This window comes from Alligator mississippiensis, chromosome 3 (assembly GCF_030867095.1).
Source record: "Alligator mississippiensis isolate rAllMis1 chromosome 3, rAllMis1, whole genome shotgun sequence".
Taxonomy (NCBI): domain Eukaryota; kingdom Metazoa; phylum Chordata; order Crocodylia; family Alligatoridae; genus Alligator; species Alligator mississippiensis.
This window is the reverse complement of record NC_081826.1, coordinates 271507220-271651398: the sequence shown is the minus strand read 5'-3', so window position 1 is coordinate 271651398 and position 144179 is coordinate 271507220. Positions and strand designations below refer to the sequence as shown.

The 144179-nt window shown below is 42.8% G+C and overlaps 1 protein-coding gene and 2 long non-coding RNA genes across 5 annotated transcripts; 2 read left to right on the top strand and 1 right to left on the bottom strand.

Annotated features, from left to right (window-relative positions):
* Positions 1–41072: 41072 nt before the first annotated feature.
* On the bottom strand, positions 41073–86501 carry LOC109285322 (uncharacterized). The gene is made up of 4 exons (XR_002093078.2): positions 86262–86501; positions 85517–85659; positions 52197–52319; positions 41073–49119 (listed from the first exon to the last, which is right to left on the bottom strand). It is a non-coding gene; the product is annotated as an uncharacterized LOC109285322 (long non-coding RNA).
* A 2990-nt stretch (positions 86502–89491) lies between these two features.
* On the top strand, positions 89492–102247 carry ISL1 (ISL LIM homeobox 1). 3 transcript variants are annotated; one of them, XR_002093060.2, is made up of 7 exons: positions 89492–89808; positions 90760–90949; positions 93430–93689; positions 96062–96348; positions 97628–97795; positions 98450–98571; positions 99737–99823. XR_002093060.2 is itself a non-coding variant. In XM_019496094.2 (6 exons), exons 1-6 carry the CDS (start codon positions 89781–89783, stop codon positions 99851–99853), a joined length of 1047 nt encoding a protein of 348 aa, XP_019351639.1. In that variant the 5' UTR covers positions 89495–89780; the 3' UTR covers positions 99854–102247. The 3 variants fall into 3 exon arrangements, 2 of the variants coding, with proteins under 2 accessions (XP_019351639.1, XP_006262621.2); XM_019496094.2 differs by lacking the exon at positions 98450–98571 and having other exon boundaries at positions 89495–89808; positions 96065–96348; positions 99737–102247; XM_006262559.4 differs by lacking the exon at positions 98450–98571 and having other exon boundaries at positions 89496–89808; positions 99737–102247.
* A 656-nt stretch (positions 102248–102903) lies between these two features.
* On the top strand, positions 102904–130874 carry LOC109285318 (uncharacterized). Its single transcript, XR_002093063.2, has 3 exons — positions 102904–103430; positions 104263–104361; positions 130281–130874. It is a non-coding gene; the product is annotated as an uncharacterized LOC109285318 (long non-coding RNA).
* The last annotated feature ends 13305 nt before the right edge of the window (positions 130875–144179 follow it).

Here is a 144179-nt window from a genome sequence, read left to right as displayed (position 1 = left end):
CAATATTGCCCTTGCTTTTCCTCCAGCTCCCCACATATCTGAAAAAGGACTTTTTATTGTCCTTGATATTTGTAGCTAGCTGGAGTTCAGTTGCAGACTTGGCTTTCCTGGTTTGCTCTCTGCAGGTATGGACCAGAGCAGAGTATTTCTCTGTGGTGGTGGATCCAGTCCTCCATCCTTTGTAGGTCTTCCTTTTAAGATGCAGGAGGTCTGCTAGTTCCCTGAAGAGCCAAGGGGGCTGCTGTGCCCTTTTGCTGCCTTTCCTCCAAGACAGGATAGACTTTGCTTACACATCCAGGATTGCTCCCTTAAGGAGCAACCACTCGTCTTGAACTCCTCTCCCATTTGGGTTATGGCCCTTTAGGGAGGAGGCCTTGAGCAAGGCCATCTCATAGATGACCTTCTGTTTCTCAACCAGCCTTTTGAGCATCAAGTAAGTGGAGTTCCATCAAGTCTCCGCATCCTGCATGATTTTGTGCTGTGGGATGCTCAGCTCTGCCTGTTTGTCCCGCAGCAAATCCTGCCCCCCTTGATACTCTGGTGGAAGTAGTCCACAACCTTTCTGCATTTTGAAATGAACTGGCTGGTTCTGATGACACCATCACCAGCAGCCCTGTCCCCCTCCAAGACATCCCTAACTGCATGGTGGAACTTGTGTGCTACATAATGGATGCCAACAAAATTGGCATCACGAATTGCCTTGACCATATTGGCCCCATTGTCGGTGACCATGAACCTGTGGGTGAGCTTGTCCTGCTCAATAAGCCAACCTTGCACCATGTGGTTCATGGCCCCCATGATATCCATTGTTGTGTGGAACTCATCCATCACCTCCATTGGAAGGAGAGCCCACCGATGGCCTGACTGATTGCACCAGTGCCCTGTGAGGGAGAGGTAGGCATGATCCAAATGCTCCAAATGTCCCCAGCTGCTCCAAATGTCTGAGGAGAAGTGCAAGGCCACCTGTGTACCTGCCTTGCGCAGCTCATCCCTCAAGTACTGCCTGCATGCCTCATACAGGGAGGCACCACCATCCTGCTGAAAGTGGTGTGTGCAAGCACACGGTATGATGGGGCCATGAGTGCCATGAGCCACCTGAACACTGGCCACTCAACTAAGAAGAAGGACTGGCCATCCAGAGCATCTCCCTAATGCTCTGGGTGACCTTGCTTGCCTTTGGAATGCACCCCACTTTTCCTCCACTGGTCCAGGCTGACCTGCCTTCTGGGGGATGGGGGCTTTGGAGTGAGAGGGAGACTTCCCTTTGGGCACACTCCCACTCGTGCCAGGATGAGGAGCAAGGGCAAAGGAGTGGTTCCTCCTGATATGCATCAGAATCCCCATGGTGCTGAAATGTTTCTCATCCTTGCCCTAGGTGGCCTTGCATCAGTAGTGCAGGCAGATAGCATATGTGTGATCATCTCCCACCTCAGAATGATCCTACACTACACTACCCGCTTGCTTCTGGGGTGTGGGTGCGGATCCTGCCTTATCCCCGTCCTCAGCAGGCAGAGGTACAACAACAGGAGGAGCTGACTCAGCTGAGCCATTTGCCTCCACAACCTCAACCTCCTCTGAGGTGCTTTTTGGGGATGGAGACCTGTCTCTAGGGGAACTTTGAGCGCTATGGAGCACAAACTCAGATTCTCCCTCCTTCCCCAGAATTTTTCTGGCTATGGCACTGAGCTGCCAGCTTCTCCACTGGCACTGGAAGGCTCAGGTTGGGAACTGAAACTGGGGTAGAGGAGACTGCCATGCTGGTGCTTGTCATGCTGGTGGTGCTGGGGGTTATTATTATTGCTGGTGTTAGTGGAGGTGGTGCAGGTGCAGACACTGCACCCACCTCCTTGCTGCCACTAGCAACAGAAGCCTCATGACTGCTTGGGAAGAGGGTGCATCTAATTTTGGGGCGGGGTGGGGGAGGAACTTACAGCTCTCCCTCTGCCGCCTCTCATTCTCTTGCCAGAAGACCTAGTACCTGCCTTTCCAGCATGCTTCATGTTTGGTGTGCTGGAAAATGTGTGTCTGTGTGCTGTATATGTATAGTGCTTTCCTGCACAGTGATGAGACACTGCCAGGCAAAGCACAGCTTTCTTTTTGTTCAGGGTGAAAAAAAAATAACAAGGATAGATAACAGGATTTTTGGGGAAGAAATATTAGAAAGGAATTAACAATAGGGATGATAGGCAAGGGTAAGTTGGAAAAGATAGGCTAATGGCTGGCTACAACTTGGTAGCAACAGACTACCAAGTGCTACCAGCCTAGACCCCTCAGATGCTGTGCTCTGCTGCTCACACTGCAAGAGACAGATCTCACAAAAGGCAGAGAGCAGTTTACAGACAGCCTTATATGTTCTTTCTCCATCCCTCCCCCACAGCACTGAGTTTGGAAGGGACCTCGGGGACAGAATGCAGACACTGGCCAGCTACAGATGTCACTATCAGAGCAGTTCTTCCCCCCTCTTCCCCCTCCCTCTTCTGAGTTTGTTTCCCCTCAAGCCCGCCTCCAAAACATTCCAAAACATCTGAAACATTCCAAAACATTTCAGATGGTTCCATTTCATTTTGGAGATCTTTCAGAGCCTTCCATTGGGTGCCGAAACAGGCCGAAACACCTCCAAAACAAAATGGCTGCTGAAGTTTCGCGCAGCCCTAGTGAGTATTATTGTCCTATTCTTCCTTTTTCTGCAGCATTTTTAGCAAGTCTCTATCGGCATGTCTACAGAGGACATCTACTGCTGAGTAGACTAATTAGCTCCATAGTAAACATCTCGGCAGTTTATATGTGCAGGGCTATTAGGGCTATTAAGTGGGAATAAACTCCACATCATTTTTACTCCAAGCAACATTTTTTACTCCACAGCAGTGCACATATAGATGCTGGAGGGGCTGGCTGGGACACAAGGGTGCTTCAGTATGGGGGCTGCCTGCCAGCTAGCCCTACACTGGAGCACCCTCCGCAGCACATTTAGCCATGTTGGAGCACCCCGGGCTGGCAGGCTGACCCCTTGATCTCCCTGTCAGCCAGGGCTGGTCTGATCTTGATTAACTTTGGTCCCAGGTTCATGGGTAAATGCAGTGCCTGGGAGCAATAAACACCGAAGTTTATTGTGGCACATTAATATGCACATGTAGATGCACTGTATGGGTGCATATCATTGTTCATCATACCCTGTCTAAGTTTACGTGGCTTTAAGCCATGTGAATGTTGACTGGGAGCAGTGCATGCAGCCATTCACCAGTGCTGGGAGTCATGTGGGGAAACTGGTATAAGTAACTCAGGGTGAAAAGAGGGGCAGGCAGGATCAGCAAGGGGGCTAGAAAATCTGCAAGGATTTGCTGAGTCCCTGAGGAGTTTGGTGGGAACTGGGAGGGTCGGGGGGCATTGCCTAGTTATGTGGGGAGAATTGGGGGAAGGGGGCTAAATATATCCCAGTCAGGGTTGGGAGGTGGGAATAGTGAACCCCTGGGGCTGGGGCAAATGGTTGGCCTTTCCCAGTCCCAGGGCTGTGCTGCAAATACATACAAATGTTCAAAAGATCGATTGAATATTTTTCACCTCCTCAGGTGAATAACTTAAACCAGGTGCACCATTTTTGGGTTATTCAAGCCCTCTTCATACTTACACAATTGGACATTTGGATTGACCTAACCCTAGTTAGGTTAGCCTAATTGTAACACCTATATGTACCCTATGAGTTTTCAAGAGAGTTCATGTCTCAGACTGATAAAGTATCAGATCCAGTTTCTGATATGCTTTTGGTAGGGAGCTTTTCCTCCAAATCTTGATAGACTTGAGTCGTTGTACTGGAATCTATTTGGCTTACACTCCTGGCAGCTACACTTCTGCACGTAGCACAATGTTCATTCACTACCAACTGCTGAGGCTGATTTCCTCTTTTGGCATGACAGGATTTGCATTTGTGTCTGTGGGTACATTTTTCCTCATAAGGTTGCCTCATGGTTGCTTTCTGTGTTATGGAGCAAATGCGTGTCTTCTTCTACTGCACACACTTAACTAGATTTAGTTTCTTGCAAGTTACCAGACTCAAAATGGTGTCATCTTCTCAGGTACCACAGTGAATGGGAGTTTATATACTTTACTTTATATTGGAAGCTGTTTGTTGGACTCACTTGGTTTTCAGTTTGATGCTTGGGTAAAATATTAACTTGACCTCCAGTGTCCAATTTAAATGAAACCATGGTTCCTTGTACTCCCATTGGCAAAATCCAGTTCCTCTTCATTGATTTTGCTTGATTCTACTGTAACAATATAAAATTCTCATGGTATGCTCTCAACTGTGTGCACTTGAGGTTTTAATGTTTGGGATCTGCAGCACTTGGCAAAGTGGTACAGTTAAAACAGGGCTTGATACACTTAAAACAGGGCTTTCCAAATACAGCACAATGTTTGGGGCCATGTTATCTTCCACACTGGCTGCATGAGTTATCGCTGTCCCCACCAAAGGAAAAGTCCACTCTGAGGTAGCTTCTTACCAGCTGAAAAGTCCATGCGGTGAGGTGTTTTTTTCTGGCCACATTATTTAGAAGGCCACAGCCTGGGCCTTCTCAGTTTCTGCTGCCCTGCATATTCTCTAGGGACAGGTCTCCTTCATGCAAGAGCCTTTCTTGTAATACAGTGTCTGCCGTGACATATAAACTTATCTTGAATCAGAGATTTTGTAAAGTTCCCAAAATCACAGTTCTTAGTCTCTTTAGTTCAGTAACGTACTGATCTATACTTTTTTTCTGTTGTTTGTTTGCACATAAAAAAGCTGTATCTTGCAAGAGTCTCATTCTTTTTTGGCATGTAGTGGTCCTCAAATTTAGACTGTGTTACACTTAATTTCACATTTTGACCTTTTTCAAAGTCAAGGTGTTATAAAGCAACCAGGGCTCCCCACCTCCCTCAAAAATATGAAAGATTGAGGATTTGACTTTGATATTTTCCTCTTCTACCCCTGTGGCAGGTAGGTACCACTCAAAGCTCTGTCTGAATGCCCTCCAGTCCTCTGCTATATTACCTGATATCAAAAGGGCAGGTGGAGGCTGCAAAACTTCCATGACTAACTGTCCTTTAACTTACAAGGATCACTTATAGATGCCACTTACAGATGTCCTTCCATGTGGCTGTGTTGCTCCTTTTGCTCTCAGTTTCCAACTTCTGTTTCAGTTTTGAATTCAAATTCTATCAGGTTCTTTCTCATTTGCCACTTCTAACACCATGTAGTAATCACTGGGTACAGTAAACACAGGCATAGATGAATGAGAGGAACTAAAACAACAAGTTTTATTGTAGAGCTGTGGCACGCTTCTGTGGATCCTTTGTCTGGTTCTAACTAGCTAGTTCCTCTAATTGAGGCACTATCTTCCAGTTCCCAGTTTCTGTAGTCTAAGTAAGGTAGTGTCTCCAAATTATAACTTTAATCACTACAACATGTATTTTCTGGCACCATTTTAAAGCCACCTTCACTGTTTCACATATATTTTTGAAAAATGATTTGTTTTATGGATGAGGTAAACCCGTGCCTGAAATAATCACTATCGAATGAATGTGATCTTTTCTGCCATGCCACATTAAACCAATTCCATGCTGACCTAAAGCTATTTTGTTGTATTTGCTATATATAACAGGGGAGCCTTTATTGTCACATCTGCTTTATATTTTATGAGCATATTGACTTCTGCTCTTGATGGGGAGATAGTTTCCCAGAAGCTCAGTTTTAGAATTTTTAGCCTGTGCTTACTCAGCAAATAGCTCGCTGATTTTTAAGCTTGTTCTCTAGAGTTCAAAACACATAAACAGGTACCTACCACTTTCAAGTACTGTCTGGGGCTCACTGCCTGTTCCTGGTCTTTCCCTTCAATCTGATGCCTGAGGTAACCCAAACATTTAATTGTTCTTTCAAGTCTTAATTTCTCCCCCTCCTCCACTTCTTCTTTTTAGTTAACATGTCAATTGCTTGAATAGGATTAAAAGGGGTGTTCTCATTAAGCCCACTGCATATAATTTTATTGTTTCAGTAGCTTAGTTAGTTCCAGGATTTGAAATCAGTTTGTGAAATCTTCTGATTCATAGAAAATTAGGGTTGGAAAGGACCTCAGGTGGTCATCTAATCCAATCCCCTGCTCAAAGAAGGACCATCCCCAATTAGATAATTCCAGCCAGGGCTTTGCTGAGCCAGACCTTAAAATCTTCCAAGAATGGAGATTCCACCACTTCTGTAGATAACCTGTTCCAGTGCTTCACCATCTCCCTACTGAGAGTTTTCCCTAATATCCACCCTAAACCTCCCTTACTGCAACTTGAGACCATTGCTCCTTGTTCTGTCATCAGTCACCACCAAGAACAGTCCAGCTCCAAAGATTCCTCAATAAGTAAATGATGTGGGATTTTTTTTTTTCTTAGGTTACATGTTTAGTTTTGAGTGAGATGTTACTTGGGATTTAAAAGACTGATTCACATGAATTCAGAGCTCTACTAAGCAGGTCACTGAAACTTCAGTTGCAAATCTAGAGCTATAAAATGCAAGTTATTGTATTTTTACTTTCTAAACAATCCTTTAAGTTGTATTAACATAATGTAAATTCCTTTATCGTCTTTTAAGGCTACCTCTTCATTATTTGCAGTATGTTTATTTCTCCTAGATGTAAGGTCAGTTAAAAATGGAAATGTGAGTCGGAAAAAGGATTCAATTTTTATTTCTAAAGACTAACAGTTTTAAGTAATTGTATTCTTATATACAGGACATTTTACAAGGAGAAGAGTACAAACCATATTCCTTTGCAGTACTGACACTGAAACTATTCCACAAAAAAAGAAAAAAGAAAAGAAAAGAAAAAGAAAAAGGAAAAGAAAAGAAAAAAAACCCTTTATAACCAGGTGTTTTACTTGAGACTGACAACTGTTTTTAAAACATTGCTGACCCTTTAAGCCCGTATCCTAGCATAATATATGTTTACGTGACTCATTACAAATAGAAAAAGAGAAGATTCTCTAAATATTAGACTAAAATGGGAATTTATTTAGATAGAAATATTATAGCAGGACTTACCAAACAAAGATCTGGTGTTGGAAAAAAAGCAGTGATTATTACAGTGCCATGGCAGAAGTAAGAGTAATGTTTAGAAGAGCACATTTTTGGGGGGGAGGCTTGAGCTGTAGTCCACTGGAGTCAACAGGATGATTCCTTTTAACTTCAAGGGCTTTTCATCATGCAATCTCTGAGCCTGCTTTTGGTCACATATACCACTGTATGAAAAAAAAGTTACCATTTCAGCTCAGGTTTCTCCTGTTAGTCTAAGCCTCTAAATTCTAAGGTCACTAACTTTATATAGACAGAAAGTAGAGCAGGCCCTTAAAGACTAACTGGTTCAGAAAGGCATGAACTTTCAAAAGCAACAATCTACCTTTGTCATAAGCTGTGAATGGACTGGTGAAAATAACATTTTATACAGAAGGGAAAGGGACAGGGGGGACACGACACTGCTAACTTTCTGTATTCTGTGATATTTTAAATTATCAGATCAAGCTGTAAATGATGCTTTCTTATTATCATCATCATTTCAGATATGATGATGAAGGATTCTTTTAAATAATCTTTAAAAGATTTATTTTAAAGAACTTCTAAGAAATTTCCATGGATTGAGAACAATGGTTATTATAACGTGCAAAAGAACTTGACCTACTTAAAACTTCTTCATGTACACAGAAGGACAGTGGTACAGGACAGCATTTAGTGTGGCTTCTAAGAATATAAGCCTCACTCAGAATAAGCTAAAAGCTCCAACAGTAGTGGTTATAGAAATTATGACTGAAATGGCTCTCTTCGTGTGAGACTGAAGTCACTGAATTCTGGTTGTAATCCTGGCTCGATGGAAGTTAAATAGACTTTTGCCTTTTTGAAATGGGCAGAATTTCACCAATGTTCTTTTGGAGCACGAGTTTTTTTTGTTTTGTTTTGTTTTGTTTTTGGTGAGGAAGGAGCCTTGGAAAGAGTTTTTTATGTATTATGAAAAATCTGTTACTATAACACTAGGAGAAAAAAAAAGACTAAAATATTGCTGTGATTTTTCTCTCTCCAAAACCTTTCAACCATGATCAGGCTATAAAGCATTTCTATCTTGAAGTAATACTTTGGCAACATTTCCTATGGTGGGCTTCTTCTACTAACCACAATTCCAATGGCTTTTTGTCAAGACTTCCTTCTTTAAAAAGGCACGTACATGTCAGTTTACGTTAGAAGGAATTAAATTCTGCTAGTGCTACAAAATTGAAGTAATTTCTTTTTGTGTTTTGTGACCAAGGAAGAGTACTAGACAGTGGGCGTGTCTACACGTTCATTTACTGCACATTAAATTTACTGTGCAGTAGATTACTGCACAGTAGCAGATTTAGGCCACCATCTACACATGCAGGCATTAAAGAGCAGTAATGCCATGTGTGGACTGCCTTGGGACTAAAATTAGTCCCAAATCAGTCCACACACACAGGGTGACTGCTCAGTAGCACGCTACATGTGCCTTACTGCGCAGTAACAAATTGGGCTTAAATTTGGTAAATGCATGATGCAGGTATCAAATTTACACCCAAGATGGCATAAATTGACATATTTACTGTGCAGTATGGGCATGCACATGTAGATTTGTGCCTGTATTGCCCAGTAATTTTCAGTTACTGCACAGTAAATATGCACCTGTAGGTGCACACAGTGTGTGTGTATAAGACAGAGACAGACAGAATAAAAATAAACATCCATGGGACCTGATTCAGGTTCAGGCAGCTTAGCTTAAGCCACCTAAATCTAAGCTGTGCATTCAAAAGAGGGTCTGGCACCTGGAGGTAAGTAACTTGTGTGGGGAGGGGAGAGGAACTGGTGGGATCAGGGGATGGTTGATGGGTCCAGGTGGAGTTAGTGTTGAGATGGACTACATGCAATAGGCACTACCATATATCTTATTTAGATGGGGTGCAGTAACCTATTCTTGCAGTAGGCTCCCATCAGTATACTCACCCCATATAAGTCATGTGTTTTATAGTCATGGTCAGTAGTAGCTGCATTTAATCAACTTCATGGTTGAGTTCCATTGCTGAGCATATGCTGCTTTTAGCAGCAATTTAATGATAGAAAAGGTATTTATTGAGATTTCCTTGTATGTGACTATAAGACAAGGATCGTCCCCCCCCCCCCCCCCCATGCTGATTGAAAGAAAAAACCTTGTCTTGCATTCAAGTAAATATGGTAACCTTTGACCGTCCTCTCACATATAGTCAATGTACTTATATAAGAGCTCAGAAGGCCAGAGATTACTCTTGAAGCAAAGTGGGCTAGCATGGTAAAGTCACATCAGTTTCTGTAGCCACCACACACAAGGAATTAATGTTGTTAAAGTCATATCTGTCTGCCCATAAAAACTTTGTCTCAATGACTGAGTACTCAATTTACAGCTGAGTAAATCAGGAATGGCTTTCAGCACAAGTCTAGACCAAGAATTGAATTTGACTCTGAATCTTTTGGAAGACACCTTAAATATTCTACCACCATGCCACACTATGTAGGGGGAGGAATACAATAAAAATCTGTTCCTGTATATGGTGTGGATAAGAATGGATTTTTAAAGCACAATATTTATGTGTGAATGTATTTGAACTCATGCCTTTGTACCAGACTGGGCTGTCATTTTTTCAGCACTTCAAAGCACATACTTCCATATGTTCAATACACCTTACTTTGCCTCTGAAATACAGCTTTACATACAAAGATAACTTATTAAAGTAAGTTAAGCGTGCAAGCCACACTGATACAGAAGGGAAACAGATGGTCACTCATTCCTTAACCAATCCCATCCTGTCTAGGGTTTGTAGCCCACATAATACATACAAATTGCATAGACTATCATTAAATGTCCTTCAAACCATTTCTACTTGCCTTACTTGGATGAGTAGACCCACTGTTTTATTTTAGCTATTAACCTGAGCAAGAGGTGATTAACAGGAATAACTCAAAATCCCTGCTAAAGCAAGCTCTACTGAGTGAGAAAGAAAGATGGAAAGAGTTGTTTATAATTATATCAATATTGAATAAGGGACAAATGTCAAAAAGAAAAAGAGCCTCATGCTTCATAACAAATTTAACTTTGCTTTGAGCACTCCTCTCCCATTCCTTTCAGTAGTACGTATGTTGAAGCTATGGAGTTTTAATTCACCATAATCAAGATTTTATTAGATGTGACAGATGTAAGTGTGCTAGGAGAAATTCTCTTTTTCATTAGTAGCATAGATAAGTTAAACATGGATAAACATGAAGACCAGTCAATATACTGTATTTACTCAAATAGAAGAAAAGGTGCCCCCCTCCCCTCAATCAGCATCAGGGGAAAAGCCCCTAGTCCTATATTCGCATACAAAGGAACTTCATTAGATACACTGTCTAGCATTAAATTGCTTCCAAAAACAGCATATGCTCTGTGATAGAAACTAACTATGAAGCTGATTAAACATAGCCAAAACTAAGCATGACTATGAAACACATGACCCATAATAGGCAAACATGCTGATGGGAACCTTTTTTTTTGTGGCCCTTAAAAAAAACCTGGCAGTTGCTCCCCTAGGAGGGAATGAGCAACAGGCCTGGTACCTCCAGGCCAGCACTCAGAGAGACTGGAGCAAGCTCCGACACCCTCCCCTGGTGCCAAAAATGCTGAGTGTCTTTTTTTTTTCCATGGCCCTTAAAAAAAACAAACAAAAACAAAACAGAAGGGTGTTTCCTCCTCAGGGAACAGGCACTGGGCCAGGAGGTACTGCAATACCTGGCCAGCACCGGGCAGGCCAGAGCCAGCCCTGACACCCTCCCCTTGGTGCCAAAAACAGATTTAACTTTATTAGAAAATTTTAAGAATAATAGAACAAAAATTACAAGGCCATTAGGGAAACACAGAGTACCAGAGCAAGGGACTAATGTAAGAGGGATGAGGGTGAGGAGGGGATCACAACTAGGTTACATGAATACAGTGTAACCGTCTAAGCCTGGGAGTGGGAGGCAAGGTGGGGGGAGGGGAGGGAGGCAGTTGTGACACTAAGAGAGAAAAGAATGTAGCTACAAACAAACCCGTACAAAGGTCCACAATGGTGGAGGGGGTGAATTGAACAAAGAAGTCACTCAGTCCATGGGGGGGTCCTATAGTGGGGGTCCTTGCCGGGTGGAGTAGCGTAGTCTATGTTTGGGACTACTCTTGCTTCAGAGTCCATCAGGTGCAGGAGAGAGTTGAAGCGATCCCCTCTGGGTCTGGTCCAGTTCGGTGGCAGTCAGTCTGGCGGGGCTGATGTACTGCTGCTGGCCCATGATGTGTTTGACGTAGATGTTGTGGGACCAGCAGATGGTGCTGGACACCCTGAGGCACCGCATCAGCTTGAAGTAGCGGTGGGAGATGCGGCAGGGATGTAGGATGCTCTTGTTGCTGGGGTCCCAGGCTCCAAGTGCTCCCACACGCATGTCAATGAGCACGTCAACTATCATGTCATAGCCATGGCTCCTCAGGTTGTTGGCCAGTGGAGTGTACTTCTCCCTCTTGTGAGCCCAGGCGTCAGTGATGGCTTGGCACCAGATCTCAAAGGGGATTGTCATGTCCACTATCACAACCTTCTTGGCCTCCTGATGATGTTGGGGCACATGTGGCTCAATACATTTGATCTTAGCCAAAACAGCTGAGTTGCTAATGGGAACCTACCATAACAATAGATTCATGCAACCCACCTGGATAAAACATATTGTAGTATCCATTGCATGCAGTCCCCTTCAGTGCTGAATCCTTTTCAAAACATGGTGAGCCACAACATTGAATACACTTCAGCTTCCCTCCCACAGCTGAGCTGTGCCTTTCTTTCCCATTTCCAGTTATTCCTGTTTCTTCAGCCTTACATGTCTGGAAAACATCTCCAAATGGGGCCCCAAACAGTTCACTCAAAATCCCTCTGTTGTCCCTTTTCAAATCCTGCTGCATATGATTAGGACTAGGTTGCCCTGCACCTTATCTGCATATAAATTTTTGGAGGATCCCAGGATTCGTGATAAGAACACTCTGTTCCAGTCATGAGCCAGGGCTAGTTAGCACATGGATCCTTTGTGCAGTGTATCTGGAATATACATGCATAATGAGCAGTGCTGAGCTGTGTGGTCATCATGGCTTGAAATGCTGCTGACTCTGCTGGGGCTCAGCCCAATTAATTACATGGTAAATCATGAGCCTTTTGGATTTTGACTAATATCATGCATAGTTGTTGCATCTACACATGTCCTTTACTGTAGAGTAGACTAATTAGCTCCATAGTAAAGCAATACAGTCTACTCATGCCCCGGTATAAGGGTGTAGTAGATTAACTCTGCCATAAGAGGACTGTTGGCGGAGAACATATGTGTAATCAAATGCATGTGTAGACTGTGACAGAGGTTGGCTGGGGCATGAGGGTACTAAAATGCAGGTGCTGCCTGCTGGCTAGCGCTACATTGTAGTGCCCTTGTGCCCCAGCCAGCCAGCGCCTCTGCTGCCTGATACTGCAACCTGGACCCCAGGGCTGACACCCCTCCCCAGACTCCCTGTCAGCCCAGGGCTGCTCTGTTCTGGCTCAACATTCTGCAGGCCTGGGTGCATGTATGAACACTGCTTCTCGAAGCAGCTGACTCTGGTGCAAACTGTGCCAGAGTTTATTGCATTACACTAATTGCACATGTAGATGCATCCAGTTTGTATCATATATAAGTGTTGGCTACAAAGGACGAACTCACAGGATCATAATAAATTCTAATTTATTGTACAGGATGTGAAGTTACCAGTTAAATCATAAATGCAAACTTTGAGTTATGAGGGGTACTGGTCACCTTAGCACACAAACACACACATACACATGCACTCACTCATTCAAACCCATGTCATTTAAACCCATGTAGTATGGTGTATATTAGCGGCTGTTGTGATTGTGAGAGCACTGGTATCAGTATACATACCTATCCAAGGCCCTGGAGTCTGCTGTCGATGGTCAGCTTCCTTCAAGGAGATGGCCTCTCCAGAAGGGGGTCGCCTGCTTGTCGTCCTGTCTTGGTAGGTCAGGTGCTGGATGAAAGGGCACCACTGAGGGTCAGCTTCACTGCCTTTTATCCGTTTCTGGCAGACTTGTGTGATCCCCCAGCATCATCTTGGCTGCCAAATCCCAAGGTCACTTGTTCAGGTGGGTGTAGAGTAGTGCATGGCAGCTATTAGTCACAGTCACTGGGGGTTTCGCCCAATGGTGTAGTTTTCGGAGTCCACACTTGACTTGATTCATTCAATGGCTGTAGATTCCAGGTGGGTTGATTAGTTTAAAATGGTTTGTAGAGTTTTGTGATGGTAAGTTCCTCTGGCTAGGCTATTGTCAATTAACAGCCAGAGGCTCTTGCTTTGTCCTACTGACTCATACCTACTTGCATTCACTCAAGGGACCAGCCCAATATAGCAGATTGTATCACTTTACAGCTACAATTTCAATGCAGTTTTTAACAATGGTCTAGGGCATAACTTCAATCTATAGGGAGTGCATTCCTTAAAGATTTAAAAGTATAAAATATAAAATACAAAATGTCACAGTAAAGATGAGACAGATTAAATATAAAAATGGACTGTGAGAAATATATCAAAATGCAATGTGAGGTAGTGAGGATCAAAGGCTGTTGGGGACATAAGTGAGTTAGATTAGCACCAGGATATATTTAGTCTTTGGAGTAGATATTTTAGCTCTTTTGATTTCTTTAGTGACACTTAGCTCAATGTAGGTGTAGTTTGTAGGTATCTCCTACAGAGCTTTCTGACTTGCTCTAAGGCTTGCCACATCAGTGCAGTGTGTGCGCTAGGTCTCTGCCAATACTCAAAAGGAAAAAGAAATGCACAAAATAGGGGGTGCAGACTAGAAGAGGCTTCTTGTTACATAAATAGGTACAAAAGTGCTTCCTAAAAGTGTGTTTACGGAGTACCTGTGCTAAACCTTGCATTCATTTTTTAAAAAGTAAAATGCATCATTTCTGGATGAAATAAGTCTGGAGGAATTAACTGGTACCTGTAGTTATTTGCCTATATGCAAATGACTACAGATATGTTATTTCAAGGCTGCAGTAAACTAATAAATAGTGCCATAGGTTAGTACTTGTAAACACAAGTACTATTCTGTGGAGGTGTGATTTAGTCCATTGCAAAACATGTGTAGACACTGATGAGGCTGGCTGGGGCACAAGGGTGCTTCAGTACAGGGGGCTACCTGCTGGCTAGCACCACACTGGAGCATCATCATGCCCCAGCCAACCCCTCAGCAGCATGTTGAGCTGGGTCACAGCTGACTCCCTGTGCCCTCTGTCAGCCAGGGCTGCTCCAATCCAGCTCAACATGTTGAGGTGCTAGGTGCACATGTAAATGTGGCACCTGGGAGCAATGAAGTTTGCAGGGAGTTTTCTAAGAGAAGAAGTTGAGAGGCAGAGGTCAAGGGGGCTACCTGACCTCCCAGATTTATTTTCCCTGCTGTAGCAGTGGGAGGGGAACAAATTCAAGGCAAACCTCTAATAATTAGTTTCTATACCTGGAAAATGATAAAGAATTTTCATTTTTCCATATATCAAATCTAATTATTGGGAGGTTGTCTTATATTCAGAGTCATCTTATATTTGTGTAAATGCAGTATGTAGTAGGAAATGTTACAGGTGAAATATATTCCAGGGTGTAACAGGCATCGCTTCCGAGCCAAGTTGCGGCCCGCTCACCTGTTCCTGCGGCAACCGCCCGCCTTCTCGCCTGCCACGTCTTGATGTTAATTAATTAATTAGCGGGAGGCTGCCCATTATAATGCCCCGATGCCGGGGGGGGGCGCTCTGCGGCTCCAACCTCCCCTAATACTGCAGCCCAAGTCTCGCAGATGTAAGTGCTGTCATCTCTCTTCTGCCCCCTTTCAGAGACTCACTATGCTGCCCCCTTTTTGGGGCTCCCTATGCCCACACTTGGGCTCCCTATGCCCACACTGGGGCTCAATCGCCCCTCCCTGGGGCCGGGGTCTATGCCCCTATAAACTGCGCCCTCACTGGCGTCTGGCTGTGCCCCGCTTGGGCTCACAAAATGGCCCCCGTCCTGGGAGCTCGCCCTGCCCACGCTGGGGCTTCAGAAATGCCCCTCCCTAGGGCTGGGTCTATACACCCCGTATGCTGCGCCCTCCTGGGCGCCGGGGTCCCCTCACACTGCTGCAGGTCCCTATAAGTCCTATGCCCCCACTTGGGCTCAATCGCCCCTCTCTGGGGCTGGGGTCTATGTACTCTGCATGCAATCCGGGGTCTTGGTCCCCCCGTCTGCAACCCACCAGTTGCGCCCGCAACCCACTGGCCGCGCTCCTCGCCACCAGTCGCTCGCGCACTGGCGTGCGAGCTGCGCCTTCCCTGGCGTTATTCAAATAATGCGCCCTCTTGGCGCTAGGTCACCCCACACTCTCTGGGGTCCCTGTGATTGAGGCCTCCTCCAACCCCTACAACCCTCACCCAAGCCTCCGGGTGTAATAACAGAGCCAAACAAACACAAGCCTCCTGGCTGTAACACAAACATAAAGCCCCCTGGCTAAACCTTTAGTGCCCAATCCTCTCAGGGCTATCATGCGCTGTACTTGCCCCTCAGACTTCTCCCCATAGCTTGGCTGAGTGAGCTCCTGCCTCTCCGGCTGCTGGCAGAGAACTGCCAGCCTGGCCTCAGCCCTGGGCTTTTATAAGGGCCAGGCCCTGCCCCCTTCTGGCCAGCTGACTCCCATTAGTTGCCCCAGCAACCTGCAGCTGTCCCCCTTATGTTCGGCCAGGGCTCTCTCCCAGGCCGTTTTCACTCCTTAGGAGCCAGGCACTGACGTGCCCTGCGACACACCTCCCCCCCCAAGATCTGCACTCACCAAGGTAGATCTTCATTCACTTTAAATCCAGTTGGACTCGGCGGCTCTTCCTGGCCTTTCTTCTGGCACCCGGCATCTTTCTTATGAGTGGCGGAGGTTTTAAGGCGCCTCCTGCTCGCCTTTTCCCCAGGGCGCACCGTGTGGGATTTCTCGGGAGTTATCCCGCCGTGGGCAGTCCCCCCACACTAGCCATCCCTGGTAGGGTGCTAACTAGGCCTATCCTTCAGCTAGGAGTCCATTTCTTGGCCCCTGATTATTCACAAAAAGGGTCGACCCCCCTTTTTCTTTCCTTGGTCGCGGTTTTCTTGTTCTTCTCGGCCCTCCTTCCTCCTCATACTGCCTCGAGAGGAAATCCACACTTACATTCTGATGGCCCGGGTGATGTTTTATTTCAAAATAATAGGGTTGCAAACTCAGGGCCCATCACATCAACCTGGCGTTGTCCGTTTTCATGTTCTGTAACCAGCAGAAGGGCGCATGGTCTGTAAGCAGCGTGAATTGTCTTCCCAGCAAGTAGTAGCGGAATGTCTCCATGGCCCACTTGATAGCCAAATATTCTTTCTCTATCGTGGCATACCTCCGCTCTGGGGGATGCAATCTCCTACTTATATAGGCTATGGGGTGCTCTTCTTCCCCTTCCACCTGGATCAATACCGCTCCAATCGCTGCTTCGGACCCATCGGTCTGTACCAAAAAGGGTCTATTAAAGTCGGGGGTATATAACAGAGGTTGCAGGCATAACGCTTCTTTCACTGTTTGGAAGGCTCTCTCCGCCTCTGGCGTCCATCTTACCTTGGCTGGTGCCTTCGCTTTAGTCATCTCTGTCAACGGCACCACTAGATCTGCGAAGTGGGGTACGAACCTTCTATAATAATTGGCTAGCTCCAGGAAGGCCCTCACTTGTTTTTTAGATTGGGGTGCTTGGTACCTTTGTAAAGCCGCCACTTTGTTTAATAGTGTTCTCACTTTCCCGCTTCCTACTAGGAAGCCCAGATACGGTGTTTCTTCCTTTCCTATGGTACATTTTGTCGGGTTGGCTGTCAGCCCGACCCTTCTCAGGTCACATATCACCGCCCTGAGTGCTTGGAGGTGGTCTGCCCACTCTTCCGTATAGATGATAATATCATCTATATATGCTGCAGCATAATCCCTATGTGGGGCCAAAACCCTGTCCATCAACCGTTGGAAGGTGGCTGCAGCTCCATGGAGTCCAAACGGCATGCGTTGGAACTGGAAGAGCCCCCATGGTGTTGCGAAGGCTGTCTTCTCTTGGTCCTCCGGGGCCAGTGGCACCTGCCAATAGCCCTTTGTCAGGTCTAGAGTGGAGATATAGTGGGCCTGCCCGATGTTCTCTACCAGTTCGTCTACTCTCGGCATGGGGTAGGCGTCAAACTTCGCCACCGCATTTACTTTCTGGAAATCTACGCATAGCCGAATCTTCCCGTCTGGTTTGGGTACTACGACAATGGGGCTCCGCCAGTCACTGTGGGACCTGCATATGACGCCCTTCTCCAACATCATTTCAATCTCAGCTTTTATCTGACTCTGTAGCCCCTGGGGAATCCGTCTCCAGCTCTCCCTGATCACCTGGCCTGGGGGAGTTTCTATCCGGTGTACCACACCCCGAGCTTCCCCGGGCACTTCCTGGAACACGTCTACGAACTCCCTGATTAGCTCGGCCGCCTGTTCCCTCTGGTCCTTTGATAATCTCGACGCGAGCTCTACATCGCCTGGTCTGCTCTCCTCTGTCAAGGAGGGTCCTAGATCTAACTCCTCGGGCTGAGCAGCTAAATACATACACTCCCGCTCTTCCCACTTCTTCAGCAGGTTGACATGATATATCTGTTTCTTCTTTTGTCTATCGGCCTGATATACCTCGTAGTCCACGGACCCCACTCTGCGTGTGACTTCATATGGTCCCTGCCATCAGGCGAGCAACTTACTCTCTCTATCCGGTAACAGAACTAATACGCGGTCTCCTTCCTTAAACCTCCTTTCCCGGGCACCTCGGTTATAGTAACCTGCCTGATGTTGCTGGGCCTTTCTGAGATTGCCCACGACTTCACTGCGAGCAGCCTCCAATCGCTCTCGCAGTTGTACCACGTATTGTATCAAGTTCTGATCTTTGTTCTGCTGGTCCTCCCAACCTTCTTTGATCAAATCAAGTATCCCCCGGGGCTGTCGGCCATACAACAGTTCAAAGGGTGAAAACCCTGTCGAGGCTTGGGGGGCCTCCCTTACCGCGAACAGCAAAGGGGGTATCATTTTGTCCCAGTCTTGTGGTCTCTCGGTCACGAACTTCTTTAGCATCTGCTTCAACGTCTGATTGAACCGTTCCACCAACCCGTCTGTTTGGGGGTGATAGACCGTCGTCTTCAGATGCTTAATCCCCAGGGCTTTACTCACGCCTTCAAAAATGCGGAAAGTAAAATTCGTCCCCTGGTCCGTTAATAACTCTTTGGGGAGTCCTACCAGCGAGAATATTTTCAATAGTTCGCTTGCCACCTTGGGAGCAGATATTGTCCTCATCGGCACTGCCTCTGGGTACCTGGTCGCATAATCCAGTATCGCTAAGATGTACTGGTTCCCCGTACTACTTCGGAGAAGTGGCCCCACAATGTCCACAGCTACCCGTTCGAACAGAACCTCCATCAAAGGCATGGGGATTAAAGGGGCCTTTGGGGGGCGCCTCGGGTCGGCTTTCTGACACACCGGACAAGAGGCGCAATATCTCGCCACTTCTCTCAGCAGTCCGGGCCAAAAGAATCTTGCCCTAATGCGTGCTTCAGTTTTGTCCCGGCCCAAATATCCCCCCATAGGTAGTTCATGGGCCACCTTCATAACGGCCCGTCAATATCACCATGGTACCAGGAGTTGCATGACCTCTTCCTCTCCAGGCTTGCCCCGCTCAATGCGATAAAGAAGACCGTTCCGTACCTCGAACCTCGGTGATACCCTCATCAGTTCGGGCCGTAGCACCTCGTCGTCTCGTCGCGCTAGGTGTTCATGCAACGCATGGCGAAAATCTGCCTCGCGGCTCTGCTCCAGCTGGAAGTGCTCATCCTCCCACAGAGCAGCAACATCCACCTCTCGTTCAGCCACTTCTTCAGGGTGTCCCGTCTCCACGGCGAACCCCTCAACCGTCCTCTGTGACCTTGCCCTAACTATCTCCCCTAACAAGTCAGGCCAGTCGCAACCCAGTACCACTAGGTAGGGTAACTGCTCCACAATCCCTACTAGCATCTGCCGGTCTCTATTACCTACCCGAAGCTTGACCCTTATCCTGTCCATCTTACAGGAGTCCCCGCAATAGCATTGCACCTGTACACAATCGACTATCTCCCTTCCTCCTGCCGGTAACACCTTGCTCTGCACCAGGGTCTGCAACGAGCCCGAATCTAGCATAGCCCGGACCGTTCTGCCCTCTATTGTTACTTTCGCCGTAACCGCAGGTGGCTCATCTCCCTCCTCAGGGTCACACTCGGCTACATAGCCACACATCCCTACCGGGATCGGAGGTCGGGTGGGGTTGCTTTCCATCATTTCTACTAACAGAGCCTGTCGCCTAGCGATTTCCCGCAGGCCTTGGATTGCTTGCTGAAGCGACACCACAACCTGTGGTGGAAACTCTGGGTCTAGGCCGGGCCTCTGTTCCCCTCTCTCTCTCTTTCCTGGCCCAAGGATTCTTTCCCTGATACGGCTAAACCAGTGTCCAATGCTGTGCACTGCCGTACGAAACCTTCCCGGCCAATGCACCATTGTAACAGGCATCGCTTCCGAGCCAAGTTGCGGCCCGCTCACCTGTTCCTGCGGCAACCGCCCGCCTTCTCGCCTGCCACATCTTGATGTTAATTAATTAATTAGCGGGAGGCTGCCCATTATAATGCCCCGATGCCGGGGGGGGGCGCTCTGCGGCTCCAACCTCCCCTAATACTGCAGCCCAAGCCTCGCAGATGTAAGTGCTGTCATCTCTCTTCTTCCCCCTTTCGGAGACTCACTATGCTGCCCCCTTTTTGGGGCTCCCTATGCCCACACTTGGGCTCCCTATGCCCACACTGGGGCTCAATCGCCCCTCCCTGGGGCCGGGGTCTATGCCCCTATAAACTGCGCCCTCACTGGCGTCTGGCTGTGCCCCGCTTGGGCTCACAAAATGGCCCCCGTCCTGGGAGCTCGCCCTGCCCACGCTGGGGCTTCAGAAATGCCCCTCCCTAGGGCTGGGTCTATACACCCTGTATGCTGCGCCCTCCTGGGCGCCGGGGTCCCCTCACACTGCTGCAGGTCCCTATAAGTCCTATGCCCCCACTTGGGCTCAATCGCCCCTCTCTGGGGCTGGGGTCTATGTACCCCGCACGCAATCTGGGGTCTCGGTCCCCCCGTCTGCAACCCACCGGTTGCGCCCAAGACCCACTGGCCACGCTCCTCACCACCAGTCGCTCACGCACTGGCGTGCGAGCTGCGCCTTCCCTGGCGTTATTCAAATAATGCGCCCTCTTGGCGCTAGGGCACCCCACACTCTCTGAGGTCCTTGTGATTGAGGCCTCCTCCAACCCCTACAGCCTCACCCAAGCCTCCGGGTGTAATAACAGAGCCAAACAAACACAAGCCTCCTGGCTGTAACACAAACATAAAGCCCCCTGGCTAAACCTTTAGTGCCCAATCCTCTCAGGGCTATCATGCGCTGTACTTGCCCGTCGGGCTTCTCCCCATATCTCGGCTGAGTGAGCTCCTGCCTCTCCGGCTGCTGGCAGAGAACTGCCAGCCTGGCCTCAGCCCTGGGCTTTTATAAGGGCCAGGCCCTGCCCCCTTCTGGCCAGCTGACTCCCATTAGTTGCCCCAGCAACCTGCAGCTGTCCCCCTTATGTTCGGCCAGGGCTCTCTCCCAGGCAGTTTTCACTCCTTAGGAGCCAGGCACTGACGTGCCCTGCGACACAGGGTTAGAAGGCCTATATAAAGTCCATAACATAATTTAATCACATCATATTCTGATTACTCCAGAAATATTAATTATATGTGGGGGAAAATACATTTGATTGATACACTGACCATCTTCTGAAACATTTGCTAGAAATTTTTTTTTTTAAAACAACAGAACAAAGCCGTGTGTAGACATAATGAGGGGCATGCGTGCACAACACTTCAAAGTGGGTTAACTGCTTTCACACCACTTTACTGGTGTTGGTATTTGCATGTGTTGGCGGCATATTGTGTAGTAATTCCAGCTGCAGTAGCAAATTCAGCAGTGTAATGACCTTAAATGACTTAGGGCTCAGCAAACTAAAAGTCCTCTGAGGAGTTTTAATTTGCTGCCCTACAGCTGTGGAGTGAAACACCAGTCTCCATGCAGCTCAGGGGCTCTGCAGGAAGCCTGTGCAGACAGCCTGGCAGCAACCTGGGAAAGCAGGCTCTGCCCAAGAAAGCAGCAAGGCAGATCTTTCCCCCCCACCCCCCCAGAGCCTGCTTGCATGCCTGAGCTGCGGACGGGGAGGAGGGGGGCAATGCTTCCCTCTGCAGCTGTGGTGCCACCTGGGGGAGGGGGCCGCTGCTGCCGCAAAGAGAAGCACCACCCCCCCACCCCCCCACAGCCCAGGGACTGCTCCACCTGCCAGCAGCTCGCCGTCCCCTCCCTGCTGCCAGAGAGGCAGGTAAGTTACACAGGTATACACAACATGGGTTTAAAGGGCCCTAAATTGAAGTGGTGTTTTTAAAAACCCACCACATCAATTTAGGGCCCCCATTTCATCTACACACACCCCAAGTCAAAAGGGGATGCAGCTAGACTGTTCTCAGTCGTGGCAAATGACAGAACAAGGGGCAATGGTCTGAAGTTGCAGCAAGGGAGTTTTAAGTTAGTTATTAGGAAAAACTCTTTCACCAGGAAGGTAGTAAAGCTCTGGAACAGGTGATCCAGAGAGGGTGTAGAATCTCCATCCTTATAAGTTTTTAAGAGCCAAAGCCTTGGCTAAGATGATCTAGTTGGGCCTGGTCCTGCTTTGAGCAGGGGTTTGGACTAGATTACCTCCTGAGGTCCCTTGTCACCCTAATTTTCTATGATTCTAATTTAGTGCCTACATAATTTTGGGGGTGAGGCTTTTGGGGGTGAGGATGCTAGAGAAGGCCTAACTTCTCCCCCCAATTATTTATTTATTTATTTATTTATTTGCACCTTTGTGAAAATAAAAGCATCAAAGTTGGAAATGTTTGCAAAATGAATTTTCATAATAGATGCTTCAGTTGGGCTGAACTGTTAGATGCATTTTGGTGTCAAATGGCAGATACAGCAAGAGTGATTCTACTCTCTTTATTCAGACGATAGCCCCACTACAATCAAGTATCAAGTTTTATTACTCATGATTAGGTCTGAATGTCATTTTTCCTTCTTAAAGCAAAGCGTAGCTCTTGAATGCCAGCATTTTTTTCCTCTAAACTCTTCAACCTAAATGCCACTTGTCACAAAACAAATTGTATGCTTTTTATCCCATATACATTTTTTACTACATTTAGCATGCATTTGTTTTAGAGTGGTGATATTCATGGGATTGAAGAGGCACCTACATTATATGCCTCTGTTTGGGGCACTTCTGAAAAACTTTCTCACTTCTATTATGTTTGTTCACAGGCAGGAGAAATGCTGTTGAATATCTAAGCTAAACATGCTTTTCTCAATTCTTAATGATCTCTTTCTTAATTTTTCAAGCATAGAAAGATATTTTTTTTCTCTCTTTACCAGCCCTCCATTTTGTGTACCTCAGGGAGCATCCTGGAGCCCATAAGAGGAGGGATATAGAAGATATATTACAAGCTTCCTGCCTGCAAAGTTTTTCTCCAGTATTGAGTAGCTCAGGCTGTTCTTACACTGGATTCAGATAATGTCTGGCCAACTGGCAGCTCAGGATGTACCCATTCTCTACCACTGATTGCCAAACAAAAATGTTAATAGTAACTAAAAAGTTAATAGTTACTAAATAGTTTAGTAGCTAATAAACGGAATATATTGCCAGAATAGAAACTAAAGAGTCTAATCTAGTTTCTCAGAGGGAGTAATGTAGAGATAGGTACAATAAAAATCCACAGGTGTATGGTCATCTTTTTATAGACTAATTGAACCACCCTACAGAATTGAACACAGAGTTTTGGTTGCAAAATAACACTCTAGGATGGTTTACAAAATGTATAGAAAGGATAGTCATGTTTAGTCCTATAACACTGGAGAGTGATAGCTAGGGAACGCCTTTATATTTCTCTAGAATCCTATTGGTTTTATCTGTCTGGAATATTTTCATAAGTGTATATAAAGGTAGATGAATAAAAAACCCGGTTACACTTGTAAATGTTACACTTACAATACAGTAAAAGATTACTTGAGTTCAATTGGTCTATAAATCACTCTGAACAGGCCGTTTATTCTGCACTCAAATATTAATGTTTCTATAGATCCTATATCTTGTCCCAGTCAAGTTTATAATCAGAGCAAGAGCGAGCAATGGTGCCTCCAGACTCTGCCAGGGGACAGAATGGAATTTGTATTCCCTCGGAGCCCAATGACTTTTGGACAAAGGCCTTTGTAAGATCAATATTTAGAATGTAAATCTCAGAAGCCAGAACATACAGTCAAGGCTCCCATTGCAGCGTTAAGTTATCTATATTGAGTATCTTGATTGAAATCCTGGCCCCATTAAAAGGTAAATCAGAATGTTGCTGTTGATTTCAAAGGATGCTGGATTTCACTGCTGGTATGTTTTATGGTACGGTAACATTAAACTTAAGGAATGTATTATACAAGATATAGAGAGCCATCTACTCACATAGAATTGATAAGAATTGAAAGGGCATAGTAGTTTCTAGAATCAGCCCTTTCAGAAATAACATAGGAATGGAAAATATAATGTGCAATGTGTGTGAAGTAGCAGGGTTATCAGTACCAAGGATCCAGTCTTGCAAACGCTGTCTAGCATAGTGCTTATTGTTTCATTCTATTTATGAGAGTAAACACTACTCTCGATAATAAGTATTTGTAAGATCAGGGAATAAGAGAACCTCACATCTTTCATTTTTCTTGCATTAATATCCTTATCTTTTAATATACACTAGTCATCTCTTTTATAGTCACTGCTGCAGTAATACATATTTTTCTGCCCCTGGAAAATCTGTAAAGCTCTTTTATTTGTACCATATGTAACATACTCTTTGCTTTGGGTGACTTCTTAAAACTATGTTTAAAATCTTATAGATTTCTATTTTTTAATAAGTCCTTGAGGACCTGGTTTTCAGAGGCCCATAGCTTCTGTAAATCTCACTGACTTCTACTGATCAGCAAACCTGAATACCCTCCTCATGAGTCTCTTTTACTAATCAGACTAAAATTTTTCATTTTTAAGGAACAGAGAAAATAGAAAAATGTATTTGTTGTATTAATGCAGACAATTCCTTTAAATGCCACTTTTCTGTTTTCAAAAGGTGTTAGTAATTTATTTCTTAGTTTCTCTTTGATTGACTTTAGTTGTATGAACACTATTAAAAAGTCAGCTCTTTCATTGTGTAGTTTTGTTCTGCATTTTCCTTATAAAAATTCCCAAGTGTGAGCTTCTGTTAAAAAAACAAAATAAAAAAGAGTAGTGGTTTAGCATGATGAGTAAATAGAAAATAAATTCAAGAAAGTAAACAGATTTGATATAAAAATGTAACACCTGCCAGCAGCTTATTTTCAATATAAATAAGGATTAACATCAGCAGTCATGTACCAAATACCAGTTTTAGTGCACATATGTTTAAAACTCACACTCTGTGAGTACATGAAAATGACCTCATAAACATGGTGTGGTAAATGGTGTAACATTTAGGTCACTTGCCTTTGGATTCAGTGTATGATCTGCCAGAATCCTGGTTTTCTCTGTTTAGAAATTGCAAATTCTTGATTAAAACCACCAAAATGCATGTTTTTCTGTGATTAAAATGAAATGCCACTATGTATATAGGTATCAGTTGAACACAATATTTTATTGATATATTTACAATTTTAAAGCAATTTGGAAGCCTACCAGTGCCTCAATCCCTAGAATAAAATAAATTTAAAAAACCTATACATTTTGGCATTTGATTTCATGTTTTTTTTCATGGAAAATCAGAGCTCCCCCTGCTCCCTTCACTCCCCAGGACACCGGTCCAGCTGCAGCTGTCCCTCCCCACTACTTTGTGGTGCTGAGCAGTGCTCATATGCCAGTGCCCTGCCCATGCCATTGCCCCTCACTCCTGACCCACAGCCCCCTCACCCCTGCCCGTACCCCTCCCTCCCCACCCACAACCCCCCTCCCCTCCACCAGTGCCCCAGGTGGGAAAGCTTATTGCCACTGCTGGCAGCCCACATTGCCCTGGTGAGGTGTCCCTTGCCTGTCTGACAGCACTGGGAGAGAGGGCACAACCCTGCACTGTCACCCCTGCTGTTGCTGGGTGGGCAGAGGGAGCCTTGCCATGGCAATGCAGGACTTGCGGCAGTGGCATTGAGCTTCCCCACCCTGCTCTGCCTTGCTGCACTAGGTCCTACCTGCTGGGCTGCAGAGGCCCTGGGGGGAGGGCAACAGGGTGGGAAGCCCCAATTCCATAGTAGGCAGCCCACACCAGCCCCAGCCCCATGCACAAATCTGGGGGCAAGTGACCCCTATGCCCTCCTGAGATTACATGCAGCAACAAGGAGCCAGCCCCCCTGCCATCCCCTGGAAAAGCTGTCTGCAGCTCCATCCCACTCCCCGCCCAGGCCCTGTGACCACACATTCTGGCCCTGGGCCCAAAGCCCCATGCACCGCCCCATTTGGGCAGCGTCCCCAGCCCCAGCCCAGCCCCTGCCCTGCCCAACTCCCTTCATCCCTCACTATGGGGGCCTCAATCCCACCTTCCCCCCGGCCCCCACCAGACTTACCTGTAGGAGCTGCTCTCCAGGCTGCCTGGTGGCCATGTGCATGTGTACGTGTGCACATGCACATGATGCCCCCTGCTGATTGCCCTTCTCCTGCTGCCCCAAGCTCCTTGCAGGCTGGAACTCTGCCAACCTGCAAGGGGAAACCCACTGTTTCTTGTATTTTTCTCCTTCAAAGGAGAAAATCGGAGTTTTATCACATTTTTCGGTGGTGAATGGAAAATCCAGATCCCTGATGATCTGTTTCCAGAACCACCATGTTGCTACAAGAATAGAAAGTGAAAGGGTTTGTGTGAAGTAGTACTAGGGCTGCAGGGAAGAAACCTTTTCCTTTTATTCATGTTTAGCATCTTGTGCGGTACTAGGAAAAGAGGAGAAGTAGGAACTATATAAAATCATAGCTAATTAGAAACATAGCATCTGACATAGTAGATCGTTGACTATTTCTCTCTGAATCAGTCAGTCTCTAAGGTGCCATCTTGCCCTATTTTCTGCCATTAAAAATACTGTAACTATTTATAGCTGTTGTAGGCAGAAAAACAAATAATTGATTTTTACATACACTATGATGCAATTCCTGTGGTCCACATGGGTTTCAGTCCACCTTGAGAAGAAGAGGTAAAAATAAGAAGATGATATAAAACCATCTACAAGACTTCCCGTGCCAGGAGAAGCACAATAGCTTGTATGGCATATCACAACAGATGATCACCATTAAGGGAAGTTAATATAAGGTTAACCGCTTGGGTCAGATGGGCTTCTCTAGCAGACAATGGCATGTCATGGTTACATATAGCAGTGTATGCTACCATTAGGTTCCTTATGAGTAGGAGCCAGCTTAAATGATCTGTCTATTGTTTTATTATCTACGTTTGCCAGTGCAACAAGAAAATAGCCATTTTTTAAAACCCATAATACTAGCAAGGTTTCCTCAAAAAACTTTCCTGAGTTTCCAGTTCTTTGCCTAAAAGTCCACATTAAAACAGAGGGGATGCAAGAAGTGTAGGAAGCCTCAAAGATGGAGGCTCTCTGTACAGATCAGTCAAAATAAAGGATGGTGTCTCCTTTAGAAAGCCCCTCTCGGCAGGGATCATATAGTGGCAACTAACTGGAGAGAATGCCATCCATTGGTTAAGCTGGTGGGGTTCAGATAATCCAACAAACCTAAGCAAGATTCATTTTTTATGAAGTGCTTTAATAAAACCTAAAAATAAAATAATTACAGAGCACTGAAAATGTGAAATGCATATACATTGGTACAGATATTGGACCTGCATATGGCATACCCATAAATGCTTAAAAGAGATGAAAAAAATCTTTGTTTTCTTTTGACTATTTTCTGGCTGAGAAATTATGGTTAATTGTTATTCTATGACATGCCGCATGTGTTGATAAGCTGAGAGGTGAATGTTGGATATAAAGTTCATTTCAGAGGATAAAATGAGTTGGGAAAGAACTGACATGAGTAGAAACAGTGATTTGAATAATTCAAGTAGAAACAGGATGGTAGAAAATGTAGTAGCAATTAGCATATATGCACCTGTTTTTACATACTTTGGGACAAATTAAATAATTAAGTATTCAGTTTTCTATGTTGCAGATCTGTTATATATGTGACTTCTATCAATATAATGTCTGAACACTTCAAACATTAAAGCTTTATTATTCATAACATGTCTGCTATGACACAGGCACAGAAAGCCTATTGCAGAGCCAGGAATTTAACTTAATTTATGTGTAGACAAAATGGGGGCCCTAAATTGAACCAGTGGGTTTTATAAAAACACTGCTTCAATTTAGGGCTGATTAAACCCCTGTGTTGTGCACACACCCCGCTGACATACCTGCCTCTCCGGTGGGGAGGGGAGGGTGAGCTGCCGGCAGGCAGAGCAGTCCCTCGGCTGTGAGGGGGGTTGGTGCTTCCCTCCACAGCAGTGGCAGCCCCCCACCCCAGGTGGCACCTGCCCACAGGCACCTGGTTTGAGCGGTCCTGAGAGAGACACTGCAGCCACGGAGAGAAGCACCAGGCCCCTGTGCAGCTCAGGCAGGCAGGCAGGCTTCAGGGGGGAAAAAAAAAGATCAGGCTCGCCTCTTTTCCTGGGCGGAGTTGCTTTCCCAGGCTGCTATCAGGCTGCCTGCAGGGTTTCCTGCAGAGCCGTGAAGCTGCATGGAGGCTGGTGCTTCACTCCACAGCTGTAGGGGCAGCAAACTAAAACGCCTTGAAGGAGTTTTACTTTCTTGCACCCCAAGTCATTTAAGCCACATTACGCCCCCAAATTTCCTACAGCAGCTGGACTTAATGTGCAATATGCCACTAAGGTGTGCAAACACCAACACCATTAAAATGGTGCAAAAGCATTTAGCCCTCTTTAAACTGCCGTGAACACACGCCTCTTGTTTCATCTACACATGGCCCTTAATTGCAGTGTTCTGGCTCAAAGACAATTCTTTTGCTTGCTTATACCAGGATGAAGTTTTATGCACAAAGGATAAGAAGGCAAATTTCTCAAGAATACACAAAACGGTAGATGCATCTACATGTTCATTAATACATTTAGGTAATGTGCATTAAATTTCGTACCTCCATTGTGAGGGACTAGAAGAAGGCACATTAGCTTATTTTAATGTGCATTAACTAAAGATCTCTGGGCATTTTTTCATGTGCATTTTTTCATCTGGATGCAGCACCAGATGCTTTAATTAGCAAGCCATGCTAATTAAAAGCACCCACGTCACACATATCAGTGCCCTGCACTGAAAAAATGTCAGCAGAGTGCTTTGAAATAAAGCTCATTGAACATGTTTTATTTCAAATCACCCCACCGCCATTTTTTCACGGTGAGACCTTACTGAGGTTTTTTAAAAGTATGGTTCAGAACATCTAATCAGTCAAGGAGATGTGAGGAAAGGGAAGATATAACCTTAATTGATTAGGTCATTTTGCTATCAAAGAAATTATATGGAATTTTTGTAGTATTTGGACAGTCCCCCAGAACACACTATGCTTGAATTTTTGTAAGTAACATAAGCATATGTAGTGTTAATATACTAGGTTCTGATGGACAAAGCTAGCTTGCATGCCAAAATCAGCAATCTCCAACATCTTCCTTACAGGAATAGGACTGGGTTCTGTGGTCTGCTGGGAATAATTGTGCTAGTTGCTGTTTTGGGGGTTTGGAAAGAAATATTTCCCTCATATTTGCTCCAAGATACTGTTATGTCAGAAGGGAAGGTTCAAGTTGTCACAGTTTAGGAAATGGAAGGTCTTCAGTGTAGGTATTTGTTCCATAGGGTCCAATTTCATAATAATCTTGAGGTGGCAGTGGACTTGGGGGAAAGTATCCTGTAAAAGCCTGAAGAATGAAGGAAGAGCTCCTGATGGCTTGTACAGCTAGGAGACAGCCTTTTTTCTTCAGCTCCCTGCTGTTCAGCTAGAGGGAAAGCAATGGGATCCTAGTTTGAAGAGCTATTGAGTTAATTTCCACCCTTAGAAGTAAAAATGAGCAAGGAAAAAAGCATGGTTTCAATAAATCAGTTACTGCAGAATATTGCTGCACGTGTAGCCTTGGTAAAGTGTCAAAGTGTTAAGCAGATTATGTCACTTCCCTTGTATCTTGTCTTTATTTTCTCCATGTCTTGGACAAAACTGCATGGATCCTCTATTAACTGGGTAGCTACAGTGTTGCAGAATGTTATACTGGAGAGTACATATATTATGAGCTTTCTGAGGTGTACTGATTTTGTTAATGATGTGAAGTACATATGTTACAAAAATAGGGGTTTTTGATACTGGTTATAAAGAATGGTGTGTTCACTTCAGTTATGTAAGTGAACTATACCAGCTTTTGAAACAGACAACATAGTGGGGCCAAAACAAGCAGAAAAAAGTACTTTCTTTTTCTTTTCTTTTTTCTTCAGGTCTGAATTTATCCCACTTCATCCCTATTTTAATTCTATCAAAGTCAGTGGAGTAGCACCAGGTCTCAATTTGGCCTTTTGGCCTATGGCATTTGTAGAATGGCAATAAGGGTGGTTTAGATTTTAGCTGTATCCTGGAATCCTATTTTCTATTTCTTTTTCCCTGTATATCTAACCTTTTAAGTGCCCCCATGTGAAGCATGAGCTGGTGGTCTTTTCACTCGTCCAGACATGTCTCCACTCTAGAGGCTTGAAGAGGTCCAATCCTGCACACCCTGGAAGTTTCTGGACAGAATTGGGCCCTTCAAGCCCTTTAAGCACTTGCTGCCCCTGGGATATCCAGGGACCTGTCTAACTAAGTATGGGAAGTAGGTTTCCCTGCTTACCCAGATGCACACTGGGTAAGCACACCCACTTACCTAGATGTATCCCTGGATATCCTGTGGGTGTATCCCAGTAAGCAGGAAATCTGTGTCTTTCCCTACTTACCCAGACACATCCCTGAGGAACATAAAGTACATCTGAATAAGTGTGGAAAGCTGGGCAGGTGCTCCAAGGGCTTGCAGGGCCCAATTCTGCCCAGGAATTCCCAGACTGTGCAGGATCCAACCCCTCAGGCCCCTGGAGCAGACAGCCAGAGTTCAGGCAGCTCCAGGATGCCCATGCCCATGCCCTCCCACCCATAATCAAATATACGTCTGCCATAAATACAGTAGCACATATTATTACTACCTTCTGCCATGGCCACAGATTTGGGCATTTGTGCATGACAAAAGGTAGGGTTGTCTGTCTGCTTTCACCTTATGTCACCATCCCCTTTTTCCCTCTTGACCAGGCAAAGCCCCCACCCTCTACCTTTGCAGAGACTTATTAGTAGGAATGAGACATAAGATGCAGTGGAGAAATTTGAAAAAGGAATCGTACACACACCACAGACAAACACACTCAGTGTTATACTATACTGGAACTTGAATACTATAAAATAATCAAGGGGAGTAAGCATGGCAAAAACTGGCCAAATACACAAATGGTATAAAACAACTGGATAAAGTGAGTAGGGAGGAGGATGACAATGATACACATACATGATTGTGTAGACTAGCTACATGAAGTCTGTGGGTTTCAAGTTATTCTTTAAATAAGAGATATAAATTATACCAGGAATCACTTTTAATCCCTGTTATCAGCTGACTATTTACTCGAGGCATCACAGTACTCCGAAGAGTTAAACAGCCCCCAAACTAATAAAGTCAGTCAGAATCACCCAGGGAGCATAATATTATTCTTCCTTGTAAATAGTGCTCTAGTTCCTCAGGTTAGAAGTCAGGTGACTCTCATTAAGTCAATCATCATCAACCTGGCTTGACCAGCAAGTAGAGAGGAGAAGGCAATCTACCATTATGTAGGCATCAAGTCTAGACTGTGCTATTATGCTCAACACCCTGTAGCTCAAAACATAACTACTTAGATTGCTCAGATAATAACTGTGGCTAGCCAGCCATTTTCAGTGACTGTAGCTGCTGGCTTCTGAAGGCAGATAAATATATTAAATCTCTATTATAGCATTCCATCATGAGGCACACTCAGCTGCAGCGCCCTATCTTTTATCGGTAACAGCTGTGAGGATATACATGAATGCTAACCTACTCTTGGCATGGGGTAGTATTGTCGTTTTATTATTTGTGACTTGACCATAGCAATATATAATTCATATCTTTACCTGCCCTGAAAGTGGGAACAACAACAATAATGGTAATCAGCATAATTCAAATGAGTAGTATTTGCAGCTAGTCTTAGGGGGGGCACACATATGCAGTCAGTCTTTAACCCCCTGAGTGCCAAATACTATGTGGCTTGAGGGGTTATCCCATTTTACTGAAACATCATTCATTTAAATGGATCAAAGTAGCCCTGCTGTGTGTAGCTATATACTATGTACCAGTTTTAATCAACATGGCTTAGCGAAAAGCACTTGTGCCTCTGTACTTGAAGGCTGTCACTTTAAGTTCTACACCTGAATTTGGGATTCTGCCTGATGCTGATGTGACATTGTAATACAAGGTGTCGGGTGGAGGTAAGGGAGTGCCCTTTTGTCAAAGGGGTAGTCTGCTTTGGATGAAACACTTCTAATAGCTGCCCAAGTGACAGTTGTTAAAGATTTTAACCTTTTTACCATGGCCATTCAGAACAAGAAAAACATGAAAATTAGTCTCAAATCTTTCTAGAATCTACCTGATTTAAGGCTTAATTGTGCCATTTGGGCATAGTTCGTAATGCAAGGCAGTGAAGAATGTGAAGAACAGAGCTCCCAGAACACAGAGATAGTGTCCTTGTTGCTACATCTCATTCAAGGATGCTACTTACTTTCTTCTATACAACTGTTTATCTGGCTGGTAGAGTAGAAGCCAGACTATGAACCTGCCTCTTCCCTGTCCCAATTAGGTCACTCTGTAAACTCAAAGGAATAGGAAGGAGAATTGGGACTGTGAGTATATCTGGCCCTTATTTGGAGCCCATAAAAAGGAATGGAGAACTGAGAATTTCTGAGTCCTTTCCTGATACTGTACCTTTAAAAAGATAAAGGAGATATTAACGTTTGGCATGAAGACTCTGCCCCCTAGGAAAACCCATATTTAAGAATTAGGAAAAATAGGTTTTCATGTCCAAGGAGTAAATCTGAAGGAACTCCACTGAAGTCAATCTAATTACTCCAGGTTTTCACAAGGTGTAAGGCCCTAGTTTGGTAAATCAAATATGTTGTTAACATTAAGTACAAGCATAGTCCACTGGAGTCAGTGAGATGACTTAAACACGTAGACCGTGTCCAGATGAGCAGGGCCATGCAGTATGTGGTGCCACAGATATGTCACCTACCACACGTTCTGTTGTTCTCCACACTGCAAGGGAGCAGTGCAGGGGTCAAAAAAAGGATATCCAGGGGTCAAAAGGAGTGGCAGAGAATAAAGTGGAGCAGTGCATGCATGGGCAGCATGTGCTACCCAAAAGCGGAGCCAGGCCACCCAGAGCCATACCGAGGCTGCCAGCCAGGCTTTGGGCAGCAAAATCACCACTGCTGCAGCCCTGTGAGGCCACCAGGACCCCAGGGAAGGCTGCTGGGGCCAGTCCAGTGCTGGCCCCAGCCTCCCCTACCCCACCTGGGGCAACTTGCTGCATGCCAGAGTGTGCGTGGCATGGTGGCACAGGGTGTGCCACTGGTAGTTGTCCCCAGGGAACCAAACATCCACACCATGTGTGGACACAGCCTTAAGGGTAAGTATGGGCTTATATGTCTTGCAGAAGCAAAGCATTAGTGCTATCAGAATCCTGCTGTCAGTCTGAGCGGCCAAGCCACATTACTACCTGCTCGTTTGCCTGCCTAAGTACAACCAGTACCTTGGCCTACAGTCCTGGATGATGTTTTTGTAACAGTCCTCTGTACCTACAAAAAGCCCCACTGAAGGCCATCTGCCCTTGTGGGCTACATCCAGACAAGCAGGGTAGTGCCGTTTGTGGTGCCCCAAACCTCTTTGTGGAACCACAAATTGCACATAGGGAAAGTTAAAATTCCCTGCACTGCAGGTGAGCAGTGCAGAGGCAAAATTTGCTACTGGGAAATCCTGGTAGCAAAAAATAGCTCCAGGGAAAAATGCAGCACAACACCTGCAACAGGAGCATGCGCTGGTAGACATGGAGGCTTGGTCTGCTAGGGAGACACTCTGGCTGCTGGCCAGAGCATCTCCACTCCTTCAGTTGTGCCCTGGCTCCTCCAGCTCACTGGGCAAAGGCAGTTTGCCCAAAGTGGGACAATTTGTCCCTCAACAAAGCATGTGTTCAGGGGTGTGTGCTGCAACAAAAAGTAGAGGCACAAATTTGTGCCGCTACTATTTTTGCCGTTGTAAGCACATGCCCCTGCACATCTGGACTTGTCCCATGGAATTCATTCAGGATTGAGATCTAAATCATTAATACCTGACTGTCTTTGGGATAATCAGCTTTATTCTAGTCTTTGATTTTCACAAAATAGTTATATAAATGCTGGGGTTGTGTTTTTTTGCCCAAAGGCTCTGAAGGAGTTAGCAACTGAGTAACTTAAAAGCAGTAAAAGTAAATGGCTGTTTTATATGAAATTTCAGTAAAGTGATCTATATTTAAAGAAATTAGGTTTGTTTCCTACACCACTGTGCATGTAGCTTCACATGTTTTTTCTGTTTAGCCAAATATATATATTTGTATTTTCTATATAAATATAGTATATATTAAATATATTGTATTTTATAGAATGTGTGTGTGTGTATATACACACATACTTTTGAATATGTATATGTATATACATATATATGTATGTATGTATAATGGTGATGTAACCATGATGATCTAGAAATCATGCAAGGCAAGAATTTCTTTGGTCGATATGTTTTATTGGACTAACTGTGTAGTTGGGATAAAGTTAGACAAGCTTCTGAATGCAAGACATTCTTCTTCAGGTCTCTGACCACAGGAAAGCAAAGAATGTCTTGCTTTCAAAAGATTGTCTTACTTTATCCCATCTACATAGTTAGAGCAATAAAAGATATCACCCTAAGAAATTCTTGTCTCTCGCATATACATATATATAATTCTACAAACTCCCTACAGTCCAAGCATATATAAGAATATTTATTTGCCTTCATCCTAAGTGTGTATGATGCAACCTTTGCAAAGTGTATTTGAAAACACCACATAATAAATTAATTCCAGCTAATTGAACAACATTCCTGTTACAAAATATTGTATAAGCAGCTTCGTTTTCAACTAGGGTCATTTATTTGACTATTGATTTACACAGATGGAAAGGAAGCAGGTAAATTAGTCTTTGTAAATTCCCTCCAATAATCCACTATGAGAAGCTAATAGGGGAAAAGACAATGAACTGTTTTCTTATGGAGAAATCCTATACTCCTTACTCAGAAATTGGTCCCAAGATTTTTCCCCGAAAGTAAAAAAAAGGGAAAAGAAAAAAATAGGTGAGGGATTTTTTATAATTAGAGATACTACATATGAAGCCTCAAATTATTTTATATTTTTTTTAATTTAAAAAAAGTTTAATACTGAGACAGTATAATGATGGGTATTTTAAATATGTTGGTAGGCACCTAGACAAATACAAGATTAGGATGGAATAGTTCAAGCCATTGCTAGAGGATTTATTAGTACTGGTAAAACCAGTGCTCCTAATATGAAGCCAACAGAAGCAGGCAGCATGTGGGCACAGCTTGACCTTCCAGATCAGGCAGATTAAGAACATAGTATTTTCTCCCCAGTTAATGCTGAGACTATGGTTAATTACTTAGCAGACTTTAAATCCCACAACTGACTTTCTGTCATTTTGACACAGAACAGGGGAATGATATGTCCAGTGTGCAAAAACTGGCAGGAAGCTATCTGAAGAGCTCTCCAGCTGGGGTGTAATCAGGAGAAGCACTTGTATTTCAGACAGGCAGGTTTTCCAACCAGGCCATGCTTGCAATCGGTTAAGCAGAGAAGTTAGGTTTTGATATTAAGCATGCTAGTTGATGCATACAAGTATGGCCCAGGAGCAGCACCCTGGACTAAGAGTTTGTGAACTACATGTGAAAGGTGAGATTCTGGAACCTTAAAAACAGCCATTTTCAAACATGCCAAGCACTCACCTAAGCTCCAATTTGCTTTAATGGGTGCTCACAACTTTTGAAAATCAAGGCCACGAAATATAAACTTAGGTAGAGAACAAGTTCCTGAAGTGCTGAATTTTCTATTCAGAAGTGGAGCATGAATGTCACAGCATAAAAAAAATATGGATTGTGCAATGTGGCTGCTTTAACATTGCTATTGGAATCTTCAACTTCTGCCTTTCCTCACTTTTCTTGCAATTGTAACTGTGCAGTATCTACATGGCATTAATACTGACTTCTGAACTTAATTAACAGTAACTGCATGTTATGCTCCCCCCAAAAAGCTAATTATAAAGTACAAGCATTCTTCCATATTGTACAAAACTTTGCAATATCACAACGGTGACAGGATTTTTTTTGGTATAAATTTGTTTTACATATTAAAAGCCTCTAAACATGAAAATCCAAAGTAAAGCAATATGGGAAACAAAAACAGGGTGATACCTAGGTTACAAGACTACAACAGTGTAGGAATCAATTCAGGCCAGCTGGCCCACATTTGGCCTGGGTGGGTGAAGGCACTGATGGCACTGTGTCATTGATATGACCAATCCTGGACTACAAGGTAGCTTTTCCAGGACCTGCTGAATCACAGCCTTACACGGAAATACAGATGTTGTCAGAAACAGCATGCTTTATCATGTAACAACTCTTAATATTTCAGAGCAATCTTTCTTTCTGTCTACAAGGTCTGTTTTACATAGTTGACATGATTGGTCCCAAATCTTAAATCCCAATTGCTTACTTTGCAATCAGGAATGTTGTTCATGGCAGTAAATAGACCTTTATATAAATAAGGACTGTAGAACTGGGCCACTAGCTCCTTGAGAAGTTGTATTTTATCATCATCATCATTCTACGCCGGTATAATCTGAGTGTTCTAGGAAGTTTAATTAGTCTTTTTACAATTAAAAAGGGAGTATAAAAACAATAAGCACTCTGGATGACAGTTATATTATTTTAGGGCAGTCATTTACTGACTTCATAATGATGATGAAGATTATCTTGTGAACCCCAAAAAATCACACAGACATTTAACATTCCTCTCAACATCAGCATTTACCTAGAGACTTCATTATAGCCGAGTCTACATGTTACCGTATGGTAACTTTGCTACAGTGCCATACTTTAGTGCTTCCTTTTGGAAGTACCAAAGCATGGTGCAGTAACCATCTATACTGTGCCATATGCAAGGTGCATGATTAGATTTTACCGCTACGTCAGCATAGCAGCCCACTAAAACAGGCGAGTGCACTGCTACAGTGACGTAGCTGCTGATCACATGTAGATCCAAGTGATTGCTATGTCACCATAGCATGCTGTATGGCAACGTAGCGCATCGTTCCAATGCCATAAAGTGCTGTGTAGACACACCCTATAAGTTGTAAAGCCCCAGCTTCTGGGATTCTGTGAACATAGGAGAATCCTAGTTTTCTACAGAGACTAACTTGAAAATATGGTTCAATTACACCCAAAATATGTCAAAGAAAAAAATTACTTTAGAAGAATAAAAAAGTCAAGGTTTTTAAACATCTCACGATTTGGAGAGTCTGGCCCCTCATTTTGAATGCTTGAGGTTAGGAGTGCTACAGCACTTAGTGCTTACACCCCCTGCCTATCACAATACTTTCAAGAAATGAAAACTAATTTTAAAACATATGTCATTTTTTTGGTTGTTTGGGGGGGTTGTTTTGGTTTTTGTGTGTTTGTTTTTGTTACTTACAACTTTACTGATGGCACTGCCTTCTCTAGAAATCAAAGTAACTTTCTATAGAAAAAAACAATGTTGCTTGGCTGTCTCCGTTAAGTGACTTTTATCCCCAAAAAGGTCTGGAAGGTAGAAAGGGTAATATTTAAAACTATATCAAGAAAGAATGGAGAACCTTAACTAGGAAATTCTGGTTCCGATCAAAAACTGTACAACTAGAAAAGGGATGGAAATGGTTTTTTCTACTCCATGAAACATGATATTCTAAAAATATTTCCATTATGCATCAAAATGGAACAGGACTTCTGAGGCTTGGGGGGGAGGGGATGAAGTAGAGAGAGAGAGAGAGAGAGAGCTATCTATAAGACTTATCTGGACTGGGCACTTGGGAACAGAATATCTGAATCAGTAAGCAGGACTTTTAACCTGGGTTTTCCACATCACATTTAAGTGCCTGAACTACCAATGTTATTGCCTATTCTGAGACAAATGGAACAGTTTTCCAAATCTCTCCTTTTAGAGATGCTTTACTTTTTTATAATTAAATATTTATTGAATCAGAAAAACAGAGAAGTATCCTAGTGGTTAGAATACTCATCTAGAATGTGGAAGGCCTAGGTTCAAATTCAGATCCTAAACTGGACAGTGAATGGACTTAAACTTGGGTGTTCCACATGAGTACATTACTTCCTGGATGAGAGAGTGTTTCATTCTTTATAGAAAATGTAATGGTTCCAGAAAATGGGAGAGCTACATCTCTGAATGTGGAGGTCAGGGCATTCTCCTGGTTTGTGGGAGCCCTGGTTTAAACCCCTGAGCAACTCAGGAAGACAAGAGGCTTTAAGCCTAGTTGTTCACATTTGAGAGCCATCCCTTGACTCTGCTGCTACGGGCTACTTTGCATAGACATTCTGGACAAAAGCAGAATTGAAATAGGAAGAGGCATGACAGGGCAGCTCTACACCCTCCGTTGCATGGACAACCATCAGCTGTGGTGGTGGATAATTTTGAATACCTCCCCCCCAGTTATGCTACTAACTTGTATGTTTGCACAAAAATGTGTTTCAATGACTGGGCATTTTTAAATTTACGTTTTTGCTAAAAAAATTCCTAATGAATTCTGGTTAGCTAGGTAAAAGTAATTCCTACCTATTGTTAGGTAGATAACAGGAAAAAAATAATTTATTGTACTTGATTAATCTATCTTGGCAATATGAGCTCACAAATGAAAAAGGGAGTATACAAAATCTCTTTCATAAAATACATTATTTTCCTAGCATGCCATTTGGAGGCTAGACATATGCAGCATGGAAATGAAAAAACCCCCATAATCTTACTACTTAATCAAGAGAAGTGCTCATCCAAGCACATCAGATTGTAATGATAGTGCACTTTGAGGCCAGTCATGGAAATGTCCAGATCACATTAATGTCAAAGTCAATAGTAAAACTATAGATATACCTAAACATAATAGAACAAAACAAGCCAATAGAATTATAGAAGTGAATAAGTACATGAGGCATAATATGCTCATATCATATTACACATGCCTCCTTAAACTAAATTATAACATAAAAATTGGATAAACTATGAAATGTCCTTATACTTAGTCCATTCCCTCAGTTAGAAACTCCTCTTAATTGCTAGTGCAAATGTTCTGAGTGGTGATGGATGGAAGCATCTAGCTACTGTGGCTGATCAGCTGAACTAGTGTCTCAGAAAAGACACACATCTTTTTGATCATGAGGTGACCCAGGTCTTTCCCTGAGCATCTATGAATTGAACTTCAGAGCAGCTGAATTGAGCCACAAGCCCCAGAAAGGAATTGCATCCAGTGACCGAGCAAATTCAGGTGGCAGGTCCAGACCAACCAAGCAGCAGCTATACCAGGGTGCCCAGGCAAGAAAAAATAGAATCCAGCCCTCAAAAAGCTGTTAGCACATGTGAGCATCAGTGACTGTGGCAAAGCGTTATTCTGCTGTGTCCACCAGGCTGGACAGGGCCTATTAAAAGTATTAACTGGATCAGAGTATTAACCTCTATCTTTAGGTATGGGACTATAGTCCAATTGTAAGAAAATCTGTATGGGCTAAGCACTCACCTTGGTATTTGTCCTCTTGCTGAAAGGAGTGTCTAGGAAGCCTGTGATTGCTTCCTGCAGTTCCAGAGGAGTTAGTGATGGTCAAGTGGCAAAAGTGAGTAAGTTGAATAAGTTGAGACACATGAGCAGCCCTGGGAAGAGCTGCCACCTGACACTGACAATAGGGTTTCTGGGTCTAGCACTGCAAGCTCTCTTATGTTTTCCATACAAACAGGGCAGCCATATACTTTGAGAATAAATTACATTTATGGAGGCTTAAGGGAAAATAATAAAACAAAAAGTCACAAAAATAAGGTCTCCATGAAGGGAGTTGAAGAAGGCTTTAGCAGCTTATAGATCACGGAGAGGTGATTTACTCCTACTACTTCCTAGAGTTTAGGACACTCAACTTGGTGGAGGAATGATGTGAATGCTAGTCCCTATGCCAAGAACTGTTTTTGTATTTTACCTTAAAATTATTGGATGAAACACAGGAAGTCTTTGGTATACCATTTTCCCATAGGCTGCAGTCATGCCCACACTTATCTACTCTCTGACCCATGAGTCATCAACTTTTATATTTAAAAAAAACAGTTTCAACAAGAGTGATTGAAAACTCCCTTCCTCCCACCTTGAATAATCTATAACCCAGTGGTATGCCAAAGCTTTCAGGAAGCCAAGAGATGTAATGAACCTTAATTTAGCTAATGGATCTGAGATACTCACCAGTTTCCCTGGTGCAATCCAATGCTGTGATCTTTTCCAGTGAAAAGGCCATGTTGTGATGAATCACAATGGTACAAGCAGTCCTTGCGTCTAGTTTGCACCAGCCACCGTGACTTCAAAAGTGGGTGGGGCAGGTGGGCAAGAAACATGCTGATTATGGGGTTTTACCTAGAACAGTCACTCTCAACCTTTTTGGACTCAAGCACCTCTCACTGGACTCAAGAAACTCCTCCATAGCTTTTGTGAATTGAATGTCACCAAGTTCAAAAACTAATTTATATATTACACTGCTTATCTCCTTAAACAGGGACTAGGGAATTCTCTAGGCAGGGACAAGCCTAAACCTGGCTTATCTGCTTATCTTCTTACACCTCATGGCACCATTCAGTGTAAATGGCAGCACCCCAGGATGCCATGGCACCCTGGGTGAGAATCATTGCCCTAAAGCATCTCTATTGTCATTACTCCTATGTAGCTCTAGTTGCAATGTAAAGATTCCCTCCCTTTTTGGAAGCCCAGAGAAGAACAGTAACGTACATCTCACCTACCCACATGTAAGAGTGAAATTCAGTTTGGTTCATCTATTCTACAGCAGAGGGCTGCAGTCTGTACTCATTTCTATCCTAGTGGAGGTGAAATGGCTTTTACATTCAACTAGTCGGTAGACGTGGAAAAGTTGTTAATATGTGTATTACAGGATCCTGATTTCTCTGGGTGCTGTGCAAACACAGTACAAGGTAGTTCAATCCCCCAAAGACCTTACAGTCTATAAAACACAAGACAACAGGTATGTCCTGATTATGTAAGGACAAAGAAACAATAAGAGAAAACTAGTCAACACAGTGGTCAGCAGTCTCAACACACTGACTCCCTGTCTATTGCCTAGTTCTGGAAATGCATTCTTGATTATGTTAGGGTAAAAGCTGCTTAACTTTCTGAAGCATGAGAAACAGAAGAGTGAATACAGTGAATGATCTTTGTTTCAGAGTTCACTAAATAGAATATAATTATCTTCCCCCCAGTCAGATTTTGGTGATTTTTATAGCATATATATTGTTTACTTGGTACCAGAAATCATCCTGTTAACACAAACTTTGTTCCACAAGGACATTATGATTAAAGTAACATATTTAATGTAGAATTTTCATAATGATAATGCAATAGTCCATCCTGTGTTTTTGAATTAACAGTAACATAAGGAAGATGCAGCTCTCTTCACAGTGATTCAATTTTTCCATTCATTTGCATTGCTATAGATCATCATCATGATTTATGCAGCTTGTATATCAGCATTTACTTGTGAAGCAGTGACAGTGTGGTTGCCACTGCAGAAGATAAAGAACACATGGTCCCTGGCTTGAGAGTGATACTACAGAGTACTTCCCTTTAATGCTGATTAACAGACATGGTAGCCAAAGCCATAATATATAATATGGCAAGAGGTGTTCACTGTACAAGGGAGGAGAGTGTTGCATGCAATACATAAAAGGATCAAGGTTACAGGATCACAAGCAAGCCTGAATACAATAGTTTTGGAGACCTAAAGTAAGTAAATTTGACAGAACCAACAAATAACAGTTCAGATTGTACTGCTAATTAGCTGGGCTAGTTCATATTTAGACAATGCTGCAAGATAAAAAATAAGATTGTTTCTGTGCAGATGGGGTGGTGAGTGTAAGCGTGTATTTGTGTGTATGTAAGCACCTGGAAAACTTCCTAAGTGCCCATTACCAGCTGCAAGGAGACAGGTGCATGGCATACAGTCACTCAGTCTGTCGCTGTTGTGTTATTTTTTTCTATCTTGAGATCTTTATGAAATTCAACAAGATTTATAAATCCTTCATGCTAAGTAGTAGGAATTGCACATTATTTAGCTCTTCTGTCCCAGTACTCTCCACATCAATGAGTTCAGAATCACCCCAACATCCTCACCTCCCCAATATTGACTTTTATCTCCTGACTTGCCATTACTTCACAACCCTTTTTTGATTATACAAATAGGCACCTTTCAAAATGCTCTTCTCTCTCTCTCTTTTTACATAAAGTTTGAATTTCTGGTTAAAAAAGAAAACTGTCAGTAGCAGTTGGGATACTTTATAATCCTTGATTTCATGAGCATAATCCTGTTGTTGGTTCAAGATTTTTTTTAATTAAAAAAGGAGTGAATAAACTCCCAACCACTTAGAATAATATTGCAAAGATATATGTTTGCAAGTAGTAGTTTAAACATATTATACATGAAGGAAACATAACAAATGGTGAGCTGAATGGTCCCCTGTTGCTAATGAAGATGGTAAGACACACTGCATAACGTTATAATTTATTTCAAGAATTTTGAAAAATGATATTCATCTCTCATTTAATGTAAATATGAGTCCTTACACATTAACATGTAAACTACTTAGCTCTCTACATGCTAAAACAATGGATAAGAGCACATCTTATCCAACTTATTTCCAGGCTCACATAAATAGACATGTTATCACATAACATTTGAATAATCTGCATCTACCTTGCCAAAAAAGTCTGGAAAAAAGAACTGGTGTATTATGTAAAACAATGGACTTTTACATTGTGGGTTGCAACAGGCTGTAGGACAGTCATGGAGTATTTTTCCCTTTTTGTTTTTTTTGTTCTTTGTGTAACAAACTTCGGATCTTTACATCTTGGCTTTGTACCTAGATATCATCATGGCTGTAACATTTAAAATGCAAGGTGAAGGGGCAATAGGCACCCTTGGTTATCACTGCAACTTTCTATTACAAGTCTGATTTTGACTAGAAATTTGAAAATATATCCTCTCCTCTCCCCATAATCATGTTATTCAAATAGGTTGGCCCCTTCCAGTGCATATTCTGCAAAATAGAAAGCTAAAATAAATGTTTGAACATGAAAGGCGGAGGAAAACTGTTAATTTTCACAAATGGAGGTAAAGTAATTCCTATGGAATTACACCATGGGATGAATTTGACCCTCTGACTTCAAAGATCTACTTCACATCTGACCTGCTGATGCCTCTCATTATTGAAAGCCACAGATGGCCATGCTGATCCAACTAGGTCATGTTAAAAAGCAGTATTTGAACCTTGACAATTCCCATTCAAATTCCCTGCTTGTCTAGATAGGCACATTCCAAAGCCCAGCAAGCTCTTAGCATTAACCCTTGGTATGAAGAGTTCTGTGGCTCCAATGATATTTCTTTTCACTAGAAATTATTTCACAAAATCTTGAACTTTGGCATCAAAGGGGTTAGTAAAGTATAAATGGTTATATTCACCTATTGAACATATGACCTTCATTTCAGGGCTGGAGTAATACTTTTAAAGAGCTTTTCAACAGAGTTGTTCTCTCACCGACAGAAATATCATAGATGAAGCTTTTAGCTTTAGTCAGGAAAAGAGAAAAACATACATGCAATGAAATATAACTCCAAGTGCTCTATATGTATGGATCCAGTTGAAGGTAAAAATCCTTATAAAATTGTCACCCAAAGAAAATCACCACCTATATAATTGTTCAGAGAATCCAGAAAGTATAGCAAATGCAAAATCAACCTGGTGATGAATCACAAAATCATAGAATCAGAGAAAATGAGGGTTGAAGGGACCTCAGGAAGTCATCTAGTCTAACCCCCTGCTCAAAGCAGGACCATCCATAATGGGCATGTGTAGATGAAACAGGGGCCCTACATTGAAGCAGTGAGTTTTTAAACCCAGCTTGGGCAGCACTGGAGGGCACCGCAGCTGCGGAGAGAAGAACCAGACCCCCACGCAGCTCAGGCGGGCAGACAGGCTCCAGGGGGTTGGGGGGGAATCAGGCTCACTGCTTTTCTTGGGTGGAGCTCTATTTCCTGGGCTGCTGCCAGGCTACCTACAAAGCTTCCTGAAGAGCCCCTGAGCTGCGTGGAGCCCAGTGCTTCACTCCGTGGCTGTAGGGATAGCAAACTAGAACTCCTCGAAGGAGTTTTAGTTTGCTGCACCCCATGTCATTTAAGGTGCATTAGGCCACCAAATTTCCTACTGCAGCTGGAATGAATGTGCAATACACTGCCAAGGCATGCAAATACCAAAACCATTAAAGCAGTGCAAAAGCATTTAGCCCCCTTTAAAGTGTCATGCACATATGCCCCTTGTTTCGTATAAACACGGCCAATGATATCATCTCACCCCACGCTTTGCCTAGCTGGGTTTTAAAATCTCCAAGGATGGAGATTCCATAGCCCCTATGGATAGTCTGTTCCAGTGCGTTACTACCCTCTGGCCATGTCTACAAGAGACGCTAACTGTGCAGTAGTTCGTTACTACTGCACAGTAGCACCATGTGGCAGGAAGCGCAATGCAATACTAATGTGCAGTAGTAACAAGCTACTGTACAGTCAGCATCACCTAAAAGCCGTTCAGTGATGCTATACAGTAACTCCGGTTATTGCACAGTCATTTTGTACTTGTTTATACAAGCACGAAATGACTGCTCAGTTATGACTGCACAGTCAGCATCCCGTATAAATGCAGCCTCTGAGTGAGAAAGTTTTTCCTAATATCTAACCAAAACTTTCCTTGCTGCAACTTGAAACCATTGCTCTTTGTTTTGTCATCTGCTACCACTGAGAACTGTCTAGCTCCATCCTCTTTGTAACCACCTTTCAGATAGTTGAAGACTGTTATTAAATCCCCTCTGGGCATGCCTACATGAGATATTTATTGGCCTATTAGGGCACATGAAACTAATAAACTCTGTAGCAGACTGTATTTACAAGTCCTACCCTACTGTGGAGTTTTTTCATGCACAGCAATGCACATGTAGATAATGACCAGCTGGTTGGGGCATGAGGGTGCTTCAGCGCCAGGACTGAGAGCCAACTAAAGCACCCTCACTGCCCCACACTAAAGCACCCTCACTGCCCCAACCAGTCCCCTCTGCAGCACATTGAGCCCAGTTGGAACAGCCCCAGACTGGCAGGCTGACCCCCTGGGCTCCCTGCAGCTGGGGCTGCTGCGACCTGGCTCAATATGCTGTGCTCCAGGCACACATACAGATGCGTACCCAGGAGCAATAAACTGCAGAGCAATCTGCAGCTTATTGCTGCCCCCTACGTCACATCCAGACAAGCACGGCCATGCAGTATGTGGCGCTGCAGACCCATCTGTAGCGCCACACACTGCACATTCAGGTGTTCCCTGTGCTACTACCTGACAACGTGGGGTATTTTTTGACCTGTGCAGAAAAAAGCAGAGTGACACATGTGATGGCAGTGCACACCACACAAAACCAGAGCCTGGCCACCCAGAGCCATGCTCCAGCTGCCAGCAAGACTCCCAGCTGCAGAAGCGCTGCAAATGCAACTTCCACAGTCTCCAGAACCGCAGGTAAGGCTTCTGGGTCCAGCACAGTTGCTGGTCCCAGCCTCTCCTACCCCACCCAGGGTAATCTACTGCATGGCACAGGCATTCCCCGGGGCACAAGTAGCAGTGGCACAAGGCATGCCACTGCTACTTGTCCCCAGGGAACCAAACATCTATGCTCACCTTGACATGGCCCTAATGACACATGTAGATGCGTTCTCTCAATCTTCTCTTCTCCAGACTAAATAAAACCAGTTCTCTCAGCCTCTCCTCATACATCATATGCCTCAGTCCCTTAGCTATCTGAGTAGCCTTTAAAATGCTGAAGTGCAAAAATAATGGTTTTGAATTTTCTTCAATAATGTTATTCAAGAGGACAAGCTTAAAGAAAATATTATTCAAATCTTTACCTTGTAGCTGGCCTCTGAACAGAATATTTTTGTTCCTTTGTCTCTGCCTTACTAGCCTGAATTATCAACAGTAACAGGAACCCATGACACTGAACATATAGTGAGACATACATTTATTTCTCTCTTCAAAGAGGGGTGGGGGCTATACAGGTTACATGCCCAACTTTCATTGACTTAATCCATTTAGTCTTTGAAAATTATTCTTGTGATTGCTGTAGATCTTGGGCATTTAAACCCTAAGTTGGGCCCTCTTGTTTCAGAAGTTAAGAAAGAATGGTAAATGGAATGGAGTTGAAGTGGAGTAGAAGTTAACCATGAATTAAAGAAAACATTGCTTCATGAACGCCAAGTCACTTCTGCTTTGTAAGAGGAAGCTGTAATGGGAGAATTCACAGCTAGGCATTTCCTGTCCCTGCTTTTCCCTATTAACTTCTAAATAAGGAAGTGTTTCACAAGAAGCTTGGTACTTATAGTATGAAACTTTTGCAGGCTTTTTTCCTATTTTTGATAGGTGATCTACAGGAATTGTCACAAGCAGTGTGAACACAATGCATTGTTATTCAACAGTCCAGGTGCTTTTGGCTGGATTGTGGGGATAAATATAAATGAATCCTTGTGGAGATATGGCAAGGTGATGTTTCAAAACTAGTACTCAGCATTCTGCTCAGATATCCCATGGTGCTTTGTTCCACTTCTGTACTGTCCAGTTTCTCTCTCTTTCATGTTGTACATTATGCAATACCTACCAGAATGTACTAGAATTCAGAGGCTTGGGACAAAATATTCAATTTTCATATTTTCTCTTGTTTCATTCCATCACTTTTGTGTGAGCCAGTGCCAGTTCCAAAGCACAGTCAGGCAGGAAGGAGGAAACATGGGGGAACTCTATGAGTCTTGTGGGGATTAATATAAATATGCTGCTCCAAGTGTATCTAAAGTCATGCACTTATTTCAACACCATAGAAAGTAGAGCACCAGAGATGAAAGAAACTTAAATTAAACAGGTACTTCTTTAGATCTTTTCTCAGAGCAGTTTCACTCAGGAAAGCACCACTTTGAGGCTCAGTCAAATAGCACTGCTCACTCATATGGCATGGTGAGACACATCTGGCGTGAACAGCGGTGGCTGCAAAACTGCAGGATGTCAAAAGCCACTTTCCTACCTATGCAAAGTGCATTCTGCAGCTGCAGTAGTGGAACACCTGCAGTGTGAACACTATTCAAAACCAGCAGATGCATATGGACTTTACCGTCACAGACCCATCCATGGAGTACCCCAGAGCCCTGCATTTCTCTCTGCTGCCTAGGCTGCTTGTCACAAAGGTTTGCCCTAGGATAACTTCTTATTCCCACAAAACTCAGGTTCACAGCCCTTTACAGGCCCTCAAAGCTACAGCAGGGGGATCTCTGCCAGCTAGAGGTGATTTCCCATTGGGTTATGAAATAATTTTTACATCCCCCTTTCCTTAGCATGAATTACCCTGGAATTTCACTCACCCAGGGATCGCTCTTCAACACAGGCAATCAGTAAGGAGACAAAATAACAAGTGGACTTTCTATATAGGAGAAAAGAATAATACAAGCAAAACTGGCCATTAAGTTTGAAGGCAAAACAAAAAGACAAGATAAGTTTCATACCCTCTCATCAGGCTACAAACTAAACTTTTTCAGAGAATCCTACCAGGATTTTTCAAAGATCAGCCATTCTGCTGACCCTGCCAATTCTGACTGCTGGAGACTTGGACCCTCCTACAGACTCAGAGGGGGCATCTACATGAGACACTACAACCTATTGTGCAGTAGCTTGTTGCTACCGTGCAGTAGCGTTGCCAAGCACTAACCATGTGGCAATGATACTGCACACATAATGCACATGAGAATTGGGAAAAAAGAGTGTGGTTGTGGTAGTGTGCAGTAATGCCTACTGACCACTGCACAGTCCCCCACTCATGTAGACATGGCCAGAAACTCCAAGAACCAGGACCACCTCACAGATAGCCATAAAATATCTAGAAATGGTCTTCCCTGCCCTCATCAGCATTGTCTTTATTGCTCATGGGTCTCAGAATTCTCTAGGTAATGGGCCATTGCTCTGAAACCCCTTCTGCTATGGGATTATTTTTCCCAGTACAAGCAGACAATGCCTTGGATATCAGTCCCACTAGTGGCCCCTTCTGCCATTTGGAGTGGCAATTGTCCTTGCCCTACTAACACAATGGCAAGAAATACTTAGCAGTTTAACCTGCTTTCCTTTTCAAATATGCACCTCTCTGACTTCCTTTGATTAAACAATGTCCAAAAACATAAAGATATATACAGACAGCATAACATAATCCATACAGTGATAAAAGTAATATAAATACAGCATAACATTGGGTTTTCAACAAGACCACACACAACATATCAGTAAAAAAGACACAAGAAAACATGAATAACACCCTGTGAAGATCCCAAATTCTGGTGGGGAATCTTGCCTCCCCTGACTGCTACTGGCCAGTAGCTGACAAATTCAATCAAATGTCAAGGCAACTGAGGTGCTATCGATAAAGTGCTGCCGCTTTGAGTCCAAATGTTGTACAATGTACTGGGGGATCCCAGTAGATTTGCATAGTTGTGGTTCCCAAATTGGCCCAAATTCATTGACTGGGCTAGTGTCTATTCTTTGTCTTTGACAAAAGCCTCTGAAGTCATCAACATAAAAGAGTATTTCTCACCAGCATTACTATTAGGAGATATGAAATAGTCTATGATACCAAAATCTATAGAAACTCTGGAGTGCTTTTTTGTTTTGTTTGTGGAACAATGAACAACGATAGCATTGCTATTACTTCAGTTGTTTTGGGATACCTAATCTACCTTCTGCTTCCCTGGCTGATAAAGCTTTTCATTGGATATTTGAATAGGAAAAGGAAATGATTTAATTATAACTTATTATCACACTTAATATGTTTTACTAAACTTTTTAGGGTTTTTTTTTTTACTATATTGAAAGTTAGGGTATTATCAGAATAGGCACATGTATTTTATAACAATAATGATTCTGGATTTTTAATTCACTTATGCAAAACTGAAAACCAGAAATATAAAGACATCTACAATGTTTCTTTAAACGCACAACAAAGAACACACTAAGCTGAATATTGTGAACAGTAAAAAAAAAAAGACCGAGTTTTCCTAACAGTATGCAAAGATAAACCATGCAGACAATGGTCCAAATTTGTGCCTTAAGGCCAAGTAGTCAAATGTCTTGGCCTTTTCATCCTTCCCAGCATCGTTTTGACTTCAAATATCTACTTTACATTTGACTTGCTGATGCCTCTCATTAATAAGTCATGGATGGCCATATTGATCCAACAAGGTGATCCAGGTAGTCAGTGATATCTTCTCCCCTTGATCACTTTATTTCTATGGGGAATGTGAAAGAAACAAGTTATTATCTAAATTGTAATCTCCATAGCAGTTATAAAATTTCCCCCCTCAGTATTCAACTTGCATTTCCATTGAATTGGAATGAGTCCTGGGTGAGCATAGAAATGGTAAGTCATTTTCATGATCTTTCCCCTTTGTGTGGTGGCTCTGGACCTGTAGTAGACAGAGTTATTATGGCAATTTAGATAAATAATTAATGAATACAATATGGAATAGGGATGTGAGGAAAGGTAACTAGATGAAGAGTAGTAATTGTCTGTGCACTTCTACAGGTTGTCAATGTGAGGCTGAGTGGGTGGGTGCTGGGAAGTGGGGGAAAATGAATTAGAAGCAAACTTGTAACTTCCTGTCACCTGCCTGGTAACTTTTCTCTTTATTTTGTGGACCAGCATAAAGTGCACTACAAAATAAACAGAATTCGGAAGCAATCCCAAAGCAGTGAATTTATTCAAAGGCTTTAAAATAACATTCTTTTTGTAAATGTCCTTCTAGAGTAATTTGTGCAATTTACTTTGTAATACTTCCTGTTGGCTCAAAACTGAGAGCAATAATTAAACTATGATCCAAAAAAGGTTGTTTTCTTCGTCTCTATTATCTGCCACCATAATTAAGTGCCTTTCAAACAAACAGGCTCTTTGGAAATTTATGTGGTTCTGCCATTTTGGGTGGGATGGGAAGTTTGAGCAGGCAAGAGCGAGATTAATATGCAGAGAGGTGTGGGATGGGACACAGGAAACTTCAGTCATGGGTGTTTGCATCTTCAGTGTGGGGGGACGGGATGGGACTGAAAATGGGTTCCTCTTCTGGTATACCTCCCCAAGACTCTATTGTTGTACTCAACATTCTTCTTGCCCAACCTCTGCCTTTTGTTTGCACTGAATAGCATCCCTTTGTTCTGTGATCTTTGTGATATGTATCTGTCTATCTCTGCTAAGTGTCTGCCACTCAGTTGAACCTATATACACCCTTGAGGGCAATAAAATCCATGATCTTAGTATGGGACCATGTCCCAGCCACCAGCAAAGGATTTGGGATTGATTGAGAGTGTGGTTGGGGGGTAGAAAGGTAAGAAAGGTTTATTGGCTTAACAAAAACACAACTATGCGTAGTAACAAGACAAACAATGACAGACAAGAATAATTCATGTCAGCAACTTAACAGCAGTCCCCTCTGATGCCTGATGTACAACAAGCTTTTCTTTCCACAAAGCTCAGTGAAGTCAGGCGTTCCCGATCAGTGCTGTCTGAGAGGTACCAGGAAGGACCCTGGTATTCAGTCCTTGGGCTCCTCGAGATCCACGGGCCCACTGATCCAGGTCAACAGCTAATTAATCCCTTTCGCAGAGCTGTATCTTCCTTCTAAATGATTTCCAGATGTTCCAGCCAATTTATAACTTCTGAACAGTACTGATAACCTACAGCCATTCAGATTCCTTTTACTTCAACTGTCCTTAGACTGACCAATAGCAGTACAAGCCTTGCATTCCTTTGATAAGGTTAATTTTAACTACACCAGAGGGTCTTACTATTTCAAGGCTTTGCTAAATTTACTAGGCCTTACTTCATCTTAAACTTTAATTAGGCTCTTAGCAACAACATATAGCTAAATATCTAAACAAATGACAGAAAAACACTTGGTCTAATCTTCATAGAGCCTTCAGCAAGCACTTTTATCATACAGACATAATTTTCAGGTATGTGAACCTTAGCTGAAATGGCAAAAGATTGCACCTGACTACACAGCAGAATCTAACTCAAGCAACACCTGGTCTGGATAATCCCTGAGCAATAGAGAACAACACAGGTAAATGAAAATGTTGACCCAAATAAGCAGGAAAAGCAGTGTGGGACACCAGTTGCAGGACTTAAGCAATGTTCAGCAGTTATTTTGGGATGAAGATTTATCCCCATATCTCAGTAAAGCCACTTCCAAAGTGGGTTTAAAATGCCAAATATGGCCAAATTAATAAATTACGGTGATGTAAAAGAGGAGCTTGCAAGGACTTACCATGCTTCAGCTGTTGTATGCTATCTATGTGTATCTTTTTACTGCACAGTAAGATGAACTGTGATAGTTTAGCATTTGGTAAATTGCCTCAAAGAAAGGTGGCTAAGTAGCATTAAAATGCTGTGTTATTCATGCAAGTATTTGCATATGCAAGAGACTTCAATGTGAAGCAAGTTAAGCTACACATTTCAAGAGTGGGCAAGATCTTACAAAGGATGCAATATTACTTGACCACTGGATGAGCATTTGCAACCTCACAGAAACTTTTAGTTGACCAATTCCACTAACATTTTGAACTCAGTCATAGGCAATGTTTCAAATTAGCTTTTCAACTATGCTGCGGATCTGAATTCCACATTAAGTTGATCCTGCAGGTGCAGCATTGCATGCTTGCAAGGTGAATAGTAATGAACACATCGGAGAGCCCAGGTTCCTGCTGTTACATTAATGGGAGCAGAACTAAAGCCTAAGAGGCAATATTTAGCTTAAGCCCTCCTTAGCATAATGAGAATTGCTTCTCTATTCAGACACACCCATTTTTCATCAGTGCCAGGCCCCTTTTCTCCTTGTGCTTTTCTGTGTAAGAATGTAGGCAAGGAGGACACTTGAGACAGCTCAGAATGAAAGATGACACCTCATGTGTAACCTTACTTGAACCTCTGCCTGCACTTGTGATGCAGCACAACAGCTTTGCACTCCGGTACACGGGCAAGAACTTGCAGGTGTCAGGCTATACAGTACCTGACATCCACTTTGTACCATAGGAAAGAAGTGTTTGCTTATTTTAGTAGCTACTCAAGGAAAGGACCCATTCCCAGAGGCACTCATTATGGGATTAGGGCTCAGGCATGAGTTAGGGCTCTGATATATTGTTGCCTCTTTTCAACAGTTCCTGAAAAAGAAGCTCCTGCCAAAGCATAGGGTGAAGCAGGTTCTTCCTTTGTCAGAATATGCAGAACATGCTGATGGGATCCTGCTTTCAGGTTCTAACTTTGAACTGAGGTCCCCTCTCTCCACCCCTCCCAGCCCTTGCTCTCTCTACTTACATGAGAGCTTCTGAGTTTTAATGGTGAGAAAAATCTTCTTTTCTCTCATCTCTCATCTTCCATTTCTCTGTTGTTTTTTTCTCATGGGTGGACAGCCATTATTTCTCACAAAGCCTCAAAAGTCTAAGAACAGCGAGTGTAAATATAATATAATATAATATAATATAATATAATATAATATAATATAATATAATATAATGAAATAAAAGGAGAGAGATCTAAAAGTTGTAACCATAGAAATTCCAGTGTTTTTTCTCCCCAGATTTAAAGTACTTCATGATTATAGTTGTAGATACCACATTTTGTAACTTTCTTCATTGTTTCAGGCAGGTAAAATGAGGTGTGTAAAGCCTACCTATTATAGAATATAATGAGTCAAATTCACCCATGGTTGACTGAACCAAGAATTAAGTGCCACCCAATAATTTTATAAGACAGGACTGTGTAAGTTCTTACATTAGTAATCCTTATCTCCTGTGACATTCCTAACTGAAGTATATTGATCTCTAAATAAAGATTACTCATGGAAAGGTTTTCAGAATTGGGACCATACATAGTGTTTGTTTTGCAAATATTGACCACCTACCTAAGGTTTGCTTGAGAACCCTATTTTATTTTAGTTTCATAACAACTTGTAAATGAACGCATAACTTCCAAACCAGATCTTTTGCTGTTTCTTCATTACTTGTGCTATATAGTGCTTTGCAGTTCCCATCTGTGCAATTTCCTTTTATTAATGTACAAACAAAACATGATGAATTAAACATGCGATTGCATGTACTTTTTGGCAAGCATCAAAGATGAGGTAATTGAAGACAGTTATTATTTCCAGCTGTACAGTGCTAGTACATAGTGACAAATAATACCAGTGAACGTAAAAAAGGTGTTTTGGTTTTAACAATACTGTCCTTTTAACATCCAAACTCAATAATTTAGACAAATGATTTCAAATGATAGCATTGTCATATAGAGCATCATCATAGGTGATTTAATCATGTCTGATATGAAAGAAGTGAAAGAGACTCAAAAATAATAGGTTTATTATAGCTAGGTAGCAGAATAACTATAGATCATATACAAGTCTTCAATGTAAATATATTTCCAAAAAGTAAAAAAACCCTAAAAAACATTTCTTACATGAATAAAACTCTTCAACTTTGTTAGAAAATGGCTAAATTGTAAGAAAATAATCACAATTAATATAACTTAAAAAAAAATCTTCTAAGGACATAACTTCACCATATTTCTAAACAGCAGTTTTAATGTAGTGTCTTCAAGGTCTTCAATACAGTCTTCTGTTCCTCCTCCAACCCAAGACCACCTTTGCTAGGTAATCATTGTTTCCTTGCTGGTCCTTTGTCTGGTGGTCTTGTGCAAGTTATATTTCGCTCAATAAATTTCTTTTCAAAAATTGTAATTTCATTACTTAACTGAAGGCTCGCTCCTGAAAGAATTCTCACCCTACCCAAATCTGAGACTCCAGAGCCCCCTTTTTTGATTCAGCCACATACCTAACTTGAAAATAAATATAGGCTTATTTATGCTAGTGCTAGGAAAAAAGTGTGACTCCCACCCATCATCTTTTAAGGTCTTAAGAACCCTTTGTATAAATAATACATTAAGGAACTTGAACATGTTATTTTAAATAGCATGGTGGGGTTTTTTTAGTAACTGTAATACTCAATTTATAATTTAAGGTGACATCAGTGAGAGCAATCCACTGAGATATTAAACTAGATGTACTTTGTTTATGATGCAGAGGAATCACAAATAAAAAACAAGCTCTTAAATTTGAGTTCCACTTTTAATACCACTGGCTTGACTATTGTTTAGTGTATTCAAAATATTGAACCTTATTTTAAAAACCAAACTAAGCATAGCATAGCATTCTACTATAAATATTCAAAATATTCATCTGCTATAAAATATTGCAGTTAGTTCTACTCTTATTAGTGTAATTCCCAGAAAGATCTTGGAAAATTAAATCCCAAAATTGAGGCATACAAATTAACACATCTGGATATATTGCCCTTCATAGTCAGCACAATCTGAAAACACTCACTATTCAGCAAAACACATAATCATATTCAAAACGTAAAGCAAGAAAGAGTGCTTACATCATCTATTTTCACTTCCTCTATATCACAAGCTCTTAAATTTCCTGCAGTTGCTCCTGTATTGAAACAATAGCTTCTGTTTGGCTACAGCATCTCTTAAAAACATCCAGAGAGAGACAGTCCACTACATTCCTGAAAGCTTCTTCCATTGTTTAAGATCTGAGCTGTGAAAAACTTGTGTCTTATTTCCAATTGCTAGTTGTTTGGCTTCAGCTTCCAGAGGTGTACCTTTTTCTGTTAAACTAAAGAGCCCATACATAACCAGTATTTTCTCCCTATGCAGACACTAATATATTGTAAATTGTCTTACTGATAAGATAAAAGAAGGGAGAGTTTTGTGCGATAGCTTTTATCTATACATGTACCTGACGCTTGCTCCAACACATGCTAACTAGCACGTCTTAGAGCATATTCAATTAATTCGATTAGAACCTTGAAATCAGTCACATGAAATTCAAGGCATAAACTTTTATATTAACTCATGAGCAGCATGTTCATAACCAAAAATCTAGTAGAAGGAATAAATCTTGCAACCCTTACTCATGTGAGTTGTCCCATTGACACCACTGTTACTATTCAAATAAGAATATAGGATCAGGCCCTGTAAATGTGGAAATGTCTTAAAATGTTAAAGTGACAGGTTTCAGTTTGTCATACAAGCTTAAGTTTAAGCACATTAATAAACTGATTCTTCTTCAGCAAAGCATTTAAGCACATACTTAACTGAATATATGAGATGCTGCAGGAGCTCTAGAGTGGCTCCTGAGAGCCTCTCTAAGTAAAACACTTCCCCTGCCCTCCCCCGCCCCCTTCCAGGAGCACGTGTAAAGACACCCCAAGTGTCCTTCCCTAGGAACAAGTTTAATTATTTCAGTCACTTACTGGAAAGCCCCCTCTACACATTACCAGTATTGTGCAATTAACTGGTTAATTGCGCAATTCATAGGAGACCGCCTATATAATGCAAAGTAGCTATCATGCCATAAAAAGCTCCAACCAGTTATAAAGTTAGACCTCAAAACTGTGTACTAACTTTATAGCTGGGTGCTATCAGGCTTTAATTTGCATGTATAGTAGGGTCTCCCCTGTGGCTAGGAATCCCATAAGCTGACAGGGCTTCCAGCTGCAGGGGTGCACCATGCCCATTATAAAACCCCCGAGCCCTAGGGATCTCAGTAGCTGTGATCCCCAGGGTCCAAGCGCTTCCCACACCCCTGAGCCCTAGGGATCATGGCACCTGCAATCTCCAGAGTTCAGGGTCCAAATCTATAGACCCTGGGCATCACAGCTGTTGTGATCCCTAGGTCTCCAGAGTGCAGAAAACACCAAGGCCTGGAGGATCACTGCAGGAGTGATCCCCCAACTCTGAGGGTGTGGGAAACCCCTGGGGCCAGAGGTTCACCATGATCCTCCAGCCCTGGAGGTTTCCCCACATCCCAGGACAGAAGGGAATTGCCCCTGTAGTGATCCCCCTCCCCCCCAGCTTTGCCCCAGGAATTTCACACACTACCAGGGTGGGGAGATCACCACAGTGGTGATACTCCAGTTGTGGGATCATGTCAGATGCCCCCATGCCTGGAAGCCCTTCACCTGGGATGCATGGGGCTCCCAGCTATGGGAGCTTGCTTCTTGCCTTGGATTGGACTCCTTCTGCACCGGCTATAAGATGCAATGGGATCTAATGTTCAGTCCCACAATCATGTCTCCTGCCATGATGTATGGCATGGGAGGACGTACAATTGTGTAATCATGTATTAGATCCCATTGTGCTTTTACCTTCATGTGTAGAGAGGGTCTAATGAGATATTTGCTCCAGCCCTCAAATCATATTGTAGCTCTTTCTTCCATTCTCTGCAATTTTTCATCTTTTTTTTTAAACATGGACATCAAAAGTCAATGCAGTAGTCTTGTATAAGTCTTAACAAGGCCACGTAAAGATGGTACATAAGGTAAGGCATACTTTTTAGGCATGTTCTGAATTTCCATTGGGTTAAATGGGACAGAAACATTTTTTGTTACTTAGCTGAACTCTGGGCTGAACATTAAAAACAACGTTTACCATTTTTAATTACTTCTGTTACAAGCTTTATCTTTCATACTTATGAAATATTTGAATAAACTAGAAAAGACTTGTTTTAAATGTCTAGTGAATCAATTAAAATTACTGGAACATTCAAATGTGGGAGGTGGGGGTTAAAATAGTGATTATGTGCATTTTTTCTTCTTTTGCATCTACCTTTAGATTGATAGTAGCAGTACTAAAGGTTACAACATCACAATGAACATGTCTGGCCCTCAGACTGCCACTTAAAGCTGTAAAAGCTGTCCTTTAAGGATCTGTATGTCTCTGAGTCTTCACAGGTATGTGTGTAGATGACTATGGAGGTGAACCAGAGTTCATCCAGTGATTCATCTTCAAAGTGTTTATCCTGTGCGGGGTCATTTTTGTCCTTTTCAGTAGATGCAGTTTCAAATATTGATCTAAAATAGCTATATTTGTTAAAAAAAAAACCCAACCCCCACCAAAACCCCCATAGATTACCATGTCATAATGTAATTATTTACTCTACAAACATAAGAGCAGCTCTAACAAGCTTGTTCAGAACTGAGATCCTGAATTAGCCAAGCGATTAAGTTTGAGTTCCAAAGTTAAGTACGTGCTTAAATGCTTTGCTGAAGAAGAATCATTTTATTAATGTGCTTAAACTGAAGCTTGTATATGATGAACTGAAACCTGTCACTTTAACATTTTAAGACATTTCCACATTTGCAGGGCCTGATCCTGTATTCTTACCAGAATAGTAACATTGGTGTCAATGGGACAACTCACATGAGTGAGTGAGGGTTGCAGGATTTATTTCTTCTACTAGATTTTTGGTCATGAACATGCTGCTCATGAGTTAATATTAAAGTTTATGCCTTGAATTTCATGTGACTAATTTAAAGGTCATACTTCTTAACTGTTGCAAATTTTTGCCTATGGAACCTTTGACATTATAAAATGTAATATAATCTCATAACACTCTAGAATTCCTTCAGTGAATGTATTTTGTTTCATACTCTGTGCAGTTTCACATCTTGAAAGCATGGCATTCCAAGTCCAATTGTTGGGGAAAAATTGGAGAATATTGTGTAATTGATTATGCAGACACCTGTACAGATTAACAGTGTGTGAATATACTGTAACTAAAATATCAAGGGGCACATAATCTAAAAATAAAGAAGTTAATTCAAATTAAAAAGGCAGTACACAAAAAATATCATATGTTGAAAAGTATATATAGTTTGCTTGGGAAAATAGAAAACTAGATTCTGAATTCCTAAATAATACTGAATAAATAGTATCTTGGTCTAACAGTGTTTCAACTCTCATGTCACTGGGAGTATTAGTGGCGTTATCATAATGCACAGATAGTAGATTAACTTAAAAAATACCAAATAGTTAAAACAATGTTTACAATAAACCAGCCTTTTAACCCTTGAAAACTATCCTGGCGTATAAACTCTGCTTAATAATATTATAATTACATTAGGCAGTGACATTTTCACCCTTGCGCTCATATCAAGTCATGTCTGGAAATCTTGGGTGCATTCCATTTACCAATAGTCCTGTATACTTCATTCTGGCTGGTGTGCTATAGTAATACAGTAATATCTTTTAGATGACATGTTAAATCAAAGTTTTCCAGAGATTAGTGATTACACGGTAAATTCTGAAAAAGAGAAAGCACTATAAATCTGGTGTCCTGACAGATTTCTTCAGTAGTCTTCAAAACTCCTCCCTAAGACAAAGGCATGGTCTCTTTGGCAACAATGTATTCTTGCTCAAAGAGATGCCCTATTGAAAAAGCTGCTAAACGATTAACGGATATCTAATGCTCTAGGACACATTGCTCTATGCCATTTTTGGAATGCCACAGTTTTACGGTTGCATTAAAGGATAATTTTATTTCTTTGCTCAGCATACAGATTGCAGATGGCTTCATTTACACTGGTTTATAGAAACACTGGCAATTTGAAATGCCATAGTACTAAACATCACACACACACATTATATACATATATGCACAATTAAACTCTCACACACACACACAAACATTATATATGTATACGTACAATTAAAATCCTGATTTGAATGGTTTGAGGATTGTGAGGCAGCATTGGGAATTTTAGTCAAAGAAAGTTATTGCCTCTTTTACATTATTATAACTTGTAGAAATAGTTAGTGCACTAAAACTGGCTAAAGAAGTGGAATGCTTGAACCCAGAAACTATATTTAAAATACACATTATTTTTTATTTCATATTCTGCAGAAGCATTTTAATAATATGTACAGCAGAGTATGTCCTTTGGAAGGAAAGTGTTTTTTTTCACAGAATATCAGAACGAATGAAAAGATTGGCTGTTGTAAAATGTTGCATTGAATTTATCAGCTTTAAAAGGTCAATTGGTTCAATCACATTGCCTTTTGGATCAAAAAAATCTTTTTTCTAAATAGATGAATAAATGGTCTTTATATTGAATATCAATGCCATCAAGAATTGGTAATTCCATCAAGACTGTCTGATCAGCATATTGATATATATTTTAATTTCAGTGGAATATTTGCAGAGGTAAATAAATATAACCCATTTCTATGATTTGAGAGACTGAGATTTACTATTTAACAGACAAATCTTCAGAAACGGTTGCTGACTGTAGGTATGTTGGTCTAAGGACATAGGCAGACAAGGTTCTTTGGGTAGATGTAATATCTTTTATTAGACCAATTAAATAGTTGGAAAAATTGTTCTTTGCAAGATTTCAGGCATCAACATCCTTTTTCAGGCATAGAGAGAATGTGATGGTGAATTGTGCGCTCTCCTGGGTAGAAAAGAAACCAATATACAAAATGCAGGTCTGTGGGCACGTTTACACGTTGCTGTATGGCACTGTTGCTATGGCACCATGCTTTAGTATTTCCTTCCTACCCTCTACCCCCATACTGGGGGAGTGCACTGATACAGTGATGTAGTTGCCAATCATGTGGAGACCCACATGATCGCTACACCACCATAGTGTACTGTACGGCTATGTAGCACATCACTACATTGTCATAGGGCGATGTGTAGATGTGCCCTGTGAAAATGCAAATGTGTAGCAGTGAGGATCAGAGTAATGGGAGACAATAGGTGTGAGACGAGGTGGGAGGTGGGGAAGGGGGAATGTTGAAGCGGCAATAAAAGAATGGAGCTGGTAAATGGTCATAATGTGTCATACATCTAATGTCTATATTTAGTCCATGATTTTTTATAGCCAGTAGATTTATGAAGTGAAGTGTGTAGGCTCGTTTATGGAAGGTGTTTTGTAAATTCCCTTTGAGGATTAGAACTGAGAGACAGGAGAGAGAGTGGTGTCTTGTGAAAAGTGTGCACCCACAAGTAGTTCACCAGCAGACTCTCCATATGCCTGAAGAAGGGTGTTTGTGCCCAAAAGCTTGCAAAGAACCATTTTTCCAACTATGAGTTGGTCTAATAAAAGATATTACATCTACCCAAAGAATCTTGTCTGCCTAGATCTTCAGAAACACTCGATGCATTTTGGATGTCCACATTAGATTTGTAGCTTTTAAGGATGTAACAAAGATCCTAAATATTATCACAATCAAGGTTCACTCAAACTGAACAGTGTTGCAACAACACTGATGGTTGCTTTGCCTGTAGAAACCTGCAGGCTTACTTGTACTTACTGTCTACCAGATGTGCCTTAGGGACCCAAATGCCAGAAATTGCAGCACTGAAATAGCAATTCTTGTATTATTACTTACAAAGAGGATATGGCACATAAGTTTCTTTTATTTGGTACACAACCTAATGTTATTAAGCAATCTGTATTAATTCTTTACTATATCTGTAAATATTATACTTGTATAGGATGTTAAATACCACACCTTTTATTTGTTCACTGAATACAATACATTCAATAGCATTGGAGGCTTCTTCTCACTAACATAAACAAGTAGTATAACTTCCATGTTTGAGAATCATAATCTTTCAGGTGCTGAATATCTCCTGAGAAACAGTGAATGCTTCTTCAAAAGAATGGGGGCTGAGAATACTAAAAAGAATACCATAGCTGTACCAGATATGTGTTATGTTTGTGTTATGAGTACTGTCTGCTAGGTATTGAACTGAACTATCAGCTCATTTTAAAGAGACCACTGACCAGCCCTAAGGTGGTACCTTTGAGACTATATTACAGCATACAAGGCAGATCCTGGGCCCATGTATAGACTAAATGGGAATTTCCACCAGTGCATGTATCTGCTCATATGGGGCACGTCCAGCTGAGCAGGAATGTGAACTTTGCAAAACACATGTGACACACTTGAAAAGGTTCTCCATGCTGCATACTTGCAGCATGGAGCCAAAATTGGATATTGGGAAATCCCAGTATCTAAAAAAAATACTTAAAAAAAAGGGGGGTGGTGTGCATGGCTGCAGCATGTGTTGCCCAAAACCAGAGCCTGGCTGGCCAAAGCCATGCTCTGGCTGCCAGCCAGGCTCTGTACACCCAAATCCATACTGCTACAGCCCCAGGAAGCTCCCAGGACTCCAGGTAAGGATGCTGGAGCTAGCCCAGATGCAGGCCCCAGCTTCTCCTACCATACCCAGACCAATTTGCCATTCACCAAAGTGCACATGCACTGGCTTTCCTTGGGGACAAGTAGCAGCAGCACAGCTATGTGCTGCTGCTGTTTGTTCCTGGGAAATGCATGTTCCTGCTCATCTGGATTCCCCCATGGCGTAATTTGAAGAATCAGGGCCTTGCTGACTTCTGATTTTAGCTTTACTCGCATTAGCGATAGAGAAGTGAAAGGCATAATTTGGCATCTGCCAACCATCTGGATCATCCAGTTCTCTATAAAATAAATTTTATAATAAAACTATGAAAAACATTTGATTTAGAAAACAAAAATGCTAAGGTTCTGAAAATAACCTTTAATGCTGTAATACACATATACTGAAATGATTCTACTTTTCTATTTTCACTGTCCTATCTTCACTCCTTATACAACCAAAAAGTTCAGGTTATTAATTTGTAAGGATATACAGATGTGTCATCACTCATGACTAAGACTAAGGGGATCCAAAATATTTGGTAGCTCTTTAGATCCCTCAGTGACAGTTCATACATAGAAGCAGAAAGAAGAATACAGACATACACCACTGTAAGTCAATCACCTGCAAGAGTCAGAGTACTCTGTGTTTTCTTGTGGTAAATAGCAGGTGCATCTACACGAGACATTTACTGCACAGTGAACTAATTAGTTGCACAGTAAATGTTGTGCATCTATACATACACCCCTTTTAGGCTGGAGTAAATGAGTTTATTCCATAGCTGCATAAGTATAGATGCTGTCCCAGCTGGCTGGGGCATGAGGGTGATTCGTTGTGTGGGATGCCTTCTGACTAGTCCCATACTAAATCACCTTTGTGCCCCAGCCAGCCCCTTCACAGCATGTTGAGCTGGGCAGGAGCAGCCCTGGGTTGGCAGGCTGACCTCCCACCCCCTCCTGCCAGCTGGGGCTGCTCTGACCTAGCCCAACATACTGCAGACCCAGTCACACATGTAGACACGGTGCCTGGGAGCAATAAGCTTCCAAGCAATTAGCTCTGGAGTCTATTCATGTACATTAATTGCACATGGAGACATGCCCAGGGAGTTTCTTCACTGTAGGAAACGGAGAAAGTTTTAGACTAGCTTAGGCCAAGCATAACACTAATTGGATAGTTTTGCTCATCTGCATTAGAAATTTGGCCACACCATTAAAAATGAAACTTAAATTTGACAAACCTGTCAAAAGATGGCAGGTTGTAAAGATCCAAAACTGAAAACAACTGGAAAATGTGGATAGAGAGAAGGGTGTTGTCAATCAGGCACAAAACTGGCTACCAGAACTCTGCTTCTATAGTGTCTAATGCTGAACCATATTTGTCTCCCAAATCTGCACTTTGAAATTTGTAACAGATATTAGAGCATTTCTAAAATAAATTGAATGAATAAATCAACTATTCTGAATGGAGAATGAGAGAATAAAAGCCTAAGAGGATAAATACTGGAAGCAATAGGGGGCAAGGGACACTGGCTATGCTGCTATGTGGGAAAAGATATTAAACTAGGTGGACCTATGGTCTGATCCAGTATGACACTTCTTATATTCTTCAACAGTTCCTTTTCTTCCCCAGATTGTAAGAAATAAATCCAAGCTGGGAAATTGTTGCTCTGGTGAAATGGACACATTTGGAACCAAATTATGCTTGGTACTTTTGCAAGCAAAAGGGTCTTGGACCTGTACAGGAAGGAAAGTATCCCAGTACCACTTCTGGGACACAACAGAACTCAATTGCCTGGAACTTCATGAGGTCTGATCACATTGAAATGTCTAGTGGTGGAGCTATCCAGAGGTGGATAGGGAGTGGGGAGAGGGAGCAGAGAGGGGGAGAGGTGGTACACTAGTGCAGTTGCACCTTTGATTTCAACTTCACCCAAAATTTAAAATCAATTGCCTGGCAGTGGCAGTAGCATTTCAGTTCAGGTAGAAGTGAGATCATCAATCAACTTCCTGGCTCATTAAAATCTACCTGATTTAAAGGAGAGGGAAATGATAAAGCAGAGAGATGCAGGAACACTTAAGTTTTCCCATAAATGGGGGTGAAATTAAGAAGGGACAGTAATGAAGTAGAAGCAATGTGAAAAGAAGGACCAGTGAGGAGATCAATCTAGTTGTTCTTGCAGAGGTAGATTTGCAGCAACATAACATGTGGAAGAGTGTGTGAGTGGTAATGGACAGATATGAATTCTGCAAAACCTGAGAAGAGAAGGAGTGCTCTAGAACAGTGAAACTGGCCATGAAGGAGAGCAAGGAAAACAAATGGGAGGTGAGAGTTAAGGACAGGAATAGAGAACTGTTTTTTCTTTATTTAAATGAAGTTCTTCTTGTCCAAGAAAAGCACTTCAAGCTTTGAGACATTTAGCTGAAGGAAGCTGAGACAAAGCCTGAGTTTAACTCTAGGCAGATTGTGAGGAATCATTAAAGTTGTCAAAAATTATGTTCAATTAAATGTCATCAGTGTGAAAATGGTGCATGTAGTTGTATTTAAAAGTAATTAACATGACTGAAAAAATAGATTAAAAAAAAGAGGACCAAGCCAAGAATCTAACCTCATGGAATTCCATGAACCAGTTCATGCTCTTAATAACTGGAGTAACTATTAATGTAATTACAGTTAAGCAGTATTACTATTTATGCCAATATAACTGAATTTAGATTTTGGTATCATGTATGTATATGAATAGTATTTTGGAAGAGATATTTGAATTCAAGTGATCATTTGAATACTTATGAATATAAAAGAACCTTAGTTGCCTCTAATTCTATCAAAGAATATTTTAACCTGATAGATAACTGCATTCCCTTTTCCCTCATTTAAAGGATCTGTGAATCATCGTAGAAATGATAGTAAAGAAGGGTTGGAAGAGACCTCCAGAAATCAAACTATACAAATCCATTATCTAACCGCTTAGCAAAATTACACAGTCAATCCTGAAACAACCACAACTCATAACACCCAAATCTGTTTCAGTTGAAAAAGGGGACCATGGTGGTCAACATCCAAGGAAGAGTGATGTAGCCCCCCCCTCTCCCCCCCTCCCGACTGTACCAATCGGACCATGGGTCAAACTCCTTCCTGACCCCAAATACAGTGATCACTCTGACCCTGAGCGGGACAAAGCAAGACCCTCTTGCCAGGAACCACCAAGTTTAGGTCCCAAGAGGAGCACTAGTACACCCGTCAAAATCTACTGCCTTGGCTGAAGCCAACACCTAATGCTTTTGAGATAGGTAAAAAAAAAAAAAAAGTCCTGATGCATCTAGCAGTAATAGAGGAGGAAAAATCCTTCCTGGCCCCATGTGGCAGCCAGAAAAGCCCACAAGCATGGGACATACCCATAGTAAAACATAGGCATAGGCGTGCCTACCCCCTGCTAGATCAGGGGTAGGCAATCCCTGGCATGTATGCCAGAGCATTGTATGTGAAGGTATTTTGCTTGGCTCTCACACCTTGTAAAAGGGGCCAGGGCTGCACTGCCACAACAAGGATCAGGCCCCCCGGGTCTCCCCCGCTGTCCACCTCTGGCATGCCAACTTCTTGCAAATCAAGATTGCTGGTATTTTTGGCACTCTGCCCAAAAACAGTGCTGACCCCTGTGCTAGATTATCCCTAAATAATGTTTATCCAATCCTTTCTTGAACACCTCTAATGATAGAGATGCCACAACTAATCTGGGCAGTCTATTCCACTGCCTCCCTGTTCTAACAGTGAAGACTTTTTCCTGATACCTAATCTAAACCTATTTTGCAGCAACTTCAAATCACTGTTTCATGTTCTACACTCTGAAACAAGAAAAAAAATGTTTTGCCGCCTCTATAAGGCAAGTCTTCAGATATTTAAGAAATGATATCATATCTCCTCTTAATCACCTTTTCTAGAAGCCCAACATACCTATTTCCTTCAACCTCTCCTCATATAACTTGCCTAACAAGCTCTTTATCATTTTTGTTGTTTGTCTGTGTATGGTCTCTAACTTCTCTATGTCTTTTTTTTAAATGTGGGGCCCAAGACTGCACACAGTACTTTAGATGAGGCCTAAAGAGAGCTGAGTAAAGAGGCACTCCCACTTCCTGTGTCTTGCACCTAATGCTTCTATTGATGCTGCCCAAAACTGCATTTACCTTTTGTGCAGCTACATCACACTGTAGACTCATATTGAGTCTGTGATCCACCAAGACACCCTGAGATCCTTTTCTGTAGCATTGGCAACCAGCCAATATGGCACACATTTTCCATTTGTATTTTTAATTGTTCTTTCCAAGGTGTTAACACCTTGCCTTTGTCAACATTGAACTTCATCCTGTTATTTCCAACCCAGATTTCCAGTCTGTCAAGATCCTTTTGAATTGGGCTTCTGTAATCCTTTCCAGTTTGGTGTTGCCTGCAGATTTGTTCAAGAGGCTCTCTACTCCAGCAATCAAATAATTAATAAACACATTGAACAGCACTGAGCCCAGGACAGACCTCTGTGGAACTCCACTAGAAAAACTTCCTGCCATTCTCATATGGGTTCATTTATAATTACCCTTTGCTTGCAGCTATTGACCCAGTTGTGTATGCACCTTATTGTAGTTTTGGCTAGTCCACATTTCTCCCATTTGAGAAGTTCATATGGGACTTTGTCCAAGGCTATGCAGAATTTAGATACACTATATCTAAAGCATTCCCTTCATTGGCCCATGTAGTTACTTTGTTAAAGAAGTCGATCAAGTTTGTTTGGCATGATTTAGTCTTAGTAAATCCATGATGGCTGTTTGTGATCAGCCTTTCCCCCTCCAGATGCTTGCAAATGGACTTCCTTCTGATATGCTCCAGTATATCATACTGAAATTAGGCAAAAACATATATGACTGTAAGACTTCACTGTAATCTTGTTTGATATAGCATAACAAAGAAAAGCCACAATCAACAATCAGATGTTATTTAGGTGCATTGTATAAATCAGAAGAATCAGCAACTCCCACTCTACAGTTCCAAGAGGGCCATGTCTTGACAGCTCCTTACAATGAACCTTATGGAGTTTTAAAATTATTTTTCCTGGTCCTCACATTATCTGAGAAAAGCCTGGGTCTGAAAACTTCTATCAGATCCAGGTCTGCAAACATAAAAGTATGAAAAGCATCCCTCGGTGTTCTTAGGTTATAGACTAACTAAACCAGAGATGCCTCAAATTCCATGAGCCCGAGCTAACTTCATGAGATGCTGTCAGAATAACACAGCTAACTACCTCTCTCAGGTTATATGCACAATCAAGAGAATTTAGCTCATAATACCAATCTGTCATTTTCACATAGCATAAAAGTTACCTACAACATTATGAAAAAAGGTACAGAGATGATAAAGTAATGATCCTGATACTAAGGCTGCACTATGCTTGCTGCCAGACCTAAGGGAAGTGGATCAAGATTTAAGCCATATTTGTAAGCCCAGCACAGGTTAAAGCAGCATCAGAGGTTGTTTCACCCACTAAGGCAAAGCTAGAGTTCACCTTTGTTTTTCCCACATAGTCTCTGGCGGAGGCCAGAAGCAGGAGATGGTATAAAGCTTGCACAGTCAGCCTTAAACCAATTTTTGATTTTTACATGTCATAGGAGCTCGCAATTGTCTGAATAGGTCAGCTTTTGCCTTTTTATGCCACCAGAAAACACAAAAGAACTATAGAGGAGGCCAGAATTGGGCTGTACATGTAAAAGGTAGTGCAATAACCTACATAGGATTATAACCTACACAGTTTGAGTCTAGCCAACATTTTAGAAAAATCCCAGATCACCAGGTGTGAACCTTTACACGAAAAAGGGCATGCTATTTATTTAGTCTTAAAAAGCTTATGACCTGAAACCTAAAAGAGGATACAGTCTTCAATAATCTCTGCCTTTCCCTAATTAAGCAGTCTAGTTTTCCTAGGGTCCCAAGACCAAAAACTCATAATAAAATAAAAATGCATAAATGAAGCTGGTTTGAACCGGGTGAGCTGGCAAACATAACACTTAAATGAAAGAGGCATCAAAAAGTATCCTTCCCTATTCAAAATGTAAAGAATTTTAATTTAAATTTAATTAGAATTTCAAGTTAAACATTACACATTCTTCAGTCACCATGAAACATGCAGAATAATGCCCTTCTGCAGGAAGTTGGTTTGGGTTGATTCTGACAAGCTGCTGACTGTCAAACTTTAGAAAAAGCTTACTTAAGAGACTTACATATGCGTAAATGAAAATGTATAAGAGTTGGGAAACAACACTTGGGGAGGCAGGGGAAAGAGCCACCTGGTAATATTGCAACTAAGTAGTGTATAGTTGTTGTGTTGTTATTGATGGTAGGAAAAATGCAGTGATCTTTCCTTTGAAACAAATACTGATCCATGTATTGGAGTTGTGAGAAACCAAATAGCTCCTATTTATTATACAGTTGCTTGGTAATCATGTGACTACAAGGTTCTCATCGCTCTGACAAATTTACTTAAATATGTCAGTGTATCTAGTTGGAAAACCTTGAGTTATCAGGGCATAGCAGCACACATGGAAATTGCAAGCTGTGGGGCTGAAAAGGTCCCATATTAGGTGTAGAGGTCAGCTTAGTTTAAATCAGTGCAGAGCTGAGGCCTGTGTTTGTAATCTTCAACTTTCATTGTATATACACTTAACCATCTATCTTCCTACTCAGGTATACTCAAGATTCTGGTATTTTGACACGTAATGGTGTAGATGTATCACTGAGAACTCAGTCTGAGATTACTAATGAGATTCTGTCAGAGTTTTGGTTTAAGATATGCACAATTTGGTTCAAATACAGAATTCCAGGTTTAATTTTGTTCTGACTCCTATGATTTGTTTGTAGGTCCCTCAATTTTTTATGTTAAAAAATTACAGTGTAATTACAGCAGATTGCCAGCTTTTGTGTGTACATGTGTGCAGACACACACGCGCACACACACACACACTTCTTGATTAGTCTGGCTGTGAAGAAAAGGTTAAAGACCATGATCCTATAAAGTCTTGAGCACCAGAAAGCAAATATAAAGAACCAAAGTGTATACTTTAAAATATTAAAGCCAGTCAAAAGATTATTGGGGCCTGTCTCTTGATATTTGCTGCTTGACATTGGCAATACAGTAAGCATACAGCTGGGACAGCCATTGTTAGTAACTGTTTTATCTCTATATATAAAGGGCTTAGTCCATCTGTCTGTCTGTCCATAATGCTCCTGGGGGGCATGGCTCCCAGCAGTACATGGCTCCAGCCAGTGATGCGTCAAGAATGTCCATCAAGAATGATGGGATGGGTGAGGTGGGCAGGGATGGAGTGCCACCCCCACCCCCCACACCACTGCTGTCTCACAGGGCCAGACGTGGCAGGAGAGGGATGGCACATGGCCAGACGCAGAGCGGAAGCAGCATGAGGTGGTGGGTGGCAGCGGTGGCTACTGAATGCAAGCTTCCCACCCCCCACTCCTGGGAGGCAGCAGTGGCAAGGTGTGGTGGGTGGCAGTACTCTGTCCCTTCCCCATCATTCTTGATGGGCAATTCACTAGTATAGAATAAAGTCCATATTTTATCATATGCTAGCTTCAAAGTTGTCCCCATTTAGAATCTGGTTGAAGAACAAATATTTATCAGTGCTGCATGGCAATCATATATATGTAACCTGGCTATTGTTACCTGTGGTATCAGAAGAAAATAGAACTTCCTCTCTAGCTAATAACTTACACTGAACCAAAAACAGATGCCACAAAAAATGGAAGAAATTACTGAGCTGTGCAAGCTACAGGCAGTGCATGAAAAGCAGATCCTGAAATCATATACATGGTACAGCCAAAGGCAAATATCAAAATTTTGATAGAAAATCAAACTGAATAGTAAGGAGGTAAATTTCAGTACAGCCCTGAAGTCCAGAATGCCAGAGCACATGAATGCAAGGCCTCTGATACAGGGAATTTACAATGTATTCATACTTAATTAGAGAATTATATTAATGAAATGTTAAAGGTCATGCATTAAAATCAAAGTATTAAGAAATATAAAATTTAATGTTCCAAAAGTATCATTAATTCAGCAGTAACTCTAGTCAGCATGCTGTGTTGGGAGGTTCATGACAGCAGTCACAGACCATAGAACAGCAACATAAAGAGTCTCTTCCCAGTGCACAATAGGCCATATATCTACAATATCACACACAGTGGCCAGACAGCCACCACAGAGCTGAATTAAAGCTGTTGAAATGGTATGCAAGAAACAAACTGATCTCAAAGGTATTGTTGACACAAATCTTGAAGGGCTTTACAGGTCAAAGTCAACACCATGAACAGATATGCCAGCAAACTGGAAGCACACAGTTTATAAAGAACAACAGTGATGTAGTCAATATAGCCAGCACTACTATAGATAAGGGTTTGTGTTCTGAACTAGGTGTTGATTGAAGATGGACCTCAATATTATCTCAAATAGTGCCCATTTCATGCATCCACCAAATGCAGAAAAGATTTTAGAAAGTAAAGGAAATAAGGTAGTAATGCACTTAGACCCTGAGCCCATTCCAATAGCTCTTGGTCACACAAGTAGTTCTTACTCAGGCAAATTGACTCATTGAGCTCCTATAGACGTGCAGGGAGCCTGCTCTGGCATGCTGGAAATCCAGTATGTTGGAGAAGACTCAATTAATAGTCATAATGAAAATGAATGTGCTCTGGCAGCCTTCCGTGTCACATGTATCAGTGTCCCCCTGTGTCCCCACACTGAAAAAATGGTGGCATGGTGCTTTGAAATAAAATGCTTTTGATGAAAAGTGGTAGTGGGGCACTTTAAACTAAAGTTCCAGTGCAGGGACTGATATACATGACACACATGTGCATTTAATTAGCACCTGTCACTAATTAAAGCACCCAGCACCATGTTCCAAAGCACATGTAAAAATACCCATTGATTTCAAGGCTTCAGCATATCAGAATGAGTCACTATATATTTTTCTTTAAAAAAAAAAGTAAATTAGTTCAGTGAGAAACAATAAATGAGAAATGTATTTTTTAAATCAGCATGGATTTTATTTCAAGAGATATACTACTGTCATGCACTCCACTGGTTAGTCCTGACCCTGCCTATGATCCTTGTAAGCAGCAGATCCAGTCCCACAACCCCTTACATGCATGTATAAAGGTCTGCTGGATCAGGCACCAGATAGCCTTTGTGGCCTACACAGCCCATAACCATTTTTTGGAGCACTGTAAATATCAAGAATAATCTTAGCTTTTATTTAAAATGGGAGATCCCTTTTCTTTTCTGCGATAGCTTTGAAAATGTAAACCAGTGCAAATGAGTGTAAACTGATAGCTACAGCTAAGTTTGTCACTGTGATTTTTCCTGAAATTCTGGTGTGACAACGCTGACCTTTGTTGGCCTTCAAAGCCCACAGCAGTGTTGTCATTTTGGGAGGGAGGCAGGGAACACCAACACCAAACTTATTAATGGTTGCAAAAGAATCTGTTTCTGTTTAAGCAGGTATTATTGGTCTAAAGCTAAGTCTCCCTCCCAACTACCAGGGTACATCCAGATAAACACAAACATTTAGTATTTGACACTGTTGAAGTACATATTGTGCTTCTGCTGCTTGTCCCTGGGGAAACGCATGTTTCTGCTCATAGGGACACATCCTCAGAGTCAGAGTTTGAGCACACTTTTACTGAACCATAAGTGACCCTCTGGTTCAAAGGGAACATCTCTGTAATGTGAGAGGCAGTGTAGGCTGGAAGTCTGGAAAAAGGACTCTTGCACTGTAGTCTTGGCCCTACCAATAACTCCCCCCTGTTTCCTGACCTGTTTACTACAATTTCTCTATCTATATGCAAAAAATAATGATACTTATCTACTGATGGTGATGTGATGACTATTAATTACATAGACCTGAGTAAAACAGTTGCATTGGAGAAAGAGAATGGGATTCAGGAAGACGTTGAAGAAACATTGGAATATGGGTGATAGAAAGCAGAGGTCAGAGAGATGAACAAAAAATGTAACAAGGAGAGAGAAGGGGCAGAAAATAGCATATGGATGGAAATATAACAAAGGGAAGATGTTGCTTTAAAAAAAAAAAAGAGAAAGAATTAATAACAGCAAGTGAAGGTCTGGTTCATAGCTGCCTCAAGCCTGACACACAGTACGGGCCTTAGCTTGCCTGCTACCTTGTAAACACCAAGGTTGATTTGATGGATGAGTGTAGAGTGAAAGGAAATACAGTCAGGACATCTCTACCCTTAGGTTGTTCACTATTAACTTAGTATCCACTTGGGCAACATCAGTAGGGATTACAGTTTAAGGCAGAACTATTTCAGCTGCCTTATGCTGTGTTGGAGACCAAGCCAATTAAGCCAATTCCTATTTCATCTTGCACTGGCACTAGTGTGCCCAAAGTCATAGGCACTGATGCCAGGGCAAGAATAATTTATCTGAGAGAAAATAGATTTAAAAAAATTAAAGGAAAGGAGATGGTATGAAGATGGATGGAGCAAACAGGTCTGCATTCAAACGATTTGGGTCTGAGACCATATCTTGAACCTTCCTTTCATCAGGGCCACATGGACAGGACTCTTTTGCTATAATGCAAGTCACTGAAGTGGTAAGGGGAATACCACATCTCCTCTTCAAGCCAGAGGTTCCTGCTTCCTCAGATCATAGTTCCAGTCCATGGGCTGGCTCATGTCTGCCCAGGAAAGGAACTGTAGGATGTTATGGTTGAGGGTAGATGGCCCTGCATTTACCACAGTAGAATTGTCTGTGCCGCTCCCACCCTAGCGTAGGGCTCCATGGACAGGGGTGGCATAAACCAATAAGTATTATTGACACTGAGATTGATTCTGAGAACCAAGAAAAGCTCAAAGAGACAGTGCAAACAAAATTAAATACTCACAATATCAGAATATCTAAATGTTTAACAACAAATTCAAAAACAAAATATAGAAAATATATAATGACTAAACAGTACAGATAAGGCATATCAAGCAAATGATTTGAATTATAACATGCACATTTATCTCAAGGTATAGCAACCTTTCAATATTTGAAAGCAGTTTAATCTTAAAACGTCTCAGTTCTAAAGTTTTAATAAGCCTCTGATAGTGGCCAGCCTATTAGGAAAAGGACCTTTTTACATAGGTTTCAAATTAAGTTTTAAAACAGCTCTTAAATTAGTTCATCTGCAGATGGGCTATTCAGCAAGAACTAATTAGTTCAAGGCTGAAAAGATTCTGAGATGAACCCATATTTTATATTGTACAGCTTAGCTAAAATATTCAAAAGCGTACTAAATAAGGTTAAAAAAAAAATCAAAGTGTTCCTTATAAGTGCTACTCTAAGTAATATTCATATGCTTATTATTATCCCATATAAAAGATAGATCTTGCCTAAAATTAGCCTTGTCTAACCACTAAATGTACTTTAAGTGACCTTAGCAAAACCTCTAAATCTATTTTTCCCATTCCATCTTTCTTGAATTTTCTAAAATGGCTCACACTTTGTGACATTCTCTGACCTGATCATTTTGTTTGACTCTTCTTCACTTACCCAAACTTTGGTCAGGCAAGTGCTATGCCTTATCACTATTAAGCAACTTAAGGCCTACTATAGCCTACAGTATACTCAAGCGATCTACTGAAGGCATTATCTGCACGCACTAGTCTTCTGGGTGATAAAGCTGCCTGCAGGTTACCAGCCTGCTCCACAAGCCCACTACTGGAGAGTCAGGGACTTTCAAACAAAATCCTTTGAAACAGTGGGCCCTCCTCAGACACTTTTCTGTCCCAGAGTAGAGAGTCTCCTAAGCTTATATTATTATTATTATTATTATTATTATTATTTAATCCCTTAGCTCAGAACCCCACATCTGCTGAACTTACTGCATTTTCTGACACAGAGAACATATTAGACAGGAAAGAAGGGAAAAGGGAAAACAACAGTAGAACAAGAATATTAGTAAAAAAACATGCAGTACTAGGATAGTAATTATTATTTATGTTCCTTCTTTTTATTCTGCTTCTCTAATGTCATCCTGCTTTACTTTATACTTGGAGAAGAGATAAAAATTGCTTATTCTATGGATTCTATTATTAGAAAACAGGACAGTATTGTGGCATTAAGGTCCTCACATGGGATCACCCATGAGGAATTCAAGGATGGATTATGTTTTTCTTCATGAGAACCTAGTGGAGCCAGTGAGTCATTCAGTCATATTGTCCTCTGAGCTAGAGTTATGGCCCCCCATCCATCCCCTGCCCCTCTCCACTTGCTGTAGGATGATAGGCATGTGCCTGAACTTAAATTGTTCTTCATTCTGGTGTGAGGCACGTAAGATTGGAGAAGGCTTCTTGAACCCTCTCATCTGAAGTCAGTGGGAAAAGCTGGATACTCAGCATTTTTGAAAACCAAACTTTTGTATTTCAGTGCCTTAAAATGGGATTAGGCACCTTGTTCTGAATTCCTGGCCATACGTTCACAGACTGTTATTCATTTATGAGCTTTTGGACATCCATCAGATATTCTTGAAAATGTCTGTAACTCCCCCAAATTTAAAAAAAAGCATCAAATCTATCAATTTATTCTGGAAGTTAGTTTGTTCCTCACTATCCAGTGATCACCTCTTTAAAAAGCTTCAGCTATCTAGCTGGGGAACAGAAACCATGTCTTGTGATACAAATGAATAACCACATAGCATTGAACTGCAAGCAGTTAATAGTCAAATCAAACAGGTAACATTGGTAAAAAATATTTTCCAATGATTGGTGCGTTCTTATTGAGATCTTATTGAGAGAGTCACCAGATGGCACTATTACAAATAGCAATGCAAGTTCTTTTTGAATGAATGTATAAAATGTTGATCTTAGAGAAATGCTATCAGTTGTGGTGCCATCTGTATCAACAATAAAGGCAAAACTGTGGTCTGAAAAAGAGGGCTATGTGAAGTTGCACTGAGTTGCTCAGTAAAGTTGGTTGTTCCTATTCATTTAGAACCTGATAAAACTTCTAAAGTTAATGTCAGTCTTTCCATTGACTGCAGTGGAAGTTGAACTGACTCCTTTGTCAGGTCTGTTTACCTGTTGTCAGACAAGAAATTGGTAGAACTACCACTGCTGTTACAAAAAACAGGAGGAAAAATCAGAACCAGCTTGCAAGCTAGTTCCTAACCAACCCTCCCTCCTCCCAAAAGAACTAACAACACAATGGATGTTATTCATAACAACCAATTTGACCATTTCTGTTTGAGACTTTGCATGAAGACTGTAAGATCACACACCTGGTGTTTTATTGTGCCTTGCATCCCACCAGTAAAATTTGAAATACTGCCTACATTGAACTGTTTGGTATGGCCAGCCTTCATGACCATAGAAGATCCAACAGCCATTGAGCTTCATCTGGGTGGTCAGTCAGATAGTGAGAGAAGGTTCATGCTTGATGAGTTTCTATAATTATAATTTTAGCCTGTGATGTCAATGTCTTAGAAGCATCTGTACATACGGTGCCAACCTGCCCTGCCTCATACACAGGCACCTCACCTTTTACCTTGAAGTTCTGCTTCTGTGCATGTCTCTGAATCACCTCAGTATGAACATAGCTCAACAGCTTAGTCTCTAGCTCACACATCAGCCTGAATGAAACTAGAACTATGCCCCATGTTAGTCCCCTGATGGTGTTAATCCTATAGATGCCTTCAGAACAGCTTTGCATACACCCAGAGACTCCTAAAGACTTCAGTAGTGGCAGCTATAGAATTAGGACTGTGCCCCCTTTGGTACCCTAGTGGTCAGAGTACTCAGCCAGGATTCAGGCCCACATCAACCTGTGAAGTACCCCAGGCATCAGGCTATGTTAGGCCCGCAATAACAAGAAGATGAAACCACGTCTTTAAAGGAAATGTTAGTTTTAGCTATGCTTGTATCAGTCTAAATATACATATGTATCATAAAACATATTGAGCTAGATCCTGGCCCTTGCTATGGTCTTTATATATTGTGCCAAAGATGCACAGGAACTATACTAACATGCCAAGCAAATGTTCCTCCAGCATGCAAGAAAATATTAGCACCCTAGCAGGTGCTAAGACACCTGCACAGCATAAGGGGTATAGCAGTGGTGTACTCTGGTGATATGTAGCTGGCAAAATAACCCTTTCTGGGGCATTAAAGCCAGCATGTCAGACCAATCTTCTGCCCATATGATAGGAAAAAACACTAAGGTAGACTATTCCCCTTCACCCCCCAACAAATTACACTCCAACTAACATTGAGTAGAGGTCATCTATACCTGAAGACAGAAATTACTATCAACCCCCCCCCCCCCCATTATTGTTTTTTAAACTTGGTTTAAAATTTATAAACATATGGGGGAAAAAAACTAAAATCAAAACCAAAAAGCAACCTTCATATAGGCCTGCCATTTGTCCATGTTGTTTTCTAGATCCTAAGCATTTAGAAAGTCTCTCTCCCACCCTTTCTTTCTTTCACTTGGAAAGCTGTAAACAAAAATACGCATTTCAGTTACATAAACCAATATAGTTCTAGCATATACAAGGCAGCAGAGTTGATGTATTTGTACTGAAATTCCATTCAGCTCTGTAACACAAACAATAGCATCAATCAATCAATGGCAATTCCAGCCTCAATCCTGGGACTATTCATGGCAGTAATTTTAGAATTTGGTCCTAAAATGGATCTCTTGTATTTGTGCAAATTGTGCAATGGCTCCATTCTAGGAACTAAGGATCTTCCCCCTTTCCTTTGCTGATTCAGTTGTACATTAACATTTCACAAAACAAGCAAAGGAATAATACTCAAAACAAATTGCTTGACCATTTCTGTTAAGGAGTTTGACTGAAGACCTCTGCATTAAGTGAAACAAGGGTGACATCTTCAATATTCATCATTTTATTCTCATCAATAAATTGCTATGATTTTAAGTTAGTTTTGCAACCTTAATGTTATATCATCACACTCTTTTGTCTGTGAATGTAATAGCTGTATTAATGGAATTTTTTTTAAATAGAAGAGAGCTTCTTTTTGAAAGCCTACAATTAATCAGTTAAAGATCTAGCAGCAAAGTCATAATTTATTGATGGCTGCGTGCAGGACACTGAAATGGTAGTATTAGTGAGTTGGTAGATTTATGTAGCATTGCATGCATGATATTCAAGGACACTGCCATCCTTTTTTCTTCCTGTTTCCATTACAACTATATCTAGTGGTATATAAAACCTTCTAAAACAATATTGAATGAGAGATTGTCTTAAAATATACATATGTATAATAGAAATACATATGCTCATGGTATTTGAGAAGTTCTCAAACTTGTTGGAGCTGGCACATTAGTTGTGTATTTGATTTAGTTTGCTTAAATGGACAAAGCTAATCTAAAATGTAACTACAAATAAACTCTACTTGCTGCATAAGACTTGGTTATTGCATCTACCTATATGTTAGGAGAATGAAACAGTGGTTCTCAATAGCACTATATAATATTATTTTTATATCCATTATACATTCCATGTGATTATTGCTCTTTGTAATACCAAGTGACAGGCTTTATTTTTTTCACATATACATGCATTTACCCCCACCCAAATCAGCTCCCTAAAACTGGGGTGTGTTTACTGAGCAGGGAAACTGATCTTCTGCCCAGGATGGAACCATCTTGCTTGGATTCAAGCTCTACTGTGCAGGAGCTGTGGTATTACTATTCAGGCAGCTGAGAAAGTCAGTTGCTTTAGTGGTTCGTTATTTTTTACTCCACAGTTGTTAGCAGTCATCACTCCTTAATAGTCTTGATATTCTGCTAATCAACCTAACCTTTCTTAGGGCAATCCTGCTGCCTGCTAGCTGCTGTTGATCTCTCTTCTCCTATTTCACAGCCAACCCTGAAGACTATTTAGCTCTTTTCAAAATCATAGATCCACCAATGAAAACCATTCAGCAGCAACTGCTAAATGTTGAGCTTTAGTTAAGTAGGATGAGTCATCTGAACATTAGGCTCTGACCCTGCTCTATGCAGCCATAACTCTGGAAAAATCTTTTCTTCTTCATTCTGTCTTTCAAAATCAAGGTGTGTCTTATATTCTGGGCTGTGCTATATGTGAGAAAAGATGGTGTGATATTTGTGAAGGTAACTTTTACACACCACTGTTATTTCTTGACCCTTCTATCCTTCCCTATCTTGTTTTTATATCAAAGATTGAATGAAGATACCATGAAATAATTCATAAAGTTATACTTCATATTTGTGATATATTTAAGTCTAAGCATTCCATTTTCAACAGTATTTTGACTGTCTCTGAGTAATTTTCAGTGCTCTTTCTTTTCTGTAAAACCACTTTTGTTAATTGTCAGAACAAACTGGATTTGTCTTAAGTACAATTTTATGTAGCTATTATAAATTTTGTTTTGGTAGCCAGACAGTTTAAAATACATTCAGCAAGTACTTGAAGGGAACTCTAATGACTGCATAGTGACTTTTTTGAAAAAGACTCACAACTCATGAAGTAATTGTATAAGAGAGGGGAAAAAAATATCAAGGGTTTTATCTTATAACCAAAAGTCCCTCAAAGTCCTAACTGAAAAGTTGCAACAGTTCAGGAGAACCACCCATCTGAAGAAAAGTTGTGATATCCAGCTCAACCTCTATGACATAGGTATCCAGTGAAACTTTTATAAAGAACCTGATCCAATGTGAATAAATGACACATATCTGTAGAACCATTGTCATCAATGGGACCATTCATAGAAACATTTGGAAGTCTTCAGGGTAAGGATTTTCAAGCTTAGACCCTGAATGAGATTTTGATACAAAACTGGCCTTAACAATACCTTACTAAGTATTAATAATACACATCCAACCATGCAATTATCTCTACTGTAATCTCTTTGAATGCAAATAACTCATAGGAGTGAAGGTTGACAGAACCTGAATTTGAGCCAGATTTACAAATGAGGCTGAAGGTCCAAGAGAACGTTACTTGATTTCTGACTGACTTTTGATGGCCACCAAGCAAAATTCAGCTGTTTTGCAGTTTTGCCACTGAAACCAGGAACAACTTTTCAGTTCCAGCTTAGTTTCTGTTTGAATCTAGGGGTTCACAGGAGAGCAGTAGTGCTTCAAACCGGAATAAACCAACTGCATCCTCTCAAAAAAAGCAGTTGTTCATGCAGACTTCTTTCAATCAAATCAATGGCTTTCAGACAGCCTTGCTGGAATTCGTCCTTATTGTCTCATTTTTAGACATGTTGAACCTGATTCTCCTCTTGCATACTCCAGTGTAGATTGGAAGTAGCTCCAAAGAAATCAATTGAGTTCTGCTGGAGTAAAGTCATTATAAGTAAGGATAATCAGATCATCTGTATAACTGGGCCCTTTTGCCTTCATTTGTGGTTAGATGCTGCTTAGTTCTAATATGTTTTCTTCTGGATGGTAGAGGCAGCTCAGTGTTGAGATAAAAACAATCAATAGGAGTTCCTGCCAGAGGAGTTCCAGAAACTGCTTGCTGTTACAGAGATGTACTGATTCCATTTATCAGTAAAAACTAATGGATGCTAAAAACTTAAGGCCAAATCTTGATCTCTGTAACAAGGAGGAACTCCATGCCCTTGTGAGCAGGGTAGGAGCTAAACCGAACAGATGCCATATAGTGCCTACTTGCTAGAGGTTCATGCTACTGCTTTTCAAAACAAACAAACAAAAAAAAATCCAGCAGGATGGATTTCCCTGCTCACTAGTACACAGCTGGTTCTGCTCTGCTCTTCTCCTTCTTTCATCCCCTAGCAGGGCTTCAAAAAGCAAAAAGCAGCATTTCACCCAAAGTTGCTAAAAGTAGTACTTTGTAATCACAACACAATGTGAGAATTCTTATAAATCAAGCAAAGATAATGAAGGATTTGTTTGAAAAAGCTATAAAGCACAAGACTAACTTTAAGCTCATAGTATTCCCATTGATTTCAGTGGAACAACTTGTGTGCTTAAAAGCAAGCACATGCTTAAGCGCTTTGTAGAAAGTGGGTCTAAGTATGTAAGTGTGTAGTTGCACAACAACCTAAGACCCTAAGGTTATTTACAAATATGGACAAGAAATGGGGAGAAATGGATAGTCAAGACATTTTTTACCCACTTGCTAATTAACATGCACAGCTGTGAAGCTTAGATTTAGGGTTGTTGCTAAATAAAAGCAAAATTATGTTCTGCTGTGATTACTGCTCAATTATTAAAGTTAATGCCAAAGCATAACATTGTAGCAGTTGCTATATAAATGTGAATTTGTAATGAACTTATCCCCCCCCCCACCCCCCGATTTAAAAATTGAAAAGTTAGTGCTGGTTAGTGCCTAAATGTGTAATGTCTGTCGTTAACTTTGTGACACTGGGCCCTACATAACTTTGGTCCATTTTAAATCACCAGTAGAGCTGAGCCCAAAGCTTAGAGAATATTTGTGTGTGCCCACCTCAACATAATAATTGCCTACCAGACACAAAGGTGCTTCAGGCCTCATCAATTCCAGCCCAGGCCTGTAGCCATAACACACAAGAGCCTAGTTCTGAGTACTGGTAAAACTTGAACTCATAACATTTAATAGCTACATAAAGCACTTTGGTCAGGTACAGACATTACACTTTTACTGGTATAAGTGATTGAAAACTGGTTTATACCTGTAACAGAAGTTCAGCACACAGACTGATGTAAAAATGGCAGAGAATGGCCTCAGATTTGTTTCCCCCCTCTCCCCTGGTTCTCTCCCACCAAAGGGAGAGTTTGTGTTCTGTTCACTACCCATCTAAACTACACCGCTTACAGGAAACCACACAACTTGGATCGATTCTGCCGCAGGCTTTTTGAATGTCTGAACCTAGCCTTAAAGATACTCTATTGAAAGGCAACACATGAATGCAAGTATTATCCATTACAGCCTATAATTACAGCATTGTTACAAAGCAAATAACAAAGTTTAAAAATCTTTCTTTAACAATTGTTCCATGTGAACATTTTCACCATAGTGTACCTTGTAACCAAGACACATTACTTTTCTTGTGACATTTGTGAGGATAGTCTTTTGCTAGAACCTGGGATTTATAGGGCGAATTACTGTAGATGCAGAGTTCAGTTGTCCTCAGGAAAGCTACACTAGGGCTGACTTAAGATTTATCTCATGGATTGTAAGGCCAGGAAGCACTATTATGTTAATCTATTCCAATTTCTTGCCATAGCATTTCACCCAATAATTACTGCAGTAAACAGATTCTTTCACCTTACCATGTAAGTGAATATTATGGAACCCAATGAATTCAATGACTGTAGAGCAGTATTTGTGTTGCAGCCTAAATAAATATACAGGATGCTTCAAATAAATAAGCATCCTCAATTGCCTTTGAAAATCCAATTATAACAAAATATAGTAACAAATAAAAAACTCTTTAACTTGCCACACATGGGTGGGAGACAGCAAAGAGCAACATGTGGTGCTGGCATTAGGGTTTCTAATGTCACACAGCAAATCAATTTCTAAATAAAAAAAAGTAATTTTAGGTTAAAAAAAATCTGATAAGAGTTCCCCATCTGCCATGTGCCACAGTTGACAGCTGCTTCCTTTTGCATAGCTAAGATCAACCTGACCTTAGCCAATCAGTCTGTGTGTGGGGTATATGTGCATTGTTGAACATATTACTAGAGAAGTATTAAGACTTGGCAGAATTTTCTGTTCTTTCCCTTCTGTCTTTTGCTCTGATTAATACGTATCCCTTTCTGTACTGTTCCTGTCTGTCTCATATTTCTTCTCCTTAGTAGACGCCTTTTAAAAGTAGTTTGATTCTGGCTATCGTTGACCTTTTACGGGGTAGTGCTGACTCACATCAAGCTTTTATAGGGTTGTTAGATTCTACACATGTGTAGATGGGACTACTTTTTGACCTACAGAGGAGGGCTTTTTTCTGAAACAACAACATTTTATTTAAAAAAGAAAACATGCCCTTGTTTAGGGAAAAAATGCTGTGCAAATCCAAGCCTAGCAAATAAGTGTTTATGCTTACATTCTAGCATGTGTGTTAAGACTGTTTGTAGAAAAAAACTCAAACAGAAAATACTTTTTAAAGGAGGGAGATGGAGAAACTTGCACAGTTTAGTGCCAGAAAAAAAAAACAACCAGAAAAACAGAAAAAATCAGGATTTGTTACAACTTCAATGCCAAACCTAAACACAAACACTGTCTCCCAGACGCTGGCCTTCTCTCTTCAATTTCTTGATCTGTTTCTCTCTTCCCCCTCTTCATGCCTCTGTCTGTCATCTTAATCCTTTATTTCACCCCTCACCATCTGTTTCTCCCTTTCTTTCTTATATTCTCATTTCTCTGTAGAATTGGGGTCGTTTTTAAAAAGCATTTGCTTCACCTCATCCCCTTCCTGATTCTACTTATTTCACTTCCTCCCTTTCTCTTTTGTTAGCATCACTTAGTTTCATCTTTTATTCTTCCTTCATTCCCCTTTCTTAAGCTCTCGTTTTCTGTACCTTGTTCTTTTTCCAATCAAACAACCTTCTCACCCCAAAATACACCTGGAAGTGGCCCTCCGGTCATGCCTATCCTTCTTTGAGGGCCTCCATTCAGTCAGGCAATCCCAGCTACCGTGAGAATGACACATCTTGGCCACATTAGCAGCCTCTTTGCTTCATTGTCTAGAACTAATTAGAAGACACAGGCCATTGGAAACATCATCAAGTACCATTTTCGGTATATTTACTTTGCCATCACAATGCTAAAGTACATTTAACTGACCAGACCCACAAAACAAGTCTTATTTTTTTTGTACTTTTCTGGAGGCCAACAAGCAGGATTTACAATGCTAATAATTCATACTGATGAATATACCAATTGGTTCCAAAAGAGAGTTCATAAAGACTTCATGTAGCTCCAAACCTGAAGTTCAGGTATGCGGTAGGCACATAAATAGAATAGGGACATAAACATTCCTGATATACAAAAACAACATAAGCTTGCGATTGATTACATATGTAAAATATATGATACACAAAGTTTCCTGAGACATAGTATTCACCCTAACAGTGAGTGTTTATATGAGGAAACATGAGAAGTTTGCAACAGGTCTTGAGAAGTTACAAATAACTAGGTGTGTGCAAATATACATAGAAAGACAATAAATGATGATGGACAGCTTGAGGTCCTGCTACACTTATCCACGACGCAGTTATATCCATAAACTGAGGCTAGATAGGGAATTCAGAGTAGCACAAAGAAAGCCACAAGTAGCTATAATAATGATTATACACTCCAGATGAATGGTATAAATGTTTAACACATGTACTGGCTGTATGTATTGCATTAATACTCTTATTCTCTTGCTATCTATGCACGTACATATATAACACAATATGGTGGTATGATTCACCTTTCATCTTCTTAAGTAATGGATGGCCTATGTCCTCAAAGGGGGGCGGGAGGGGTGGGGGGACGGGAAGGATGTGAAACCATGAGTATGTCGTGTGTGTTCATTTTCAGTGTATGATTTATGATTTATTGATGGCTTTTATTTGTCCCTCTTCAAAACAGAGGCCACAGAACACTGGGCAGTCCAGAAAGCTATATGTGTCTTTATTTGCACAAATTAGATGGGATGACATGAAGGGCCACTGTCTCTTGCTCATTCTTATACATAACAAGCTGATCCCATTGCCTTGCGTCAGGATTTTTAGGTGAACTCAACAAAATAGAGACCTACCCAACACAACTTGGCACTTCCCTGTGTACAGTTTAGAAATCTGGCTTCTCGCATTATTATGCCCATCCCCAAGGATACTTCTTTTTAGGCGAGTATAACCCCCCCCCCCCCCCATTTTGGGTTTTTTTTTTTAGGGTGAGTATAAAAACACTTTGTTTTATGCTGGATATGCATAAAATACCCCCACCCCCTTCAGTGTAACTATTTATGTACTTATATGTACTTAACTCTTTATGTATTTATATACTAAGGATAAACAACCTCTAGCTGTTTCAGGTTCAAACCTGCTCTCCCTTAAGCTTCTGCCTAACACCCCTCTGGGCACTGGTATTGCCAGATGTGTGTTTCTACCTTCTAAGTAGCCAATTTAAAAGGGCAGCAGTTATATATATTTATGGCATGAACGCATCTAATTATTTTTGTTTTGTCTAGCAGGTATGGGGATAAATGTATGCGTTTTTTATATATATATAAATATAAATCGAGAGTAGGTATGTTTTAGGTTAGAAGTGCTAATATTAATTTAGTTTTGGATGCAATAAATATCCCCCTCTAATGAGCGCAGCCTACTGATGTACCCTATGTCAGGTTTAAAGCAGTATAACAGATCAACACCTGTCAGTCAAACATCCCATAACCAATCACCAAACTGTTGTTTTTTTTCCTTTGGTGTCAGGCATAAATCTATTCCTCGCCTTATTTGCTGTCGGGTTTTTAATCGTCTTTTAAGGTTAAAACTCATTACCGTGTTAACATTTTTCCTAGATAGAAATACACGTTGTAGCCAGGCCAGTAGCACGGAGGACCGGGGCATGGTGCGGTCTAAAGCGAATCCGAAAGTGCCGCCTTCTGCAAGGACACTGTCTCGGAGCTTTGGGGAGCCCCGAAGTACTTCGGCGTCTCAAGGCTTCAAGCGGAGGCATCATTTGCTGAATGAAACAGCTGTGTGCGCCGCGGCTGGTGTACATGGCAGGAATGGGAGATTTCAGACGCTTGGAAAATAGACCCTCCATTTTAGCAAAATCTGAAACTCTCTCGCATCTCTAATAAAAATATTGCGTTGAGGGCTAACAAGGTAGTATGTTTTAGCTTTCAAAACCCTGTCCCTGTGGTTCATTGTCTAGAAAGAATTATTCCCACCAGGCACGTCTAGGCTATTCCGAGGACACCCCGTTTCCCCCACGCTGCCCGCCAGGGATTTTTGCCCCCCCCTCCCCAACAGCCCCCAAATGCTCCCTGCGGTAACAACTGCAACATGCTTTTAAAGCGACAGGACTCTGATGCCTCCTTGTTTCTGGGGACAGCACAAGGACGCAAATTAGCCCTTTGAAAGAGGACATTTTGCCTTAAAAACCAAGGCGGGGTGTTTGTTTCCCCCCATCTTCCTCCCCCAGGCTGCTGTTGTGAAGTGCATTTCGGTCCTGGAGCGCGTACAAGCAGAAAGGTCCGCCTGACTCGGGGCCTTGGCTGCAAAACTAACTTTGATCTCCTGCGGGTCAGACTGGAGACTGCAGCCCCCGTCCCCGAAGCCCCTCTCAAGTGCAGGGGATGTGCCTGGCTGGGGATGCTGCTGCTGCACTTGAAGAAGTGACCGCTCTGTAAACAGCACTTAGCTGCCTAATGCAGGGGGCTGTAGTGATGAAGCGTGTTTTAAATAGAGCTGGACATGTTTACACACCGGGGCTGGTGTCCTCCCCCACACCCTGGAGAAAATGCTGGATGAGACAAAGTTGTCCCTGTTGGATCCCTTCCCTCGGCCCAGCGGTTTAACAAGCCGAGAGGTGGTTTCAGAGTATTTATTGTTAGGCAAGGAGGCCATCGGCTTGAGTTGATGGGTCTCCTCGTGCCAGGGACCCACTTCCTAACTCTCCCCTTCGCGGTGTATTTCAGGGGCCCGATCCCTTGATCCGCCGCGCCGCGGGCCCCGATGGGAGTCTCGGTCTGCGCATCGGGCCCTAGCATCAGACAGCCGCGCTCCGACTCCCACCCCCGCCGTCCCATACAACTGCACCCCCGACTTATTTCTTCTCCGGGTCCATGTCCTGTCACGGCGAAGGTAACAAAGGGGAAAGTTGAAAGCAATGAGTAGCCGTGACACGTTTGGCCCCCTGGACTCTGCCTCCAGCTCCGCGAGCCTCTAATGGATGCTGAGGCCGGGTAACACTGGACTGATTAAATATTTGTATTTCACCGCTTCCCTGAAACGGGCTGATTGCAAAGCAGGCGCGTCCGAGCCAGCCGCCACGCCGCGCCCGCAGCTCTGGGGACGACTCCTAGTTTTGCTCGTTTCTCCCTCCTGCTTCCGTCCCCCCACCTCTTTCTGTCCCCCTGTGCCGCCCGGGGCCGGTCCTGCTCGCCCTGCTCAGCGCCAGATTGAATCCGGTTCCAGCAGGGAAAAGGAGGTGACTTTTCCAATGGGCGCACGGGTTAATAAACCCGATTGCATTATTAACTCGCCGAGGCTCCCAGCTTCCAGAAAGCCATTGCCACGTCGGGTTTTGTTTGGGGTCCGTCCCCCGCCCCTTGGCTTTGGGCAGGTTGGATGCCCGTTTCCGCGGGCAGCTCGCAGCTCTGCCCTGGGGAGTGCGCGGCGATGCATGCCCTCATTGATCCCGGCCGCGGCGTCGCCAGACCCTCCCTGGCACATCTCCCGGCCGAGCCGCCCCGCCCGGGCTCTGATCCCCAGTCCGCTAGGCAGGGTCAAACCGCTCCCTTGGAAAGCCGCTCCTTCCCCACCCCCCCCCCCGGCTTTTTTTTTTTTTTTTTTTTTTATGGCCCAAAGCGGTAAAAGAAGAAGTTTTAAACTAACCTTCGCCCTCACTGAACCTTCTGTACGCTGGAGTGAGCCCGCGCCTCTATTTCTCTGGGAGCTTGTCGCGGAGTAAAAATGCCTCCTGCCCTCAATCTACTCTCTGCTGAAGAGCCAAAAGTTGCCTCCGTGGACTCGTGGCACTAATGTATGAATAAAACACCACGTCCGTGTTCAGGTACAAATTAGAGCCGGCAGCCCCCCGCCCCTCCCCGCCCCCCCCCAAGCCTCGCAGCCCCCGAGCCGGTTCTCTAGCATTTTACAATATAACAAAAAATCCGAGAAGAACAAGGCAGCGGCCGCAAATTCAAGTTCACGCTCAGAGTTCAAGTCCGAAGCAGATCACGGCAGCTCTTTATTGAAAGCAAAATGACTACCTTCTCCCTTCATGGGACAGAGAAAGCTCAACCCAGGGATACCCCCCTCCCCCTCCTTCCTCCCGCGATGCTGCCTAAAATGACTGGGTTCCCCTTTTCGCGCTGAGCCAGCCCAGGTCTACAGAGACAGCTAGTCTTTAGGGAACGGAAAGAGTTAATCACGGCTTCTTTTAAATGCATATAAACCCATCGGAGCCTCTGACCGTGGGGAGAACTAGTGTCTGCTGGTCTAGCCAGAGACTTGTTAGAAGCCTGCCCCCCGCACCTCCCGCCCCAAGGAAATAAATCGGGAAAGAGGGGGAAAAAAGAGACACAAGGAAAAATAAATAGAATTAACATATATTTTCGGAAGGGTCTAAAATACGTACAAATCCCGTTTTATGTCTTCCCAATCACGTGTATATTGATATCATAAAAGAGAAATCCTCCGGCAGGCTTTTGCTCTAAATACCTTACTCATTGAAACTGGCAGTTCCAACTCATTATTCCACTCCCTTAAACCCGATTCTGATGCTGGCTAAATATAGAGCTTCGCCTTCATGGCAACGCGAATCGAATACACAGTAAGCAAATCAGTAGCACAGGAGGGGGAAAAAAGAGGGTTGATCAAAGACCTCCTTTCCTTCCCAATCCTGGTTTGTCGGGGCGGAGACAGGTTTCTCGCTTATTGCACATCATTTACAAAGATTGAGTTAAAATGCAATCACCTCTGCCAGAAGTATGAAAAAGTGGGGTTGAGAGTGTAATAGTATTAAAACCAGATCGACTTTATTTTTGAACAATGGTGTTGCACTGGAAAGCAGGAGTTGCCTTTCAGAGCTGGGCTCCTGAGCGCGATCTGAGTCCGGTTCAGTCAGAACTAGCAAGGATGTGGCCATGTGTGGGGGAAGAAATCTTGGGGCTGGACCCGAAAATACCCGCTTTAACCAAAGCGCTTATAAATCTGCAACAATGTTGTATGTATGTAATAACGATCGGGAGAATTTTTAAAGTGCCACATGGTTTTATATTTCTAGCCTTTCCCAGGTTTTTATCACGCAGGAAGTTCATGAATACACCCACCTCCAAAGCGGTGATTTTGACCCTATGGAGAAATACACAAAAGGTCAAAAAATGTGCCTGTGCTTGTGACATTTGGGGGCTGAATTCCTCCTTTCAACCACAAGAGGTCGCTGCTGTGACCGAGTATTAAAAAATATTATCTAAACTCTAAACTGTTAATCGCTGCTTGATTTATTCTACTACCACATTTTAAAGCTTTATTTTTGTTTTGCTTTACATACCTAGGGGTGGAAATGCGAGAAGCACAGAGCTAGAGATGACTGTGAACAGGAGAATCAATCCAGGATGGGGGGAGGAGGGGAAGGATTGAGCGTAAAGCTTATCAGATCAAGGTGTTAACATTTTTATTACAATTTTACACTTATTTTACGTTCAGTAGGTGTGCAGTGGCTTGAGAATCTGTTTCCCAGAGAGCAAACTCTTCCAAACACTGAGGGCTGAGGCAGGCTTTCCCTATGCGGAACTGTCTATAGGTTGGACATGCATCTTTAACAGTCAGTTATGGAATGTCTCCTACCAGGTTTTAAGACTGGATCATTAGGGAATCTGTGTTTACAGGACGTGCGTGGGTTGACAACAGGAGATAACATTGTTTCAGTCTATTGTAGTGAAATTGCCCATTACTAAAGGTTTACCCCTGCCACATGCCAGCTTGTCTTTTAGAATTGCCCTCATCAGCAATAATTCTTGGTAATTGCTTATTGGTTTACAGAGCTAAAACAGCGCAAAGTGAGAGGAGAAAGGAAAATCTCGCGGGTTTCAAGAAGTGCAATGAATGCCTATTAGTTGCAGCTCCCATGTCTTTGCATGCTGAATCCTTGAGGCGTGTGTGTTGGCAACACCACCTTTGCCTTCTGACATGATCCTGAGACAATTTCACGACAGTCGAGGAAGTTGTCTTTACAGGAATGTTCCTCTTTTTATTCAAAAAATGCATTTATCCCCTGACCACTGCAAATTAAAGCATCTTTCAGACTAAGAATTCGGAAAAGATCCCGTGTTCGGTAGGACCATCCTCATCACATTTAAGTTTAATAAGTCTGGGGGGCTATTTCAGAGTTAGACAATTTCCACGTGTGCACAGACAGACACATTTTCCAGTTACTCCTTTCTCTCTTACTCGCGCCTCTGTCTTGTCAATTTTCTGTCATAAGCAGGACTTCGAAAAATATTTTCCTGATAAATACTATTTGGAAATCCTTTTTTTTTGGAAGGCACTCGGGTATTATGGTGAGATGAACCCATATAAAAGAGGACAGAAACACGGATTAGAGGCAAACATTGCATGCCATACTGCTTCTTTTGGGATCCCAGAGTCATAACGGTTTGAAGAGGATACGGATTCTCATGCAAAACAGACAAGCCGGTGATCAAAGCCTGGACTTTGGAAATACACAAAAGTAGCAGGCATCTTACAATATAAAATAGAATTGTGTCTGACTGGGTTTGAAAGCTTTTAAATAACCGGCAGTCAAAGTATTAAGCTAATAGCTCCTTAAGTCACTTCAGTTGCCTAAGAAAGGCAATGAGTGGAGGTCTAGGTGTACCTGTCTACAGATGTGAATAACCGGGGGGCTCACAAACAATGCCATGGGGGATCTTCTGAAAAGTATTGCTGAGATCCCAGTTCCCTGGAATAAACTAAAAGAACTCTCCATATTTCTCAGATTTAGACCTGCCATGTCACCTCCACAACTTGCTTGTGAATCCAAACACAGGAAAGACTTACTTTTTTTTAATCATCAGTTTAAAAATGTACTATGTAGAGAAAGACAGGCGTTCTTGGCTCTGCTGCTTGTGAACACGCATTCTTGTTCAACCTGTGAACGTGTCTACAAGCATGGGCTGAATTTCTAAATTTTTAAGCAGAGACGACCTAAAAAGGGGATTTGAAAAGACAGTAGTAGAACGCAAAGGGGTCAGGTAAATATTTGCACCTTCTTGGAACTTGTGATTAATCCGGGAAGGTTTTTTATTCACAGTTTTAAAGGAGAAGGGGGGGGGGAGGCAGAGGCAATTAAAGCTTATTTCTGTAGCTGAATACAGTTAGCATTTCTTTTCAGCCCTCGGAACAGTTAGGTCGGTGTAATCAAGCTGGGACAGTTTAAGGTAGAAAAGGTAGCTGCCAGGAAGAGAAATAGCTGGATTTAAAAATCCCCCCTCAAAGATGGCATTAGAAACATGGCATTGGAAATAGGCACCCCGCCTCCCCCCCCCCGGGGGGGGGGGCACGGCAAGCGCCAGGAAGACACGGAGCGAATGAAAGGTGCGCTGGGAGATCAGAAGGAGCAATGAAGAGGGGTGACAAGCCCCAGGTAGAAAGGGAAATACAAATAAGGAGTAAAAAAAAAAAAAGTTCCCTCTGCATCCGCGAGCCTTGCGCGGCAGGGCTTGCAGGGGCTCTGGAGACACTGAAATATGATAATCAGAACAGCTGCTCGGTGCCGCGGCCGGCCAATCAGGGCCCCGCAGGCTTGACGTCCCCGCGCTGTGCGTCAGACCAATGGAGATCGAGCTGAGTTGGAGCAGAGAAGTTTGAGTAAGAGATAAGGAAGAGCGGGTGCCCGCTCCGCGCGGAGTCCGGGCTGCGGCGGCTCCTGCACTCGCCCCACGCGGGCACCGGGACTGCTCCGCCGCGCCACGGACTGCCCCGCACCAGCGCCGCGCCCCTGGGCTCGCAGCCTCTTTGCTAGAGAGTTGTGTTTTTTTTCCTCCTTTTTTTTTTTTTTTTATTTGATTTTAGCGACAGCTTTGCCAGTCTCCTTTGGGGTCTTAACACGCAAGCGTACACCATTTCACTGTGGACATTACACCCTCTTACAGATATGGGAGACATGGGAGACCCACCAAAAAGTAAGGCGGAATTTTTAAAGCGTTGTTGGAATACATTGTGCTGTCTATTGTCATGGTGTCAGGCAGGGAGCTGATCATCGCAACTTCAGGCGATCGCTAGAGAAGTGCCTTTGTTGCCGTGCCTGCATGCTTTGCTGTGTTTGAACCTCGTAGCCGTGTCTTTCCATAGCCTCGTGCCCTGCTTTCTGCATAAACTTTGGGGAGGAGGCAGGTTGATCTCTCTCTCTCTCTCTCTCTCTCTCTCTCTTTTTTTTTTTTTTTTTTGGAGCAGCGTCTCCAGCCAGGGAAGGCTTAGCTCGGCTCGGTGTTCAGCCTGTCTTGAATATCTAGCACCTAAGTCTCCGCAGGCGAACGAGCATCAGGCTTGCACAAGAGAGCAAGTGCCCGTGTAACGATGCCTGTTCTCGAGTCCCGCGGCAGAGGGTTTAAAGGGAGGCAGAGCCATGCACGCCTTCAGCTCGCAGCCTTTCCAATCCAGCCCTTCCTTGGCGAAGCAAACGGTAGACATGCAGAGAGATGCAAAGAGCTGCAGCACTGGCCCCAGTTAAGAGGGAAATCATCACAATAAAACCAACAACAGAAAGAAAAAAAGCCCAGCTCGGCAGCTCGAAGTTTAGCTGCAGTGCGAGGCTTGCAAAATAGAGAGAAAAAGAAAAAAGAAAAGAAAGAAATAAAAATAAGCCACCTTGAAAACAAAACTACTCCGATCTGGATCTGAACACCCGTTCCGCCTCCTTCCTAAGTGAGGCACGGTGTGATGGCACACTTCAATTACCATCCCAAAGTGCAAGACTTAACACACAGACACACACACACACACAGACACACACACACACAGACACACAGACACACGCTCCCGAGTAACGCCGTAGAAGGGAACGCCACTAAAAGTGTGTTTATCTCTGTAGGAGAGTAAACGCTTCGTCAATCATGTATTTATTTTCATTTCAGAAAAACGTCTGATTTCCCTATGTGTTGGTTGCGGCAATCAAATTCACGATCAGTATATTCTGAGGGTTTCTCCGGATTTGGAATGGCATGCGGCGTGTTTGAAGTGTGCAGAGTGTAATCAGTATTTGGACGAGACCTGTACGTGCTTTGTTAGGGATGGCAAAACCTACTGTAAAAGAGATTATATCAGGTACGCCATTTACGTTGTTTAATTATTCGCTTCGATTTGACGATCGAAAGAGCAGAGGGCCAGTTGCTTTAAGTTATTTCCCCCCAAGGTGCCAGGGAGGGGGGCAAAAAGTTGCAGACGAGTTTCTTCCAGCCATTATTTTTATGACTGTTATTTCAAGAAAAATCGCATTTGCCCATAGCGAGGACCTCGTGTGCAATTCTCGTGCATCAAGACATAGCTTGCTGCGTTGAGTGTTGTGACCCTAACAAAGCAGGGGAGCTTCTGGTGACAGAAAAAAAAAATGTATATGTCTTAAATAGTCTAGAAGCAGCACAGATCGCTTTTAAACATTTACCTGAGAAATGCAGCTCTGTGAAGGCTTGCAGAAGTCTCCAGCAAGGAAAGGGACACGAGGAATTAAAGACACTTCAAACATGTATGCACTAAAAAAAATAAAAATAAACCGATTTATGCCAGGCCAAGGGTTTTATTTTATTGTATTGTATTTTTTAAATAAGGCGAGGTTCTGTTCAGTTCTGAAGGCGGGATCCCTTTATTTGAGAGGTTAAACGCTAGACTAAAACGTTTCTTTGCTAAAATAACTGACATTTAATCTTTTTAAATATTAACCCCTTGGAGATATGTGACTGCCTTTTCTTTCTTATCTTATCTGTGCTGATGAATTAGACAGAGCAGATCAAATTGCCCATCATCTGTTCGCGAACAATTGGGTATATTTAGATAATGGAACTGCTTCCTTCCTCGCATTAAAATCTGGTAACTGATAAAATGTGAACGTTGCCAATCCCGACACCGGAGCGAAAACACCGCAGAAACTGGGAGGGGGCTGATGATTTAGACACTTGATCCGCTTCTAACCTTTGGTGTCATCTGCTTAGGTCGGTGTATGGCAGCACTGTTGTGTATCCTCGCTGAGGTCTAGCCGGGGGGTGTCCGCGGGAAATTTCAGGGCTAAATATCCATGGACGATGCCTTTCTAGTGTCATTTTATTCCGGGTTGGAAAGAAACACGTTCAAGTCTCTTTCTCCCAGCACGTCCCTTCCCTGCCCAGCGGGTTCCTCCGACCAGGCGGTGCAAATTCCCCTCCAAATTTTGCAGTGATAAAAACAAATCTCCTTCCTTTCCTCGCTTGACTTTAAAATTAGCTTGGGGTCTGTTTTGGCTCTGCCGGGTTGAAATAAAGGGAAGGCAAACACCGGGGACTTATCTGAGCCTTCAGCTCCTGCGGGAATTTCACTCAGCAGAAGAGATGGGCCAAACAACATGTGCAACTTAAAAAGACCAAGTTTCCGCGAAACCCGCTCCTGTGGCAGGGATCGCTCAGTATTCCAAATCGCTAGCATTTAAATCGCTAAAACAACAGCATGTGACAAGAGACTGAGTTCGCCTCTGGGCCAAGGAAAAATTATTAAAAAAAAGACCCCCCCCCCAAACTGTTTCCTATACATTTGGTGACCGCCGTTTTGTTGTTGAGTTGCTGGTCCACACACACCACATCGTGTATTTCAGAAGTTGGTAGCAATTCACAACCGACTACAGACTGGTGTGTGGCACACATGTACCAAGAGGGCGTAAGCATGCATGTGGACACACACACAAGGACCCATCAGCAGTCTGTTTATAATGGGGGGGAAGGGACCTGGTGCGTGTATTCGCTTCTTTCTCTATATTGCCTTGTTATTTATGAGTGTGTATAAGTCCTCGTAGGGGCTGGCATATATTTTCAGAATTAGACTCACTTGACCCTTTTAATCAAAGAAGTTAGCAAGGAGCCTCCGAGCTACAACTGAAAGGGACCTACTTCTCTTCCCCTGAGATGGGAAGAAGGGCAAATCTGCACCCCTCGCCCACCCCCTCTCCTAGCTGGAAGAGGACTCCGGCTGTACTGCAGCAGCTGGGGAAGGAGGGGAAAAACAGAGACGCGGCTGATTTGCTGCGTGGAAGGAAGTTTTCCTCTCCCGTGTGGAGGAGGCTGCAGCGCTCGGGTCAAGGTGGCGGTGCTGGGAGTAGGAGAAGGCGCCACAAGGTTGCACGGCGGGGGGCGGCGGAGTGAGTGTCCCAGCCTGTTTCAGCGCCTTCGAGGCGGAAAAGAGTGGGGGTGCAAAATGAAGCCTGGAGCCGGAGGAGAGCCTTCAAGGCCTGGGGGTGGGGAAGTTAGCTCTTGTGTGTTGTTAGAGGGGAAAGCTTAGGGCTTGGGAAAGGGGCAAAACTCCCGAGAGGCTCCCTCTGAGCAAGCCCCCGGCTGCCCCGGGGAGGGCAGGGTGCCCCTGGGCTGCGCCGCCCGGGCCCCCTCCGGCCCCTTCCCCGCCTCTCGCCGCGAGGCGATGCGGGCGCGGAGCGAGGCCGCGCGGGCCGGTCCCCTGCGCTGCCGGGCGGCGGTGCGGAGCGGGGCTGCAGTGACTCCAGTGAAACCTCTTGCTTCTTTCCCCCCTTCCTCCCTCCCTTCCCACTTTCCCCCGGGCCGGGCCCCGCTCAGGTTATACGGCATCAAGTGCGCCAAGTGCAGCATCGGCTTCAGCAAGAACGACTTCGTGATGCGGGCCCGCTCCAAGGTGTACCACATCGAGTGTTTCCGCTGCGTGGCCTGCAGCCGCCAGCTCATCCCCGGGGATGAATTCGCGCTGCGGGAAGACGGCCTCTTCTGCCGGGCGGACCACGACGTGGTGGAGAGGGCCAGCCTGGGCGCGGGGGACCCGCTCAGCCCCCTGCATCCCGCCAGGCCACTGCAGATGGCAGGTACTGCCCCCTCCCCCGCCGCTGCCGCAGCCGGGCGCGGAGCTCCCTCCCCGGCCCCGGGGACCAGGACAGCACACAGGGACTGGCCCTCGCTTAGGCCGGGCGGGGCTGGCCCGTGCGCTGCGGGTAGCCGGGCACAGCCCGAGCGACGTGTGGGTCGCATATAAACAGAGATTAGATGCAGACCTATTTGTAACCACACGCCTGCCACCATTCTGCCTAGGCACACAGTGGCCATGCATGGCAAATACAGGGCATATGGCTGGGCACACGCGCCGAGCTAGACTGTGCATACAGGCAGGGCCACACGTTTCTCTGCAGGAATTGGATTAGCTTTCCGAGGGTTTCCTATAACCACACACGTGCAGTCGCTCTGTATTATCTGTTACACAGGCAGAGCCCTAGATTACACCTAGACGACAGCGTTACCCACGCACAGTGATATGTGTGCACATGTATCTACACATACGTATTTGTTTTTATCCATAGGTTCATACATCTCTGGAACTAATAGGTGTGTGTTTGTATGCACATGTATAGGTTTATAATGTGTGTGTGTGTGTGTGTGTGTGCACATAACAGATACACACCTAAAGAGATCTGTATTGAAACCTTGAAACAAGTGGTTTCCCTTTAGGTGTTGGATGGATCTTTGTCTGCAGAGACCACTAGTCCACGTGGGGCATACCTTTTCCTGCTTTGAAACTGAGACATTTGGAAGTCGAGGTAGATGTTTACAACAGGCCTACACGAAGTCACACATCTTTTTTTTTTTGGTTTGTTTTTTTTTTTTTGTTGTTCGGTCAATTCTTTTGAAACACGTGGAACAGGCTGTTTTTAACATTGGTGAAAGCAGGTTCCGAGAAGAGATGGACTTAACTACAGGCGAGCACTTAGGTTGTAATTTAAAACTGTCAACAAGCTAATCTTCAGTAATTGCCTTTTAAAGCGATTCTTGCTTCCTTGAAACATTTTATGCGGTTTGATCAGAATTTCATTCCCAGCTCGGCCCGGGAACTTCAGACTCCCCAGCCTATGAAGTTCCCTTCCCGATTTTTGGACCGGGCCTCCGATTTTTATAGAGGCCGAGCTTCAAGGAAGGGGCACATCTCCCCCAGACAAATAAGGTTAAATAAAACAAGGTTGGCATGGAGAGCTGCTGTTTGGATGAGTGTAGATCTGAAAGGTATTTACAAAACCCTGCCATGTTTACACGGGAACATGTCCCCCTCCTGAACCGATTTATAAATAGAAAAGAAGCAGAAAGTTGATCATTGCAGCATTAGGGGCTATTTTTGCAGCCTTTTTAAAGCCTGTTTGTGGAAGGATCCAAAATGTGTGCAGATCCAAAATGACCCAATTTTAGGGCTCTTATTCTGTATTCCTCGAATAATGGCTTTGCTGTTTTGTACTGCCAGGCAGAGACATTAGAGACCCGATTTGTGTTGTCCCAAACTGAGGGTTTCCTTCATATTTAAGGCCAAGATTTTGAGGAAAATATGTGCTTTAATTTTTCCTTAGTTTTGGTCAAATTACCTTTCGGGTAGGGCTAATATATTTCATTTCCGAAGAAGAGCAGATATGCAGTTCATAGCAAAAGGTTGCGTTTCCAGCTTTCGACATGACATGGTCCATTTAAACGTATTTCTTGACGGTTTCCATGTAAAGAATCAGATGCTTTGCTTCCTGCCTTTTTATAGCTTTGCAATACTTTGGGATTTTAAGGGAGAACAAATGTGACATAAATTCACATTGAACCTTCAGACTTACCAATCAGCCCTTTCCCTTGGATCCTCAAGAGGTTGGACATATTTTTCCCCCTGCAATGTTCACAATGAAACCCATTTATTATTTTTTCTCCCTCTTCCCCCCTTCTTGTATTTTTGTAAGCGGTGGCATAAAACCCGCTGAGAGCTGGTAGACCTAATTGCGTTGAAGGTCTGAGCCCAAGATGCGATAGTTTCTCCTACAAGACGCGGACAGCAACATGCTGCAGCATTCCCTATGCTTTATGCTAAAATTCTGCTTATGTGATTTCTCCGGAAAATAAATAAATATTTTCTCCTTTCATCCCCTCCCCGGGCCTATTTCCGAGCAGCATGCTCCTTGTCTGTCACAGATAATGTGGGGATGAGATTTAGCTATTAAGGCGCTGCTCCCTCTCTCTTCTGTTCCCCCCCCCCCAAATTTGTGCGTTAAATGTGCACTAAGAAATGCAGAGTCCATGAGCAGGGGAAGAGATAGGGACGAGGTCAGAGCTCCTAATGCATTCGTGGCCTTTCCAGCCAGGATCCTCCCCACAGCTGAGTGTCTCTGGGTTTTTCCCGTCTTACTTATGGGGATCCTGTTCCTTCCTTGCCCTTCCCTTACAGCAGAACCTATCTCTGCCAGACAGCCGGCTCTTCGACCCCACGTCCACAAGCAGCCCGAGAAGACCACCCGAGTCCGGACTGTCCTTAATGAAAAGCAGCTTCACACCTTGAGGACCTGCTACGCTGCTAACCCCAGACCTGACGCCCTCATGAAGGAGCAACTGGTGGAAATGACTGGCCTCAGCCCCAGGGTCATCAGGGTCTGGTTTCAAAACAAGCGGTGCAAGGACAAAAAAAGGAGCATCATGATGAAGCAGCTCCAGCAGCAGCAGCCCAATGACAAAACTGTAAGTGGTTGCAGCCGCTTCCCTGAAGGGCAAATGCTCCTTTGATCCTTCCCGGTGCTGATCCTATTTGTGCTGGGTCTGGTTCTGCTCTGGATGACGTGGGGGCTCTCTGTATTTCTCTACAGTACAGATGTGGGACGAGCTGGTTTGCCTCCAGATTACCTTAAGCATTGTTCATTTGTTCTGTTGTGAGTGCAATTAAACTAGACCACAGAGAGCAGTCTACAGAGCCTGCTCAGGCAACACATGGCTTTTGTGGGGCTGAGGATTCAGCGAGGATTAGAGCAACTACCCTGCACTATGAATTGTGACCTGTGGAGTTTATGGCATGTAATAAGCCGGGCAGTGTGTAATATTTATTTTGCAAATGCAGTGGACTCCTCGAGGGGGAAACGATTCATTCCCTTCTCTCCAGTGGGTTTACACACGAGGCAAAAGACCAGGAATCTGATGCATTTTCCTAGCACTTGATACGCCTTTCGCACTGGCATTGCACGATGGTGTGAGAGGGAGGGAGGGCTGGAGGTGGCAAGCGTAATGGAAAGGTTGGGTTCGTCCTCCTAGCTGTAGTATACTCACAAATAAACCCCCAGGTCCTACAGGTGAGCCACAGGCTGCAAACCAGGCTGCCTCCCTCTCCTCCAGGCACCTCCAGGGAAGCCCTCTCTGTCTCTCCGTTTTGTACCAATGCGGTTGGTTAGATCCTCTCCAGTAGAGTTTATTATTCCCCTCTCACTATATTGACTGACCTGAAAATGACTATTAATTCATACGGCTGCCTAGTTAAGCGGAATTTAAGGAGTTTCATTTTACCACGCTGGAATGCAATAAAACACGCCAACCTGAAGTTGGCTGCACAATATTGGTGGAGTTATTTTGTGCCCAGGAGCCGGAGCCGGCAGGATACATGCCGCTTCGGAGAAATACCCAGATTGCAGATCACTGGCTATAGGGATCCGTGAACACAAACTACAACCTCAGCCCTTGTTCCTTCTGGTGCATCGGCATCTGGTGCACGCATTTAACAGTATTTTTTTTAGGCAACCGGGCAAGAAAAAATAGGGGGATTAAGAAGAAAGAAAGTAAACTTCCAGTGTGATAAATGCGGTGCATAGAATTAGGCCGCCCTAGCCTAGAACAGAGCAAGACATCCACAGCAGATTAACAAAGTAAATAAAAGCGACTGTATAGATAAGATAGAAAGCAGTTTATTGACTCAGCGCTTATATACAATAAAGTTAACCGAGCTCATTAACATCTTTGGGTCGGCTGTTTGCAGAACATCCAGGGGATGACAGGAACTCCCATGGTAGCTGCTAGTCCCGAGAGACACGACGGAGGTTTACAAGCAAACCCAGTGGAAGTTCAGAGTTACCAGCCGCCTTGGAAAGTCCTCAGTGACTTCGCATTGCAGAGTGACATAGATCAACCTGCCTTTCAGCAACTAGTAAGTGTCCGTTCCCAGGCGGGCAGAGAGCGGGGTGTGCCCCGAGCGTGGCGTGTCCCGTGGCGTGTCCCTCAGAGCCCCGTGGCCTCACTCAGTAAGCGGATGAATAGAACAAAACTGAGTGTATGGGGGTTTGATCCGGAGCATATTGAGATCGATGGAGAGGCTCTTACTGACTCTAAAGGACTTCGGATCAGGCTCGGAACCCAGGGCCGACACGATCATTAAACTCATCATGCTCCTAGTCAAATCTTACCAGGACCATTGCAATATTGTAACCCATTTTTACACACTTTTATGATTACTAAAATTAGCCTCGTACTTTTTCCCCCATTTTGGCCAAAGATTGACTGCACCAGCGGGTTAATAATGCCATCCTGTATTCTAGGGTGATGAGAGTGTTCATGGAAAAAAAAAAAAGAATGTAATTTAGCTCAACTGTCTAATTTCTTGTTGTGCATGTGCGGCTAGAGAGATACTCCTAATTACCCCTCTGAAATGATCTTTTATATTTAATGAAGGGAATTGTTAGTACATATTTCACATGCTAAAGCCAAACAATGTTAATGGAACTGGCTTAAACCAACAAAAGACAGACATTTAAGAATAAATTCTGTTCTTAACTCACTTCCTTATGCCTACGTCATTTGGCAGCTCATATGGGACCATATCATCTGCAATACTTAGGCCCAACAAGGTGAATTAAGGACAGAAGTTCAACCTTAACTCAATTTCCTGGCCTAAGTGTGTTTAAACCAGATCTTTAAAATAATAAGGTACGTTGTGTATGGTTTTTCAGTGATTCAAATACTAATTAATAATGAAACGTTGCCATAGACAGACACTTTAGAATGATTTTCAAAATAAATCTTTTGGACCAATAAGGTTGGTAACAAGAAAGTATTTCCAGACTTTTCAATGGAGTATTATACTCCTTCAGATGATGCATTTCTCCTGTTTTAACGCTGCAGTATAACATTCCAGCGGGAATGAAGCATTCCATTGGGAATATCCTGCATTTTAGCAGTAGAGCCCCCTGGGTGCTGCCAGGCAGTTAAGTTCAGTTCTAGAGCAGCTTCTGTTCTCTCTCCTTCCACCAAGCTTTGAGGTAGACCTGCTTTGACTATGTTATGTGTTATAGGAACAGAAGACTTTAAAACCCTTTGATTGGGGACAAGGCCTAGCTATGTAGAAATGAAGCTCTTGATACTGGGATGTAAATCCAGGATCCTTTTATGGAAGTTTGGCCAAAAAGTAATTTTTAAAAATGTTAGAACAGGAGAGACTTGTAAACCTGGATCTGGCTGTGTTCATGGGCTTCTGTGTATACAGGGTCCTAGTCGAAGACTCCTCCAGCTAAAAAGATGCAAAGGAGAATTTGAAAGGCTGGGCTTCCCAGTCATACACATCACCATCTAAAAAAATCTGTCCGGAAAGAGGAAAGGGGAGTGTAATCCATTTTGTCCAATTGATTCTCATTTAAAGTAGACCCAACTCCCCACCCCAGCCCACTAATGGAGGAAGATAGCTTGTTGCAAAACAAGCACCTTATGCTCATAGATCGTTGTCCTAGTTTCATTTTGTTATATGCACAAAGGAGAGGAGGGGGAAGTATCTTTGCAGTTTCATGTCAGAAAACACAGCAGCTCTTACATAATTGAACACACCGGGCTGCTGGGAATTCCATTACAATTAGAGCCTGCGATCTCTGGAAAGAGAGGCCTCATTAACCACCCCCACCCCTACCCCTTCACTTTGGTTTTAATCATCTACTTGGTTTCCTAGATCCAGGTCGATGGGGTGGGTGGGTGGGGGGACCTCTAATTATCTGATGGGGATCTAGATTAAATGCGTGAGGTGCATGCTTCTATGATTTGACTTTCTTATTGTTTTTTTCCCCTTGCTACCTTTTAATTGATCGTTCCATTTTTATTTTGGCAGGTTAATTTTTCAGAAGGAGGACCAGGTTCCAATTCCACCGGAAGTGAAGTAGCATCAATGTCCTCTCAGCTCCCAGATACACCTAACAGCATGGTAGCCAGTCCTATCGAGGCATGAGGAACATTCATTAAGTTTCTTTTTTTTTTTTTTGTCGTTGTTTTTTTCCCCCATCCCCTTTGGAGAGAGTGGGAAAAAGTTATCACGTTGGGACTCCGAAACTAAAACAAACACAAAAGTATTTAACAACCCTGTAATGAACCTAACAAAGACCGCTCCATGAGAAAGCACGGAGTCTTGTTTGAAATGACAAGGTGATATGGTAGCAACACTGTGAAGACAATCAAGGGATCTTACTAGAATAATCATTTTAAACAAACACAAAGAAAAAGTAAACGCGCTATTCAGTGATCGTAGGAGGATCGAACAGACGTTTTTAAAAACGTAGAGGATTTGTATTCCCGGATCTCAAAAAAAAAAAAAAAAAAAGAAAAAAAAAAGAAAAGAAAAAAAGGAAAAAAAAAAGAAAAAGACTGAACATCTTAGAGAGAAACCAAGATAGAGAGACTTTCTATCTAAATCCATCCTAATCCGAATGGTGCTGTTTCTATTCTGGTCATTGCCTTGCCAAAAAGGAGCTCCAGTAGATCACCCAACACCAGGAAAAAGACAATCTAGCCCCGCATGGCTGAAAGATTCATTGCAGGAAGGTGGAGCTGCATTGGTTTGCAATGGTTTCTTTTCTTTTCTTTACTTTCCCGCCCCCGCCCCCCTTTTTTTCTTTTAGTTGACTTTTAACGAGGGGTTGTTTCCTGGGTCTCTGATAGCATGTACTGTAGCTGGGGTTTTATTTTTGTTTCGTTGAGATCCATCCTCTATCAAGAAGTCTGAAGCGACTTTAAAATAGGTTTTTGAATTCCTATTTAAAAAAACAATTTATAAAAGCATTGCAACAAGGTATACCTCTATTTTGCCACAACGCGTTTCGGGATTGTGTTTGAATCGTGTCCGTCCAAGAACTTTCCCCCCCAAAGATGTGTATAGTTATCGGTTAAAAACGACTGTTTCTCTCTCTCTCTCTCTCTCTTTCTTTCTGTCCTCCCCCACCCCCCTTTTCTCTCTGGAAATAAAGAGGAAAAAAGGAAAAAAAAATGTTTGCTCTTGCATTGCAAAATTATAAAGTAATTTATTATTTATTATCCGAAGACTTGCCACTTTTCTTGTCATTTGACTTATTTTTTTTTGTTTGCTGAAGAAAAAAAAAAAAAACCAGAAGAAAAAGGTTGTACCGTGGTCTTTGAATTATATGTCTAATTCTATGTGGTTTTGTCTTTTTTTTTCCTTCTTAAATATTCTGTGAAATAAAAGCGCCATATGTAGAATGATTATATCTTCAGGACTATTTCACTAAATAAGCGTTTGGAATAGAGAAAATAAGACAAAAGGAAGGAAAATCCCCTCTTTTATATATTTACAAGTTAGCAGCTAAATACCTGAAATAAAATATTGCATGCAAATCAGGTCTTTCTCCAATACAGTGAGTGTGATATTTTATTGCAAGTATTAAGGATCGGCTTGTAAATTCCGTTTCAACAATTATATCAGGGCTAGATTGATGCCTTAGCTTTCAATTGATAACACGACGAGCTTTCCCGTTCCCCCTCCTCCCTTAAAGTGATATTACTCTAGGCATGAACTGACATCATGTTAAAACACGTAAAAACCCTCAGTTTTTCTGAGCTTTATTATTAAAAAAAGAAAAATAATAATAAAAAAAAGAAAACAAGTGCTGTATACCAAAGCCTGGTTGTTAAGATTGTTGAAGTGACCTGTATTTAAAGCATACAGATAAAAGGGAAGCATTTCGCTTAGCAAGTCAAGTATGATCATTATTTATCTGTGTCTGCTGTCAAACCGATTGAAAAATGCTGCAGGAAGAACGGGGCTGAGGGGATGTCTCTCTGAAATCGCACGATTGGCGTTTCTTATTTTCTTTTCACTTCCTTTCCCCCTCCCTCTTTTCTTCCCCCTTTTTTTTTAATTCGCAGGGAGGGGGTTGGGAGATGGTGGTGAAAGCTAGAAACGTGGGCGATTTCTTGGGGAAAAGCAGAGGGAAAAAATAGGAAAGAGTTGTTTTTGCTCCAATTCAAGTATTCCCCTGTGCTCTCAGCCAGCACAGGACAAAGGCTCGCTTTAAAAAATCCTTAACAACTGGAATATACAGATTTCTAGTCTGACAAAGACAAGTTGGTTTGCATGATAGTTACTCCAAAGCCTCATGTTTTCTTAACATAACCTTCCTTTCTTTCCCCCACCCCCATCCCAACCCACCCCGAGCAAGCTAAGCTATAGACAAACCATTTCGACATTAGGAAAAAAAATAAGGTTAAAAAATGTCTAATAGAAAGATTTCGACTATCCTGATTAGAAAACTGGATTCATTTTGTATGCTCAAGTGTAATACATTTTTGAATACTTGATAAATATTTAAATAAATATGAAATCTACATTAAACTGTGTAACACTTATGTTTTCATACAGGAAGCCAGGTTTGGTAGAATAGGTTGAGGGGGAGGAGGGCACTGGTCCAGCTTGTAAGTCCCTGCAGTTGTTCCTAGTTATTGCTGGAAGGAGATTGTTTGGCTTTGGAGGCTTCAGACACTGAGGAGCATCTTTGCTGAAGTTTAACTGTAACCAGGGCCAAAACCGAGCGAGCCCTTAACTTTTTGTCTCTTGTTTTCGACAAAATCTGGCTGCAGGCTCTTCACGTGCCCATAGGAAACACCGTCTCCGTACACTGAAAATTCAAGCAGCACAAGGCTTGCGTGTTGACTGATGTGCTTAATTGGTGACAAATCATCCTGTTCAGCCCTTCTGGCTCAAGGCAATTGGGCAGAGTGGATTCATGGTTAGTCATAAAGTTGCTGGGAGTTTTTCATGCACTGGCTCAAAAACTTTCTAGACAATGGAAAAAAATGAGGGAGACGGAGAGAGCACGGCTGTTATTGTCTGTGATCGCGGGCAGCAGAAAGGCTTTGTTTTAATTTTCACTTTTCACTCCTGCTCAGGCTTGGAGGATGCATTTTGGGGAGTGTCCGCGGGGCTCTGGTCTGTGCTGAGGACAGTCCAGTGCACTTTGCCCCGCGCACGGCACAGCTGCTGTGGGTCTGGGGCGACCTGACCCTTATGAAGCTAAAAAGGGTGTCCTGATATTTTCCTGGCCAAGTCAAATACTGTAACTACTAGCGACTGCTCGATTTTTGTTGTTGTATGCCTTAAGTGTGTGTGTGTGCAAATGAAATCTGTCAGCTTTGGGATGTTTTTTAGTGAATATGGGTGCTAGAGTGAGCTGAACCTTTGCAAGCCTCCTAACTGCTAAAGGGATGCAAAGGGCTGCCTCTGCCTCTGCCAAAGTACACACGCACACGGGGATGCGTACGTCTGTACCGCAGCCACGATGAGCAGCCTGTCGCTTTCCCTGCAGTTTGGATATGCTTCATCTGGAGCTCAGGGGTCTGCAGTGAGGATCACTTGGACTTGTATTTTTGTTGGCAAGGTAGCCCCTCACTTCCAGGGAGAGTTCAGCACGTTTTCCGAGGTCTTGAGCTTTGTGTTTGACTTTCAGATTTACAGTCCTGCCTGAAGATGAGAACCCCAGTCTCTCCCATCCGCATGTGTATGCTATGCCATGGCACAGGTATATCATTACATCATTCCGGGAGTGTCTAGTTATCTCTCCTAATGCGATTTCCTCTCGATTGCCATTATTGAACCATCCCATCCTTGCTCTTATTCTTCCTTCCGGGCACTGTCATGTATTTTTCCTCAGCAAAATTATATCCCCATTGAAAACTCTCCGGCTCTTCCCGAGGCTGGTTCCCTGGGGATGTATTGCATACATCTCCCGCTCCCTCCCAGCCCCTCCATGCCACCCAGACGAGCGGGCGTTGGAAAGGATTGATTAGTTCTGCTAAGAGGCGCTTTTTGTCTCATGTACCTGGCCATAATTAAAAGCAAGTCTCTTGGTTGCTGTAGAGTCCTTCACTTTTCTGATTTAACTCTCCTTGCCTTGGAACCACGTTTACACCCCAGGCGCTGAGAAGCTGTAGATTGCAGGACAAACTGCTCCTGCCGCCTGATGTTAATTCAGTTTTAGTGACTACGCTGTGATCATCGGGCTCCTGAGCAGGGGCAGCGGGATTTATGCGAGAGACAGAAAGGGAGACCTCATCATTGCCTCCATGCACCCATTCCTGCTATTCAATTCGCTACTTTTTCATCTACTTTAAGGGCGGTAATTACCCAGCCCAGCTGCTCTGCCTCTCCTCTTGCTGTCCTGTCTTTTATATCATAAAAGAGCAACATATCTGTTCATATAAAGAGCAGCACGTGTTATAACTGCGGGCCTTCAAAGTATTGCTGATTGCTTATAGGCATCTTGATGTGTTGGTCTTAAACAATTATTTAAGGTAATCAAGAATTTTGGTCAGATAAAAAACATTCTAATTTCAGTATTTTTTTTTTACTAGGTTTAACTCTCATCCCCCCCCCCCAACCCGACTTCTGGACGAGATGTAGACGATGTGGGGTCTGAATTTCAATTTTGAGACGAGTCAAATCTATCAAAAGTAAGTACTTGGGACTTTTTAAACTGTGTGTACGTTTCAATGTGGATCACAAGTGAAAAGAAAGCAGAGTGACTTTTAAGTATTAGCTATTTGTGCCCATCATTGATCCCCCTTTGCAAAAGTTCCTTCTGAACATTTTAAAAATCGAAGAAAGAAAGAAACAAAGAGGACGGTGGTCACGGGAGAGTCGTATCCTGAATGGTTTAACGAGGAAAGCCAGCCGCAAGTTAGATGAACCTGTATTATTTAAATACGTGTCAGTTCAATTCTTTGATTTTAAACCGTCCAGAAGGAAATTTTGCAGAGGGGGGTTGTAATAGGTGCTTAAAATCCTTCAAGCTATAATATGTGGCTCTATGGCTCAGTCGAGCTGCAAGTAGTTAATAAAGGGTGCAGGAAAGAGATCCTGTTTACTGATTGTTTCTGATTGTTGTTTTCTTGATAAGAGAGCAAGCCACTGAATGACTGTTTGAGCTCAGGCGCCACAAACATAAACTTAACAGCTAACAATGTCCCGGGCCGTGATGGAGGATCTATCCACACCTCCCAGGGACTTCTGAAGTGTAGACAGAGAAACTAGTTCACAAGAGGGCAGAAAGAAAAGCCTGGCTGAGGTGGGGGGCTGGGTTGATCTGGGCGCCGCAGCCTTTTTTCGCTTCTTTGCCCGCTTTGCCGTGACCCGGGGAGGCAGCTGTCCAGGCAGCTTCGTGTGAACAGAAAGCTGCCCCTCTCCAAGGAGCCGGGGGGCGGGGGGGGGGGGGGGGGGGGAGACTGGCAAGGGTTTCTCGGGGAGACACGGGCGGGAGGCTGCGGAGGGTGTCGCCTCGTTTGACATCGTGTCACTGCATGGTCAGCAGAGAGCCTGGCTTGATTTGAGGGGGGGCCCGATCCTGCCGCCCCCGGGGCCCAGGCCAGCCGGATGGGGCAGCTCCTGCTGCCGCAGCACCCGTGTCATTGATGACCTGGGCTGGGCAGCCCGCCTGAGCTGGTAGGAGGCAGAGGTTTATGTGATGTGATTATCCCCTTCTCTGCAGCCGAAGAAGGCAGGTACCGGGCGTGTTTCGAGGGGGGGATACTTGGGAAATAGTGGTGGCCCTGACCCCGGCCCGGCCCGGGTGTGGCGGTGTCGCTGCTGTCGGGGGCTGCTCAGGTCGGGAGATCTCCAGGGCTAATCCAAACAACGGGTTTGACTTGTGAGGTCCGGAGTCTAGACAGGGCTGGTGGCTCGGCGGCTCCTTATCTGGCTTCGGGATCAGCCCAGGGAGACTTTCTGAATGTCCACAGCAGCGCTAGGATCTGCCAGGCCGGGAGCCAGCTCACCTCGCAGACAGGCCGACAAACACACCACCTGGAGGCTTTACAGCTCGCTTTATTGTTCTGCTGCTCGGTGTTTGGAAACATTCATCTCTGTCTGTCTGTCGGCCCCGCCAGCTGAGAGTCCCCACAAGACCGCAGTCCATATCACCCAGCCGGGATTCCTTTCCCGGCATTTGGAGGTGATCATCATCCATCCACCTGATAGCCGGGAGCGGGCCGGGGCCCGGGGCGGCCAAGGGCCCTTGCCGCGCCCGGGGGCGCCTGGTGCGGGAGCCGCCCGCACTCCCCCGCCCGGCCCCGCGCGGGAAGCGGCGATCGAACCTGTGCAATTAAAGGGAGGAAGTCGGGTTAGACACAAGATCTTCTTTGGGAGCTGGAAATTGCCTTCTCTTTCTGCTGGGCTTGTGGATGCTGCAGGCTGGTTCCTGATGCAGGGGAGATCAATAAAAGCATTGCACTCAAAGAGCCAGCAGCGTGTTGGGGGGGGGGGGGGGGCGGGAGGCACCTTTGCTCGCATCTCACCCTTTGGGTTTTTTGATTTTTCGAAAAACAAACAAGCAACCCCCCCCCCCCCCAAAAAAAAACCCCAAACAAACAAACCCCAAACCCAACAACAACAACGAACTTTCTTGGTATGGTACGCTCATCCCTCCAGCCGGGTTGTGTAGGATTTTCTTCCCTGGACGCTCAAGGAGCGAGCAAGTCCGGTGCTATGATCTATTCACTGCACTGCAGAGTAGATGGGGCAGATTCTGAGTGTTTGAACGCGGTGTAAATCCGGAGCCTTTCCTCCCAAGTGCATGCTGTTTCGCCGGTGTCATTTAGATAAGGGCCGCTGTTCCGGAAGGAGGAAGAAGATTGCACTAAGTAGGGAGCTCTGACATGCTATTTTCACTAGATATTGTAATTGAGCTGCTAATGTGGAATTATGAAATGTGTCTGTGGCAAGGACTCAGCCTCTCTGCAATCTCCAAGACTGTCGTTTCTGGAAGATTAGCTGTTCTCTAGGCTTTAGCGTGAATGTTTTGTAGCTCTGTGTTTAGAGCAAACAATGACATCTTGCAAACAATTTCTTGCCTAACACCATAAAACCTGTTCAAACCAAAGAACAGATTCCCCCTTTCCTCATGTTTCAGCAAATTCAGAATCAAGATAGCAACATTTATCATTAAGGGTCCATTTCTGGGGGATCTTGGCATGACTTTTTTTCCTTTCTCATGGGTAAAACTTGCTGTTTATTTTGATCTGTCACAAATACAAGGTGTTGTTTGAAATGTGTTAAACTTAGCAGGTATATAGAGATAATGGGAGACGGGTCACTGGGCATGATAAAGTAAAATATGGTGGGAATTAACTTGAAACGTTTATGAATGTTTTTACTTCAGCCCATAAATTAACCTCCTTAAAAAAGATACAATGCGATGTATATGATCTTAAAAAAATGACACTTAAAATTAGCCAATGTTTGGAGTCTAAACATTTTATCCAAACATTAATATATTTGGGGATAAAACTATGGACATTCAGGGCCTACGAAAATAAATTGGACTACTCCTGTAAGAGCTTGCAGAATTAGGGCTTTTCTATATCAGCTGATATATAACTTTCTGATATATAACCCAATAAAGTCAGTGGAAGGTTTACCATTTGCTTCTATCTAAACATGAACATAGAGCTGTTGATCATATTGGGGCATAATTCTAGTCCAGTAGAAATCAGCAACAACATTCCTATGGACTTTAATAGGTATAAAATCCATTCCCTCATTTCATGCAAAAAAAAAATTTCCAGTTATATTTTGTATTCAATATATATTTTACCTGATATTGTTACACAGAACCTACCAACCAAAATAGCTAGCCCATCAATACAATGCTAGCTTGTACAGTAATGAGAAACATAAGCCAATCTACCTTCAGGCCTGAGGAGACAAAGCTGTGGTAGAACACTACAAGTATTCCCTTTCTCATGTGTAGCTCCCCAGCACAGACAACTGTAGGAATTCCCATTTCATTGGCTATCAGAGAAATCGGCATGCTCTGTACAAATTGCCTACCTGGACATTACTTTACAGATAACCATTCTTAGCAGAACTTTAAAGCATTCTTCCAACATACTTCCTAAGTTTGAATTTAAATGCAGTTCTCCATTGCAATATGAAGTGAATGAAGTTTAGCATTTAGGCCTTAGCTTAACAGTCATGGAATTATCCTGGTTTTACTAGAAACATAATCCAATGGGATTCTGAGTATACAAGAACTGCAGGATCCAATCCAATATATGTGAACTGAAGAGCCTTTTACTCTGTTCACATCTCTCAGCAAGAGCTGAAATCACTAACACACTTTTAAGAGTTATATTTCTTGCATGAGTAAGGGTTTTTTTCCAGGACTAAATGCTTCTTTTGCCCTTTTCCAATGAAGTCAACAGGAATTTTACTGATGAATTCAAAGTGATCAGGGCTGAACCTTTAGGAGCTGAGGCCATGAACAGTTGTATCTGTCTTGTTTAAAGAAGCATTTCAGGACAGCTTTCATTTTTGGAGGCCCATGGATTGCTGTTTAATGTAACTGGGCAGGAAAAAAAGAAAACAGTATCACATAAAAGCAGCATATTGAAACTGGTTAGATAGTTCTACTCCATTTTCTTTAAACCACTGTTTAGTAAATCCCTATATATGAACTTTATATGGGCAATTTGCTAAACTAATTAACCTAACTGGCAAAAAGACACCCAAAAACGTGTCCCAAGGACTTTAAGTAGAATTATGCCTCTTTGGCTCATTGACTTTAATTAGTTTTCAAGTTAAATAAAGTTAAATATCTCTTCATATTAAAATTGGTAGTGCTGAAAGCATTTGGAATATGTCTTGCACTGATCATGTGTCAAAACTGTTTTGGGGTACCACAAAATGAAGTATTAGCCAATCAAGTCTTAGACAGAAATCTGTCACCAAAGGCCTCAACTCCACAGTTTGTAGCCTTTTCAAGATGGGTGACATCCTATGAAAACATGAGATTAAAAAAAAAAATCAGCTCCTCAGTTCCTTCCACCCTAAAACTCTTATAAAACACAAGAAAAATGAAGCTACATTTGAAATGCAATTAATCTACTAAATGTGGACAATGCTTTTATAAATATCACATGGTAACATCTAAGTTTTGTCTAACAACATTTTTCCAGTAAATACTTTGTCTATACAAAACATTTTTCACATTTGAATCACCAGCTCATTTATTTACAAGATTTATTTCCCAATTCCTTGCTGCTACTGTTTTTGTACAGACTGTAGCATAACGGAGACTGATTTTGGTTAGTGTCTAATGACCAATACAATAAACATAGTTAATAATAATAATGATAATTATAACAGCATATAAAAGGCTTATCTTAGTGAGTTAAGCATAAGAAGATAATAATAATTTGAACATAAGAAGTGCCATATTGGGTCAGACAATGGTCCATCTTGCTGAGTACTCTATCGCCAACAACGACAGGAGTAGATGCATTGCATCTAACTCCTTGGCTAAGGACAGACAGTGAAAAAGCCCAAGTCTGAATTGATTAAATTTTCAGAGGTTAATTTAAGCTGTGTAGATTGAACTGATAAGGAAGTGAACGGACATTCATTTTTGATTCCAGAAATGCAGGCACATGCTTGCAGTGGTCCAGGCCAGAAGCTGGGGGGTACTAGAGCATACCTCCCTGCTCAGTTGGATCAGACACCTTGGGCCAAAGCTAGCCTGCCCACTTGTGAAGTGGGGTTTGCAGATGCAAAGCATCCTGGGATGCTGGAGGACTGAGTTAACGAGTCTGGAAGGGATCTGGGACAGCAGTTCCATAAACTGGTTTGACCTAAATCAGTTAAGTGTGATACTAAATCCATCCAAGTTTATCTTAAACTGGTTTCAGCCATTTTGAAAGTGGTTTATGTGCACTGAACTTCTGTTGTGTCTCAGATTTGAACCTGTTTTCCATCACTTTTACCAATTTGTGTGTAATTTCTGTCCCAAGATACTTTAGAGGGAGAGCATTGAACTGCATATAAATAGAGTGATCTAGCTCCTCTTTGTTACCCTTCCTGGCATCCACCATTTAGAGATCCCAGAGGAAACATCTCCAACCATTCTGTTCCACAGCTATTAATAGATCCATCATCCATGAACCTATCTAGATCCTTTTTGAACCTGGTTATAATATCTGCATCTACCACCTCCTATAGCAATGAATCCCACAAATTAACTGTTGCATAATAAAGTATTTTCTCATGTTAGTTTTAAACCTACTAATTTCAGTGAGTGCCCCTTAGTTTTAGTATTCTTGGACTTGGTGAATAACAATTCCCTGTTCACTTTGTTCACACCCTTCACAATTTTATAGATCTCTATCATAACCCTTCCCCCCACCATAGTCTTCTCCTTTCCCAAGTAAAGAATCCTAGCTTTTTTATTTTCTCCTGATATGGTAACTGCTCTATACCCCTGATTATGTTGGATACCCTTCTCTGTAACATTTTTATAGATTCATAGATTGTAGAGTTGGAAGGGACCACAACGGATCATCGTGTCTGACCCCCTGCCCCTGGCAGGAAAGAGGACTGAGGTCAGATGACCCCAGCTAGGTGACTATCTAGCCTCCTCTTGAAGACCTCCAAGCTAGGCGATAGCACCACCTCTCTTGGAAGTCCATTCCAGATCCTGGCCACCCTTACTGTGAAAAATTTCTTCCTAATATCTAACCTAAATCCACTCTCAACTAGTTTACACCTGTTATTCCTAGTCACTCCCTGGGGCTCCTTAGTAAACAGTGTGTCCCCTATTCCCCATTGACCTCCCCTAATAAATTTATAGGTGGCCACAAGATCTCCCCTCAGCCGTCTCTTGTGAAGGCTGAAGAGATTCAGCTCTCTCAACCTCCCCGCATAGGGTCTATCATGAAGGCCACTAGTCATGCAAGTGGCCCTCCTCTGGACCCTCTCCAGATTCTCCATGTCCCTCTTGAAGCCCAAAACTGGACACACTACTCCAACTGCGGCCTGACCAGTGCTGCATAGAGGGGGAGCATCACCTCCTTTGATCTATTAGTCATGCACCTGCTAATGCACAACAAGGTGCGATTGGCCTTGTTGATAGCTTTGTTACACTGCTGGCTCATGTTCATCTTGGAGTCAATTATGACTCCAAGATCCCTCTCTGCCTCCAAGCTGATGAGAAGGACACTCCCTAACCTATAGGTGTGCTGGGGATTCCTCCTTCCCACGTGGAGTACCTTACATTTATCTTTATTAAATTGCATCCTATTTTTCTCTGCCCATTGATCCAACCTGTCCAGGTCTGCCTGAATCTGCTCCCTGCCCTCTGGTGTACTAACTTTGCCCCATAACTTGTTATCATCAGTGAACTTGGAGAGGGTGCTGTCCACGCCCTCTTCCAAATCGCTGATGAAGATATTAAATAATATCGGTCCGAGGACCGACCACTGCAGGACCCCACTGCCCATCTCCCTCCAGGCCGAGAAGAAACCATCTACCACCACTCTCTGGGTGCGGTCTCTAAGCCAGTTGGCCACCCACCTGACTGTGTAGGCATCCACTCCACAGTCTGCTAGCTTCCCAATGAGGATAGGGTGCGAAACTGTGTCAAAGACCTTCCTAAAGTCCAGGAAGATAACATCAGCCTTGGCTCCCGTGTCCAGGCAGTGTGTGACCTGGTCATAGAAGGCTACAAGGTTTGCCAGGCAGGATCTTCCTGTGACAAACCTGTCCTGGTTTCCCCTCAGCATTGTTTCCCCTGCTGGGCCTGCACAAATGTGTTCTTTGATTATTTTCTCTAGTATTTTCCCAGGAATAGAGGTAAGACTGACTGGTCTAAAGTTACCTGGCTCATCCCTTCTCTCTTTCTTGAAAATGGGCACCACATTGGCCCTTCTCCAGTCCTCAGGGACCTGGCCGGAGCACCATGAGTGCTCAAACAGCTGTGCCAGCAGCTTAGCTATGACAGTGGCCAATTCTTTTAGCAGCCGTGGATGGAGGTCATCCAGGCCTGCTGACTTGTACCCATCCAGCTTCTCCGGGAGCTCCTTAACTATTTCAGAACTAACCATAGGCGGACTGGTGCCATATGGACATCCATCAGTGATTGAGGTGGGGGAATTGGCTTGGTCGGTACATAGAAATACTGAAGTGAAGAACTCATTGAAGAACTCTGCTTTTTAGCCCGCGTCAGCCACCAACTGTCCTGATTTTAATTCCACTACATCCTTTTTGATATGCAGAGACCAGAACTGTACACAGTATTCAACGTGTGAGCACACCATGGATTTGTATAATGGCTTGATGATGTTCTCTATTTTCTTTTCAATTCCTTTCTTAATTATGCCCACCATTTTATTGGCTTTTTTGGTTGCTGCTGCACATTATGCTGGCATGTTTAGGGAGCTAGCTACAATGACTTCAAGGTCTCTTTCCTGAGTTGTAACAGCTAGATCAAAATCCAGCATTGTGGGTTTGCATTATGGATACCAAACCAGCTCTTGAAAGCATCTTGCTCTCTCTCTCCTCCCTTCTTAATTGCATGTGTGCATACACAACTCATACACACACACACCATTTCAAATTAGGGCTTAATCATGCTCTCCAGTCCTATGGGGAAACTCCTGCCATTGGGAGGATTGAGTTCCCCAATTTCAGTCTAGCTTTTCAAAGTAAAATGGGAATTTAGAATGACAAGCATGAGAAAACACAGTATTGTTAATAACAGTGCATTAGTGCTATGTTGCAAAGAGCAAGCCTTGAAAAAAACAGCCATGTAAGGCATGTTCCAATGTTTGGATGATTACTAAATTAATAAAAACAATACATTCATTATGTGAGTTTCCTCCCTCCCAACACTTTTGCAGCTGTTGGGAATAAGCAAAAGTACTACAAATTTCTTTAAATATTTAAAATATATATAGTTTCACTAAAGAAAGACAGCAAGTTCCATTTAAAAATAATAGTTAATCAGTTCAAATAGAGAGGACCAGGACCCATCCAGAACTGGTATGATTTACTATTTCACCTTTTGCTTAATTAACTCTCATTGTGATGTACTGGTAATCCATGACATTGCCAATTAAGGGATTTTAGTTTTTTTATGTAAATTGTGAGTTTAAAAACAATGGATTCAGGCTGTGGTTACTTCTGTGGATAAAGGTAGGATCTGAAGAGGACAAATAGTACGTCTTCTCCTTCTAAGTATAGGTCAATGATTTCACTAAGGTGCCGAAATGAGAGCCTTTCATTCTACAACCTGCTACTAAAGCTGTTTTCTTTCTGACTTGTGAAAACCATTGTGGAAGAATGGTGCTGGTGAATGGCAATGTTTTTCTTATGGATGATAGGTGTCCATGTTTTCTTAGCCTTCACTGAAAAAATGAATTGATAATAACAACCTGAAACTGATATTGATGGCTAGGGACAGGTACCACATGCCAGGGTAAGATCCAGGTAAGACAACTCCCAGAGTACGTTGGGTCTCAAGTTTTCACCACTCCAAATATAAAGAACATTGGTGATGTGTAGGGGGTGCACACATGGCCATGAGATTGGCCATGCACCCCCTGGAAGCACCAGCCATGAAATCTGAAGTGCCAGAGGAAGTGCACTTCCATTTTCACTGGTTTCACTGCTGGTGGTTCTAGGCTTGGTGATTGGCTGCTGGGGGACCCAGACTCAGGAGGCACCAGTCGCTCATGATAAAGAAACCCGAGCAACAACACTGACAGATGAGCACTTCATAATACATAAAGATTAAGGGACCATGCACACCCCAAATGTCTGAACCTTTTTTAAAAAAAGGGAAGGGAGGGTCACTCTTGTCTTTTAAAAGGTGGCTGGAGGAGGAGATTTCCTTTTTTATAGGAGTTTAATTACTAGAGAAGTTGACTATGATGTGGGAGACCTGGGTTCAGTTCTTTTCCCTGCCTGAGGGAATTTAATCTCACATCTTCTATCCACCAAGACAAGTGCCCTTACTACCAAGCTATGAAATCTTCAGAACTTTGTAGTGGACATGCTCGATCCACTCCTTTCGAAGTGGAACTAGAGTACAGGAAACTCAAGATTCACTGGGCCAGAGAGAAAAAAGCAAGTGCATGTAAGGTCCAGTCTGGCAGCGTGCTGTAAGACCATCTACTGGAGCAAGCCCTACAAGCAGTATAGGTGTGGAAGCCTCTAGTACAGCAGTTGGAAAGGATTTGCAGTAATGGGTCAGATCAATCTAGTTCAGTTCGGAGGTGGTTGTGACCTGGCCACTGCTTCCATTTCCACCACTTCTTCCTGCTGCCTGGCCATGGTATGGCATGGGCAAAGCAACCCCTCTTTCCCTGGGCACAGTTTGGGCAAAGCCCCCTACCTCTACAGGCAGGATGTTCCTGACCCCTGTGCTCAAGTTAGTAGGTCTTAATGGTACTTAACTTAAGATTGGGACTGGGTTATTCTGCCCAGCAAGACTATGGTACTTGTACTCTTGAGCAGAAGCAGAGCTTAGGCAGTCCATGAATTTTAAAATGAGGCACCTATAGCAGTTTATGAGCCTCAACAGTTAGCTGAACAAGAGTTTCAGGCTTACAATTTTGTATTCAGGCACAAATTCTACCAATGTAAAATACCCAGAATATCTTGGATACCGAAGCTGCTTCTGGATCTGGGCAATAGCCTGTGTTTTCTACTGTGTGTTGACCAACTTTCAACATACTGGCTAAGTACAAACAGTCAAAAAGCCCAGGGCTGAATCAATTCAATCTTTGCAGGTTTCTCTAAACCGCATAGATTGAACCAATAAGCAAGTGAACTGACATTCACTTTTGAAACACGAAAGGCAGCCAGACCCCTGCAGTAGCCAATACTAGTATAGAATCATAGAAAATTAGGGTTGGAAGAGACCTCAGGAGGTCTAGTTCAACCTCCTGCTCAAAGAAGGACCATCCCCTACTCTATCATCCTACCCAAGGCTTTGTCTAGCTGGGTCCTAAAAACCTTCAAGGATGGAGAGTCCACAACCTCTTTGAGTAACCTGTTCCCTTGTTTTACTACCCTCCTAGTGAGAAAATTCTTCCTAAGATCTAACCTAAACTTTCCTTGCTGCCACTTGAGACTGTTGTTCCTTGTTCTGTCACCTGCCACCACTGAGAGAAGTCTAGCTCCATCTGCTTTGTAACCCCGCTTCAAGTAGTTGAAGGCTGCTATTAAAACCTTTTTTAGTCTTCTCTTTTCTAGACTAAATAAACCCAGTTCCCTAGTCCTTTTCTCATAAGTCATATGCCCAAGCCCTCTCACCAGTAGCCAGGGAGGTGGCGGAGAGGCAACTGAACATGCCTGCTAGCCTGCTGGACCTTCTGAAGGCACCCTAATGCAGCCAAGCATGGCTCATCCTTGACTGACTGCCCAAGCTCACGCCCCCTCCAAACCCTTGCTGTCTCCACCTCAGGGGGGAATAGGCCCTCCAACCTGGGGCTGGCCAGATCCCCCAGTCTCAGTGAGGGTTCCCTGCCCCTGACAGGGTCCTGGAGCCCTGCCCTGCTGCAGAGAGGGGATTTTGCCCTCCTACTTCTCAGTATAGTCCAGGAGGGCTTGGATGGCTTGGCAGAGATGGAGGCCAAAGAGGGGGTGGGACTTTGGGGAGTCTCAGCCCAGCTGCCAGCTGCAGGGGGGCAAAAAGACTCTGGTGGGTGCTTTTCACCCCTGTGCCAGGCAGACCCTGCCTAGGGGTCCAGTGCCAGGCAAGGGGTGCATTTCCCATCCCCACCAGAGGTGGATGGCTGGGGAAGTGGTAGGCCTGAGCCAATCCCAGCCTAGCTAGCTGGGCTGCAGTTGGGGGAGCAAAAAGTCCTCTCCCTAAAGGATCTTTCCTCCCTTTGCTTTCCTCCTCCCAACCAGGGCTAGAGGGCCCTGCAGGGAGGGGACTGTTCTTCTGCCCCCCATCTTGCAGGGCTAATGGGCAGGAAGTAGGCTGGGGAGCAGGAGCTTTTCTGCCTCAGCTCTGACAGCTGGGGTGAGGGCCAGTCCTGCTCTGCTGGAACAGACAGCACAGCCTAGGGCTACAAATCATCCTGGGATGCTGGGGGACTGTGAATTGACTTGAATCAGGAGGTGATCTGGGACAGAAGTTTCATAAACTGTTTTGACCTAAATCAGTTAAGTCTGATACTACATCCATCCAGGTTTATCTTAAACCAGTTTCAGCCATTTTGAAAGTGGTTTAAGTGCACTGAAATTCTGCCCTGTTACAGGTTTAAACCAGTTTCTCATCACTTAAACTGGTTTATGTGTAACTTCTGTAATGGGTCCAGATTTTCTATTCTATAAGAGATCTGGACAGTTTCCAAACTTTCAGTAATATGAAGGCATTGCAAAGGGGACTATGAAATGAAAAATTGTATTCCAAATAATCTCTCTTCTCACTCATTGCTGTCAAATGTCTTATTTAGCATCTAGGTGAAATTAAGGAAGAGATGAGCCCTTTCAAGCTGAAGCACAAATAAGACTTGAGGTAATGCTGGTAGCTGCCAGCAGATAAAGCAAGATTGCATCTGCCCTACTTACTTAGTTTGTGCATCTGCCATTTCATAGTCTGGAGATATTACTGAATCCTCATCTGCTGATCAAGGATCATGTAGCATCAGGTTAAACGAAGGTCTTTTCTTTATCACATTTTGGCCAGCAGATTGTTATTGTTCCTTTGGAAATAGACCTCACACTCCCACATTTAAGTTACTGCAACGCACTCTATGTTGCATCAAATAAATCAATTGGTACTAAAGCAGAATGCTGCAGCTGCTCATTAAGCAGTGTATCTTGCTGGGAGCATATGACACCAGTGCTCCTGGATCTACACTTGCTACTGACTGGTGTCCAGGTGGAGTTTAAAAAAGTGTTATTTTGACCTACAAAGCTCTAAATGGCTTGCCTTTTTGAGAGAATGTCTCTTTCCCCATGTGATCTGGCCACAGCTGCAGTCAGAGAAGGTGCTGCAGTTGGAGCCTCCACAGTATAAAAGAAAACACACTGATAGCAGCTGCCTTTCTGAAAGGGGTCTTCTTCTTCTGACCCTATTCTCTCCACTCCCACTTTGGTCTGCACGAGCTTGAATATGTTGACCTTCAGGGCAGGCTGCAAGGTCCATCTATTTACCCAGACTTTTGGTGGGAGGGAAACACACAATAATAGGTTTGTCTTGTAGTTAAAAAAAAGGACCCCAGAAAGTTTTTGATTCTATCTCTGCAGTATTTTCCAGTTTGAGGGCAAGGCTTAACAGCTCCTTTAATTTTTTTAGAAACTTACAGCAAAGGGACATCATGGTTTGAGTTCTGACCCTCACAGGAAAGAGAAGATGTTTGTACAGTGGGGTCCTCCCATACACAGATTTGGGAGCAGAACTCCCAATGGAGTGTTAAAAGACAATCGTCTCTCCAAAGCTTGATTGCGCTATCTTATACGATACTAGAGCAGGGATACGATAATCCTCTATTGAATTGTACAGGATGATCCAAATGGATTGTTATTTTTGCCTCTACTCTATAATAAGGGGTAATAGAGTTAAAGAATAACAAAATAATTTTGGCTTGAAAATCAGGAAAAATATCTTCAGAGTAAAAGACTGGGAGACAGGGAGAATTGAAATGAAAGCTTTGTTGCTTGAGCCAAAAAAGTAGTAAATGGCCATCAGGGAAATGGAAGGAAAATTGGAAAGAAATAATTTTATCACCACCATTTATTCAAAGCTAAAATATTTTACAGGCAAATAAAATAGGTGTGTCTCTGTCCCAAAGATCTTACAATGTAATTATGTAGTCATGTAGCCAAGTGAAAAAAACAACAAAGGGTCTATTTCAAATGAGAATTTATGAGAAGTCTCATAATCAGCCAGTTTTTAATTAATAAATTCCAACTTCAGCATCTAGCAAAGACAGAATGTGACAAAACTTCTGGGCTAGGGACAGACATTCAAAAAGCCTGAATTGATTCAATCTTTGCAGGTTAGTCTAACCTGGCTATGCTGAACTGGTTTGTAACTGGACAGACATTCTCTCTGGACTAAGGAAATTCAGGCACATGCCTGTAGTGGCTCAGGCTAGAAGCTGATGGGTACTAGAGCAGCCCTTCCTTCTTTTCCAGAGTGCTGAGCTGAGCGGGGCATCTGATTAGGGAGGTCTGCTTGCACCATCCCAGGCTTTTCCCCACTGGCTCTCAATGGGTGGTAGTATTGCCAGCCCCCAGGCCCGGGCTTGCATTCTGAGGCAAGGGAGGTGAGGGGGGGTGCAGTGCACACATCTGTTGATGATATGGAGCTTTTCAATCTCCCTCTCCCTGTTTCTTTATACTGTCTGCAGCAAACTGACAGGCAAGCAAGCCAGCAGGGAGCTGGTTTATCACCTCATCAGCAAAACAATAGCCTTTCTCCATTAGTTCAATCTCTTCTTAAACAGTTTACCAGCCGACCTGTTGATTAGCTCCAAAAAGCCCTAAGCGGACTCTTTTCTGTCTGCCTATCCCAGTGAAATTGGAGACACAGACACCTCTCAGCATTAGCTAGCATACCACATGCCTAGGTTCCATGGGGCTGGAGTCTGTGCTGTGGGAGATGGGAGGGAGAGGGGTAGGGCAGGGGGAAGCCAGGCAGACCCTGCTGTACATGCAGTCTCTGCTGATGCTCCAGCCAGGGAGCAGAAGGAAGGGGCCAGCTCAGATGTGGAGCAGAGAGACCTGCCCAGTCCAAAGAGCATGCCGGGATGCTGGGGGAGTTTGGTTTATTTTAAAACAGCAATGGGTCTTGGACAGACATTGCATAAAGCAGTTTGAGTCAAATCAGTTAAGTCTGATACTACATTCGGCCAGGTTTATCTCAAACAGGTTTCAACCATTTTCAAACTGGTTTATGTGCACTGAACATCTGTTCTGTTACAGGTTTAAAACAGTTTCTGAGCATTTAAACCAGTTTATGTGTAATGTCTGTCTCTAGCCCTGGGGTACTTCAAGCGGATTGTTTAACAATAGATTAATCCCTTGAGAATGGACAGCATGCTTACGAGTGGAAAACTGTAGGATTATAAATCTCATTCCTGATTATGGGGCCTGATTTATATATCAGGCTGTGTACTGTATTCCAAAATGAAGAAAGATATATTCAGAAGATTGGTCTTACTTTTGTGGATACATATCTGGGTACTTCGGTCTCAAAGCAGTAGAAACATAAATAAGTTAGTTACTTTTATTAGTTTGAAACACTGTGGTAATAAGTAACATATATCATTTATAAATATATCTAATATTTAAAGTAGATGGCCAGATCATTAGATCTGACAGGATGTTGGTTTGGAGGCTTAGGCAGGGACAAAAGAGCCTTGAACTATTGTACTGCACCTATGTGGAGGCAAATAGAGCCCATTTCACTCCCAGGTGCAAAGTAGGACAGGCTGAAGGCTACTTTAATTTAAATAGCTTGGTAATGACTCCCTATGTATCATTTAAGCATCCCGGGATAACTGAAGTCCTGTCCATACCTTACTATGGTGTCCATATCTTACTATGGTGAATATATCCTTCTACTTGACACAAAATTTATACAGTTGTAGACTCAGGAGAAAGTGGAATAGAGTCCCTAGAGGAGGGTAATTTTCTATCTTTTCTGCAGTACTCCCACACAACACAAAAAGGGCCAGGACCTGGAATGAGAGCCTGACCCAGGATGTTTATAAATACCATATGTCTACTGAATAAGCCAACTCTTCTCAAAGATGCCCTGAAAGAACTTAATCACCAAAATGTTCTCTCTGTTTTCCCCTTGTGAGTTTCCAGTGTCATAAAGAGAAAGTTAGGGATTTTCCCACAGGAAGGCTCTGTCAGTCTGTGAGGACAGGAGATTCTATTTGGTTAGGATTGAATATCAGAGCACCATTGTACAGAGCAATATATTGTCATGTAGGGAGTGGCTTGATGTCACCCATGCTGCAAGATCAACCTGTGGGCTTAATAGTTCTGCATACCTTATAATATTCAGTAATGTTGCAGCCTTTCAGATTTTCCATTTATCTTCCTAGAGTATTTACAGCTTCTCCACCATATGTTGGCGTTGGGGATTCTGGCACTATTAATTCTTTGTCAGGATTTATTTGACTAAGTTGAACTGAATGTGCAATTCATATGACTGATAGTTTAAAATGAACCAGGTAAATCTCAGCTTTTCAAAACCTACTAATCAACTACCAGCAATGGGCATATACTGCATTGACTTTTAGAAACTTCTCAGTTCCACTGGCTTGTAGGTGTGTTTAATGGTATATAAAACAGAATGCTGTTCTTACACTTTTCTCTACTGATCTAATGCATTTTCTTAATAACACTTATTTTTTAAAAAACTCCATATGGACTTTTTGTGATTTCATGAGGAATAAATGCATAGAAGACTTTTTTCAGATATACATGACATTGTTTGCTATATATTGAAAAAGTGTTTGCAAGTGTCACTAATTTCATATCGCGCACAAGTTACTTTTGTACTTGTTTCTGCAGGCAACATGATGACTGCTCTCAACATGTATGGCAGCTGTTAGCAAAGAGTTGTAGAGAGACTCAAAGTTCTGCTAGCTGTGTAGTGTTCTTGGTAATCAATATTAGGTACAAGTCTTTAGACCCTAGATGTCTGTGAGGAAAGCAGTGTGCCCCTAACCCCTTGTCCGGTTTGAATGCCCTGTTCCTGTGGATGTAAGAAAATGGCTGCACACTTGACCCAATGCTGTTGTTGACTGGGTTGTCAAAGTCAGGCCACAGTAGGGTTGCAGTTGGTTCTGTTTTATACCAGACCATCCTATTTTTAAACCCTTTGTCCACTGTCCATTTCTCAATGAGGACTGGACTGCAAAAAGTCATGTTTTCTACATTATTTGTGGAAATACATGTCAATCACTTGCCCTTGTAATTCTATTGGCTGTGCCTAGAACGAGGATGGTGCACAGCCAGGAGGAGTAGGATTCTCAGCCAGGGAGGCAGGGAGATGGCCTTTTTTGTGGTGGCCCCACCCCTTGTTGCTGATTAGCCAAGGGACCCAGTGGCCTCACTCCTGACTGCTGATTAGCTGAGGAGGCGTCAGCCCCATCCCTCACCACTGATTATTTGAGGGGTCCTGCTCTTTTCCAAGGGGATGTCCTGTATTCTGGCGATCCATCAGTGGCCAATCCTAGTATACATGCCTGTGGACCTTGGACTGACCTGGTCAACAACACAGCAATCTGCTTCTCTGCAGGCTTATCTGTGATTAACCACCATGGACAGAAACCTTCACAGATGCACAAAGGCAGAGTTTTGAATAGAGAACAATTACTCTGGAGTTTGGATTTACATTCTTTGTCTGACTGTACACCTGAAAGCACTGTCTGCTATGTAGGGGTTGTGGAATTTGTGTTGGATTCTTGCACAGAATGTAGAATAGCATTTATATTATTTCTTGTTGGAAAATATTCCTGTAAGCAGTGTTAACCTGCATTCTCAGCAGATGCACAAATTTTGTACCCTCACTCCTCTGTATTACACTGGGGCCTTAGTAACAAAAATAACCTTCCTTTAATAGTCTTTCTTCTTTAAAACAGAATAATACTGTACTATGCTACAAGGTATTGTGTACAGAATAAATAATAAACTATGAATGGTTTGATTTAAAGCCACATTTTTTAACACCTGAGTTATAAATCTATGAAGATATTGGCTGATATTTTGTTATTATATAGAGCTTCTGAGAATCCTTCACCTATTGTACAGTAGCACTATGGTATGTTTGAGTAACTAAGTCTGAGGTAATGCTGATATCTGTGAACAGAGTTTGTTTCTGTCACAGTGAAGGCAGTAGTCATTTATTTTACTGAGTTCAATTTAAACATGCTTAGGTCCTTGGTATACATATTACAGGAGTAGGCCCTGAATCCACAAAGTGCTCAGTCATCTGTAAAGAAGTCCTGACTACCCAGCAGCCAGTTGAGGCTGATGGTACATGATGCTACCATCATGATTCCAAGGAGGCCCTTGGTATCTTGAAAGACCGGGTACTAATTCATCTGCCTTTTCTTGGACTATGAAATTGCAGACTAATTGCCACAAGTAAGTTACATAACTATATATACAGATATATAATTGAGATTAAACTTTGTTTGTGCTTAAATACCAAAAGTTTCACTGTAGTACAGTAAGGTCTGGAACCTTTTAAATGAACAAATTTATCATGGATTATAATAAGCCACCATCCATCATCTTAGGGTATTTTAAACTGGTTTCCTTAAATATTTTGAAAATCTAGCAGCTTCATATAATCCAACCTGACATTTTAATTTGAACTTTGCATGCTAAAAAGAACTGAGTCAAAATTTGTCCTAAAAATCCCTCTGAACCAAATGATAAATGACATCAAGCATGGTGGTATATAACTGAACAGTCTATAAAAAACAGGGGTGTCCTTCTTTTGCTGAATTTTTTCCCCATGATTTAATTCAGATTAGATATTAGTGAATCTTCTATTCACATTTTGAATGCCTTAAGTTGCTTTAACTCATATTGCATCCATATTAATGACTAAGTGAACCCCTGAACTACACCAAGATCTTTCTTACTTGTATATGCCTTACAAGTCCAGTAGCATGTATGCTTTACTAATGATTTTGCTCCCTGCACATAGAAAATATATTCTCACTAGAAGTAATTTAGGAAGGAGACTGTTTCAAGAAGTGTGGTAAGGGTAACACTGACTTCTTATCACTCAGTATTTTGTCTAGCTGCATGCATTCAGGAGCAAATTGAATGAGACATTAATCCTCATTCACTGGCACCAGGCAAAATGCCACCTGCAAGGTTGGTAGGATGTTGTCTCCAAAACAATTGAACTTGATTCTTTTCTTCCTTGCAACGTGTCATCATCTATAGCTACACTGAATGGCTGGCTAAACAGGCTGTGAAGCAGGGGAAAATAATCTAGCCGAATGTGTGATCTTAGTTTTATGCCAACACAATATCATCATTTGTTATTTGGTCTGGAGATTTTCCACACTTGCAATAATATACTTGCATACATCATGGCAATAAAATCCTGGGACAAGAGATACTTTCAAACGAAAACTGTATTTTCTCTGTGTTGTTCCCATTGGGGCATAAAACAATATATTGAATCACAGCATTTAGAATACCTAAAATTAAAATCTCTCCAAGAGGCCAATTTCATTAGAAACCTCCCCAAAGAACAGATCTGTGCTACTTATGAGAGTTAGTGTTTGTCACTGATTTTTGTTAGTTCTTGAGTAGTTGCTTAAAGTAGATTCAGTAGCTGTCATGGCTACCAGAATAAGCTTCACCTCTGTTTCTTTTCTAGCCTCTCTGTGTAAAGTCTTTCAGAGCGCAAACAGTTTACTCCTTTGGGTTCCCTGCTCTTACATTAGACCCTTGCCTGCAGTATACTGACCATGTTTATGCAGTAGGTCTAAGTGAGTCTCCCAGTCTGTGTCCAGTGGCAGATATAATGAGCAGATAACCTTCTTAAAATCAAAGTACTGTTTATTTTGCAGCTTGAAGCAGCAAAAGAAAGAGGATTTTAAGATAATAGTCTACATGCATGTCTGATTCACCTAACTGACCATACTCTGACAGTAACCTAAGCTGACTTCATTTCTTCAAACACCTACAGTATGGTATTTCATAGATTTCATAGATTTCATAGACATTAGGGCTGGAAGGGACCTTGGAAGATCATCGAGTCCAGCCCCCTGCCCAAAGGGTAGGAAGTCAGCTGGGGTCATAGGATCCCAGCAAGATAAGCATCCAGTTTCATCTTGAAGGTGTTCAATGAAGGCGCTTGAACCACCTCCTGTGGCAGGCTGTTCCAGACCTTGGGGGCTTGGACAGTAAAGAAATTCTTCCTTATGTCCAGCCTGAAACGGTCTTGAAGTAGTTTGTGACCATTTGACCTCGTCATCCCTTGGGGCGCTCTGGTGAACAAACGTTCCCCCAGATACTGGTGGTCACCCCTGATAAACTTGTAGGTGGCCATCAGATCACCCCTGAGCCTGCGCTTTTTCAGGCTAAAGAGCCCCATGGCTCTCAGCCTGTCATCGTAGGGTCTGCTTCCCTGACCTCTGATCATGCGCGTGGCTCTTCTCTGGACTCTCTCAAGCTTCTCCACGTTCTTTTTGAATTGTGGAGCCCAAAACTGGACGCGGTACTCCAGCTGCGGCCTCACTAAGGCCGAGTACAGGGGGAGAATGACGTCTCGGGATTTGCTTGAGAAGCATCTATGGATGCAAGCCAGCGTTTTGGTCACTTTAGTAGCTGCCGCATCGCATTGCAGGCTTATGTTCATCTTGTGGTCAATGATGACCCCCAAGTCTCTTTCTTCCATAGTGCTATCCAACATAGCACTGCTGAGCCTATAAGGATGCTGCGGGTTTTTTTTCCCAAGGTGGAGAACCTTGCATTTATCGGCGTTGAACACCATCAGATTCTCGTCCGCCCACTTGCTGAGCCTGTCCAGGTCAGCCTGGATCACCCACCTGTCTTCTGGTGTGGATGCTTTGCCCAAAGTTTGGTGTCATTGGCGAACTTGGCCAGTCCGCTTCTGACTCCAGTGTCCACATCATTAATGAAGATGTTGAACAGTATGGGTCCAAGAACAGAGCCTTGGGGGACCCCACTGGTCACAGGACACCACGATGAGTGACTTCCATCAATTACTACCCTCTGGGTCCAACCCCAGAGCCAGTTTTCCAGCCAGTGGATCGTGGAGGACCCAAGGCAACAATTGGCCAGTTTCTCCAAGAGGCAATCATGGGACACCAGATCGAAGGCTTTTTTGAAGTCAAGATATATGACATCAATCTCTTCTCCCTTGTCCAGGTGATAGGTCACCTGGTTGTAGAAGGAAATGAGATTGGTCAAGCAAGACCTACCCGCAACAAACCCGTGCTGGTTATCCCTTAAGATGTTGACGTCAGCCAGTCCATTAAGGATGGCCTCTTTAATTTCATGCCTCTTCCTGTCCTTCCTTTACAATTACATGATCTTTTGAGAGAAAATTTCCCCCACCCCCTTCCACCGCTGTCCTTTTCTTTTTGAAGCATATAGTTCTTTTGTTATCCTGTGTTCTGGACTTCCACTCCCTGGACAAAATTCATTTTTGCAAGTCACTGGGGAACAGATTAAATAAATTTGGGCATTATTTTTTTAATGGATGGCTTATCTGCAGCCTTTTTTCTTTTCTGCAGTTTTCCTTATGGCCTCCCTCTAAAAGTAAAACAATATATTCATATGGTAAACATCTCACACATCAGATCAGCATACACCATTCATAAATTACCAACCAGCTCTAGTTGCATTACAACTAATTAAGACCTAAAGGCTAAGTACAGACATTCAAAAAGTCCCTGATGGAAAGCTCTCTAACTATTGCACTTAGAGCTGTGAGTTAGAGTGTGTTCCAACAAGACAGACGTGCTGTTCAGTAGAGATGGGGGCTCAGTGCTTGCTTGCACTGGTCAAGGCCAGGAGGCAGCGGGCACTCCCTCATGCCTCCTAGGAGGCTGCAGGAGCACCCCCCCAGCCCCACCCCACCACCAGCTGGTGACAGTCAGCAGCAGCATGGGGCGGGGAGGGGGTTAGAGCAAAGCTTCTTGCCTCAAAGCCCTCCCTGCAGCTGGCTAGCTGGGATCTTTGGAGGGTCTGGGCTAGGTTCCTGTAGTGGCGGGCAGCTCCCTCCATCCAGCTCCAGTCCCTGGTAAAGGGAAATGCTGGGCCAGACTGCCCCTCCTGCAGATGCTGGTTGCCACTGTCAAGATGTTGAGGTGGGGGGGAATGGGCCCTCCTCTTCCCCCCATCTTGAGACCCCCCCCCAGAGCTTGCTGGCTGGGGTTTTGGGGGGGCTCCCTTCTCCCTCCCCCCACCCAAGTCTCTTGACAGTGGCAGCCAGTTCCTGGAACAGCAAATGTGGGGCTAGGCAGCACTGCAGCAGCTGCTGGCTGCTGCTATCAGGAGGCTTGGGCAGGGAGGAAGGGGGCCCCTCACCAAGAAGGACTCCCCACAGCTTGCTAGCTGGGATCTTGGTGGGGGGATCACTTCCCTCCCCACCCAAGACTCTTGACAGTAGCCGCCAGCAGCTGCAGGAGGGGCAGCTTGACTTGGCATTTCTCCATGCTAGGAACCAGGGCTGAGGAGAGGGAGGCCCTGTTACATGGACCCAGCTCAGCCTCACAAAGACCCCAGCTACCAAACTGGGGGGGGCACTCATGGTGCAGGAGATCTCTTTCTCCACTTAACTGCAGCACCTGCAGCAGTCTGGCCCTGTGTTTCACTGTCAGGAAATGGGGCTGGGGGTGGGAATGGAGCCCCCATGCTGTGCAGATCTGGGCTGACTCCCCTGACCACCCCAGCCATCAAGTTTAGGGGACGGGCCCTGTGGCAGGGGGCCTCCCTCTCTCTGCTGCCCTCCCCCACACCCAGCCCCAGTTCTCAGTGCAGTGAAAAGCTGAAGTGGGCCTGGTCTGCAGGCTGCAGCTGCTATGTCACTTGGGTAGGGGGGTGGGTGAATAGGACCCCCCTGCTGTGTGGATCTGGCCCACCCCTCCTGAGCCCCAAGCCAGCCAGCTGTAGGGGGGCTCACAGCAGAGGGGCTCCATTCACTTTCCCCTCACTTGAGCAACTTGGCAATTGCAGCCAGAACCATGCAGTATGGGGCCTAGGATTCTTATGTACCATAGCACCATCCTAAGGAAAGAAAGGAAAACTTGATTTAGATTTCTGCTGTAAATCAGTGTTTTTTCAGTTAAAATGAAGCTATTCTTAGAAATAATTGTAGAAAATACTAAGACATTGCTGTAAATAAGAGTATAAAAAGGCAGGTACTGTACAGTCTCTTCCTTTGCTAATTCCTGTGGGAACTGAGGATTCCCAGAAATATCTCAGAACTTTTAGGATGAGGCCATAATGCTCTGAGGCTATTCTCATATAACTTAATTGGAAAATTCCAGCTGGACTTTAGTAGTAAGTGATCAGGTGAATAGTGAACAAAACTATAGCAAGTGACCAGAACTATAGCAAGTTCAATAAACGATATATCATAAAGAGGACACTTTATTAATCATTGATATTTATGAGTTTAAGTCAGCCTTGCAGATTTTTGCTCACCTACTTGCCCTGGGCAAGTATTTTTTTTTTCCCCTTGACAGGGTAGTAAAATATTATTAGATTTTTTCATTATCATTAATCACCATGGTAAAGGGCAGGTAGGTATGGTAAATTTTAATGACAGCCATGCAAGACTAGGTTAGCATTAGTGCTAATCAAATAATATTTGAAAAATGATTTACTTGATGACGACTTTTTCTTGCCACTTGGCAAATACGTAATTTGCAAATACATTTATCCATTTTTCATCTGGCTCTGTATTTGATAAATATGAATTGAATTCCTATATTTCCCATGTTATTTTTTCCAGACTAACCAACTGAGTATTGAAAAAAATATTAGTGAACAGCCGATCTGTTTTAGTTAATGGAGTAGCATTCTGCTTGTGGAGAGTAGAGTCTGAATTCATCTCAGGTCATACCAAAAAGGAACAACAGTTTAAAGTGGCTCTACCAACTGGGAGGGAGAAGGTTAAAAGTATTGCTTGTTTTTCTTTGTAAAATTCCTGGTTCCAATCTTATTCTCCCAGGATCTCTAGGTTGAAGCCTGCCACAGATTTTCCCACGGGGAATGACAAGTCTTCAGCATTCTTCAGGAATAAGACTTAGCAGCAGCTCTAAGGAGTTGGTAGACAAAGCTAGGTGAAGTCCCACTCCAGAGATGCTAGCCGTTGGGTAGTATGGTCCCAGTACTACCTATTTCTCTTTCAGCAGCATTCCAAAAGTTCCTGATGTCAGCAGTTACAGACTCCGTAGACTTTTGCAGAGTTGAAGGATTCATAGCTGGATGGAGAAAAGGATAAGGAAGATTATGTAAAAGACAGGTTGCAGTAAGACTTTCACAATTTCAGAGCATGTGTGTCTCAAAAAGTGGATGCTGCATAACTTTTTAATGGAATGTCAGCCCCCTTGACTCTTAGCTGAGCCTACTAAGCAAACACATGGAGACAACCAACACCTGCAGGAGTCTGGTACCTTCAACTCCTTATGTTCGACTTGGCCATTAGCTACATCTGTGTTAATTAGTATGGGGTGGATGACCGGATACTCTGGCTCAATTTAGGGGTTTGTAAATGTGTTTATTGCTAGGTAGAAGACTATCTTTATGGAACTGTCACATAAAAAATACATAAACTATGGCAAAAAGTAGTCAGTAAACCCAGGGTCATCTTTCGGGGGATGCAGACAGATGAACAGTACCTTCTGCTTCAGCATGGGAAGTGATAGTTGGATGTGTACAGTTATATGACAGAAATGACACTTGAATAGGGTATAAATGTTCGAAATCCCATGTAAATACTTTAGAAGAGTCTAACTAAATATCCTGCTGAAAATACAGTTTTTCACCTTCCATCTTTTGCTCTTTTCCTTAGTTAAATCTTGACTTTTCGGTTAGGGACAGACATTACACACAAACCAGTTTAAGTGATAAGAAACTGGTTTAAACCTGCAACAGATCAAATGTTCAGTGCACATAAACCAGTTTGAAACAGGCTGAAACCAGTTTGAGATAAGTCTGATACTACATTTAACCAGGTTTACCTGATTTGGCTCAAACTGGTTTTGGCAATGTCTGTCCCAGACCTCTTCCTGATTTAAATTAAACCTGAGTCCCTCAGCATCCCAAATGCTTTGCAACTCTGGGTGGGGCTCTACTCTCTGCTCCAGCCCAGCTGGGCTGCCCGCCCTCCCCTGCCCCCACCTTCTGCTCCCCCGCTGGAGCTCCGGCACAGACTGCAGGTACAGCGGTGTCTGCCTGGCTTTCTCCTGCTCCCCTTCTGACCTTTTCAGGCCACAGCACTTGGCTACAGGGGATGAAACTAAAGTAATAAAATCCATTTCTTAAAAAATGCAATGGGATTCCCTGTATGGGGTAAAATAGTTGAAACTCCAGGTTTACAGGGTGTTATATACATTTATACTTTCCATTTAGACCAAATCCCTCCTTTATTGTTAGATTAACTTTTAAGTTGAAGTGCACAATAGACTGAAACATAATTTATGAGTGACGTAGTAGGATACTCTCCAACTAGGGTCTTTGGGGTTCCTAGCAGCAGAGTCAAAGCTCCAGGTTCTCAGATGACAGGCAGCTGCACCACTGATCACATGCTTCTTCCACTAAGCATTGTGTGCGTGGGTGTGTAACAACAATTTATCTCTATATAACTGTGCATGTGCTAGTATCTTCTAAATCAAATAAGCTGAACCTAGGAGGAGTATAGCTTGACAGAGATGTTCTAGCCATCCATTTGCTTTTCTGGTGGTTTGGGCAGATATAACTGTACCAGAGCCACCTGTGAGACATTTATTAGCACTGTGATATGTTTGTTTGCATCAAGAGTTTATTATGGGCCAATGTAAGTGTGTTACACATTCATCCTTATACAAACACTAATGTATTTACTAGAACCTCATTATGGTCTATTTTGAATGAGGAAAGGCATAACATCCTCCATATTGTAACTCGGGTGTAGTTTTTTTCTCTCTTTAGTGTAAGAGTTCTTTGTATTTAAAGTCCTTACTTAAGCTTGCTAGTATAATAAAAATGTATTGACAACATAAATGTATAGAAAATAAGGTCATCTTTCCAACCTCTAAAGAGGAAAGGTAAGTGTTGTTTTAAGATTAAAACTGAAGGATACAAAACTGTATAAAGACAAATCTTAACCCTGCTCAGATACAATGGGGATGGAGTTTAGACAAATACTTAGCAGGCTGATAAATTTAAAATTAAAGATGTTTCCAAATCACTATTTAATGTATTTCAATCTCTTAAATTTGTGGTTTTAACATATTTTACAGTAATTACAGGGAGGTGAAAGTAGGTCCATGTGAAATGAAAGTATATCTGAGTGAAACACAATGGTTCCCTGCTTAGATGTTTTGTTGCTACCCACAATAGAGTGGCTGTTTAAAAATGACAGATCTGAGTGGCCATGCACTAGAATTTGTCACATCTGCACCTTTAACAAAGCCTCTGTGCTCTCCGTTACACCTGAATATCCCTATTGAAGTCTTTGTGGCAGCAGCTTGTGTGTAATTGAGAGGAGAATTTGGCCCTCTGTGTTGAAGTTGCTCCTTTGAAAGTAGTTCCACCCCTTTTGGCTTAATCCCTGCCCCTTTAGTGGAATGTAATCCCATTCTTGTGTAAGTGTAATGTGACTCGAGTTGCAGGCAGCAACTGGATGGGGGAAAACACAGTTTGCATAGCTGAAAATGCAGAGCCTCATTGTCTCTCTCTCTTCTGTGCATGAGCAGTGGAGTAGGATAAGGAGGGTAGTTTCATTTTGCTCACATAAATCCTGTTGATAGTCATAAAAAAAAAAAAATCAGCAGAGAGACTGACCAAACAAATGTATATCATGCTATACCAATTTTCTTTAACTTATAATTTAATGTTATTTTCCCTCCATGTTTAGGTAACAGCAAATATTCAGAGCTGGGTTGGATCTTCTACATGTTTGCAGAGGTCCTCAATATTTGAAGTTCTAAGCAACAACATCTATGAGGCCATAGATGCTGGAAGATGGTTAAGCACTTCACTAGCTTAAGGCAGTAACTGGTCACTTTGATTTTATGTTTCATTACCAAAATGTTTTACTGCAGTTTTACTCAGGTACTTGAACTTAAACAAAGTTTGTAAGCAGCTAATTATATCATGGCCCTGTCATTGTCTGTTGTAACTGCAGATCCTCCATACTTCTGAAAATAATCTATCCCATGGTACGCCATATATTAGGACTTTAATGTACTCTGCTGCAACATATCTTGTACAATACAATTCACAAAAAGTGTTTTAGGTTTTGTGTACAGTTTAAAATTCTTATCATCTTTGCACATTATTTGGGGAAAAAAACCCTGAAAGGCATAAAAATGATGTATACATATAGTTTTTAATTACTTATTAATTATTTTTTCCAAGAACTGAGGTTGCAAAATTGTGCTGAAGTTCAGGGAATGTTTGTTTTTAAAACAAAAACCTTCAGATTTTCAATAAAGTTTGATAACTTCAATCAGAAGCAGAAAAAATTATTGACAGTCTGGGGGAAAAAAAATGAAGTTTGCTTAATGCAAATGTGTTACCTGTTACATTTGGAATATACATTGCTTGAAACTATTCACTTACACCAAATCCTGCCAGATGAAGACATCAGTGTATCTTTAACCCTGTATAGCACCACTGAAATGAAACTGGGATCTGTCCACACAATGCTTTCTCCAGTAATCACGATCTCAGGATCCTTTGCTTTTATACCCTACTGCATCATACAGACAGAAGCTGAGGATTTATAGAAGGTAGCCTCAAGGAGCTTTCTTTTTGATGGTGCCTTCAAATTACAAGTTGCAAATTTTGATTTGCAAACTGGCTTGCACAGCAAGGGTTTTTTACTAGACCAGTGAAGTTCTGGAACAGTCTTTCAGGAGTAATAGGGACAAACCACCAGACTAGCTTGAAGATTAAGCCTAATAAAAGCTTTTTAATATGAACATAATGATGTACCTGCAATAGCAGGGACCCAATTCAATAACCCAGGAGCATTTTTTTAGGCTTATGAAAGTCTGAGCCACTGACCTGACTTGGTGTTGGCCATAGCAACCAAACCAAATTAAGGTAGCATTTGGAAATAACATGTAGACTTAAAATATATATCTTCTGTTTCAACTGAAATCCAGTTTGGATATCTGAAATTTACTAGGGGAATTAACCTCTAGGCATTTCAATTACTCTAATTTTTAGATCAGAATAAGTTGGCTTTCCTAACCAAAAATTAAAAAAAGAAAAATCATCCATCCTGCCAGCCATCATTTCTGGCCAATTACTTCCTTGCTTTTGACTTGACAAGCAAGTGAACAGGGTTACTCTTGCAAGTAAATAACCTCAGGGTTACGCTTGCATTATGGTTCACCGGGTAAGGAGTGCTATGCACTGGACTCCGTTTATTTCTCTGACACTTACCTGCTGTGGACTCAGTGGCAAATCACTTTAGGGTTAAAGTATTTTGAAAATGACAGTAGGAGCCTCTCTCTCTCTCATTAGGTAGCTCAGAGGTGATGCATAGGGGGTGCATGTGGGTGCACGTGCATTCCCTGAGCATGGCAGTGCACCTGCTGCAAAAAGGTGCTGCCGCCACTGTCAGTGGTGCCTGTGGGCAGTCGCCACTTGCCAACCCACCGCCAACACCGCTGGCAGCACCTGCGGGCAGTCAGCAACACCCACTGGCTGCCACCACCACTACCGGCAATGCCTATGGGTGGTCACCGACCCCTGGCTGGCGCTCGCCACCCCCCCATTGCTGCTGACAGTGCCGCAGCATCTGGGAGCTTCCTGCTGCTATGCTCCCGCTGCCACCAGCGCAGCCGTGGCCCCCCCAGCCACCGGGGGCACACCCCGTTCATGAGATAGACAATGAAAGATATAACACCTATAATAATTTGGCTCTTGAACACTCTACACCTGTTTTCCTTCTCACCTTTTCTGTCTTGTTTTTAGAGTACAAGCTGTTTAGGACAGGGAGTTTAGAGCATGTACATCATCTTGCATAATGGCGACTTTAATCTCAGCTGAGGCCTCTAGGTGCTATCATAGCACAAATAATTCTTGCTTTGAAACCTGAGGCAGTCTGAAAGTTTTATCATCTGGCAAAAACAAGAAAAAAAGGTGGGACATTTTATCCTCTCATTTTTATTAAAATATTTTCTTCAATATTTTGCTTTCTTTGTCAAAAACTTTTCAAAGCTGTGATAACTTGCATTTCAGTGGCTGAAAATTAAATGCAAGTGGAAAAAAGCCCTATTTTTTTCAGTGAAAATCCCAAAAGGACATTTTCTACAAAAAATGTACATTTTCAGGACAGTTTATGATTTTGACAAGAGGTTCATTTTTTGAGGAGGAGGGGAAGAAATATAATTTCTGCAATTTACTACATGTTGCAATTTTGTGTACAAGAATAGCATTTTATATTTAGGACTGAGGGCACTAGTGATTGTGCATATTAATAATACTACATCACCAGGGGTCAAAAAAACCTGCACAAAAAAAGTGGAGGGGTGCACATGGGGCTAATGTGCACTGCTCAAAACTGGAGTCAGGCTGGCTAGTCACACTCCAACTGCTGGGCAGGCTCCGCAATGCAGGATCACCCCTGCTGCAGCCCCAGAAAGCTCCTAGCACCTCAGGTAAGGCTGTGGGGGCCAGCCCGGTGCTGGCCCCAGCTTTCCCTTCCTCACCCAGGGCAATTTGTCATGCGCCAACTAGCAGTGGCACAAGGTGTCCTGATGCTAGTTGTCCATGAGAACCAAACGTCCATCCTCATGTGGATGTGACCTATGAATCCATTTCTAAAATACTTTATAGTGAGGAAGCAGGGAATGTCAGCATCTACTCTGCTCAGTCTTCTTCTTTTCATGTCTGTGGTGAATTAAAAAAAATACTTGTGAGAAATGTTAAACAACCAACTTTTTCTATAAAAATAGGTCAGGATAAATTGCTGGTTTCACTCATGAGCTGTGTATTTTTTTCTTTAAGACTTTTAACTTATTAAATCTGCTGATTTCATATACACTCTTTAAAAATCACTTCATAACCCCATCAGTGATGTGTGCAATGAAGGGTTAATGACATCAGCTATCTCAGAAAATCAAACTAGAAGAGAACAGGATCCTTAGTGTATGAAGAAATTAGCATGCTTTTTCCCCCTTGGGTTGCTGCCTTTTTCCTTGTAAAAGGACTTATTGATCTAGCTTACCTTAATAGTTTTTATGGATAGATTTATCTTTATCTCTGTGCAGGAAGCTCACACAAGGTATGAAATGTGTCCCTCTGAGTCAGGTTAATAACAGACCTCTTTGAACCACTTAAATCCTCCAAATAAGGCTAATAGGATTTTTGCCACATAGGAGTTGTGCTAGTCTCAAAATGAATTTCATTCAAGGTCTAAACCTCTGGGCTACGTGATGTCCTGGATCTGTTTCAGGCAAGATCACCACTGCTGCACAGTAAGTGCATTTCATTAGTGTTCACCCTTATCCACTAATACCCTTTATTAAAATGTAGGTTATAAAGATACATCTTAATTTTGAGACGTGCTAAGACATTAAAAAAATGCACCATCGCTAACTCTCACAATTTTACTACATGTCTTGCAATACTGGCATTTTTCTTAAAACTTCAGTTGCTCCAACCAGACAGATGCCTAAGATGTCTGCCAGTTTTTGTCAAACAAACAAAAAAATGGCCCTCAATTTTTAACACTCATGTCTATGGGGAAAAATAAAAGTGAGAAATAAATGCTTTTCTATACATTAAGAAACCAGAAAGTGAATACTGCAGTGACTAGTGTAACTAGGAGTGTGAGAGTGGGGCACCAGCCCAGGGCATTGACTTAGTGGGGGTACAAAACTGGTAGCCACTTATATCCCTACCACTATGTTGGCCACTGCCACTGCTAGTGCCAAAAAATGTTTGTCATGCCTTTGGGAGAATAAAAAGAAAAACAAACAAAAACATTATTACTAGTGCTGTACAAAGCTTCAGTTGCTGATTCGATTCGGCCACTGAATTGGGCCGAAGCTCCAAATCCAAATTGAATCAGGAGACCCTTTAATCTCTCTGAATCGAATTGGAACCCTCCGAATAGATTCAGAGAGATTTGGAAAGATTTGATGATTCAGATATAGACACAACTTTAAATGGTTTTTCTACATAGCTCAAGGTACCAGCTGGCTTGTGAACATTGAGATGCTGGGGCGGATGGAGCATCTCACAGGAGCATGGGGTGGGGAGGGGTCCCTAGCATGTTTGGTGGTGGACCCAGAAGTGGAGCAGAAGCACTTCTGGGTCCACCAGGGAGTGCGCAGGGGACCCCCATGTGCCCCTCAGCTCGATGACTTGTGCCTCCTGGGTCTGAGGGGGCACCCAGAATCCCCCCACAGCCAATTGCCAAGTACTTATGGTCCACTTCCAGGTTTGCCACCGAGCATGCAGGGGGCCCCTGTGCACTCCTGTGGGATGCTCCATCCACCCCAGCATCACAGCATTCACAAGCTGCGCCTGGTACCTCGAGCTACATAGAAAAAACATTTAAAGCTGTGTCTGTGGCTGAATCACTGATTCTCCAAATCAACATCAAATTTTCAGTTTCAGATTTGGGCAAATCAAATTGGGACAGTGGTCCGAATTATCAAATCGAATCACTGTCCCCAATTTGGGCTGAATCTGATTTTGAATCTACTACGGCCTGTTTCTCACACACCTACTTATTACCTTAAAAAAAAAAAAAAAAGATTTTTAAGACTTCTGGGTACCATGACTCAAGATTTGTGATGCTTGGAGTCATCATTGAAAAATGTGGATTAGCCTAAATATTATCATATCACAGTCACAAATAGAACCTCTGGGTCATAACACTTGAATGTAACATGTCTTTTCTTTTGGGCAATGCCATACAGCTATTTTAAGTACTACTGGTTATGCAGTGAACTTTTGACAGGTTGTACCTGTTTCACAGACTGTCATTACCCCACATACATGTAACTGACCCATTTTCCCACTTTCTTGACCTTTGCTCTGCACAAAGGACTCCCACTGTAAGAGAAGTCTTGTGCAAAATACTACCCATTGGGTTAAAAAAGTGTCATAACCCAAAGCCACCCTACTGTGCTCAACAAGGGGGAATCTCACTACTCCAAATAGACTAGCAAGTGATTTCAGCATCTCAGGCTCCAAGCAGCACAGAAAAAGGTAGCTATTAGTAATATTAAAAGGTGGATGAGGACATCATATATCAGAGGGGGAAACTAAAATAAAAAAAAATCTGTCAGAAGCTCTCAAAACAGACCAAACCTTTTTTAAGAAGGCAAACATCATTCTAGCTTCTGATTGCAATGTAGGTAGGTAGAGACAGTCCTTAGAGCATTCATTGTCTCCTACTGTTCATATATATGTCCTGAACATTAGGAAGCTCACTCATTTCCAATACACAGTTTACAGCATAAAGAGAATTTTGTTCCATTTTTGTATTCTCACTCATAATTTTTTCCTATGATTTTCAAAAAGGTCTCACAATGTTGGCAGAGGGAGCATTCATTTCTGTAGCAGAGATAAAAGGAGAGCAGTTTAGATGGAAATCATTCTCTCTTCAGATCACTTCTCTTCTATTATGGAGCCATGGATATAGGATAAATCTTCAGGAATGATGGTGCACAAAATAACTAAATAGGGATGACCAAGATCTGTGTATGCAATATCACTGTATTTAAGGCTTTGGAGCATCAAATGAAAAAAACCTGATTATGAATTATCAACAGGGTGAGTGGAACAAGGGGAGACCATATTTATGTAGAGGGAAGAACCAACCTCTAAGTTTAATTTTGGTCCTTCAACTGGGTTACATATTCAGGGCTATACACTCTACACAGTGTCTGGGACATTAACCATTGTAGGTGGGTTGCATGGAGGTCAAAGGGAGAACGTGGCCTTTGTATGTTCTACCGAACATTTATTATTTATTCAGTGCCTCAGTGTCACATCAATCACTTGGAGGAAAAAAAACCTTGCTCCCTGTTAAACCTTTTTGTTCCCCTACCTCCTCCATTCTTTGTTTCTCTCTCCCTTCTCAGTTATTGTCTTCTCTGTGTCCGCCCCCCTCCCTGCTTTCCCTTCATGAAGCAACTCCTAGTTCTTAACCCAGTGGGTTTCACTCCCACCATCATTTACATCCAATAAAATGATTGGTGATTCAGAAGTTATTGTTGACATGTATGTGCAATCCTCCTGCTAAAATGCTGACATGCCTAACTACTAAAGGACAAGCAATTTCTTGCCTCTGAGTCACTGTTTCAGGCTGCCTACAGACTCAGATATTATTCCATTGATTGTCATTTATTCATATTTTTTTCAGAAGCCTCTCTGCAATTAACAGGGCTAAGAACTTTTTGCAGGTCATAAATACATCATGTGGATCAGATCTAGTTCAAAGGGCACACAGCTTTGCCTTGAAGGGCTGTCAGATTTGGTGCAATTTGCATAAGGATTGTAAAGGCTAGACATCTCTCTAAATCCATATATAACAGACACAAATATGGGTATCTGGTGAGAACAGTTGGCTAAAATTTCCAGTACTTTTGACTCCTTCTGGAGCCTCTAGTAAAAAACTCTCATACTAAAAGCTTGGTTTCCAGTCCCAGCTGAAAATAGGAAGTGAAGGGATAGAGAATGAGAGAGAAATAGATCTGGAAGGGACCTCCATAAGTCATCTAGTCCAACCCCCCTACCTGAGTCATGCTTAAACAAATTGACACACAAAATTCTTATGCGCTTCATTCTTACCATAGGAATTTTATAGCTTCTTTGTTAAAAATGTTTTGCAAACCTTCAGCACTTCCATCATGGTGCCATAATTCAAACTCAATTAACTAAATTCAAACTAATTCAGTTTAAATGGATGTAAATTGTTTAGCAGATGGATATTTACTTACACACACACACACTAAATGTGGAGAGAAGGTACTAAGCTAATATGCTTAATAATAATACTCAGTTCTTTAAAAGGTCAGTATCATTAGCTTTATTTCACACCAGGGGAAATGAAAGCAGGGACTTGGTCAAAGCCAATCAGCAAGTTAGTAGCAGCACAAGGAACAAAATCCCAATATAGTGCAGTACCCACCCAGCCACATTTGTATGTAGCAGAAATGTATTGGGAGATACAACTCGATAACTAAATGAGTTGCACAAATTACTCTGGTTAGTTCAACATGCAATGAGAAGCAAAACAGAAACTAGTAAGGGAAATTGGCTATAGCCCAGAAGAAAAACTAACCATCAATATATTTACAACTGAAGGTAGGCTGAAAGAACCTGGTTACTAGCTTCTTTCCAGAACACAAAGCAACTAGTAATACAGCCTAACTGGTTGGTCTATACAAGAAAATTATGCAGTGAAATATGGTTAGCAATGCCTCTATAGCCATTCACACTTCACTATCATAGGAAATGTTTAAAAGAAGGGTGGGGGGGTAGATGGAACGAAGGTGTTCCCCCAAAATTCTTGGCCATACACAATGCCTGCTAAGAGCTGATGGCAGCAAGACACAACTTAGAGCAGCCACTAGAGAGTAGCACGTTCCCACAGCTGACCAGAATCTGAGGAACATCAGAGGAAACAGAAACTAAGAGCCTCTCTTTAACCATACTGATTGCATATCAACTGCAGCTAATTATTTCCTACTTAATAAATTATCCTTTTCCACATGTATATGGATTTTGACTCTGCATGCAGTAAGTAAAGCACATATACTATTTGTATCATAGGCACACTTCTCATAAACATATTTGGGAGATCTCAAAAATACTATTGTCCAAATTAAAATATTAAAGATAGGGGACATTTGGATCCAACTGAAATAGCAAGAGTAGGGTCAAATTCACCAGTTTAAGTTTATCTTCATTCCATACCCAAAGTTCAAATCCAATTCCTTACTGGAATATTGGGAAGTCAGGATTGTGACTTAAATCTGCACCCAAATTTAATGGCTCAAGGTTCTCTTTCCTATTGGAGTATTCCTAATGATGAAGGACTTTGGAGTCAGTGACTTCTATTTTGGACCTAGCTGAATCTGGCACACAAAAGCATGTTCCAGCATACAGGACCAGGTTTCAAGAAAGTGAAAAAAGGCGCTTTAGAAACAATAGAAAACAATTTTAAGTTGTATTAATGTCAGTACCAGAGACTTGGCTTTCTAAAGGAAGATTAGCACCCTGTTCCGAACTAGAGCTCACAACCTAAAAACCTTCCATGATGCTCCCTTTAATAGACAAGCTGGTAAATAAAGTTTGGCTTTGCCCTTGCACGATGTAATCATAGTTTCTGTAAAATGCACTGCCCAAAATTATTCTGGTGCAAGTGCTGGAGAGGCCAACTAGGGGCCATGCTCTTCTTGACTAGCTGCTCGCAAACAGGAAAGAATTGGTGGGGAATGTGGTGGTGGGTGACAACTTGGGCAACAGTAACCATGAGATGATTGAGTTCAGGGTCCTGAGGAAAGGAAGCAAAGAGAGCAGCAGAGTTAAGGACCCTGGACTTCAGAAAAGCAGACTTTGACTCATTCAGGGAACTCATGGGCAGGATCCCCTGAGAAGCCAGACTGAGGGGGAGAGGTGTCCAGGAGAGCTGGCTGTACTTTAAAAAAGCCTTACTGAGAGTGCATGAACAAACCATCCTGATGTGCAGGAAGACTAGCAAATATGGTAGAAGACCAGCTTGTCTTAGCAGGGAACTCTTCAGTAAACTAAATCACAAAAAAAAAAAAAAAGTTTGTAAGAAGTGGAAACTTGAACAAATACCTACAGAAAAATATAAGATCATTGCTCAGGTATGCAGGGACAAAGTCAGGAAGGCAAAAATGCAATTGGAATTGCAGCTAGCAAGGCATATGAAGGGTAACAAGAAAGGTTTCTACAAGTATGTCAGTAGCAAGAGGAGGATCAGGGAAAGTGTGGGTCCCTTACTGAATGGAGGAAGCAACTTGTGACAGAGGATGCAGAAAAGGCTAAAGCACTCAATACCTTTTTTGCCTCAGTCTTCACAGGCAAGGTCAGCTCCCAGAACTAATGAAGTTCTCCCCCTGTAACTACTTGCCTAATGCTAGATTCTCTTCAAACTGTTATTACTTACTTCTTTTTATAGCCAGCAGCTAGGCCTGAAAGGCTATTGTGACCACCTGTGTTGGTAAAACACTTTAAGCCTCCCCTAGCATCTTCTGTCCTACTGCAAAACTAGTAGAAAAGAGATCTCCTTCAGCTCAATGGACTAAGGGCTTCACAAGATCTCGGGTGGCTAAGAGAACCTTTCACAATGAGAAAAGAATGGTAAAGCTTAAAAGGTGTCATAATTAGTGTAGCAGATGACAAACTCCATGCAGAAAAGAAGAGTTTAGAATAGCTTTATAAGGAACAGATAAAAAAAAGAGAGAGAATCAAAACCTAATATTGGAATAATTCATTTTAGAAAAAGCATAGCTATTGCTAGGAACAGTATAATTTATACTACATTAATTTATTTGTTTTACACTAATACCTGCAAGACTCAAGTTAGATCCAGCTTGCATAGTGTAAAGGGATGCACCAAGTGTTCTAATCTTACATTGTTCAGCTATTTATTTATAATATTAGAACAGTTCTTAAACTTTTCTCATAGCACGGAGCATGTTTTTCTCATAGCACTGACTACCATGGAGGTGATGATTCTTTCTGGAAGACCAGTTTCTTCTGATCCATTACAACTGAGGGGTTGGTTCCTACTAAGTATGGCTTATTGGGCAAGCCCTAGTTGAACTGGAAGTATATGGACCATGATACTATGTGCATTAGATTTTAAATCTTTTCTTGTCATCGCAGGAGGAAGACAGCTTTTAGCATAAGGTTCAAGGAACTGGAGACCCATGTTTTCCCAGCCCCCCTCTCTTTCTCCTCCCCACCCTCAAAGGATATTTGAACCCACGGCTCCTGGTTTTCAACAAAGCAATCTAAGCAGTAAACACTTGCCTGAAGGATTCTCCAGCCCTTTTGAAGCTAGCCCACTGGACAGGCAAAGGAGAGTGATACACAGGGCCAAGAAACAAAGAACAAGCCGGAGGGTTTGTGGATTAGTAAGATGGATACTACCCTGGAAGGAAGGAGGCCCCTGCTTCCACTGGGGTAAAATATTTCCCAGTGCTGTTTATTCTTTTCAACCAGTTAATGGAGAATGTACTGGGCAATGCCTAGCCTGTGGCCTGGTGGTTTGATGGGGAGCAGGAAATATAACCCCTCCTCTGGGTAAGGAAGAACATTGAACCTGTATTTCCTGCTCCCTGAGCAAGCTTCCTGACCACAAGTCTATTGTGATAAAAGGTGGGAGGGCCAATCTACTCTCCCTCTATTTTATTTCTGGCAAGTAGACATGCAGGCAATCCTTCTCTGCCAAACCATGAAGAAGTGCCAAAACATGCAGTTATTTGGTGAAAGGCTCTTAAAAGATAAATAGGATCTGGTACAGAAAAGTTTTCTTCAGTGTACAGAAATACAACATACAGAAGTAGTGTTCATAAAAGCTTGCTTCCATTTCCAGTTGGAAATCTATGTCAACAGACTGAATAAATCTTGGGCTGTTACCAGGGGTTGTGCAGTCTCCCTAAGGGCTGCCATTCTGGAGTCTCCCTATGAATCAGTACCTGGGGCTGGAACTTCATGAGCTTTTTGCCACCCCTTCCCTTCTTCTCCACCACCTTCCCCCGCCCGCCGAGTTAAACTGCTGCAAGTTGCTAACGTGGTTTGTTAGGAAGCAGGAAGCCAAGGGAAGCCAAACCTTGCAGGTAATGGAGGTCAGCCCATGCTATTCCACATGAGTAAAAGGATTCATCAGCATCTACCCAGTATAGAGAAAATATGAGCTATATGAGAGCATAGATGTGGCAGGTTGGCCGGTGGGCTTCCTGGCAGCCTGGATTGTTAATTTGAGCTCAAAATGGCTCAGGCTGATTGGTGGAGCATTTCCACTGATCAGGAGGAGGGAGGAGGCAAGCTTGTCCCACCCTGACCCAGGGGCAGGATGAAGAAGAGGACCTGAGGGGGAACTTCCAGTAGGGATAAAAGCCCAAGTGCCCAGCACACAAGTGGTTGTCAGAGAGGGATGATAAGGGTGGGAGCTTGAGAAGAGCTGGTAGAGCTGACTAGTGGGGTGGAGCACTTGCCCTGAAAGTGTCCAGAAGACACTGCCACCTAGCAGGGAGCAGCAAGCGGTTGTATCCCCAGCCCTGCCATGGATGGAGCTGTGGCATTGGTACACGGATTGGTGCACAGAGGGTCCAGGAGTGGACAGGACTTTGGCAGCTATATAAGTCAGCACAGGTCCCCAACTCCATGAGTGGTAGAGGTCCCAAAGTGCACAGATTGGTGCACTTGGCTGGTAGAGCTGGAAGGGACCCAAGTGGCTGCATGAGGCAGTGCGGGCCCCCAACCCTGCTTGAGGCAGGAGATGGGCATCAATGCACAGGGCCATAGAACTGATGGGTTGCTACAGATGCAAGAGGCAGCATGGATCCCCAACATTGCAAGAGGCAGGAGATGGGCCATCAGTGCATGGATTGGTGCACAGGGCTGTAAAGCTGATGGGTCGCCATGGCTGCATGAGGCAGTGTAGTTCCCCAACCCTGCCCTAGGCAGGCATCCCCTTTGGTGCACAGGGTGATGCATGGTGGGCTGAGAGAAGGCTGAAAGGCCCTGATGGCTACACAAGGCAGCTCAGTCCTTCCTGTCATGAGCAGCGACTGGATGGGTTGACCCTCCCTGTGAGTGAGGGTGCTGGGAGTCATGAGTTACCCAGGGAAAAGGGCTTTCTAGAGGGGAGGAACAGCCTTCCTCACTGCAGGTGATCAAGGGGAAGCCCCTGAGAAGTGGGGATGATTTGCCCTTGGGTACAGAGGAAAGCCTAGGGCCTCTGTTTATTAAGGGTGATGCCATGGTTATGGGCCCCTCCTAGTTGAGCAACCTGGAAGAGGGTAATGATGTTCTATTAGGTAATGGAATCTTTCCCTGGGTTGCCATTTCTTCTTTGGGTACAGCTGTTATGCCATTGTTGTGGTCTGGTTCCTTACGCTGTTGGGATTCCTGTTGTAACTCTGAATCCTTATTGTTGTACTGTAAAGGGTTATAAGCTGTTTTATATTTAAATCTATTGTATTGGTTGTCTGTGTGTGTTGGTGACTCTAGTGATGTAACTTGATTGTGTATGTTCAATTTTTGTCCCATCACTGCTAGTTATTCCTTTTGTTGAATTGTTAATTAACTTGTGTTTTATCCTTAAGTGCTCCTTTGCCTGCTGCTAGAGGGCTCTGTTGAGGGGCAGGGGCTGCAGTCTAATCAGAAGGCCACATGGGACAGGCCAGTGCTTGAGTTCAGGGTTGAAAAGAGCTTTTGCCTGTGTAAACCTATATTTGTAAATAACCCATGTAGATGTGTATGTATGTATTAGGGCTGTGCGAAGTTTCAGTCTGCAATTTGATTTGGAGAAGATTTGGCCTGATCCAGAGGCCAAATCACCAAATCTGAAATGAATCAAGAGAAGATAAAAAACCTCTGAATTGATTCGGAGGCTCTGAATTGATTCAGAGATTTGGAAGGCAGTCTTTCAGGGGAACAGAAACTGAGAAGAGGGCGGGGGAGTAGGGGGAGAAGACTGACATCTCTAGCTGGCCAGTGACTGTGATCTTTCCCTGAGTCCCCTTCCAATCACAGTGCTCTTGGGGAGGGATGTAGAAACAGCATAATAGCTTCTGTCTGCAGGCTTTCTGTGCACTTTGTGAGCTGCTTCTGCCTGAGCAACAGCATCTGAAAGGTATTGGATTGTCTTGGCTTCATAACTAGTCAGTCTCCTGCTACTTTCTGTTCTTGGAAAGGATTGGATATAGCTTACTAACTAGAATCCCTCTATTTATCCCTATCCAATCCATTTATTTAAATTTATATTTGTTGTTTTTTCCCAAAAAAAACTTTAAGAAGAAAGCTGTGTTTTCTCTGGCAGTGCGATCCATGACTGTGCAGGGAAGCACATACATTACACACACATATCATAGAAGAGGTCAGATATTATTATAACACAGAAGAAGAGATTATATATAGTTATTAATATTATTATAGTTACATACAGACCAAAGACAACACAGAAGAAGAAGTTGGATTGAGATTCAGATTAACATAACACAGAAGTCAGACAATCATAGAAGAAGAAGAGGAGATATTATTTTAGGTACACACACACACACACACACACACACACACACACACACACACACCAGTAAATACAACACAGAAGAAGTCATCAGACAGAGTCATATATCAGAGAAGAAGAAGACATATATTACTAGTTAGTTACACACACAGACACATTTTCCAGCACAGGAAAGTTTATATGAAGTGTGCTGGAAAGGCAGGTGCCAGGTCTTCTGGCAGGAGAGGGAGAGGAGCTAGAGGGGGTAGGCGGGGAGCTAGAGCTGCACGTTCCTGTCCCTTCCAAACATAGATGCATCCTTTTTCCTAGCAGCCATGAATCTTCTGCTGCCAGTAGAAGCAAGGAGGTGGGAGAGACAGGCTGGGGTAGGAGGGAAGGGGGATGTAGCAGTGCAGGTAAAAGTGGAGAGGTACCTGGGGAGTCAGATGACCGGCAGGTTGTAGTGTGTCAAAATTCCAATGTCTATATTGAGTCCATGAGTTTCTGTACATAGGAGGCTGATGAAGTAAAGTTCATAGGCCTGTCTGTGAAACGTGGTTTGTAAATTCCTTT

What these genes read in the sequence shown, in the direction of transcription:
- ISL1 (XM_006262559.4), top strand. Translation starts at nt 89,781, where the DNA reads ATGGGAGACATGGGAGACCCACCAAAAA. An exon ending in TGTAAAAGAGATTATATCAG is followed by an intron (nt 90,950 to 93,429) that starts GTACGCCATTTA and finishes GGCCCCGCTCAG; the next exon opens with GTTATACGGCATCAAGTGCG. An exon ending in AGCAGCCCAATGACAAAACT is followed by an intron (nt 96,349 to 97,627) that starts GTAAGTGGTTGC and finishes GGCTGTTTGCAG; the next exon opens with AACATCCAGGGGATGACAGG.